The sequence below is a fragment of the Gopherus evgoodei genome, chromosome 1 (assembly GCF_007399415.2).
Source record: "Gopherus evgoodei ecotype Sinaloan lineage chromosome 1, rGopEvg1_v1.p, whole genome shotgun sequence".
NCBI lineage: Eukaryota > Metazoa > Chordata > Testudines > Testudinidae > Gopherus > Gopherus evgoodei.
Genome location: NC_044322.1, coordinates 489,252 through 633,430, shown reverse-complemented (window position 1 = coordinate 633,430; position 144,179 = coordinate 489,252). Strand labels below are relative to the sequence as shown.

The following is a 144,179-nucleotide window of genomic DNA, read 5'->3' as shown; positions in this document are numbered from 1 at the left end:
GAGCTGGAGTCCATCAGGCGGGATGAGCAGGGGTGCACAGAAAAGAGTGACTTTTTGGCCAGTGATTCTTTAGCAAATTCATTATTTATGGCAAGGGCCCTGGGATGTTCCATGGTTGTGCAGAGTGGAAAGGACACAGACTTACTCTCTATCCCACCACACCCACCTTGCAGAAGGATTGTCGATCGAGTGAGCTGCTCAGCAAGAAATGGGTACCTGTGAATTACGAGATGGAAGTGTCCTCCCTGGGAATCCCCCTCAGGTATTTGTGACCTTTACCTCTCTGAAGCCAGCATCTGCAGCAGCATCCGATGCCGAGAGCCGACACACCGTGTGCACAGTTTATAATATAGCTCTGTGTAATCCCAGGGGGTTTGATCAGACTCTAGAGGACAAGGGAGCATCTGAATGTAAACAGACTGTGGACAAGCATGTCTCCACTTTGGTGCTAATTATCCAGCTTTAGAAGTAAACAGTAATTAAGGAACCTTCCCAAAGGGAGAGGAGAACTCTTGGGCTCTGTGCTGAGTCAGAGAGGAATTGGCTGCTCTGTATGTTTGTGTGCCTATATATAAAAATTATAATTGATGAGTAAAAAAAACTAGGGATAATGCTCAACTCTCCAGAGGATCTGATGTCCTGTAAATTCTCACGATAGACGGGTAGATAGTAGACAGAGAGACCTGGAGAAAGTTGACTAAGAAGAGACACAAGCACTTACAGCAGCAAAGAATCCTGTGGCACCTTATAGACTAACAGACATTTTGGAGCTCATGTTCCAAAACGTCTATTAGTCTATGAGGTGCCACAGGACTCTTTGCTGCTTTTACAGATCCAGACTAACACGACTACCCCTCTGATACAAGCACTTACAGCAAACGCATGGGGCTGTCGCTAAGGGATCAGAGATCAGTACTTCTCATGAGTAACTATCATTATACTGTGCAGCACCTTTCATTGAGGAATCTTCAAAAACCTAGCAAAGGAAAGTCACTATGAACCATCCCCATTTCACTGATCAGTAAACTGAGGCACAGGGAGACACAACTTGTCCAAGGTCACACAGACACGGGCTAAGAGAATCCAAGTGTCTTGACTTCCCTTCCACAACCATGGTCTCTCTCTCAGTAAGTGACCATATGACAGCAGGGAAATGGTCTTAATAGTCTTGCAGGGCCTGTTCACTGGGACGGGTGAAAGGAATTCCATGGATTGCAACATGGAGCTCGGGACCGCCGAACCCTCTGGCAAACCAGTCTTGGCCCCTTCTCACACTGTCAAGTATCAGAGGAGTAGCTGTGCTAGTCTGGATCTGTAAAAGCAGCAAAGACTCCTGTGGCACCTTTTAGACCAGGGGTCGGCAGCCTTTCAGCAGTGGTGTGCCGAGCCTTCACATATACACTCTAATTTAAGGCTTCACGTGCCGGTAATACATTTTAATATTTTTTAGAAGGTCTCTCTATAAGTCTATACTATATAACCAAACTACTGCCAGTTGGGGTCTCAGCTCACTGCCAGCCTGGGGTTCCTTCCCCCAGGCCAGCAGCGGGTACTGAGTGAGGCTGTGGCAGGGGGGACCCTGGCTGGCAAGGGGCCAGCAGCAGGAACCCCAGAGCGGCGGCAGGCTGATCACCACCGATCTGGGGTTTCCACCACCAGCTCCTTGCCAGCTGGGGTCTCAGCCCGCTGCCAGCCTGGGGTTCCTTCCCCTAGGCCAGCAGCTGGCACTGAGTGGGACCGGCGGCAGGACCCCGGCTGGCAGGAGCTGGCGGTGGAAAACACAGAGCTCAGCCTGCCCCACGTGCCATGAAAAATGGGCTCGCACATCACCTTCGGCACGCGTATCGTAGGTTGCCGGCCCCTGTTATAGACTAACAGGCATATTGGAGCATGAGCTTTCATGAGTGAATGTACATGCATCCGACGAAGTGGGTATTCACCCACGAAAGCTCATGGTTCAAGACATCTATTAGTCTATAAGGTGCCACAGGACACTTTGCTGCTCTCACACTGTGAGGCTGTGACAAGCTGTAAACATCTGCAGGTCTTGCACTTACACAGCCACACGCAGACAAGGACACATCCAGCTGCAGTTACATGAAACTACAATAGAGAGGCTCCAACCAGTTCCCCAGACTAGGACCCAAGAGCTGTACCATCTTGCCCTGGCCAAAAGCCTGTCCAGTATAAGTTTATTACCCAGTCTGCCCCTCCCTCAATGTGGAGAGAACAATACATCAGCCTGAGCAGATTTCACTTTTACATTTCAAACAACATCCTGTATTAAGGAAAACAATATAAACCAGATTTATTAGTTAAAGAAAGATCAATAGTTTAAGTGATTGTAAGTAATAATGTAAAGAACAGAACAAAGTTGAAGTCTGGGAAATAAACAACATCACAAATTAAGTTCTATACACTAGACTGACTTTGAATCAGTGTGATGGTACAAACACTCCACCAATCTTCCACACACAGGCTAGAAATCCCTTCAGCCTGGGACCACATCCTCAGTTCTATCCCAGATTCTAATGTCTTTCATGTTGAGTTGTGGGGGGAGTGAGGCCAAGTGATAATGTCGCTTCCACATGTTATAGCTTCTGCCATGTAGAGGGAGCTTCATTATTCCAAGCAAAAGCCCCCAGCACAATTAAAGGAAAAGTTCAGGCACCAGATGGAGTCCAGAGTCACAGGAACTGGTCACATGCCCTTCCATGCTTTCAGAACATTAGGTACAAAATAATATATGCATACTAATAGGTTAATCATATTCATCAAATCATAATGTTCAATTGATATCTTACGTGACATATTTTATATACATTGTAAAAATCACATCATAATCATATCACCATGGTAAATATGGGGCTGCCAGGGTGTTGCTTTGGGGAACAGAGAATCACACCTCCCTCCTGAGTTCACTACAGGAGTGTTAGTCACTGACTGATGCAGAAGCAGTGTGCTCAAGGTTCCCTTTACCTTTTGATCATAAAACTCCTAAGTGTTGCAAACATTGTTATCCACAGGTGGTTTTGCAAACATCTGTGTACCTTTCAACACTTTATAGATCAGCCTAGTGATCTCAAAAGTCAGCTAGTGTGCTTTCTGTGCAGCTTTGTTAGCCATTATGCTTTTCCAACTAGTGGTAACTCAATACATGGATTCATCAATGCCATGAGGTGCTGTGCCTCAATTTCCCCCTCCAGACTGCAGACCAGGTTTATTATCATTTCCTTTCTGTGATAAACTTTGGGCCTTTGAACAGGTGTTAGCTGAGAAGCAATAGCCACCTACGACATGTTGTTGATTACTCCTAGTACACCTCTACCCCGATATAACACGACCTGATATAACATGAATTCAGATATAACATGGTAAAGCAGTGCTCTGGGGGAGTGGGGCTGCGCACTCCAGCAGATCAAAGCAAGTTCGATCTTACGGGGTTTCACCTATACTGTGGTAAATTTTTTTGGCTCCTGAGGACAGCGTTCTATCGGGGTAGAGGTGTATGTCTGAAGGGTTTTCCCCAAAATCATGCATGCTCATCTTTCCATAAGTTTACCATCAGTACCAATTTTTTATCCTAAGATTTACCATTAGCAACTAACTTTGCATTCTGAGATTTAACAATAAAAGCAAATCTTTTTTCAGAGGTAGCAATTTTCAACTATTTTTATTGTACCCAGCCTTGTGTTTGGACAGTTTGGTTGGTCAATACTCATTGTGTCTTTCAACTGCGTCCTAAACCTTTACACGTCTTTAACTACTGGGTTTCCTTTCCTTTCCCTCAGTGTGGCCTTCAATAGGGATCTCAGTCTCAGATCGTCTTTGGGGTCTTGGTATGCCAGGGTCCGGTGAGATAAAGATGTAAGAGGACTTCCTGTGTTGGCTCGCCTCGTGTGGTGCTCCCTCCCACCCCAGGGTATGGCCATGCAAAAAATCTACCCCTTCTTCACTTTGGTCACTGACTAATGTGGAGGCAGAGTACTGAAGACCATCTTTAGATTCTGAACATTTGAGTCCTGAGTGTTGCAAAATATTGTAGTGTTTCCTATAGGTGTTCTTGTAAAGTTTTGTGTACCTTTTAAGACTTTGTAGATCAGCCCTGTGATCAAAAGTCTGAAAATGTGTCTTCTCTGGGTCGCTAGAAAAACTTCTCTTTGTATCTTTGCACATTGTTAACCATTCTGCTTTTCCAAATGGGGATATGTCAATAGAGATATTCATCAAGTCATGAGACAATGTGCCTCAGTTTCCAATTGCATACAGCTCATAGATTCATAGACTCTAGGACTGAGAGGGACCTCGAGAGGTCATCGAGTCCAGTCCCCTGCCCTCATGGCAGGACCAAATACTGTCTAGACCATCCCTAATAGACATTTATCTAACCTACTCTTAAATATCTCCAGAGATGGAGATTCCACAATTTCCCTAGGCAATCTATTCCAGTGTTTAACTACCTGACAGTTAGAAACTTTTTCCTAATGTCCAACCTAAATCTCCCTTGCTGCAGTTTAAGCCCATTGCTTCTTGTTCTATCATTGGAGGCTAAGGTGAACAAGTTTTCTCTCTCCTCCTGATGACACCCTTTTAGATAGCTGAAAACTGCTATCATGTCCCCTCTCAGTCTTCTCTTTTCCAAACTAAACAAACCCAATTCCTTCAGCCTTCCTTCATAGGTCATGTTCTCGAGACCTTTAATCATTCTTGTTGTTCTTCTCTGGACCCTCTCCAATTTCTCTACATCTTTCTTGAAATGCGGTGCCCAGAACTGGACACAATACTCCAGTTGAGGCCTAACCAGCGCAGAGTAAAGTGGAAGAATGACTTCTTGTGTCTTGCTTACAACACACCTGTTAATGCATCTCAGAATCACTTTTGTTTTTTTGCAACAGTATCACACTGTTGACTCATATTAAGCTTGTGGTCTACTATGACCCCTAGATCTCTTTCTGCCATACTCCTTCCTAGACAGTCTCTTCCCATTCTGATGTGTGAAACTGATTGTTCCTTCCTAAGTGGAGCACTTTGCATTTATCTTTATTGAACTTCATTCTGTTTACCTCAGACCATTTCTCCAATTTGTCCAGATCATTTTGAATTTTGACCTTATCCTCCAAAGCAGTTGCAATCCCTCCCAGTTTGGTATCGTCCACAAACTTAATAAGCGTACTTTCTATGCCAACATCTAAATCGTTGATGAAGATATTGAACAGAGCCGGTCCCAAAACAGTCCCCTGTGGAACCCCACTTGTTATACTTTTCCAGCAGGATTGGGAGCCATTAATAACTACTCTCTGAGTACGGTTATCCAGCCAGTTATGCACCCACCTTATAGTAGCCCCATCTAAATTGTACTTTCCTAGTTTACCTATAAGAATATCATGCGAGACCGTATCAAATGCCTTACTAAAGTCTAGATATATCACATCCACCACTTCTCCCTTATCCACAAGGCTCGTTATCCTATCAAAGAATGCTATCAGATTAGTTTGACACGATCTGTTCTTTACAAATCCATGCTGGCTATTCCCTGTCACCTTACCACCTTCCAAGTGTTTGCAGATGATTTCTTTAATTACCTGCTCCATTATCTTCCCTGGCACAGAAGTTAAACTAACTGATCTGTAGTTTCCTGGGTTGTTTTTATTTCCCTTTTTATAGATGTGCACTATATTTGCCCCCTTCCAGTCTTCTGGAATCTCTCCCATCTCCCATGATTTCCCAAAGATAATAGCTAGAGGCTCAGATACCTCCTCTATTAACTCCTTGAGTATTCTAGGATGCATTTCATCAGGCCCTGGTGACTTGCAGGCATCTAACTTTTCTAAGTGATTTTTTACTTGCTCTTTTTTATTTTATCTTCTAAACCTACCCTCTTCCCGTAAGCATTCACTATACTAGACATTCCTTCAGACTTCTCAGTGAAGACCGAAACAAAGAAGTCATTAAGCATCTCTGCCATTTCCAAGTCTCCCATTACTGTTTCCCCCTCCTCACTGAGCAGTGGGCCTACCCTGTCCTTGGTCTTCCTCTTGCTTCTAATGTATTGATAAAAAGTCTTCTTGTTTCCCTTTATTCCCATAGCTAGCCTGAGCTCATTTTGTGCCTTTGCCTTTCTAATCTTGCCTCTGCATTCCTGTGTTATTTGCCTATATTTGTCCTTTGTGACCTGACCTAGTCTCCATTTTTTATATGACGCCTTTTTACTTTGTAGGTCACGCAAGATCTCATGGTTAAGCCAAGGTGGTCTTTTGCCACATTTTCTATCTTTCCTAACCATCGGAATAGCTTGCTTTTGGGCCCTTAATAGCGTCCCTTTGAAAAACTGCCAACTCTCCTCAGTTGTTTTTCCCCTCAGTCTTGATTCCCATGGGACCTTACCTATCAGCTCTCTGAGCTTATCAAAATCCACCTTCCTGAAATCCATTGTCTCTATTTTGCTGTACTCCCTTCTACCCTTCCTTAGAATTGCAAACTCTATGATTTCATGATCACTTTCACCCAAGCTTCCTTCTACTTTCAAATTCTCAACAAGTTCCTCCCTATTTGTTAAAATCAAGTCTAGAACAGCTTCCCCCCTAGTAGCTTTTTCAACTTTCTGAAATAAAAAGTTGTCTGCAATGCAGTCCAGGAACTTATTCGATAGTCTGTGCCTCGCGGTGTTATTTTCCCAACATATATCTGGATAGTTGAAGTCCCCCATCACCACCAAATCTTGGGCTTTGGATGATTTTGTTAGTTGTTTGAAAAAAGCCTCATCCACCTCTTCCATCTGATTAGGTGGCCTGTAGTAGACTCCCAGCACGACATCACCCATGTTTTTTACCCCTTTTATCCTAACCCAGAGACTCTCAACACTTCCATCTCCTATGTCCATCTCTACCTCAGTCCAAGTGTGTACATTTTTAATATATAAGGCAACACCTCCTCCCTTTTTCCCCTGTCTATCCTTCCTGAGCAAACTATACCCATCCACACCAACATTCCAGTTGTGTGTATTATCCCTCCAAGTTTCAGTAATGCCAATAATGTCATAGTTGTATTTATTTATTAGCATTTCCAGTTCTTCCTGCTTATTACCCATACTTCTTGCATTTGTATATAGGCATCTAAGATACTGGTTTGATCTTGCCTCCCAGCTTTGCCCTGACCCTCCTTTCTCTCTGCCATTATAGCCCATGCTCCCTCCTGTTTCCAACCCATCTCCCAGGTCTTGTTCTCCACTTACCTGTGGGGTTTGCTCACCTGTCCCCGTCGAACCTAGTTTAAAGCCCTCCTTACTAGGTTAGCCAGTCTGTGAGCAAATAAGGCCTTTCTCCTTCTCGAAAGGTGAACGCCATCTGTGCCCAGCAGTCCTTCCTCGAATAGCATCCCGTGGTCGAGGAAGCCAAAGCCCTCCTGGCGACACCATCTTCGCAGCCAGGCATTCACCTCCACGATGCATCTGTCTCTGCCCGGGCCCCTACCTTCGACAGGAAGAATCGAAGAGAATACCACCTGCACTCCAAACTCCTTAACCCGTACTCCCTGAGCCCTGTAGTCACTCTTGATCTGCTCAGTGTCACACCTCGCAGTATCATTTGTGCCCACATGGATGAGTAGCATGGGGTAGTAGTCAGAAGGCCGGATAATCCTCGACAATGCCTCTGTAACATCTTGGATACGGGCCCCTGGCAGGCAGCATACCTCCCGGGATGAATGGTCAGGGCGACAGATGGGTGTCTCTGTCCCCCTCAGCAGAGAGTCTCCAACCACCACTACCCTACGTTTCTTATTATCAGTGGTGGCAGCAGACCTCTCAGCCTTAGAGTTACGAGGCTTCCCCTCCTTAACTGTTGGGGGTGATTCCTTCTCTCCAGTATCAAGAAGAGCATAACGGTTATCTATTACCACAGCAGGAGGGTTCGCAGCAGGGGTGGAGCACTGCCTGCTGCCAGAAGTAACCAGCTGCCAGTGTCCACCCTGAGTCATCTCCTCCTCCACTGGTGTGTCAGTAGTCCTGTGAACTGGGACAGCTACGTCAGCTGTCTCCACATGGATACTGTCGAGGAATTGCTCATGGATACGGATGTTCCTCAGCCTAGCCACCTCCTCCTGTAGCTCTCCCACCTGCTGCCTGAGAGATTCCACCAGTAGGCACTTTTCACATTGGATTCCACCCCCAGCCTGGATATCAGTAAGTGGAAATTGCAAGTTACAGTCTTTGCAAGCCCACACCAGAATCTGGGTAAAAGCATCCATGCTTTGGTGCTCTGTCTGGCTACAGGCGCAGGTGGAGGAGACAGAAGCAGTGCTGCCACAGGTGTTGCGGGTCCTCCTCACCATCGTAAGCCTCCTTCTGTCAAACTCTCTCAAATTCCCGTCTGCAGCTCCCTGTCCCTGATCAGGTTTATCATAGTTTCCCTGCTGTGATAAGTTTTGAGCCTGTTTACAGGTATTAGCTGAGATGCAGTATCCCATAGGGCTTCTTGTTTACTACTCCTAGTGTTAGACTCACAATAGAGGTCTCCTTACGGGATGGGGAGCAGGGAGATTCCAGACACAGTCTTGGTGTATAATACTCTAAGTGCTCTTTATTGATTACAAAACAAACTTTACTCACTTTACATTCACACCCCAAACTATAAAGGTCAGAATGATCCTGATGGCCAGTCGAGATTCCTTTCAATCATAAGATAGTTAGATGCGGGGAGCTGGTGAAAACCACATCTATATCTAAATGGAGCTGTGGATCAATAAACGTCGCCGATTTGTGGAAATCATAAGCAACCATTTATAGTCCGTTCTGTCTTGTCATCAGTTCTTTGCTTTTGTTTCCTACGACTTCTAAACACATAATTGCAATGAGACAATCCAGGGCAGGCTGCCGTGAGCCAGGGTGTGCCATTTCCTCCAGTTCTTACATAATTTTATATCAGTTCAGCTGGTGTTGTTTTCTTTTCTATTGATTCTCCATATTTTTCTTGAAATGCACGTATTCATGTCAAGCACACATCAGTCAGACCAGGCCTCAATAAAATATAACATATTATATATATATACCAACACTAGTATGTCCAAAAGCCTTTCCCAAAAATCATGAATGGTACAAGTTTCCATAGGATTTACCATGAATACCAAATTATTTGTTATAAAGTTTACCCTTAGCAACAAACTTTGCATCATGATATTTACCAATAATATCAAATTTTTTATTACAGGAAGGCGTTTTCACATATATTTGTTACACCACACCTTCTGCTTGGACAGTTTGGTTATTGAAAATACATTTCGGCTTTCAACTACTTCTTGACCCTTAACATATGTTTAGCTACTGGTTTTCCTTTCCCCTCAGCGTCCCTTTCAGTGGGCATCTGAGTTCAGGGTCTTCACTGAGTACTTGGTACTCAAGGCTCCGATGAGGTAAGGATGTAAGAGCATTTTCCATGTTGGCTGGCGTTCACTGAAGCTGCTTCCCAACCCAGGGTTATGCCCATGGAAAAAGTTCACCCCGCACTTGGGCTTTCTTTGTGATCCCCGCTCAAAACACTTTTCCTAGATGGTTCTGATGGTGATCTGTGCTCTCTGAGCAAACTGTTGTGCCTTCTCCCAGCACCTCTTTCACTGCTACTTTCTGTGTCTTATCAGGATTCCGTCCTTCTCTCTGTAAGGTGGATCATTAGCATTTTCACAGACAACCATTTATTCAGTGGGCTGTACATCCTGTCTTAAAGCTGAGGGGAGAGGCAGATATGGAGGAGGGTAGGGGTAGGGTCCAGAGTGACCTAGACTAATTGGAAGATTGGGCCAAAAGAAATATGATGAGGTTCAACAAGGTAACAGAGTCCTGAAATTAGAATGGAAGACTCCCATGCACCGCTACAGGCTGGGGACAGGCTGGCTAAGCAGTATTTCTGCAGAAAAAGACCAGGGGACTACAGTGAATGAGAAGCTAGATATGAGTCAGCGCTGTGCCCTTGGTAGCAAGAAGGCAACTGCCATATTGGGCTTCATTATTAGAAGCATTGCTGGGTGATCGAGGGAAGTGATTATTCCCCTCTAATTGGCACTGGTGAGGCCACATCTGGAGCATTGCATCCAGTTTTCGGCCTCCCCTCTACAGAAAGGATATAAACAAATAGGAGAGAATCCAGCAGAGGGCAAAAAATGATTAGGGGGCTGGGGCACATGACTTATGAGGAGAGGCTGAGGGAACTGGGATTGTTTAGTCTGCAGAAGAGAAGACTGAGGGGAGATTTGATAACATTCTTCAATTACTTGGAGGAGGATTCCAAAGAGGATGGAGCTTGGCTGTTCTCAGTGGTGGCAGATGACAGAAAGAGAAGCAATGGTCTCAAGTTGCAGTGGGGGAGGGCTAGGGTGGATATTAGGAAACACTATTTCACTAGGAGGGTGGTGAAGCACTGGAATGGGTTACCTAGGGAGGTGGAAGAATTTTCATCCTTTGAGGTTTTTAAGGTAAGGCTTGACAAACTCCTGGCTGGGATGATTTAGTTGGTTTGGTCCTGCTTTGAGCAGGGGATTGGACTAGATGACCTCCTGAGATCACTTTGAATCCTAATTTTCTGTGATTCTATGCTTCTAAAGAGAGAGCTCATTTTCACAAGCACCCCATAGAGCTGGATTGAGTTACCATCTGTCACCCCTCTCTCTGTCCCCAAGGTCAGTTGTGTGACTGCGCCCCTCCAGGAGGCCAGTGACACATCCCCTCTCAAACTTGAGTCACAGGCTGAGTGCCTGGATGCACAGCTGCTGAATCAGCCATTCTGTCCTGGGCATCCTCTCCCAAGTGACCAGTGAGGAGACATTCCTGTACTCCCACTATTCCTTTCCCAGATTCCTCCGCTGCCCCCCACCCCCAAACACATACCCCTTGGCTTGAGGTGGATTCAGCTCCCGTCACCACCGCTCCCAGGGCCAGGGGTTGGGGCTGCTGCCTGGGGGGTGGGGGTGTGACGTTTTAAACCGTATAGAACATGGTTTGCAAACAAGGTCCTGTAGTGGCACCAAATCTTATGTAAAGGGGGTCATATAAGGTGTCTAAGACCAGGTTATGGGTTACTGGTTATGATTATGCTGTCTATGTCTGTATTGTTTTGTAGTTAAAGTTATAAATATTGACTGTATACTGTCTGTATTTCAAATTGATGGTGTAGTTCTGAGTAACACCCCAGACAAGTTGGTGTTAGCTCTGATTAGCCTGCTTGATGGACCATTAAGGACCATCAGCTATACAACTGACCCACTGAGAGGAGGCAGATACGCCTTGTAACTCAACAAAGTATGCAGGGACTTGCCCATGTGACTCCAGACTCCATTTTGCTGTAGCTTTCCACAGTAAGAACAAAGAAGTGTTCTTACACCTGGAAGAGCCTATATAAGGCTGATGCCTCATCTTCATCTTGTCTTCAATCCTGCTTCCTACCTCTGAAGGGACTTTGCTACAAACTGAAGCTCTACACAAGGGACTGATGACCCATCCCAGCGGGGGATGTTCTCCAGAGACTTGATTTGAACCTGCAGTTTATTCCATCACTGCTACAAGCCTGTACTAAGAACTTTGCCATTACTGTGTGGAATTGATTCCATTTAACCAATTCTAGCTCTCATCTCTACCTTTTTCCCTTTATGAATAAACCTTTAGATTTTAGATTCTAAAGGATTGGCAACAGCGTGATTTGTGGGAAAGATCTGATGTGCATATTGACCTGGGTCTGGGGCTTGGTCTGTTGGGATCAAAAGAGCTGTTTTCTTTTTTTGGGGCTTTGGTTTTCATAATCATTCATCCCCAGGACGAGTGGCACTGGTGGTGATACTGGGAGACTGGAGTGTCTAAGGAAATTGCTTGTGTGACTTGTGGTTGGCTACTGAGGTGAAACCGAAGTCCTTTTTGTCTGGCTGGTTTGGTTTGCTTTAGAGGTGCAAAATCCCCAGCCTTGGGCTGTAACTGCCTTGTTTAAGCGATTGGTCCTGAATAGGCACTCTCAGTTGGGTCCCGCCAGAACCGCATCGTCACAGGGCGGTGGCCATGGGAGAGTGGCAGGCACAAGCAAAGGACGAGTGGCCCATCCTCTGCAGCCAGGGAAGGGCCGCGCTACGGGCTCCTGTTGCTCTCCCTCGGTCAGCGGCCACCCCCCCCGAGGCGGGAGCAGGTAGAGCGGCCCTACTCCGGCTGCAGAGGACAGGCTGCTCCTTGCCTTGTTTTCGCCGCTCTCCTGTGGTCAGTGGCCACCCCCCCACCCCCGAGGCGGGAGCCAGTAGCGCTGCCCTGCTCCGGCTGTAGAGGACAGGCTGCTCCTTGGCTTGTTCGCACCGCTCTCCCGCGGTCAGTGGCCACCCCCCACCCCCCCGAGGTGGGAGCCGGTAGTGCGGCACTGCTCCGGCTGCAGAGGACAGGCTGCTACTTGGCGTGCAGCGGGGGGGGGACAAGCCGAGGAAGAGGGGCCCGTCCTCCGCAGCCAGAGCAGGACTGTGCTACCGGCTCCCGCCTGAGGGGTTGGGGGTGGCCACTGACTGCGGGAGAGCGGCAGGGACACACTCCCCAATTAGCTGGCTCCCTGCCCAGCCACACCCGGCGGCAGAAAAAAAGGCTGGATACTGCCCCCCAGGGTGGTCAGTATCCAGCCCAGGACGCTGCTTGAGGTATGAGCTGGGGCCCCAGCATTATCCCGTCCCGTATATTTTGCCGCCCTAGGAACCTGCTTGTTTAGCTGGTGCCTAAAGCCGCCCCTGGGGACAGTAGAATGTCAGATGGGATTTTGAAAAATAAACTTGCCAAGATCTGTCTGGAAACAAACTTAAAATGGCCAGATGCCCTTCTGTTAGCATTAATGATTATGAGGGCCACCCTCAACCTAAAGACTGGACTTAACCCTCATGAAATCCTGACAGGGAGGCTGATGCGACTTCCAGCAGCAACTCCTCTGACCCTTGCCCAAATGGACATTCATTTGATGGATGAGAGAATGCTTAACTGTCAGGCATTAATGAAATGTGTTTGGTCTCTTTATTCACAGGTGAAAGAGGAACTACCTAAGGATTCTGAGCAGCCCTGCCATTCATTGGAACCAGGGGGTCCATCAACGAAAGATCGCTCTAACCCCGCGCTGGAAAGGCCCTTTTCAAGTTTTGCTGACAACCAACACTGCTGTGAAGTGTCAAGGCCTGACTGCCTGGACCCACGCGTCTCATTCCAATAAGGACCCCCACCTCAAGACGATGCAGCTCCGACTACTGATCAACCTCTCTCTCTTTCTGATACCTCTTTCCCTCCTGGACAGTGGGAAACAAAGTCAAGGTGAAGTGCTAGTAACCTCTCCCTTGTCCACTAAAAAAACAACATATAGCCACCATCTGTTAAAGATACCAACCCACTATAGGGTGACATGCTAATAACCTCTCCCCTTCATGATCCTGCACTACAACTATACCTGGAAAGAAGAAGGAACATTCACTAAGCCAAAACTGCCAAGATCCAAGGATTTCTGACTACAAAAGACATTAAGAATTGGCCCTGGTGGAGGAGATGGAGTATTATAAATTGGCAGGGAGGAATTTGAAGGGACCGTGATTGGGAGTGTGGGGTTGAGTGGTGGGCTGGGCTAGGCTCTGCACTTATGGACAAGTACCATCAGGCTGCACTGCCCTGCCTAATTAGCTTCCAGATCATGAATACCAAAAGCGCCTTGTTGCCATGGACTCTGCCCCCACCAGCTCCTCCACAACCACTTCCACCCTTGTAACTTACCCAAATATCAGCAATCCCATATATTCAGATGGGATTCAATGGCCAAGGCCTTCTCACTTTAGTAATTTATTTAAATATTGTTTGGAAAAATTATTTTTTTAAGATTCAGAATATCTCATGCAAGCAAAAGATTGAGTGGAAAACAGATGGGTCAGTAGAGATAGAAGTGTATGAGATCACTACAAACAGCTTCAAGAATCCATCACTGAGATTAGTGGGTTTCATAACTGGGTTGCCATGATGGCCATTCCTAGAGCCTGCAATACATTGGAAGGAATGGGTCCTCATTGTTATTTGCTTACCCAAGTAGTAAATGATCAAACTCGCACTCAGAAAGTGTTTTCCACTGATGGCAATTTTACCTGCACTGAAGTAATCCCGATAACCAGTAAGCTAACCTGCACCATACTGCAGTATTCCCCTGCCGATGCCCTTAATGGTGAAGCTTCTAGAAGCTATATGAGAATTGTTAACCAAGAAAGGTGGTATGACACTGTACCAAAGAGAGATGTGCTAGGGTATCGATGGACACTAGTTAACGCCACACTAGGGATTGTAACATTCACACTGCCATTATCCAGTTTTCAGGTCACCTCTGTATACCCTAATTGCTCCAAGGGGGCTGCCATTTGGTTAGCAGAGCAAAGGGCATGGATCGTCTCAAGAAGGAAAAGAGATTTGAATGCCAATAGTGCAGCAGCAATTTGGACTCTTTACAAAGGCCAACAGCATGAGGAAAAACTAAGGCAACTGGAAAAAGCCACGGGAATTATTACTGGAGCACACATACAGGGTGGAATTGGCAAACTGCATGTTATCTCCACCCTCATCTCCATAACCCAGGATTTGCTAATAAGGATGGTACTTAACATCACTGAGGCAGAGAAGATATTGAAGTGGGATTTGGCCTGCTCAGAGATTCAGGATTTCCTGAATGACCAGCTGATGGCCATTCGGAGTGATCTTGAGCATCAGACTTGGACCACTGCCCTTACAAATGCCTCGGGGATGCCATCTGAATTGTGGCCTTGGAGACATACTTGGAGGGTTTCAGGGTAGAAATGCAGACACTCGCAGTGCTGCTTCAAAGCACACGGACTGGTTGGAGGGATGTGGGCTCCCACATACCAAATCCTGCTGGGTCCGTGGGGAGGATGCATGTGGGATTTGGCAATTCACCACAATGTTTGGGAAATTAAACACCCTGGCGAGCCTAGCTGATTTATACTCGGTGCTCCTGGAATAACACCAGATATTTGGATAGGGATAGGAAGCCAATGGACACTCTGACCACTAGAACCCCCACAGCTTTAGTGTGAACAAAAATTGAAAGAAGGAGAGGTTGTCATGGTTCATGACGTTTGTTGGGAAGATATGGGACTAGGAACTACCCCAGCAGGGCAGCCAATCTTTCAGGCTAATGATAGATAGAATTCTAATATATTAGTAAGACACAATTTCCATTTACAGAAACTATGTTGACTTTTGCCAAACAATTTATGTTCTTCTATGTGTCTCACAATGTTATTCTTTACATTACCTATCTTCTTGTCATTGGGTACAGAAGCTGATTTAAAGGATAGGTTACAAACCATAGTTGGTAGTTCCGCAAGTGGCCCCTCCCTGAATGTTTGTTTAAATCACTTAGTGGTGGCAGCAATACTGTCCAAGGTCAAGGAAAGGAATTTGCACTTTGGGGAAGTTTTTAACCTAATATGGTGGAATATAAGCTCAGGGGGTCTTTCATGTGGGTCCCAACATCTGTATCCCAGAGTTCAGAGTGGGGAGGGAACCCTGACAATACCCTACATCACAAAGGAAGGAGAGCACCTTGCAACATGGAGAACCACCCTAGAGCCTCTGGTGTTCAATGTTGAAAGATGGTTGGCTTCATTCTGAGGGCTGAGGCTGACTAACCTGAAAAGTTTGTTACAGAAGTTGCGGGCCCACCGGTAGACCAGGATGTCCAGCTCCCGGTTCCCCTCCACTCCTCCAAAACAGACCTTATGGCTGAGAAGAGGAGATAGAAGTCTCCCCAGTGCTGTAGAAGGAATTTCACCTTATTCGTGAAATCACAGCTGTGCACCAGAAACTGTCATGCTCATCCCACAGCACAGTGGGAGACAGTGTTATGGACTTCTGATGATTTTCTGGCTGGGTCCCTGTTATGACCCTGCAGCCCATGGAGATGGGCAAAGAGAGATTAGACCATCCGTTTGGCGACGATACCGGTGGTGCCGCAGAAAGGGAAAGGGAGCTGGAGGGAAGAGAGCAGCCCCTAAAGGGTCAGGGAGGGGACACAAAAAAAAGGGTCAGGGAGGTTCGTCCAAAGATAGGGAAAAAGGAATCAACCCCTGGACGGCAGCAGTATGGAAGATGGAGAAGACAAAAATGAGTAGCGCTTCTCTCCACATTCTCCCAACAGCTCCTGCCTCCACTCTGTGACTGTGTCTAGGGCTTGGGGCAGCCTGAACTGGGGGCTCTTCTGCTGCTGCAGCCAGGGCCCTTCCCTTCCCCCTGATGACTTCTACTATGGTTGGAGGCTTGAACTCCTGCTAGATGAAGCTGAGACAGTCTCTGCTCAGGGCTTCTGCCTGCTTCTGCCAAGCTGCTTCACATGAATCACAGGCTGATTCCTGTGTTCTGTTCATTTGCTCTGAAGCACTTGGCACTGGGCACTGTTAGGAAACAGGCTACTGGGCTACATGGATGATTGGTTTTACCCAGTATGGCAATTCTGATCTTCTTCTTTAGAGCTCAGATGTATCTGCCTCCTGTTGGAACCCACAATACCTCACCCTCCTCCCAGAGCTCAGATAGATCCCAGGAGTCTACCTCTGCATAGAGTTAGTAACAAAGTAATAATAAACATTGAAATGTTAAAACTAACCAGTCCCTCTTAAGTGACTTGCCACAAGATGTGAGAATATATTGGTTTTAGAGATGACTGGGTCGCAGCTGAGAAGGGGAGGGGAAGACAGGAGCAAGTGACAGGGATAGGACCTTGGGGAGAAGACACACAGCGGGGTCCAGGCTTGACAGAAGAGATGGGGCAAGACTGTAATTCCAGAGATCTATCTGCCAGCAATTAGAAAAGAGACAACTCAGTGTAGTGTGCATAGACTGATGCCCCAGTTCATCACATTGACATGGCACAGTAAGGACAGGACAGGGCTTAACGTCTCTCTGTCTGTCCAGGAAGTGTTTCAGGGAAAAAGACCCAGCATTATACACCAGCCAGCTCTACACGGAGCTCAATCTGAAAGCCAGAGCACAAGAAGGAAAAATATAGATCTCTTTATGAGAAAAGAGCTGGAGCACCCTGCCCCGGATATGCTTGGTCCTCACAACATAAATGATGGGATGTATAACGGGGGGCACCAGCTGGTAAACACTGGTAATAAGAATGAGGAAATGTAGTGGCACATTGTGACCAAACCGCTGAATAAGAGAAGAGAATAAATCTGGGATGTATAAAACTGAGATGGCACAAAGATGAGATATGCAGGTCCCAAAAGTTTTGAGCTGAGCATCCTTTGTGGGGAGGCAGAAGATGGCCCGGAGGATCTGAGTATAGGACAAAGTGATAAAAAACACATCCATTCCGATCACAGAGAGAAGATGAAACAGCCCATAGTAACTACTGATGCGGATGTCAGCGCAGACCAGCTTCACCACAGCTATATGCCCACAATAAAAGTGGGGGATTATGTTGGTTCTGCAATTTGGCCACCACCTGACCAATAAGGGATAGGGCAATGCGAGTATGCCACTACGCAGCACCACAGCCAGGACTATCTTGGCCACAACAGAGTTTGTCAGGATGGTGGAATGTCTCAGGGGATGGCAGATGGCCACGTAGCGATCAAAAGCCATGGCCACGAGGACTCCAGACTCCATCGATGAGAAGCAGTGAATGAAGTACATCTGAGTGAGGCAGGCACTGAAACTGATCTCCCTGGAATTGAACCAGAAAATGCTCAGCATTTTCGGTATGGTTCATCGTGAAGAAGGAGCCGAGCCTCCATGGGCCCATGTTCTATTTCCTCTCCATGCTGGCCATCACTGACCTGGTCATGTCCATCATTGTTCCTTAATGCAATGAAACCCAGGCTAGAGAGTCCATTCTACAGGGAGTTCCCCGTTCACTCGGTTGCTTACAATCTAACACTGGGGGGAGGGAAAAGGTTTGAGAAAACATGTACCAGAGGTAGAGACTCAGCGAAAGACCTGGAAGTAATTGTGGGCAACTTAACGGAAAGACCAGCTCATTCTCAGCAGTGACCAAAACAAAAACAATGTTCAGATGCCTCAGAATGGGATGGAGAATACCCTGGTATGGACATGCGCTCAGTTTTGGTCACTCAGTCTCTATAAAGGATATAGCCGATAGAAAGGGGATTTCAGCCACAAGCAAGGAGAATGGGGAAGGCGGCCATCTGCGGACTGGATATTTTTCTGCAAGATCTGCTTGAGGAATTGTCTACATTTAAAATGCTGCAGTGGTTCTACCTTAGCGCTCCGGTGTAGACACTGCTTACAGCAATGGCAGGAGTTCTTGTGTCAGTGTAGGTAATCCACCTCGGCAAGAGGTGGTAGCTAAGTGGATAGAAAACTTCATCCATTGATCCCCATGCCAGCTATATCGGGGTGAGGTTGATATAGCTAAATCTCTCAAGGGTATGGATTTTTTTGCAGTTTGTGTTGCAAAAAAAAAAGGAAATGTAATTTATGGAGGTAGAGGATGCAAGTCAAAACAGTACTGAGTCTAATTTTAGTTGCCAAAGTATAAGAAGGACATAGAGAATTGGAAAATGACCAGAGGTCATATGAGCGAATGCTGAAGGAACCGGATATGTTTAGCTTGGAAAAGAGGAGATTGAGGAGAATATGGCAGTGGTCTTTGGATACTTGAAAGGCTGCCATAAAAAAGATGGAGAACAGTTGGTCACTCTTGTCACATAGGGCAGGAGAAGAGGCCATGGGTTCAAACTACAGCAAAACAGATTTAGATAAAATCTCATGATAAACTTCTTGTTAGAACAGAAAGCAAATGCAACAGATGCCTTGGGAAATCATGTAGACTCCTTTACTGCAGGTTTTCTAAGGGAAGCTGGACAGTCATCTGTCCTGGATGGCTTAGACACAACAAATCCTGCATCTTGGTAGGGGGGTAGATTCGCTAACCCTTGTGGTTCCTTCTCCCCCTGTGGCTCTAGGATTCTACGATATAAAATACAAGTATATAATAATAGGAGATATACCAATCTTTGAGAACTGGAAGGGACCTTAAAAGTTTGTTGAGTTCAGCCCCCTGCCTTCACTAGCAGAACCAAGTACTAATTTTTGCCTCTGATCTCTAAGTGGCCCCCTCAAGGATTAAATTCACAACCCTGGGGTTAGCAGTCCAATGCTCAAACCACTGAGCTACCCCGCCCCCGGTAGCTTTAGTCAAACACAAGTTATTAGGCTCAACACAGGGGTAACTGGGTGAAATTTAATGCCCCTTGTTATACAGGAATTCAGACTGGATGATCTAACAGTCCCTTCTGGCCTTATATCCTACGAAACTATCGATAAAGAAAGTGGGTCAAGCATTTATATTTAGTCTGTCTTATAGCATGCGAGGAAGGGAACATTGAATTCCATTGAAAGTCTGAACAGATAACATTGAAAGTAAAAATTGTTTATATGATTGGCCTGTGGAACTTCTTACCACAGATGCTACTGGAACAAAGCATTTAGCTGAAGGAGATTCACAAATGTTTTGGCCATAGATGGTGTTGCTGGTGGCACCACCATTAATTAAGGCTGTCTGACCCCTTAACTTAGCAGACATCATTTTCAGCTGCTTATAAGTTTGCCAAACTTTAAGCATTTGGATTCAAATTTCACATGCTGGGTGTCTGCTTCCAGCTGAATTGGGTTTTTTGTGTGTGTTTCTGGCATAACATTTGAGCCGACTTCTCAAATGAAGCTAGGAGAAAAGATGTGTTGCCATTGTTGAAAAATTGTTACAATTATATTCTCATAGACTTTAAGGTCAGAAGGGACCATTATGATCATCTAGTCTGACCTCCTGCACAATGCAGGCCACACAATCTCACTCATCCACTCCTGTAGCAAACCATTAGCCTATGTCTGAGTTATTGAAGTCCTCGAATCATGGTTTGAAGACTTCATGATGCAGAGAATCCTCCAGCAAGTGACCCATGCCCCATGCTGCAGAGGAAGGCAAAAAACCTCCAGGGCCTCTGCCAATCTGCCCTGGAGGAAAATTCCTTCCTGACCCCAAATATGGCAATCAGCTAAACCCTGAGCATGTGGGCAAGACTCACCAACCAGCACCCAGGAAAGAATTCTCTGTAGTAACTCAGATCCCATCCCATCTAACATCCCATCACAGACCACTGGACATACTTACCTGCTGATAATCAAATATCAATTGCCAAATGAATTGCCAAAATTAGTATCAGAGGGGTAGCCGTGTTAGTCTGGATCTGTAAAAGCAGCAAAGAGTCCTGTGGCACCTTATAAGACTAACATGTTTTGGAGCATGAGCTTTTGTGGGTGAATACCCACTTCGTCAGATGCATGCCAAACCCCTGCTGTCGGTGTGAGTAGTGCCTTTCTAGCATTTTCAATGTGGACAGGCCCTCAAGCAGATCTTCCAGAAAAGCACCCAGTCTGGATCTGCAGGTATGGAGTGTTGGGAAATTCACCACTTCCCTTCACAGTGTGCTCCAAAGGTTATTCACTGACAGTATTAAACATTTGACCCTTATTTCTAGGTGGAATTTGTCTGGCTTCAGATTCCAACCACTGAGCCTTCCTCTGCCTTCCTCCACTAGATCACAGAGTACATTAGTTCCCAATGTTTTTCTCCCAGTGAAATTATCTCTTTGATGGTCTTTTTGATAACATAAATAGATGAAGATCTTTATGTCTCTCATTGTCCAACATTTTCTCCAGCCCCCAAACACTTCTCTGGCTCTTTTCTGCACTCTCTCCATTTTTTCAACATTCTTTTTGAAATGTGGACCCCAGGACTGGACACAGTCAGTTTCACCACTGCCATATGCAGAGGTAAAATCCTTCCCTTGCTCCAACTCACCACTCCCCTGTTTATGCAGCCGAGGATTGAATCAGCCCTTCTGGCCGCAGCATCACACTGGGAGCTCGTGATGAGTTGGTTGTCCACAGTGAGCCCTAAATCCTTTTCAGGGTCCCTGCCTTCATAATACAGTGCCTTAGTTTGTGGGACGGACCTGCTTTCCCTGTTCCGAGAGGATCACTTCGCATGTCACTGTATTAAAGCATGGTGTTTGCATAAGCCCAGCTCATAAAACACTCTAGATTAATCGGTGTGCCTGCCTTGACCTCCTCATTGTAACCACTCTGCCAACTTTTGAGTCATCCACAAATTTTATCTTCAGTGATTCTATATTTGCTTCCAGATCCTTGATGAAAATATTTAAAAGCATCGGACTGAGAACTGATCTATGCAGAACACCACTAGATGCATCTAGATTTGCTGACAATGGCCCGTTGACCAGTGCTTTCTGAGATCTGTCTGTTAGCCGCTTTTTAGTCAATTTTATATATGCTCTACTGATATTGGTTAGTGTTTTTAATCAGGATGTTTTCCTCTACTAACTCAAATACCTGAGAAATCAAAGTCTATTGCATATCATAGAATCAAAAAACTGGAAGGGACCTCGAGAGGTCATCAAGTCCAATCCCCTCCACTCATGGCAGGACCAACCACCATCTATAATATCCCTGACAGGTATTTGTCTCACCTGCTTGTTAAAATCTCCAATGATGGAAATTCCACCACCTCCCTAGGCAATTTATTCCCATGCCTAACCACCCTGACAGTTAGGAAGTTTTTCCTAATGTCCAACCTAAACCTCCCTTGCTGCAATTTAAGTCCATTGCTTATATATGGTTTCCTTGACCAACGAAATGTTTACTCTTATTAAAGGATGACATTGGATTTATTTGACAAGACTTTTTTTCTGCAAATCCTGACTGACTGACATTAATTATATTTCTAGAGGATTGTTTGAACTAATCCTATATCAGCTTTTCCATTGTTTCATAGCCTTTATTTTTTTTAATAATTTACCTTCAACACAGAACTGTCCTGTATTTGTGGTTTGTGGGGGGAGGGTTAGCTCTCCTGCTGCCTGTTTCTGTACTTCTGTTTCCAAGTGAGATCTGTGATTGATTGGCTAGCTTGTAGCTCTGGTCTTCATAACTCCGAGGTTTGACTGTAGACGTTGTTTAACACCCTCCTTGATTGTTCATGGACTGGAAGGTATTTCATCACCTCATGTGATATGAGTACTTCACACTGCTTCTTTGCAAACGCAGAACAAATCTGTCTCTTGAAGATATCTATCTTTTCTGCAACATTAACAAGTTTGCTTTCTTCCTTTATGAGTTGGCTTGCAATTTTTCTAGGATTTCTTTGGTTCTTAATAGACTCAATAACCTACTTTTTGGGATTCATAGTCCTTCCAAGCATGCATTTTTTCCTAACATCTTTAACACGATCACTTACCAGTTTTCATAACTTCCAGTTTGTATTTTTGGCTATTTTTCCTTTCCCTCATTTGTTCATTATTGGTTGATTTTCCTCCTGATAGCTGAATTCACTTTGTCACAATAACTTCCAATCTTTATTCTGAATATTCTAATTTTTTCCTTCCAATCACTTTTGCTGATAATTTGCCTCAGTTTTGAAGAATTAGCATTTTGACGCATTAAGTCTCGATAGTTATTACTGGTTAGGAACTGTTCTCTGTTTGTGCATTTGAATGGAATCAGTTCCATTCTCTAATTTGTTCTCCTCTTTCATACTTACCTTCTTTGTCTCTTCTCTGTACTCAACAGCCCCAGATTTTCAATCAGTACACGTATTGAAACCTCCCCTATTCTCATAGCCTATCCCAGAAACCCCTTTCTATCTGCTATATTCTTCATAGAGACTGGGTGATCAAAACAGAGCGCATGTCCAGAGCAAGTTATTCTCCAAAACATTCATTAGGCGTCCCGATATTGCCTTTGTTTTCGCCATGCAGCAGGTGTTTCCATAGTCCTGCTATCAGTGATTCGCAGCTCTTTTCCCTGAGGTGTATTCTAGTTGGGATGTTTTCTCTGGCACATGTCTTGGCAAAGCTTTGTAGCTGTTTTTCCCCACTCTCAGATTCTGAGCAGCCAGGTGAATGGGGAATGCCCTACAGCATGGACTCTCTAGCCTGGGTTTCAGTTCATTAAGGAATGAAGATGGATAACAAGTATCACACTCGTGTTTCCTACTGGTTCCTATGAAGGTCCCCACTCCCCACCCCGCGATATGTATAAATGATTGATGCAGGGAGCACCATAAAATGTGGAATTGGCATTAGTAGGGTCAGTTGTTAATAATACATTTATCTGAATAATGAAAATGTTTTTTTCAACATGTGAAGAGCAACTAATCTGTTTCAACCATAAGAACTGCCTTTCATAGTGCACATAGTGTCTCATGTTAACATTGTCTCTCCATCCAGGCATTCGTATTTCAACCATCATCCTAGACTCTGAGCATATATTGGACATCAGGGGTACGTACGGTATATGCAGGAGATACCATTCTTCCTCAGAGTTGGACACCTTCTCACTTACTCAGCGTCAGATTCCGACACATCTGACTTCATCAATCCCTCCACCTTCATCCTGCTGGGAATTCCTGGCCTAGAGAGAGCCCATGTCTGGATCTCCATCCCTTTCTGCACCATGTATGCCATAGCCATCTTGGGGAACTTGATCATCTGTTCATTGTGAAGATGGAACCAAACCTCCATGGGCCCATGTACTATTTCCTCTGTATGCTGGCCATCAGCGACCTGGTCCTGTCCACATCAATTCTACCCAAAATGCTGGCAATCTTTGGTTCAATTCCAGGGAGATCAATTTCAGTGCCTGCCTCACCCAGATGTACTTCATTCGCTGCTTCTTAGTGATGGAGTCTGGGATCCTCGTGGCCATGGCTTTTGATCGCTACGTAGCCATCTGTGATCCTCTGAGACATTCTACCACCATGACAAATCCCATGGTGGCCAAGATCGGTCTGGCCATGGTGCTGCGCGGTGGCACACTTATACTTCCTCATCCTTTCCCGGCGAGGTGTTGGCCATATTGCAGAACCAACATCATCCCCCCCTCGTACTGTGAGCACATGGCTGTTGTGAAACTAGCCTGTGCCGACATCCGTGTCAGTAGTTACTACAGCCTCTCTGTGGCATTCTTGGTGACTGGTCTGGATTTGTTTTTTATCACTAAAAGCAGCAAAGAATCCTGTGGCACCTTATAGACTAACAGACGTTTTGGAGCATGAGCTTTCGTGGGTGAATACCCACGTCCTCCAACCTGCCACATGGGGCCACAACAGTGGTACCCCTAATCCACCCAGCAATATCATCAATCTATCCAACTACACACTCAGCCCAGAAGAAAAGTCTGTCCTATCTCGGGGACTCTCTTTCTGCCCTGCCACCCCCACCAACATGATACAGTTCTGTGGCGATCTGGAAGCCTACTTTCGCCGTCTCCGACTCAAAGAATACTTCCAGGACAACACTGAACAGTGCACTGATACACGGGTGCCCTCCCACCAAAAGCACAAGAAAAAGAACTCCACATGGACTCCTCCTGAGGGTCGAAATGACAGCCTGGACCTATACATGGAATGCTTCCGCCGGCGTGCACAGGCAGAAATCGTGGAACAACAACATCGCTTGCCTCACAACCTAAGTCGTGCAGAACGCAATGCCATCCACAGCCTCAGAAACCACCCTGACATTATCATCAAAGAGGCTGATAAAGGAGGTGCCGTTGTCGTCATGAACAGGTCTGACTATCAAAAGGAGGCAGCCAGACAACACTCCAATACCAAATTCTACAGGCCACTTCCCTCAGATCCCACTGAGGAATACACTAAGAAACTACAGCATCTACTCAGGACACTCCCTACACTAACACCAGAAGAAATCAACATACCCCTAGAGCCCCGACCAGGGTTATTCTATCTACTACCCAAGATCCACAAACCCGGAAATCCTGGACGCCCCATCATCTCGGGCATTGGCACTCTCACTGAAGGACTGTCTGGATATATGGACTCTCTACTCAGACCCTATGCCACCAGCACTCCCAGCTATCTCCGCGACACCACTGATTTCCTGAGGAAACTACAATGCATTGGTGACCTCCCAGAAAACACCATCCTAGCCACCATGGATGTAGAGGCTCTCTACACAAACATCCCACACACAGATGGAATACAAGCTGTCAGGAACACTATCCCTGATGATGCCACAGCACAACTGGCTGCTGAGCTCTGTGCCTTTATACTTACACACAACTATTTCAAATTTGATGACAATATATATCTCCAGATCAGTGGCACTGCTATGGGCACCCGCATGGCCCCACAATATGCCAATATCTTTATGGCCGACCTGGAACAATGCTTCCTCAGCTCTCGTCCACTCACACTGCTTCTCTATCTACGCTACGCTGATGACATCTTCATCATCTGGACCCATGGGAAGGAGACTCTGGAAAAATTCCACCATGATTTCAACAGCTTCCACCCCACCACCAACCTCAGCCTGGACCAATCTACACGGGAGGTCCACTTTCTTGACACCACGGTGCAAATAAGTGATGGCCACATTAACACCACCCTATATCGAAAACCCACCGACCGCTATGCCTACCTTCATGCCTCCAGCTTCCATCCCGGGCACATCACACGATCCATTGTTTACAGCCAAGCACTGAGGTACAACCGCATCTGCTCTAACCCCTCAGACAGAGACCAACACCTACAAAATCTCCACCAAGCATTCTCAAAACTACAATACCCGCATGAGGAAATAAGGAAACAGATCAACAGAGCCAGACGTGTACCCAGAAGCCTCCTACTGCAAGACAAACCCAAGAGAGAAACCAACAGGACTCCACTGGCCATCACATACAGCCCCCAGCTAAAACCCCTCCAACGCATCATCAAGGATCTACAACCCATCCTGGACAATGATCCCACACTTTCACAGGCCTTGGGTGGCAGGCCAATCCTTTCCCACAGGCAACCTGCCAACCTGAAACATATTCTCACCAGTAACTGCACACCACACCATAATAACTCTAGCTCAGGAACCAATCCATGCAACAAACCTCGATGCCAACTCTGCCCACATATCTACACCAGCGACACCATCACAGGACCTAACCAGATCAGCCACACCATCACTGGTTCATTCACCTGCACATCCACCAATGTAATATACGCCATCATATGCCAGCAATGCCTCTCTGCTATGTACATCGGCCAAACTGGACAGTCTCTACGGAAAAGGATAAATGGACACAAATCAGACATTAGGAATGGCAATATACAAAAACCTGTAGGAGAGCACTTCAACCTCCCTGGCCACACTATAGCAGACCTTAAGGTGGCCATCCTGCAGCAAAAAAACTTCAGGACCAGACTTCAAAGAGAAACTGCTGAGCTTCAGTTCATCTGCAAATTTGACACCATCAGCTCAGGATTGAACAAAGACTGTGAATGGCTTGCCAATTACAGAACCAGTTTCTCCTCTCTTGGTTTTCACACCTCAACTGCTAGAACAGGGCCTCATCCTCCCTGATTGAACTGACCTCGTTATCTCTAGCTTGCTTGCTAGCACACATATATATACCTGCCCCTGGATATTTCCATTACATGCATCTGAGGAAGTGGGTATTCACCCACGAAAGCTCATGCTCCAAAATGTCTGTTAGTCTATAAGGTGCCGCAGGATTCTTTGCTGCTTTTACAGATCCAGACTAACACGGCTACCCTCTGATACTTTTTTATCACTGTGTCCTATACCCAGATCCTCAGGGCCATCTTCAGTCTCCCCACAAAGGATGCCCGAGTCAAGACTTTTGTGACCTGTGACTTTTGTGACCTGTGACATCTTTGTCATCTTAGCATCTTACATCCCAGCTTTCTTCTCCTTCCTCAGGCAACAGTTTGGCCACAACGTTGCCCTGCATTTCCACATTCTCATTGCCAACTTGTACCTTGTGGTGCCCCTCATGGTACACCCCATCACCTACAGGGTAAGGACCAAAGAAATCCAGGACAGGCTGCTCCAGCTATTGACTCACAAAGGGACCAAAACAATACAGAAGTGAGGATTTCACAACTACATCTGTACAGACATAAGGGTTCTCCAGCTGTGTCTACTGATAAGTGAGTTCTTACCAGACAGAAAACTACCAAACTAAATTTCTTTTTTACATCTTCTAGACTCTTCCCTTTTGCTGGAGGTGATAGATCAGAACACCTTCCTAACAGCCCCAGATAGTCTTATTTCAATGTGATTAGTTTGGAATGTGAGGATGTGACCGCACACTTCCCGACTTATGGCTGCCTCTTAAGCCAAAGGCATTGGCCTAAGAAGAGGGCCTCAGACTGTCACAGTGAGAGAAGGCCCTTACACAGATTCTTTCTTTTATTCACCCTAGATCATTTCCATAGGCAACCTACATTCTTAAAGTATAGGCCTTTACAGACAGGCTGGAATATCTATATCCTAACACATCGGCATGCAGTATTCAAGATGTGGGCATACAATGGATTTATATAGAGGCAATATGATATTTTCCCTCACATTATCTATCCCTTTACTAATGATTCCCAACATTCTGTTTGTCTGTTTACCATGGCTGGTGCACTGTCTCTTTCAACCCTAATCTTCTATGACTCTACAATTCAGTTAGTGGTTCTGCAATTTCACATCTGAATTCCTTCAGAACTCTTGGGTGAAACCATCTGGTCCTGGTGAATTTTAATAAATTAAACAGTAATAACATTCCTGACTAACCTAATTGCCTTCTATGAGGAAATAACTGGGTCTGTGGATGAGGGGAAAGCAGTGGATGTGTTATCCCTTGACTTTAGCAAAGCTTTTGATATGGTCTCCCACAGTATTCTTGCTGGCAAGTTGAAGAAGTATGGGCTGGATGAATGCACTATAAGGTGGATAGAAAGCTGGATAGATCAGCCGGTTTCAAACAGAGTGCCCCAGGGCTTGGTCTTGGGGCTGGTTTTGTTCAATATCTTCTTAAATGATCTGGAGGATGGCGTGGACTGCACCCTCAGCAAGTTTGCAGAGGACACTAAACCGGGAGGAGTGGTAGATATGCTGGAGGCTAGGGATAGGATACAGATGGACCTAGACAAATTAGAGGATTGGAACAAAAGAAACCTGATGAGGTTCAACAAGGACAAATGCAGAGTCCTGCACTTAGGATGGAAGAATCTCATTAACTGTTACAGACCAGGGACCGAATGGCTAGGCAGTAGTTCTGCAGAAAAGGACCTAGGGGTTACAGAGGACAAGAAACTGGATATGAGTCAGCAGTGTGCCCTTGCTGCCAAGAAGGCTAACGGCATTTTGGGCTGTATAAGTAGGGGCATTGCCAGCAGATGGAGGGACGTGATCATTCTATTTGACATTGGTGAGGCCTCATCTGGAGTACTATGTCCAGTTTTGGCCCCACACTACAAGAAGGATGTGGAGAAATTGGAAAGGGTCCAGTGGAGGGCAACAAAAATGATTAAGGGGCTGGAGCACATGACTCGGAGGAAACTGGGATTGTTTAGTCTGCAGAAGGGAAGAATGAGGGGGGATTTGATAGCTGCTTTCAACTACTTGAAAGGGAGTTCCAAAGAGGATGGATCTAGACTGTTATCAGTGGTGGCAGATGACAGAATAAGGAGTAATGGTCTCACGTTGCAGTGGGGGAGGTTTAGGTTGGATATTAAGAAAAAAATTTTCACTAGGAGGGTGGTGAAGCACTGGAATGGGTTCCCTAGAGAGGTGGTGGAACCTCCTTCCTTAGAGGTTTTTAAGGTCAGGCTTGACAAAGCCCTGGCTGGGATGATTTAGTTGAGTGCTCGCCCTGCTTTGAGCAGAGGGTTGGACTAGATGACCTCCTGAGGTCCCTTCCAACCCTGATATTCTATGATTCTATGAAAATTTCCCCTAAAGACATCTCAATCTGAGACAGTTCCTCAGATCTGTCACCTGAAAAGAATGGCGCACGTTTGTGAATCTCCCTCAAATCCTCAGTCATTAAGACTGATGCAAAAAATTCATTTAATTTCTCCTCAATGGCCATATTGTCCTTGAGTACTCCTTTAGCATCTAGTTTGTTCAGTGGCCCCACCGGTTGTTTAGCAGGCTTCCTGCTTCTGATATACTTAAACATTTATGCTTTTACTTTTTGAGTCTGTTTGAAGAAGAAGGAGCAGGTTGATCCACAAGCGGATTTGAGTACGGGCTTCATTATTGCTATACTTGTTCCACTCAATGCAATTGTCGAGTAAGCCCTGGATTACTTACAGCAAACTCTTTCTATCTAAGTTAGTAGGTAAACACTTACATCCATTACAACACCCCCAAAACCCTTATTAAGAAATAGAAGCACCCTTATCATTAGTATACCCACCCCATGTATTGTTCACAGCATTACCCATGTTATACAGCATTTTTACCTGGAAAATACATTTCTTTGCAATAATCTGTTGCTACTAATTTCACTAATCAGTGGTTCTCAGGCAAGAGAGGAAGGGGCCATGAGCCAGGGCTCTCTCGTGTAGCTTGTGTGGAAGCAGGGAAAGAAAGAGAGGGCTTAAGTACAGCCATTTAAGTGTCAGAGACAGAGCAACTGTTCTGTCAAGTCTTAACCTAATATCGCGAGATCTGAAGAAGCAGGGCTCACATCAGAAGCGAATGGAAAACAACAGAATAGTCAGTGTGACCCAGCCTTGGGATAACGATGTTTTGAGAAGAGAAAGTGAGAAAATACTGGAATAGATAGTAAATAGTCTATATAAAAAGCAGATGTTTTTAATTAATCCACGTCACAACGAGGTATAAAAGCTTGTGTAATTTAGCTTGTACTTTGGAGAAACTGAGGCAGAGATGCTGTCTGCCAGCAGTGTCCTTCCCTGTCAATTGCTTGAATAAAGCTGTCTCTGATTTTGTTGCTTCCAACCTGAGAGTGGAGTTTTGTTTCTTCCACAGTATTTGGTGCCGTGACTCAGATGAACATATTCTGTTATCTTCACATCATATTACTTTGGCTCATTGGCCCATTCTGAATCCTGCTTTGCTGTTACCAGGGCCCCTTAATGGAGACTGTCATGATTGTGTGTCTGTTACTTCTCTTCTTACCTGCCAAGGGAAAATCTTACTGATGTGCCTTTACAGAATCCTGTTCTTATTTATTTTGTAGATGGTTCTTGTTTGTGAAACTTGAAGGGAAAATTGGTTGCTGGTTATGCTGTCTGTTCTTTATATTCTGTTATTGAAAATGCTTTCCTTCCCTCTGTCTTTTCAGCTCAGCTTGCTGAGCTCATGGCTTTGACATGGGCATGTATTCAGGCACAGGATCAAACTGTTACTATTTACACTGATTCTCACTATGCTTAGAGGTTTCCTTATTTCCTCTGGTTCCCCCATTAAGAATAGTCAGTATGTATCTGCTCTTTTGGATGCTCTTTTGTTGCCAAAAGCTGTTGCTATTGTAAAATGCATGGCTCATCCAACCCCTCATGATGAAGTTACTCGTGGGAATGCTTTGTCTGATTCAGCAGCCAAGGATGCAGCCCTTTCTGGCCCTCAGGCTGCTTTTATTTTTGCCTTAGTTGAGCAGCCTCTGCTGGCTTCCGTCGATGACCTTGCTAAGATCCAGAAGATGGTGCCAGAGACTGAGAAACGTTCTTGGAGCGTTGCTGGGTGCACCTTGTACCCTGATCACCTTTGGAGCTTCTGGGACGGCTGCACGAATGCGCCGAGGGTGTTTCTGCCCTATCTTGCTCGTATGCACCACGGGGTGGTGCATGTGAGCAAAGTGGGGATGTTTGCTGCAGTTGGAGGCGATTGGTATGCCTCAGGTTTTCCTACTGTGGCCCAGAACTACTGCCAATAATGTTCAATCTGCCAGCAACACAATGTTAGTAAAGCTGTTAAAACCAGACAAGCAGCCCATCCCCCTCCGTGGGGACCATTTGTAAATATTCAGATTGATTTTATTCAAATGTCTAAATGTTGTAATTATGAATATGTATTAGTATTAGTTGATGTTTTTTTCAAGCTGGGTTGAGGCCTTCCCTTGCAGGAGGGCAGATGCCAAGTCGGTTGTGAAAATTTTGCTCAAAGACATCGTACCAAGATTTAGTATACCTGTGTGTATCGACAGTGACCGTGGCACTCATTTTACTGGACAGATTGTAAAAGAATTATGTGCAGCCTTGCAGATACAAGACAACCTCCACTGCCCTCACCATCCAAAATCTGCTGGGACAGTGGAACGTCACAATGGGATTCTGAAAAACAAACTGGCTAAAATTTGTGCAGAGACAAACCTCAAATGGCCAAATGCTTTGCCATTAGCATTGATAAGCATGAGGGTCACTCCCAACTGAAAGACTGGACTCAGCTCACATGAGATTTTGACAGGGCACCCGATGTGATTTCCAGTAGCACCCCCACTGGCCCTTGCTCAGATGGACATTCATTTGATGGAAGTTATGATGCATTACTCAAGGACCCTGAAAAGCTCTGCCACTCCTAGGACCCAGGAGATTGGGTCTACATAAAGATCCACCAGCCAAAGGCTGCTTTGGCTCCACACTGGAAAGACCCTTATTAAGTCCTGCTGACTCCCAACACTGCTGTGAAGTGCCAAGGACTGACTCTTGGACCCATGCTTCTCACTGCAAAAAGACACACAATGGTCTCTGACCTCAGGATTTTGCATCTGAGCTTTAGGTCCCACAAACTCTTGGATGCACAATCTCAGCTGACTGCATCACAGCCCTGTTCCCAACCCTCAGCTGATTTTATACAGTTTCCTGGCTTCCCTCCCGGCTCCAGACTGGCCTGCTAGCCTTAGTGCCATGTCCTCACTGAAGGTTCCTTGCCAGGCTGCAGCAGATCCCGTCCCAGCCCAGGAGCAGAGGGAGCCCAGGCTGGGAAGAAGGAAGGTGGAGATGAATTTGTAAGTGCATGGGGTTGGAGAGGAGGGGAGGGAGTAACAGGGGTGTAGCTTTGGGGGAAGAGGTTGAGAATGGAGCGGGGCCTTGGGGGAATAGGTGAGATGAGGGAAAGGGCCTTGTGGAAAGAGGTGGGTCAGGGGGCAGGGCCTTGGGGAATAGACAGCACAGGGCATGAGGCCTCAGATATCCAGTTAACAGCAGTTAGAAAGGTGTCATCCTATGGGAGAATGGTTGTACACAAAAAGATTCCTCAGTTTGTCACACAGACAGACCACAGCAAGGCCAGGAAAGGATTTAATGTCACTTTGACTGTCCAGTAAGTGATTGCGGGAAGGGGGCCCAGCACCATGTCACCAGCCAGCTCTGCACAGAGCCCAGTCTGAGAGCCAGAGTACCAGGAGAAAACTTTAGGCCGCTTTATGAGTAAAGAGCCGAAGTAGCCTGTCCTGGATCTGTTTGGTCCCCAGCCCGTAGATGATGGGTTTAGCATGGGGGACAGCAAGAGGTACACATTGACAATGAGAACATGGAAATGCAGGGGCACATTTTGGGCAAATCTGTTCATGAGGGAGATGATGAGACCTGGGATGTAAAAGGTTAAAATGACAAAGAGGTGGGAGCCGCAGGTTTCAAAATCTTGAGCCGGGCGTCACTTGTGGGGAGGCTGAAGATGGCCCTGAGGATCTGGGAATAGGACAGGGCAATAAAAATCCAATCCAGATCCATCACACACACTAGCACAAAGAGGCCGTAGTAACTACTAACACGGGTGTCGGCTCAGGCCAGGTTCACCACAGCTATGTGTGCACAGTATGGCCTCCAGCCATAGGAATGTCAATACCTAAGGGCAGATTTTGTGCAGCGTGTGGGAAAAAAGCTATGATCGGGACATGCTGCAGTACACAGCAAAGGTGAAGGAACTGAGGCACATTTACCAAAAGGCAAGGGAGGCAAACAGTATCTCCGATGCTGTGCCACAACCTGCCATTTTTATAAGAAGTTGGATGCTATCCTCACCAGTGACCCCATTTCAACTGCCAACAGCCCCGTGGGTACTTCGGTGGGGATTCTCCTGTCAGAGTATGTAATCTACCTCTCTGATAATCTCTAGGTCGATAAACAATTCTTCAGTAGACCTCATGCTGTATATACCAGTGTCAGGTTGATATAGCTATATCCCTCAGGGGTGTGATATTTTTTGCTAGTGCAAAAAAGACCAAATACAATTTTTCATTTGCGTTAGCAGAGGCAGAGCATGCCAGTCACGGGAGGGGATAGTAGCACTACTTGGCGCTGGTTAGACCTCAGCTGGAGTATTGTGTCCAGTTTGAGTCTCCAGTATATAGGAAGGATGTAAGGAAACTGGTAAGGATCGAGATGATCCAGTCTTTTATATCATCGAGTCAAAGAATGACAGAGTTGGAAGGGGGCTGCAAGGATCAACTATTCTAGCCCCCTGCCAAGATGCAGGATTTGTTGTGTCAAAACCACCCCAGATAGATGGCTGTCCAGCCTACTGATAAAAACCTCCAATGAATGACTTTCTACAACCTGCCTGGGCGTCTGTTCCATTGTTCTCCTTTTCTTACTACTACTATGCTGTACTTTGAACCAATTGCCTCTTGATCTATGTGGTAATGTTCCTCCATTTTTTAATGGCATAGTTAAGTCTGTCTGACATCTTCAATTACAAGATTTCATTTTCAGTTGTGTATAAGTTTGCCAAACATTAAACTGAAATTTCCCACATTGGGTGTCTACTTAACGGCTGAATTTAATTTTGAAACTTTCAGGCATAACAGTTCAGCCAACTTCTAGAATGAAGTTAGGGGAGAAGATGTCTCGCCCATATTGAAAAATTGTCATATTTATGCTAGTGAAGAGCCCTAGCACCTCCATGTTTTTCAGCATATAAAATTTGGTAACACCCACCTCCCACCCTGCCCATAACAGTCAAAGCCCTAAATTGCAAGAAGAGGATGTGGCGGTGTCTGTACATATTCCACATGACTTGTACCAGCACACCTCTTAGAATTTGTAAATTTCACGCTATATGTTTCAGGGGTAATCTGAAATTATTTCTAAATCATTTCTTGGAATTTAGAATAATCTAAAAGATTCACAATTGTCATTTAATTTAATATAGCCAGAGCTTTACCAGTTAAGTTTTCAACTAAAGTGGGCATCTTCTGGTTATCAGGAATCATATGAATCATATACAGCCTCTCAAAGATAGTGAAATATTCAGCAATGTCACCTGCCTCCTTGTATGCAGGACACAGCTATTCCTAATTGTGGACTTTTGGACAGGTTCCTGCATTTCTCCTTTATAACCTGTGACCACATCTCCAGGAAAAGTCTTTTTTTTTTTTCTAGCTATGTTTTAAAGTGTTGAGTTGTGGGGAGAGTGAGACCAAGTGGTGGTAACACTTTTCTCTTTTACAGCTTCTGCCATGTGGAGGGAACTTCATTGTCCCAAACAGAGATACCAGTATAGTTAGTGGGAAAGAAGAGGCATAAGATGGAGTCCAGTGTCACATGAGCTGATCACATATCCTTGCATACTTCAATGAGTTATAACAGGGGCCATTACCCATGTTTTGGATACAGAGAGGGACAAACTTCTACAATGGCCCATTATCTTAACTGATGAGCCATGAATTTTAATATCCATTCATAATGTGCTGGATGTTAACTACTTTGTGGGAGTCACCACAGGAGGGAATGCATCTGAAATACAGGTAGATAGTCAGTATTTGTTACTTCAGAGGCAAAAATGATACAGACACACAAACAGGATAATCACATTCAGCAAACCACAGCTTTTCCATAGATACCTCACAAGAAATAGTTTGTACAAGATTTGTTGTAACTATATAACAGTGAAAGTGGGGTGCCAGGATTTTCCTTTGGGGGTACAGAGTGTCAGAGCAATATAGCTCTAGAACTAGAGCTTTCTGAATCTAATTTTCTATTTTTATATAAGATTTACTTCCATGTCCTGAAAGAGACTGCAATCTACTCTGTACTGTAGGAGAAAAGCCTGCCAAGATACAGAGCAAAGGAAAATAGCTTCAGGGTCTTGGCGCTTAGTGTGCAGCTCCCCGCTCCCAGAGGGAGGCGCTAGAATGGAAGCTGTACCCCATGTGTGGGCCTAGAATCCCAGAGCTAGAGGCAGGGCCTGAACGCTGCGCTGACTCAAAAGCACTTGGGTCCAGTATGTGGGACCCAAACACACTCTTCTGGCGGGCATCGAGCCACAGGAGCTTGAGCGGGGCTGTGACAGCAAACCTGGAGCTGCTCCATGGACACTAGAGCACTGCGAGTGGAAAGGGAGTAGGGATGGGTGATCCCAAACCTTTCTGAAGTGATTCACAATTTGTTCTCCCTAAAGTGATTCAGCTCCCCCAGACACTCCAATTGGTTCAGCATACCCTTGCTAGAGCTCCCCCTTGAGTGCACTCTGCTTTCAGTTATTCTCCAGCAGGGCACAGGATTGTTAAAGCAAACAGACCCAGGCTTTGCAAACGGGGTTTCTAAAATCTTTCCTTTACTGTAGACAGCACAAGAGATACCGAATACACACAGTACAATATCTGCACTCCATTCCCTGCCTCAGTGGACATTAGATCATAAGAATGGTCATACTGGGCCACATCATAGATCCATCTAGCCCAGTATCCTGTCTTCCGACAGTGACCAATGGCAAGTACTCCAGAGAGAATCCATACCCTGTCGACCATTCCTAGCTTATGGCAAACAGAAGCCAGGGACAACATCCCTGCCCATCCTCGTTAAAAGCCACTGATGGGCCTATCCTATATGATTTTATCTTGTTCTCTTTTTCCCCCTCTTATAGTCGTGACCTTCCCAACATCCTCTGGCAAGTTCCACAAGTTGAGTGTGCATTGTGTAGAAATGCTCCCTTTTATTCGTTTTAAATCTACTGCCCATCCATTTCGTTTGGTGACCCCTAGTTCTTGTGTTATGGGAAGGCATAAATTTCACTTCTGTATAGACTTTCTTCACACCAGGCATGATTTTATGATATTTTCCAACTTATTATCTATCCCCTTCTTAATGATTCCCAACATTCTGTTCCCTTATTTGATTGTTGCTGCCAATTGTGTGGATGTTTTCAGAGAACTATCCACAATGACTCCAAGAACGTTTTCCTGAGTGGTAAAAATTCATTTAGACCCCATAATTTTCTATGCATGTCTGGAAAGATGTTTTCCAATGTGCATTACTTTGTCCACACCACCCTGGAGTGAACTCTGGGATTTGGTAAGAGGCCTCTGGGGTGTCCAGGGGTCACCTCCTGTAACTCATGGATTCTCCTCCAGCTGGAGTCTGTCTCGCTGCTGCAGCCACAGCCCTGCAACCAAAGAGTCCCTTATGCCTCCTGTGTGCCTCTCTCCCACCCCAGCTTCTTCTGGCTCATCCAGTCTCTGTGTTTTAAAAAGGGCTGGATCAACCTCTCCTCTCTCTGTTCCCTTTCCTGGGGAGGTTCCATTCCTTCCACGCCCGCCCCTCTGCAGAGAACCTGGAGAAAACTCTCTTTTATGTAGAATGCAGTCACTCCCTTGCTCAGTATCGGTGAGATCTGATTACGTGCTGAGAGTCATAAATGACCATCCTATTTATAGACAGATGCCTCGGTCCCAGCCTCCTGCCCCTGGGCACAAGGCACCTGAGTGGAGAGTACTGGAAAAGCCCAAAGACATAAGGATAACAATGGTTCAAAGCATCATACGAGACTTAATGGTGTTTCCACCCATCATGGGTTTACCTGGACAGTCTGGTGTTTGGCTGCTGTGTCGGGGTGCCCACGTAACCCAGACACAGGCACCCAGCATCCCAGGGCCCTTGCCACTGGTGATGAGTTTGCTTCATTATCATTGGCCAAACTCTCTCTCTTTTCTCTGAATCCCTGTTGACCTCTCACCCCAAGATGGCTGCATTTTAGAGGCACAGTGGATTTTTCAGGATGAAATTTGTTCGTAGATGAACAACACAAAGCCAAATTTGGAGGCCATGGCCCAAAGTTTTCACTGGACCCAGTAAGGCAAAACTCTCCTTGGAGTAAGAACTGAGTAAAGACCTCAGGAACCAACTGTGTGTGAATGAGCAGAGACGGTCAACTCCTCGTCTTGCATTTCAGGGATCTGGCTGATAATGCATGGACAATTACCTGATTTTTATCTGCTGGAAAGCATGGAGCTAGAAGGGCTCCTCACTAGAATAATTATAAGAATTTTTCAACATTGGCAAGACATCTTCTCTCCTAGCTTCATTTGAGAAGTCAGCTGAAATGTTATGCATGAAACATTCAAAAAGGGCATTAAGAACTCCTAAGGATGAAGATTCCACCACCTCCCTTGATAACCCAATCCAGTGCTTCACCACCCTCCTAGTGAAATAGTGTTTTCTAATATCCAGCCTAGACCTCTCCTACTGCAACTTAACACCATTGCTGAAAGCTAAGGAAATAAGCCACACAATGGTCTCTACCCTCAGGGCTTTGCAGCTGAGCTTTTGGGGCCCACAATCTGTGGGATGCACAATCTCAGCTGACTGCCTCGCATCTCTGCTCCCAACTCTCAGCTGATTTTACATGATTTAATGGATTCCCTCTCCGCTTCAGATTGGCCTGTCCGCCCCAAGCGCTGCGTCCTCACTGCACTCACTGCAGGTTGCTTGCCAGGCTGCACCAGATCCTGTCCCAAGCCCACAGCAGAGGGAGCCCAGTTTGGCGGTAGGTAGGGTTGGAAGGTGAAGATGATCCAGCAAGTGGGTGGGGTTGGGGAGAAGGGGAGTGAGCAACAGGGTGGGGTTTGGGGGAAAAGGTAGACCTGAGGCAGGGCATTGGAGGAAGAGGGGAAGAAGGGAGTGGGGTCTTGTGGGATACAGAACAGCGGAAGCAGCCTCATGGAAAAAGGTGTGGCAGGAGGCAGGACCTTGGCAAATCGACAGGGCAGGGCATGGGGCCTCAGAGGTCCAGTTAACAATTAGAAAGGTGGCCATCCTATGAATAGTACGCAGACCGATTCCTCAGTTTGTCACATTGACACAGCACAGTAAGGCCATGAAAGAACTTAATGTCACTTTGACTGTCCAGTCAGTAGTTCATGGAAGGGAGCCCAGCACCATGTCATCCGCCAGCTCTGCATGGAGCTCAATCTCAGAATCAGAGCACATGAAGAAAACGTTAGACCCTTTTATGAGTAAAGAGCTGGAGCAGCCAGCCCTGGATTTGTTTGGTCCTCACCCCATAGATGATAGAGTTTAGCATGGGGGGCATCAAGAGGTACACATTGGCAATGAGAATGTGGAAATGCAGGGGCACATTCTAGGCAAATCTGTACAGGAGGGAGATGAAAAGACTTGGGATGTAAAAGGCTTGGGATGTAAAAGGATAAAAAAGTGAGAGCCGCAGGTTTCAAAAATCTTGATCCGGGCATCCTTTGTGGGGAGGCTGAAGATGGCCCTGAGGATCTGGGTATAGGATACAGCAATAAAAATCCTATCCAGACCCATCACAAAGAATATCATGAAAAGGCCGTAGTAACTACTGACATGGGTGTCGGCAAAGGCAATCTTCACCATGGCTATGTGTGCACAGTATGGCTGGGGGTTGATGTTGGTTCTCCAATATGGCCACTGTCTTACCAAGAAAGGATAGGGCAGTACAACCATTCCACTGTGAAGCACCACAGCCAGTCCAATCTTGGCCACCGCAGGATTTGTCAGGATGGTGGAATGTCTCAGGGGAATCACAGATTGACACGTATTGATCCAAAGCCAAAGCCACAAAGATCCCAGACTCCATCACTGTGAAGCAGTGAATGAAGTACAACTGGATGAGGCAGGCACTGAAATTGATCTCCCTGGAATTGAACCAGAAGATGCTCAGCATTTTGGGCAGGGTGGACATACACAGGACCAGGTCACTGGTGGCCAGCATGCAGATGAAATAGTACATGGGGCCGTGGAGGCTCGGCTCTGTTATCACGATGAACAGGATGGTGAAGTTTCCCAAGATATCTAGGGTGTATGTGGTGCAGAAGGGGATGGAGATCCAAACGTGGGCTGCCTCCAGGCCAGGAATGCCCAGCAGGATGAAGTTGGAGGGGTTGGTGAAGTCGGTTGTGTTGGAATCTGACATGGAGTAGGGGAAAAGGTGTCTCCTGCTTGTACCATACTTTTTCCTCACCGCCTGTATATGCGCAGGCTGATGGTCGCAGTGCAATTACTTGGATGGAGAGACAGTGTTAATATGAGATGCTACATGCACTACTGGAGGCTGTTCTCATGGGTGATGCAGATTGGTCGCTCAAATGAGTTTACTAATCTCAATTCCATATTTTATGGTATTCCCTGTCTGAATAATTCCCACACATTGTGGTGTAGGAAACTTTAGAGGGCACCAGCAGCAACACAAGTGTGGACACTGATTATCCATCGTTATTCCTTAGGCCTTGTCTACACTGCCAAGTTTTTTCACCAAAAAAGCATCTTTTGACGAAGAAACAGTGGAGGTGTACACACACCAAAGCCACTTTCAATGAGGGAACTGCTCAGTTTCAGTGACGTCATAAAATCACCTTAACAAGAGATTTAAGGCCTTTTACGCAAAAGTTTGCTCATCAAAGTGCTACTGTAGACACTTGCACTTGTTTTTATCACTAAAATTGGCCTCCAGTAGGCGTCCCACATTGCCCATCCTGACTGCTCTGGTGAATAGTTTCAACTCCTCTCCCCTGCACCGAGGTGAACACCTTTTGACAGCCCCCCTTTAAAGGTCCAGGAAGTTAGAAATTCCCCTTCCTGTTTGCTTGGTGGGGAATGCTCTCATCACACCTTCCCAGGTGGCTGTGGTGGCTCAATGCTTGGGACACTACTGAGCTTCTGGATCCTGCTCAGTATTTGGGGAGGAGGCTGTGCAGTCTCAGCTGTGCTCCAGCTATAGGAATGTCAATACCTAAGGACAGATTTTGTGCAGCTTCTGGGAAAGTGCTACGATCAGGACACACTGCAGTACACAGCAAAAGTGGAGGAGCTGAGGCACATGTACCAGAAGGCCAGGGAGGAAAGAGTATCTCCGGTGCTTTGCCCCAGACCTGTCATTTTTATAAGGAGTTGGATGCTACCCTCAAGGGTTACCTGATTTCCTCCACTAACAGCCCCTTGGGTATTTTGGTAGGGGTACTCCTGTCAGCATAGTTAATCCACCTCTCCGCGAGGAGGTAGCTAGTTCGATAAACAATTCTTCTGTAGACCTCATGCTGTGTATACCAGGGTTAAGTTGATATAGTTACATCCCTCAGGGGCATGATTTCTTTTTGCTATTGCAAAAAAGAGCAAATACAATTTTCATTTGCATTAGCAGAGGCAGAGCATGCCAGTCACGGGAGGGGATAGTAGCACTACTTAGTGCTGGTTAGACCTTAGCTGGAGTATTGTGCCCAGTTTGGGTCTCCAATTATAGGAAGGATGTAGAGAAACTGGAATGGATCCAGATGCGAGTGACAAAGATGAGCCACAGGATGGAACACAAGCCATACGAGCAAAAGCTGAAGGAACTGCTTATGTTTAGTTTGCAAAAGGGAGGATTGAGGGGGGACATGACAAAAGTCTTGAGATACTTGAAAGGCTGCCATAAAAAAGGTGAAGGAAAGTTGTTCTTTCTTGCCACATAGGGCAGGAGAAGATGCAAGGGGTCAATTGACAGCACAGCAGTTTTAGATTTAATCTCAGACAAACTTCCCAACTGCAAGAACAGGAGAACAATGGAACAGACACCCAGGTAGGTTGTGGAAAGTCCTTCACTGGAGGTTTTCAACAGGAGGCTGGACAGTCATCTGTCTAGTGTGGTTAAGACACAACAAATCCTGCGTCTTGGCAAGGGGTTAGACTAGCTGATCCTTGCAGCACATTCTAACTCAGTCACTCTTTGATTCAATCATATAAAATCCTAGTGTAGACCAGGTCTTACTCAAACACAACTTATGGAGCTCAATACTGGGGTAACTGGGTGAAATTTAATGGAGCTACAGAGGTGGGGCCTTGGCGGAAATGGTGGGACCGGGGAGGAGCACTATGGAAAGAGGTGAGGTGGGGTCAGGGCCATGGGTGTATAAGCAGGGCAGGACATGGGGCCTCAGGGGTCCAGTTACCAGCAATTAGAAAGGTGGGAACCCTATGAATTAATAAGTTGTACACAGCCTGATTCCTCAGTTAGTCATGGTGACACAGCACAATAAGGCCAGGAAAGGATGAAATGTCACTTTGACTGTCCAGTCAGTGATTCAGGAAAGAGGATCCAGCACCATATAACCAGCCAGCTCTGCACATAGTTCAATCTCGGAGTCAGAGCCCGAGGAGAAACCATTAGGCCCCTGTATGAGTAAAGAGCTGGAGCAGCCTGCCCCAGATCTGTTTGGTCCTCACCCCGTAGATGATGGGGTTTAGCATGGGAGGCATCATGAGGTACATATTGGCAATGAGAACATGGAAATACAGGGGCACATTCTGGCCAAACCGGTTCATGAAGGAGATGAAGAGACCTGGGATATAACAGGTTAAGGTGGCAAACAGATGGGAGCTGCAGGTCCGAAAAGTCTTGATCCGGGCATTCTTTGTGGGGAGGCTGTAGATGGCCCTGAGGATCTGGGTATAGGACATGGCAATGAAATTCAAATCCAGACCTGTCACAGAAAATAACACAAAGATCTCATAGTAATTACTAATGCGGGTGTCGTCACAAGCCAGCTTCACCACAGCTATGTGCGCGCAGTACGGCTGGGGGATGATGTTGGTTCTGCAATATGGCAATTGCCTTGCCAGGAAAGGATAGGGAAGTGTAAGCATGCCACCACGTAGCACCATAGTCATGCCAATCTTGGCCACAACGGGGTTTGTCAGGATGGTGGAATATCTGAGGGGGTGGCAGATGGCCACATAGCGATCTAGAGCCATGGCCACCAAGATCCCAAACTCTATCACCGAGAAGCAGTGAATGAAGTACATCTGGGTGAGGCAGGCACTGAAACTGATCTCTTTGGAATTGAACCAGAAGATGCTCAGCATTTTGGGCAGCATGGATGTAGACAGGCCCAGATCGGTGATGGCCAGCATGCAGAGGAAATAGTACATGGGCCTATGGAGGCTTGTATCCCTCTTCACAACGAACAGGATGGTGAAGTTCCCCAAGATGGCTATGACATACATGGTGCAGAAGGGAATGGAGATCCAGACATAAGCAGCCTCCAGGCCAGGAATGCCCTGCAGGATGAATGTGGAGGGGTTGGTGAAGTCAGTTGTATTAGAATCTGACATGGAGTAGGGGAGAAGGTGTCCAACTCTGAGGTAGAACAGCATCTCCTGCATGTACCATACGTCCCCCGACCTCCTCTATTTTCCTATGCTCTAGGGTGATTGTCGCAGTACAAATGCCTGGATGGAGAGAAAATGTTAATGTGAGACACTACATGCACACACAACTGTAGGCTGTTCTTATGGGTGAAGCAGATTGGTCACTCTTCACACACTGAAAAATGACATTTTCATTATTCAGGGAAATGAATTATGAACACATTATCCTACTAGTGCCAATTCCATGTATTACAGTGCTCAATGTGTCAGTAACTCCTACCCATTGTTGTCTGGGAAACTTTAATAGGCACCAGCAGGAAACACAAGTGTGGATTCTGGTTATTCATTGTTCCTTAGGCCTTGTCTACAGTGCCAAGTTTTTCACCAAAAAAGAGCTTTTGGAGAAGAAATAGTGGTGGTGTACAGACTCCAAAGCCACTTTTGATGATGGAACTTCTCAGTTTCAGTGAAGTAATAACACCATCTTATCGAGAGTTGTAAGGCTTTTTAGACAAAAGTTTTGTTACTGAAGTGCCAGTGTAGACACTTGCGCTTGATTTTACCTCTGTAATTGGCCTCCTGCAGGAGTCTGACAATACCCATCCTGGCGACTCTGGTAAGCAGTTTCAACTCCTCTATCCTGCATCGAGATAAACACCTCCCACTCCTCCCCCTTTAAAGGCCCAGGTATTTAGAAATCCCCCTTCCCATTTCCAAGGCATGGAGAGCTCACATCACCTCTTCCTAGGTGGCTTGGCAGCTCCGCACAGCAGATGCTTTCCCGCTTGGGCCACTGCAGAGCTGTGGGATTTGCTCAGTATATGGGAAGAGGAGGCTGTACAGTCCCATCTGCTCTCCAGCTGTAGGAATTTCGATGCCTATATGCAGATTTCATGTAGTTTGTGGGAAAAGAGCTATGATCAAGACACACTGCATTTCAGAGGAAAGGTGAAGGAGCAGAGGGAAATGTACCAGAAGGCAAGGGAGACAAATGATCAATCCAGTGCTGTCCCCCAGACCTCCCATTTCTGACGGAGTTGGACGCCATTCTTGGGAGCAACGTCACCTCCACAGCCAAGAGCCCCATGGATATCGGCAGGGCTGAAGCCGATTCAAATTGGACTTAAACCAGAGGAGAAAGCCATCGATGAAGAACTGGAGGCAATAGAAGATGTGGAGCCCGTGCAGGGGTCGCTCAGTGCTGTGTCGAGTGCGGAGCTGTTCCCCACTCTGGAGGCATCCAGCCAGCCTTGGCAGTCACAATCCATTGAGCCAGAAGCAGGAGAGGAGACCCCTGGTAAGTGGTTTTGCTTTATGAAGTGTGGAGTTGGGTTGAAGGCAGAGAGATGTACAAGGCTGGCTGGGTTTCTGTGTGTTGAGCATTTCGCAATACAGCTAGGCAGCACAGTGGAACAGCGTGCTGATGCACACAGAGATTTCACAGGATTCCACAGTCCTCTGCCAGAGGGTCCTCGGCAGAGCTGCTTTGATCCTTCTCCCATTGAAGGACACTTTCCCACCCCATTCTGCAATTACTTGGACAAGGATCAACGCAGCACACAGACGAGGAGCATAGGGACTGGGGCAGAAGCCGCAAGCATGGAGTAGCTGCACCCTTGCTTCTTTGCTTACCCTCAGGAGAGAGATATCTGCCACAGTGACCCCTACATGTGGAAATGGGTGGGAAACTTTAGAATGTTGTCCCCTTAGAGGCAGCAAAGAGTCCTGTGGCACCTTATAGACTAACAGACTTTCGTGAATACCCACGAAATGATACATCCGAGGAAGTGGGTATTCACCCACGAAAGCTCATGCTCCAAAACGTCTGTTAGTCTATAAGGTGCCACAGGATTCTTTGCTGCTTTTACAGATCCAGACTAACACGGCTACCCCTCTGATACTTGTCCCTTTAGAAGTGTCCTGCAACCCCTTTCACATTGCTTTTCCACCACGCACAATGTCCTCCAGCCCTGGGAACACTCACCATCCTTGCAATATTATTGGCTTGTCAAGGGACAATCAGAAAGTGAGTGGTGCATTACCAGTGGTGCATTTTAATGTAGCGTTTCAATGCTTTACATGTACTTAAAAAGAATACTTCTATTTATTGTAACTTGTGCTTCACCAGATATGTTCTTGAAGGGAGGTGCTGCAGTTCTGTGATGCAGAGAAGACAAAACAGAGTTCTGTGGAGGGAAAACAACAAGCAGGAAAGAATGAGGCATACACTAAGGATGAAACACTGAGGCTGATAAAAGTTTTGGAGCAGAAAACCAACATGCTGCAGTCCCTCAAAAACTTCCAAACTGAGGAGATGTATGTCTCTTTTCCTCTTCAGAACATTCGGAGCTCTTTCTCATGCCCTCCCATGCCCCTAGACTTTACCCGCACATCCATGTCCGATTTCTGGGATTTCACACTTCCCCCTACGCTCCATCCCCGCAGACAGCTTTTACAACAACAGCTGGACTTACACTCAGCTCTAGAGGTCAGTCCTCCCCTGGTACATGTCCCCTCGCCCCCCTCCGCAGGAATGTATATGTGTCTCTCTGTGTGTGAATATACATTGAATCCTGGGCCAGAACAATCACAACTTCATCCTACCAACCCAAACTTCTTTATGCATTGCAATCCCAAGCATAGCAACAAACATTACTGCTTCTCATCTTCCAAATGCTGCCTCAAAGCCTCCCGAATTGCCCCCCAGCATTCCCTTCTAATAGCCTTGGTATCTGGCTGCTCAAAACCAGCAGCCAAGCATTCTGCCTCAATAGTCCACTCTACTTCACAAATATTATGGAATGTGCAACATGTGGCTATGACCATAGGAACATTATCCACATTGAGATCTAACCTGCCATAAAGGCATCACTAATGTGCTCTTAATCTGCCAAATACACATTCCATGGTCATTCTGTCCCTACTCAGACTATTGTTGAAATGATCCTTACTGCTGTCCAGGGTTCCCATGTATGGCTTCATGATCCATGACATTAACAGGTACCTCAGGCTCCTAGGATCACTATGGGTATTTTGACATACCCTACAGGGATCTTCTGATCTGGAAAGAAAGCGGCCACTTCCAACTTTCTAGAAATGCTGGAGTTCCTGAAGATTTGTGCATCATGCACTTTTCTGGACCACCCTGCATTGATATCACTGAAATGATTGTGGTGATCCATGAGCATCCACAACACCATGGAGAAGTACCCCTTCCAATTCATGTACTCCATTGAAAGGTGATGTGGTGCCAAAATTGGAATGTGCATGCCATCTTTCTCCCCTCTGCAGTTAGGGAAACCCAATTCTGCAAAGCCATCCACAATTTTCATGCATGTTATCAAAAGTCACAGGACTTCATAGTAGGATGTGATTAATGGCCATGCAAGCTTGCCTTAACAGCCCCAATGGTTGACTTCCTGACACCAAATTGATTTACGACTGAATTGTAGCAGCCTGGAGTTGCCAGGTTCCATACTGCAATCGTTACACACTTCTCCACCCAGAGATCAACTCTCATTTGGCTTTCCTTGCAACATAAGGCTGGATTCAGCTCAGTACACAGTTCCAGGAAGGTGGCTTTCTACATCCTAAAGTTCTGAAGCCACTGCTCATCATCCCAGACCTGCATAACAATGTGATCCCACCACTGAGTGCTAGTTTCCCCAGCCGAAAATCAACATTTCACCACATTCAGCTCTTCTGTGAATTCCAAAAACTATCTAACGCTGCTGCTATCCATGTCAGACAGCACATCAGGCAACTGTGACTCCTGTTGATTTCACTAACATTTGTGATGTGCTACAGACTGCTAGAAGAGCACCGGAGAGCAGAGCAGGATCCAGTCCTGCAGACAGAGATGGCGAGCTGAGCAAAAAACAAGAGACATTAAAAATGCAGCAAAATAGAGATGGAAAAACATGGAATGCTGGGACAGAAAGCAATGCATTGTGGGATATTAAGCCTGGAGCCATGATGCACTGCAATTTGCTCTGCCTTCCCACAACACCTATCAGTACAAGGTGGAGAACTGAACTGTGGGATAGCTATTGTGATGTTTTGACACAAACTGGGTCCGTATACATCATTGTTGCAACCAAGGTCCTGTAGTGGCACCACATGTTGTATAAAGGGGGTCAAATAAGGTTTCTAAGACAAGATTGTGATCTGCTGATTATGATAATGCTGTCTGTATGTGTGGATCATTTTTGCATTTAAAGTTATAAGTATTGGCTCTATACTATATTTCAAATTTGTGCTATTCTTCTGGGTGACAACACAGACAATTTGGCCTCAGACAGAACTCTAAGGTTTTTCTATGCTGTATTCTGGATAGTCTGTCTTTGGGACAAAAAAACCAGAGGCCACATGGCAAGAGACTATAAAAGGATGATAAATCTACTCCATCTGGTCTTCAATCCTGCTTCTTACCTCTGGAGGGACTTTACTACCTAGTGAAGCTCTGAACAAAGGACTGAATGACCGATCGCTGCTGTGGATGTACTCCAGAGACTGGATTTATACCTGCAGTTTATTCTATCACTGCTACAAGCTTGAAACAAAAACTTTGCCATTACTGTATGTAATTGATTCCATTTAACTAATTCTAGCTCTCATCTCTATCTTCTTCCTTTTATGAATAAACCTTTAAATTTTAGATTCTAAAGGATTGGCAACAGCATGATTTGTGAATAAGATCTTACTTGTATATTGATTTGGTTCTGGGGCTTGGTCCTTTGGGATTGGGGTAACCATTTTTTTCTTTTCATTGAGATTTTGATTTTCATAACCATTTGTCTCCGTAACAAATTGCACTGGTGGTGATACTGGGAAACTGGAGTGTCTAAGGCAATTACTTATGTGACTTGTGGTTAACCAGTGGGGTAAAACCGAAGTCTGCTCTGTCTGGCTGGTTTGGTTTGCCTTGATGTGCAAAGGAACCCCAGCCTTGGGCTGTAACTGCCCTGCTTTAAGCAATTTGTCCTAAATTGACACTCACAGAAGTTTCCCACCAAAGGCAGCATCGTTACAGCTACCCACAATGCATTGCTCTCACTGTCGCTGTGACCGCCCCACACGTGGACGTGCTGTGCCAAAGTTGAAAGACAGTGTGAACATGCAACAATGATTTTCTCAACAGGCTTTTGGTCACTGACCAAATTTTTGGTGAAAAAACTCTTCCAGTGTACACATATCCTAATGCAATGAAACCAGGCTAGAGAATTCATGCTGTAGGGAGTTCCTCATTCACTTGCTTGCTTAAAATCTGAGATTAGGAGGAAAACAAAGATTTCTCAAGATATGTGCCAGAAGAAAACAGCATCTAGAACATAACTTTGGGGAATGACCTGAGACTTATTGACAGCAGCTCCAAGGAAACACTTGCTTATTCACAGCAGCGGCCAAAACAAAGACAGTGTTTGGATGCCTTAGGAATGAGATGGAGAATACCCTGCTCTGGATATCTGCTCAGTTTTGGCCATCCACTCACTATAAAGGATACATCAGATAGAAAGGGGATTTCTGAGGCAGGCTATGAGAATGGTGGAGACTATCCTATCCTAGGGCGGAGAGACTGAAAAGTCTGCAGCTGTTTAGTTTAGAGAAGAGACAAAGGAGGCAGCATATGATAGAGGAGAACAAAATAAAAGAACAGAACTGATTACATTCAAATGGACAAACAGAGAACAGTTCTCAACCAGTAATAACTATAGATACTTAGGGCTTCAAAGTTTCTAATTCACCAAAGCTGAGGAAAATTTTTAGAAAATTTAATTGGGAGGAAAAAATTAGACAGAAGACTGAGAAGGAAAATGGAAAGTTCTTTAAGAAGAGTTTATTAGAGAGATAGCAAACCATGGTTCTTACACTCAAGGAAGTGGAGAATTTTGGCTAAAAACCCAGTCGAGTGGTAAAGTGAAGGCAGCAATTACGGTGGAGAGGAAGCAATATATAACAAATCGGAGAAAGAGAAAAGCAATACAAATGGGAAGTTATGAAAATTGCAAAGGGATATTAAAGACATCAGGGAAAAATCCATTCTGACAGGGCTAAGGATCACATAAAGGAGGTTGCTCAGTATATTAAGAAAAAAGAAATCCTAGAAAGGTACAGGCTAATTCATGAAACATTTTAATGTTCCAGAAAAGGTAAATGTATTCAAGAAATATTTTTGTTCTTCACTTGGTGACACAGGGTCCCTGGGTGATGCTCTGGAACTGCTCCCCACAAAGCCAGGCAGGACTTTGGGGAGCCTGCTCTCCCTTGGAACAGACTGTTTTCGGGACAAGAAGTTCCCATGTCTTTACCTCCTGGGTCTCTCCTTGGAGCATTCAGCATCCTCTGCCTGTCCGTGCGCTTCCCACAGCGAGCCCACCCAGGCAGGGTCCTGGGGTATCCACTGGGTCCTCCACCCCTGCTTTGCAGTCAGACGTGACTCTCAGCCAGCCAGTAAAATGGAGGTTTATTAGACGACTGGAACACGTTCTAACACAGAGCTTGTAGGTACAGAGAACCAGACCCCTTGGCCGGGTCCATTCTGGGGGGCAGTGAGCCAGACCCCCATGTCTGCCCTCACTCCTCATCCCCAGCCAGCTCCAGACTGAAAACCCTTCCAGCCGCTTCTCTCTCTTTTTTGTCTCTTTCCCGGGCCAGGAGGTGTGACGATGCGGTTCTGGAGGGACCTAACTGAGAGTGCCAATTCAGGATTAATTGCTCAAACAGGGCAGTCACAGCCCAAGGCTGAGGTTTTTACACCTCTAAGGCTAACCAAACCAGCCAGACAAAAATGACTTCGGTTTCACCCCACTGGCTAACCACAAGTCACACAAGCAATTTCCTTAGACAGTCCAGTCTCCCAGTATCACTACCAGTGCCACTCGTCCTGGGGATGAATTGTTATGGAAACCAACACCTCAGTAAAAGACAAAAGGGTCTCTCGATCCCAAAGGACCAAGCCCCAGACCCAGGTCAATATACACATCAGTTCTTACCCACAAATCATGTTGTTGCCATTCCTTTAGAATCTAAAATCTAAAGGTTTATTTATAAAGGGAAGAAGGTAGAGATGAGAGCTGGAATTGGTTAAATGGAATCAATTACATACAGTAATGGCAAAGTTCTTAGTTCAGGCTTGTAGCAGTGATGGAGTAAACTGCAGGTTCAAATCAAGTCTCTGGAGAACATCCCCTGCTGGGATGGGTCATCAGTCCCTTGTGTAGAGCTTCAGCTTGTAGCAAAGTCCCTCCAGAGGTAGGATGCAGGACTGAAGACAAGATGGAGATGAGGCATCAGCCTTATATAGGCACTTCCCGGTGTAAGAACACTTCTTTGTTCTTACTGTGGAAAATTACAGCAAAATGGAGTTTGGAGGCACATGGGCAAGTCCCTGCATACTTTGCTGAGTCACAAGGCGTATCTTCCTCCTCTCAATGAGTCTGTTGTGTAGCTGATGGTGCTTAATGGGCCATCAAGCAGGCTAAGCAGAGCTAACACCAACTTGTCTGGGGTATTTCCCAGAACTGCAGCACCAATTTGAAATGCAGATAGTATACAGCCAATACTTATTACTTCAACTACATAATGATACAGACACACAGACGGCATAATCATAACCAGCAACCCATAACCTGGTCTTAGACACCTTATATGACCCCCTTTACATAGGATCTGGTGCCACTACAGGACCTTGGTTGAAAACCATGTTCTATATGGTCCCAGTTTATATCAATAATGTCACAGGAGGTCACTTGACCTTTGTCTCCAACACCTTTAGCATCCCCTTCCAGGGGGGAAGGGCCTGGCCATTAGTTGCCAGGTGACAGAGGGTAGCCAGGAACTGAGGCCCCCCCACAGCATTCAGAGGGAACATTAAGAACAGCCTCACTTTGTCACACTTGGAAAGAATCATCCCAAGAGATGATGAAATACTTTCCAGTCCATTCACTGTCAAGCAGGATGTTAAACAGCATCTAAAGTAGAACCTTAGAGTTACAAATACCAGAGTTACCAATTGACCAATCAACCACACTCTGAAATCGGAACCAGAAGTACACAATCAGGCAGCAGAAAACCAAAGGAAAAAAAAATGAAAAGGGACAGTTCTTTGTTAAATATAAACTGTTTAAAAAAGGGAAAGTTCAAAAACAGATTTGATTAAGTTAGGAAACAATGTAAAACATAGTATGGGATTAGTTAGAAAAAATGCCAGGAATATAATTAATGCCAGCCAACAAAAGGGTGTGTGGAAAACAAGTCTTATCAAAGAAACTCAATTTCATCCGTTAATGAGAGTACATATTTGGTTGATCAAGGAAACCATGCAGATGCAATAGATTTCGATTTCTCTAAGGCATTTCCATCAGTTAAGGAAAAAATTCAGAGAAAAATATGAACACTCTACAATATCAGTAGAGCACATGTCAAATGCACAAAAATCTGGCTAACTGATAGAGCTAGAAAGCCATTGTCAATGAGTCACTGCCAGTGAATAGGACTGTTTCTAGTGGTGTTCTGCGGGGATCAGCTCTAGGTCTGATACTATTCAATATTTTCATGAAGGATCTGGAAGCAAATAGAAAATCACTGCACATAAAATTTGCTGACAACCCAAGATTGCCAGAGTGGTTACAATGAGGAGGCCAGCACAGGCACACCAATTGATCTGGAGTGTATGGTGAGCTAGGACCAGACAAACAAACAAAATGTTTAATACAGCTAAATTCAAAGTTATCCTCTTGGAACAGGTAAGACTGGCCCGACTCACAGACTAGGACACTGTATTATGGAATACAGAGACCCTGAAAAGTATTTAGGAGGTCATTGTGGACAAACAACTCATCATCGGGTCCCAGTGTGTGGCTGTGGCCAAAAGGACTGATGTGATCCTTGGATGCATAAACAGGGGAGTGGTGAGTTTGAGCAGTGGAAAGATTTTACCTCTGCACACAGCATTGGTGAAAACGACTACACCCAGTTCTGCTGTCCACATTACAAACTGTCAGCTAGGGAGAGAGACGTAAAGAGAGATCTACTTATCTTATGCAAAAATGATCAAGCAGAGACTTTCATGGGGAGAAAAACCAGGGTACTCATGGGCTCTGTAATCTACCAGAGAAAGGCAGAGCAAGGCCTAATGGCTGGAGGCTGAAACCAGACAAATTCCAGTGGAAACTAAGGGCCCAATGTTTAGCACTGAGGGTGATTAAAGATTGGAATGAACTGTGAAGGGACGTGGTGGATTCTCCAACTTTCCATGGCTGGAGATCCAGACTGGATGCTTTTCTGGAAGATCTGCTTGTGGACTTGTGTACACTAAAAACGCTACAGTGCTGCTACCATAGCACTTCAGTGTAGACACTACTTACCCTGACGGCAGCAGTTCCCCTGTCAGTGTAGGTAACCCACCTCCCTGAGAGGTGATAGCTAGGTTGATGAAGAATTCTTCGGTAGACCTCACGCTGTCAACACCATTGTTAGGTTGATATAGCTACATCTCTCAGGGGTGTCAATTTTTTTGCTATTGCAGAAAAAGCAAATGCAATTTTCCGTTGCATTATCAGACACATAACATGAAAATCGCCAGAGGTGATAGAACCACTCTACTCAGTACTAGTTAGGCCTCAGCAGGAGTATTGTGTCCCGTTTGGGTGGTCAATGTATAGGAAGGGTTTAGAGAAACTGGAAAGGATTCAGTGATGAGAGACAAGGATGATTCAAGGGATGGAATATGATCCATATGAGCAAAGTCTGAAGGAACTAGGTATGCTTAGTTTGGAAAAGAGGAGATTAAGGGGAGACAAGACAGTGGTCTTCAGATACTTGAAAGGCTGCCATAAAAAAGATGGACAAAAGTTGTTCTCTTTTGCCACTGAGGGCAGAAGAAGAGGCAATGGGTTCAAATTACAGCAGAGCAGATTTAGATGAAATCTCAGGAAAAACTTCCTAACTGTAAGAACAGGAGGACAATGGAACCGATGCCTCAGGATGTTGTGGAAACTCCTTCATTGGAGGTTTTCCAAAGGAAGCTGAACAGTCATCTGTCCTGGGTGACTTAGACACAACAAACCCTGCATCTTGGCAGCGAGTTAGAGTAAATGACCCTTGTGGTCCCTTCTCACCCTGTGGATCTACGATTCCATGATGTAAAATCCTAGTGTAGATCAGGCCTTAGTCAAACACAAGTTATTGAGCTCAATACAGGGGTAACTGGGTGAAATTTAATGGCCTGTGCTATACAGGAGTTCAGTCTGGATGATCAGATGGTCCCTTCTGACCTTAAACCTTATGAATCTCTAAATAAAGAAAGTAGATCAGGCATTTATATTTACTGGCTCTCACGACACAGAAAGTCTGAACATATAACACTGATGAAAGAAAATTATTTACATAACATACCTTTGGCCTGTGGAACGCCTTGCCACAGACACTGTTGGATCAAAGAGCTTATCTGAATGGAATGCAGAAATGGATTGACCTTTGTAGGTGACGCTGCTGGCACCACTGTTTGTTAAGACTATCTGACACTTCAAATTCAGAGACCACATTTTCATTTGCTTATAGATTTGCCAAACATTTACCATTTGGACTGCAATTTCTCACTCCGAGTGTCTCGTTCAACCAATTTCTCAAATGAAGCTAGGAGAAAATATGTCTTGCCCATGTTGAAAATTTTGTATAATCGTTCCAGTGAGGAGTTCTAGCACCTCCATGCTTTATAGCAGATAAACATGAGGCAAGAGCCTCTCTTCCCCCCCACCCAGGCCCCCGTTAACAGCCATTGCTGGAAGAGGAGGTGAGAGTGTCTGTGCATTAACGCACATCTGCCTCCTGAGGTTTTTACTCATTTCTCACTCCAAGGGGAGTTGTGTCCCATTAGAACCCGAGCAAACTACTTGCCACGCCCTCCAGATTTGGTCTTGAATTGGACATCTACTAACACAGCCACTTTGGGGCTAGAGGCCATCAGCCAGTGAGGGAGTCAGAACAAAGAGGGACATATTGCCCATGATCCTGGAGCAAACTCAACCCCTCTGGCAAGGGCCCTGGGATGTTTAGTGGCTGTGCAGAGCGGAAAAGATCACAGACCTATTCTGTATCCCATCACTCCCATGTCGTACCGGGTCTGTGGAATAGCAAGAGATGGGTCTCTATCCCATCACTCCCATGTCGTGCCGGGTCTGTGGAATAGCAAGAGATGGGTACCTGTGGATTCTGACACAGAAGTTTCTTCCCTTGGAATCCTTCTTATGTAGTTGTGGTCCCACTCCTTTCTCACACCAGCATCTGCGGCGACATCCCACACTGAGAACTGACAAGGATGTGCACTGTTTATAAGTTAGCTCTGTGCAATCCCAGGGGGGTTTGCTCACCCTCTAGAGGAGAAGCAGCATCTGGAAGCAAACAGGCTGGGGAACAGAGACACTCTAGCCAGTGTCTCTCTTTCCATGACTGCACTTCTCTGCTATTTATCCAGCTTTAGGAGTAAGCAGTAATTATGGGACTTTCCCAAAGGGAGATGAGAAATCTTAGCCTGTCCGCTGAGTCAAAGAGACATTAATTGCTCTGTGTATTTGTGTGTATTTGAAAATTATAGTTGATTAGTAAGATAACTAGGGATAAGGCTTAGATCTGCACAGGGTCTGATATCCTGTAAATTCCCAGGAGGGCAGGGCAGATAGACAAACAAATCTGGAGATGGATGACTGAGGGAAGGCACAAACACTTTCTACAGGCACACGGGGCTGTAAATAAGGGATCAGAGATCAGTAATTCTCATCAGTTACTATGATCGTACCGATTCACAGACTATTGCTCACTAGCTCCTAGCTTCCAGAAGGTATCCCCCTTTTACAGCTGGGAAAACTGAGGCAGCAGGAAAGGAAGTGTTTTGAGATGGGAACATAGCCCACGAGTCCCTAGCTGCCAATCCCTTGCTTAGTCTCGCTCAGGCCTGGCTCATATGGTCTCTGCAGCGGCACAGAGGCATGGAGCTCTCTCTCCATTGGTTTCTCTAGTGAGCTGATCTCCCTTGATCTCTGTGTGGCTGCTCCCACTTACAGCAGCTGAGGATTTGGCTCAAGACATTTAATTGGAGATAAAGTGTCAGCAGAGACTCGTGAGCTCAGAGTGAAGAATCCCAGATCTGCCACAGATTCATTGGGTGACCTTGGGCACAGCCTCTCAATGCATTAAATGGAGATAATTATTTATTATTCCTAGTTTGTTGCTATCGAAAGGTCCTAACTGGGGCCTTCGAATCATGCTGCACTGGTTTGGACCCTTGCAGCACATCACTGGTCTCAATGAACTGTTTAGCATTCCAGGCAGCGTGTGGCCCCTGATAAACAAGCAAGATGAGGCTGAAGACTGAGCTGTGTGGAAACCTGATTGTGTGGCTGTAGTTCTTAGCTGTTTCTTTAATAAATTCCTCCTGTTTAAGAAGGACTGCAACTCCGTGAATCACAACGAACAAATAGCATCACTGCATATAACACAATGCGGAGGAGCAATGGCCAGAGCAGTGGTGCTGGGAAAGGGGGAGTCAGGACTCCCGGTTCCTATTCTCAGCTCTGCCACTGTTTCATGGTGTGGCCTTGGGTAAATCAGTTTATCGAGATTATTATTTATTATTTATTATTCCTGGTTTGTTGCTATCGAAAGATCCTAATCAGGGACTACAAGTCACAAGCTGCACTGATTTGGTTCCTTGCAGCACATCGTTGATCTCAATGAACCATGTAGCATTCCAGGCAGCGTGTGGTCCCTGGTAAACAAGCAAGGCAAGGCTGAAAACTGAACTGTGCGGAAACTTGTTTTTGCGTCTGTAGTTTTTAGCTGTTTCTTTAATAAATTCCTCCTGTTTAAGGAGGAGGCAACTCCACTGATCACAACACACAAATAGCATCATTGCATCTAATACAGCCCAGTTCGTGGTCCCGTCTCATTATGTGGTCTTGGGTAAACCAGTTTATCGCTACGTGGCTCAACCCATCCATGACATGGGGAGAATGCTTCCTGGATAAAGAGCTTCTAGACGTAGTGATCAGAAGCTTCACGAAGAGAATATGTTAGACTGAGCTTCAGCCCCTGGGCAATGGGTGCCCTGGAGTTCCAGATAAGGTGGCGTGTGCATGTGTAAATAGCTGGCTCATGGTAGATGTGCTGTTTATCTCCCTCCCTGTGAGCTACCTAAGCCACCCCAGCCTCTGCCCAGCATCCCACCTTCCCAGCTAACACAGGGGCTGTTATCCTCCTAGCTTCAAAGCTGATCCCTTGCCCTGCCCCAGAGGCCTGGCTCAGGGCAAAGGGATCCCAGCACATCTCCACTGGCGGCCCCCAGGGATTAGGGACAACAGGGAGATGAAACTAAAGAAGTAAACCACACAAGGGTCTCAGCCCTCAGGACTCCATAGCTGAGCTTTAGGGCTCACAAGCTGTAGGATGCACAGTTTCACCCGCTGAAGGACGATGCTGCTCCCAACCTCAGCTGCTTTTACACAGCTTCCTGGTTTCCCTCTTCGCCTCCCATTGGCCTGTTGGCCCCAGCGCTGTGTCCTTGCTGCACTCACTGAAGGCTCCTTGTTGGGCAGAAACAATTTCTTTCCCAGCCCTGGAGAAGAGAGAGCCCAGTTGGAGTGGTGGGGATGGAGATGGAGTTGAACCAGGAGTGGATGGGGCTGGGGAGTGGAGGAGGGGAGAGAGCAACAGAGGTGGGGCCTTGGTGGAAGTGGTGAGATAGGGGAGAGGAGTTGTGGAAAGAGGTGGGGCAGGGGGCAGGGCTATGGGGGTATAGGCAGGGCAGGGCACAGGGCCTCAGGGGTCCAGTTACCAGCAATTAGAAAGGTGGGAACCCTATGAATTAATAAATTGTACACAGCCTGATTCCTCAGTTTGTCACAATGATACAACACAGTAAGGCCAAGAAAGGATGAAATGTCACTTTGACTTTCCAGTCAGTGATTCAGGGAAGAGGAACCAGCACCATATCACCAGCCAGTTGTGCATGTAGTTCAATCTCAGAGTCAGATCAGGAAGAGAAACTATTAGGTCCCTTCATGAGTAAAGAGCCGAAACAGCCTGTCCCGGATCTGTTTGGTCCTCACACCGTAGATGATGGGGTTGAGCACGAGGGGCATCAAGAGGTACACATTGGCAATGAGAACATGGAAATGTAGCGGCACATTCTGGCCAAACCGACCTGGGATGTAAAAGGCTAAAATGACAAAGAGGTGGGAGCCACAGGTCCGAAAAGTCTTGAGCCGGGCGTCCTTTGTGGGGAGGCTGAAGATGACCCTGAGGATCTGGATATAGGACACAATGATAAAAATCACATCCAGACCCATCACACAGAATAGCTCAAAGAGCCCATAGTAACTACTGATGCGGGTGTCGGCGCAGGCCAGATTCACCATAGCTATGTGTGCGCAGTACGGCTGGGGGATGATGTTGGTTTTGCAATATGGCCACTGCCTCGCCAGGATGGGATAGGGAAGTGCAAGCATACCACCGCACAGCACCACGGCCAAGCTGATATTGGCCACAGTAGGGTTTGTCAGAACGGTAGAATATCTCAGGGGATGGCAGATGGCCGCATAGCGATCCAGAGCCATGGCCATGAAGATCCCAGACTCCACTGCTGAGAATCAGTGAATGAAGTACATCTGGGTGAGGCAGGCACTGAAACTGATCTCCCTAGCACTGAACCAGAAGATGCTCAGCATTTTGGGCAGGGTGGATGTTAATAGGACCAGGTCAGTGACAGCCAGTAAGCAGAGGAAATAATACATGGGGCCATGGAGGCTCAGATCCATCTTCACAAGGAATAGGATGGTGAAGTTCCCCAAGATGGCTATGGCGTACATGGTGCAGAAGGGGATGGAGATCCAGATATGGGCCGCCTCCAGGCCAGGAATGCCCTGCAGGATGAAGGTGGAGGGGTTGGTGAAGTCAGTTGTGTTGAAATCTGTCATGGAGTAAGGGAGAAGGTGTCCAACTCTGAGGCACAATGGTGTCTCCTTCATCTACCATATGTCCTCCTGACTTCCTGTATGTGCCGAGGCTCTAGGGTGATGGTCTCAGTACAAATGCCTGGATCGAGAGACAAACTTAATATGAGACACTACATGCACAAGTAAATGTGTAGCAGATTGGTTGCCCTTCACACACTGGAAAATGAACATTTTAATTATTCAGAGAACTTAATTATGAACACGTGATGCTACTAATGCCAATTCCATGTTTTATGGTGCTCAGTGTTTCAGTAACTCCTACACATCATGATCTGGGAAAACTTAATAGGCACCAACAGCAAACACAAGTGTGGATACTGATTATTCATCATTGTTCCTTAGACCTTGTCTACACTGCTAAGTTTTTTCACCAAAAAACAGCTTTGGAGAAGAAACAGTGGCAGTGTACAGACTCCAAAGCCACTTTTGATGATGGAACGTCTCAGTTTTAGTAAGGTAATAAAACCACCTTGACGAGACTTGTAAGGCTTTTTATGCAAACGTTTTGTTGCTGAAGTGCCAGTGTAGACACTTGTATTTCATTTTATTGCTGTAATTGACCTCTAGAAGGCATCTCACAATGCCCATCCTGACCAGTCTGGTAAGCAGTTTCAACTTCTCTGTCCTGCATTGAGGTAAACACCTTCCACCCCTCCCCCTTTAAAGGCCTGGGAATTTTGAAATTCCCCTTCTTGTTTGATCGGCGTGGAGAGCTCACATCACGACATTCCACCATCCTGACAAATTCTGTTGTGGCCAAGATCGGCCTGGCCTTGGTTCTGCGCAGCAGCATACTTGCATTACCCTATCCCTTCCTAGTGAGGCGGTGGCCATATTGCAAAACCAACATCATCCCCCACTCTTACTGTGAGCACATAGCAGTGGTGAAGCTGGCCTGCGCTGACACCCGTCTCAGTAGTTACTACGGCCTCTTTATTCTATTCTCTGTGATCGGTCTGGATGTTTTTTTTATCACCTTTTCATATATTCAGATCCTCAAGGTAATCTTCAGCCTCCTCACAAAGGATGCCCAGCTAAAGACTTTTGGGACCTGCGGCTCCCATCTTTGCGCCATCTTGGTTTTTTACATCCCAGATTTCTTCTCTTCCATCACGCATCGGTTTGGACATAATGTGCCCCTGCATGTCCTCATTCTCATGGCTAATGTGTACCTTTTGGTGCCCCCCTTGTTACACCCCATCATCTATGGTGTGAGGACCAAACAGATCCGGGACAGGCTGCTCCAGCTCTTTTCTCATAAAGGAACCTAAAAGTTTCCCCAGGTGATATGGGTCTCAGGCCAAACTCTGTGTAGAGCTGCCTGGTGATATGGAGCTGGCCCTCATCCCTGAATCACTCACTGGGCAGTCAGGGAGACATTAAATCCTTTCCTGACCAAGCCACTGAATTGTACATAAACTGATTCCCCAGCTTATCATGCTGGACCCCTAGAACCATGACCCTTAGACTGACTCTTCTGCCAAGTCTCTGCACCAGCTGTATCTCTTCCCTGCAAACACTCCACCTTTGTCCCTTGCTCCTCTCTTCCCCTCCCCTTGTTAGTTGCTGGATCATTTTAATCTCCTTTCCATGAACACTCATGTTCTTTTTCTTTTTCTGCTGCCTAAAAACTGAATAGCTTGAATTTTGAAATTTTCTGTTTTCTCTCATCTTGTTGCTTTTCTGTCCCTACTTCCCTTTCTCAAATAAGGAAACATAAAAGGAAAAAAATGATGACCTATTTGATCTCCAGCCACCAAACTTAAAATCTCTGCATAAGTGTATGAAGTTCAAATTTCACTCAGAACAACAAGGTGTGCGTTTCACACTGCTTTTAATGCCACTGTGATGGACTTCGTGAGGATACAATCTGGAACTGGGGCACAGCTGATCCCTCTAGCATATCAGTCTGGACCCCTCCCCTCTCAGGCTATGAGAAGCTTCAGATGCCTACTATATTTTGGGAATTACCGCAGGAACAAACGCATTTGAAATGTAGGTACATGCATAAAAATATGGTGGTCATATTCAACAAACAGTAACTTTTCCATTGACACCTCATATGACATATTTTGTACAAGATTTGTTGCAATTACATAACAGTGGTTAATATGGGAATGCCAGTGTGTTGTTTTGGGGTACAGAGTGTCAAAGCAATATATCTATCAAATGATATCATCTTGTCCAACCAGTGCTCAAAGCAGGACCAACTCTACCTAAATCGTCCCAACCAGGGATTTGTCGAACCAGGACTTAAAAACCTTAAACAATGGAGATTCCACCATTTCCCTAGGTAACCCGTTCAAGTACTTGAACACCTTCCTAGTGAAATAGTTTTTCCTACCTAGACCTCTCCCATTGCAACTTGAGATGGATGCTTCTTGTTCTGTCATCTGTCATCATTGAGACCAGCCAAGCTCTAGCTTCTTTGGAAACCCCCTTCAGGTAATGAAGGCTGCTATGAAATCCTCCCTCACTCTTCTCTTCTATAGACTAAATAAGTTCTCTCAACCTTTCCTCGTAAGTCATGCGTGCGAGCCCCCTAATCATTGTATTGTCCTCCACTGGACTATCTCCAATTTGTCCATATCCTTCCTGTAGTGGGGGGGCCACCAAACTGGATACAATACTAGTTCTTTTTGGAACCTCATTATAGTCTTGTCCATCACAACATCCTGTGGCAAATGTGTTTAGTGCCTATCATCATTCAGAGGAACAACTTGTTTAAGTTGCATCCAAAATAACGCTCCACTCAAGAGAATGATTCATAGAGTCATAGAGTTCCAGGCAAGAATTAACTATTAGATCATGTAGCCCAGAGGGTCTCACACTGAGCGGTGTGTGTGTGGAATATATTCCAGGATGGGCGTCAGAAGTTTTAGGGAAAAAAACATCCTGTCCAGATTCTACCCATAGCAGGGAATAACTAGCTAAGCTGATTCCTCCATACAGATCTGGTCTTCATTCGGTGCTGTGTGTTTGTCTCCATGTGGCGCTGTGCGTTTTGTTGGATTTCTCCCACTCGCTTTTCTCCTTCAACGGTTACAATACTGTCGATCCAATGTCCTCTCTCATTGCTATTGCATAAACCAGGACGTTATGAAGATGGCTTGTTCGGATATCAGAGTAAACAGCATCTATGGCTTGTCTCTTTCACTTTTGACTGTGGGACTGGATTCACTGCTCATCTTCCTCTCTTATGTGATGATCCTCAAAACAGTGCTGAGCATCACATCCCACGCGATGTGCCTCAGGGCCCTGAATACCTGTGTGTCCCACCTCTGCGCCGTCCTGCTCTTCTGCACGCCAATGACCGGTCTGTCTGTGATACACAGATTGAGGGAGGACTCTTCTCCCTTGCTTAAGATTCTCCTGGGTTATATCTACATTCTCGTTCCGCCCCTGATCAACCCAATTGTGTACAGTGTGAAGAGCAAACACCTTCATGAAAGGATAATCAGGGCGTTCTGTGATGGGTTAGATCATAGAAACCCCCTTGGGGTTGCCAACTGATGTGCCAAGACTACTTCTGCCCATACCTTCCCTGCCAGTTTGGGACTGCAGCACCCTGTGTTGTTGAGCCAGATACACCCGTGTGTTCCCATACAGACTCAGGGTCTGAACCATGTGCCCCAAAGCTGCAGGCTTAACTTAAAGCTGCTTAAGAAGTATTCTTGTCTTTAACACTCAGATGCCCAACTCTCAATGGGGTCTAAACCCAAATAAATCTGTTTTACCCTGTATAACGCTTGTGTAGGGTAAACTCATAAATTGTTCGCCTTCTTTAACATTGATAGAGAGATATGCACAGCTGTTTGCTCCCTCGGGTATAAATACATACTCAGGGTTAATTCATAAGTAAAAAGTGATTTTATTAAACATAGAAAGTAGGACTTAAGTGGTTCCAAGTAGTGACGGAGAGAACAAAGTGAATTACCAAGTAAAATAAAATAAAACTTGTAAGTCTATGCCTAATACAGTAATAAAATGGAGTACAGATAAAATCTCACCCTCGGAGATGTTTCAATAAGTTTCTTTCACAGCCTGGATGCCTTCCTAGTCTGAGCACACAGTCTGAGGCTCCCCACAGCAGCCTGAGCTCCTGCTTACCATGGCCCGACAAGGAGGCAGAGGCTCAGCGGAAGTGGAGGAGCAGGGAGCAGGGTCTAATGGAAGAGATGGGACAGAGGGCGGGGCCCCTGGGGAAAGTGAGCAGGGGTTGTGGCAAGACTGCACCAATGCTCATCCCAAAAAGGAGTTTGGTGGATGGGTCCGTAAGGTAGGAGACCTTGTGTTTTAGAGAAGACTGAAATAATGTGAATCCTCAAAGGAGGCTCTTGTTTTAAGTACTCCAGGTGACAGTAAGTCATTGAAGTTCATTTGCAAGTTCAGTTTTTTACCGTTCATTTGCAAGAGTTATATATCCTCGCTGAATTCATACGAGCATTCAGAGTAGCAACTTGTTCAAGTTGCATCCAAGATGATTATCCATTAAAGACAATGACTCAGAGTCACAGAATTTAAGGCCAGGAGGAGCCATTAGAACGTGTAGTCCAGAGGTTCTCAAACTGAGGGGCCGGCCACCCTGGTAGTGCAGAATGTATTCGGGGGGGGGGGGGTGAGAGAGAGAGAGAAGCTTAAGAAAAAAAAGCCTTCAGTACAAATTTTACCTGCAGCAATGAATAACTAGCAAAGCTGATTCCCCCAGACAGATCAGGTTCTCAGGCAGCGCTGTTCATTTCACTCTAGGTAGCTCTGTGCATTTTGATGGATTTCTTTTAAGCTTGAATAGAATTACACAGTCATTGACATCTGCACAAGAATCCGTTTGCAAAGACATTTTATTGTAAGCAGGGACACAATTTTGTTTTTGTGCTTATTCCAATGGACCATTGGCTCATTCAGGCAACAACAACAAACATCAAGTGAAAAACAAAAAAGCCAAAGTGATGTTTTGAAGCCCTGCCCCACATACATCAGTATATGTATTTGTGTGGCGGGGCGTAAACTCTTCCTAACACAAGGAGGGGGTGGGGAGGCTGTGATCAAATATGTTTGAGATCCATTGATCTAGCTGGACCTCCTGTATCGCACAGGTGTTTACTTTCACCCAGTTACCCCTTATTGAGCCCAATGACTTGTGTTTGACTAACACATCACTTTTGTTCCTCTAGAGCGGACCTTCCAGGAAGGCAGCCAGTCTTCATGTGGAGGTATCAGGAGAATCCCACACCTCCCTTGGGAGTTTGTTCCATTGGTTAAGCACCCTCGCTATTAAAAATGTGTACCTCATTTCCAATTTTATTTTGTCTGGCTTCAGTTTCCTGTCATTCATTCAAGTTATACATTTACCTGTAAGATTAAAGAACCCGTTAGTAGCTGGTATTTTGCCTGTGTGAAAGTGATTGCACACTGTCATCAAATCAGCTCTCAGTCTGCCCTGCATCTATGCACTACACCCCTGTTTATACAGCCGAGGGTAAGTTGGAAATAATAGTGGAGGAGAAAGACCTGGACCTATTAGTTATGCCCAGGATAAACTTTGAGCCACCGATGTGATGCGGCTGTTAACAAGGCAAATGAGATCCTAGAATGTGTCTGGTGAGACTGAGAGGTATTAACATCCTTACACAAGGCACTGTTGAGACCGCCTATGACAATCTATGTAAAATTCTGGTAACTTGTATTCAAGAAAGATGAATTCAAACTGGAATAGTGTGGAGAAGGACTCCTAGGATGGTGAGGGAAATGGAGAGACTGTCTTATATGAAGACTGAAAAAGCTTAACTGGTTTCGTCTAACAAAATGCAGGCTGAGCAGGGATCAGATATAAAGACATTGTGGGGGCGGGGGTGGAAACACCAAGGAGGGAGAAGAAGTAAAGGACAGTGTTGGCACAAGAACAAACTGACCTGGAGCAAAATGAGGCTGGAAAGGAGAAGGAGGTTTCTGACCGTTAGAAGAGGGAGGTTCTGGAACAGCCTCCCAACAGCAGCAGTGTGGGGCAAACAACCCAGTTCATTTGAACCTGGAGGTGGAAAGATTTATGCAGTGGGTGATATGCTGGGGTCATTTTTGATAGCAGGGGCCTGGGCTCTGGAAACCAGGAGGTCCCTTCCAGATCTGTGGGCGGAAAGGGGGTTGTCTGGACAAATAGAGAGCTAGGAGGAGGCAATTGGAGCTGGGCTTTGGTCACACTCCTTTCTATTAAGAATGTGCATGGACTTACTTATCCAGCATGTGCATGTCTCATGTCTGAACGAGAGGAAGAGACCCTCTGAGCTGTGCTGCAGGAACCAGCGATTCTCCAAGACAGCCACTGCTATATCCAGCTGGTATAACCCCGTTTCTTACAACAGGAGGCTTTGTAGCCCACTGCAGACGAACACAGCATCTCTGCCACTGATGGACTGTGTGACCAGAAATATCAACTAACTAACCCTCAATACTTCTGTTTGTGGGTGTGCCACTTGAGAAACGGCCAGCAGTGACAGCTCCTGGGATTTCATTGGGAGTCTTGCACTGTTTCCTGTCTTTCTTAATGCCGCAAGTTCTGGAACCAAGACACTGCATGGAGAATCTCAGCTTTCAATTTTCTTTAAAAATGTTTCATTTTCAAAGTGAATTGCAGAAAAGCTAGAAAACTAGGGCTGTTGATTAATCACAGTCAAAACACACACAATTAACTCAAAAAATTAATTGGGTATAAAAATAATCACAATTAATCACAGTTTTAATTGTACTGTTAAACAATAGAATACCAAATGAAATTTAGTACATATTTTGAATGTTTTTCTACTTTTTAAATATACTGTACTCTGTGTTGTAATTGAAATCAAAGTGCATGTTATTTTTGATTGCCAACATTTGCACTGTAAAAATGATAAACCAAAAAACCTGTATATTTTAATTCACCTCATACAAGTGCAGTAATATGATCTCTTTGTTGTGAAAGTGCAACTTACAAATGTAGATTTTATTTGTTAAATAACTGCTTTCAAAACCAAAACAACATAAAACTTCAGAGCCTACAAGTTCACTCAGTCTCAGTTCTTGTTAAAGTTTCTTTACATTTACAGGCAATAATGCTGCCTGCTTCTCAATTACCATGTCTCCAGAAAGTGAGAAGAGGAATTTGCATGGCACGTTTGTAGCTTGCATTGCAAGGTACTTATATACCAGATGAGCTAAACATTTGTAAGCCCCTTGATGCTGCAGCCACCATTGTGGAGGACATGCTTCTATGCTGATGACGCTAGTGAAAAAAATAATTTGTTAACTAAATTTGTGACTGAACTCCCTGGGGGGAGAATTGTAAGTCCCCTGCTCTGTTTTACTCGCATTCTGCCATATATTTCATGTTATAGCAGTCTTGAATGATGACCCAGCACGTGTGGTTCATTTTAAGAACACTTTCACGGCCGATCTCAAAAAATGCAAAGAAGGCGCTAATATGAAATTTCTAAAGATAACTACAGCATGCAGCCCAAGGTTTAAGAATCTGAAGTTCCTTCCAAAATCTGAGAGGAAAGAGGTGAGGAGCATGCTTTCACAAGTCTTAAAAGAGCAACACTCCAATGTGAAACCTACAGAACCTGAACCACCAAAGGAGAAAATCAACCTTCTGCTGGTGGCATCTGACTCAGATAATGGAAATGAACATGCGTTCATCTGCAATGCTTTAGATTATTATTGAGCAGAACCCATCATCAGCATGGATGCATGTCCTCTGGAATGGTCATTGAAGGATGAAGGGATATAAGAATCTTTATCGCATCTGGCACGTAAATATATTGTGATGCCAGCTATAACAGTGGCATGTGAACACCTCTTCTCACTTGCAGGTGACATTGTAAACAAGCAGCGGGCAGCTTTATCCCCTGCAAATGTAAACAAACTTGTTTGTCTGAGCTATTGGCAGAACAAGTAGGATGGAGTAAACTTACAGGCTGTAAAATTTTACATTGCTCTATTTTTGAATGAAAGTTTTTACTTATAATTCTACATTTGTAAGTTCAGCTTTCATGATAAAGAGATTGCACTGCAGTACTGGTATTAGGTGAATTTAAAAATATTATTTCTTTTGTTCTTTTATGGTGCAGTAATTGTAATCAAAAATACATATAAAGTGACCACTGTACACTTTGTATTTTGTGTTGTAATTCAAATCAATGTATTTGAAAATGTAGAAAACATGCAAAATATTTAAATAAATGATTGTTTATTATTGTTTAACCGTGCAATTAACTGTGCGATTAATCACAATTATTTTTAATTGCATGATTAAATCACGATTTTTTTTTATCACTTGACATCCCTTTAAAAAATCTAAAGCAGCTGACTCCAAAGGTTTGTAAACCAAAGGCAAATAAAAATAAACCCCACATTAATGTATCTCATTACTTCTAAACCAATCTCATGGTTTTTGGGGGAGTGACTTATACTTGTTGAATGAGGCTTCGTGATACTGCGTAATGAGTTCAAATGATTTGAAAAGCAACTAGCAAATGAAACAAAAAATAGCAATTTGTTTTGGAAGTATGTGAGAAGCAGTAAGACTGTAAAACAATCATTGGGACCATTGGACTATGAGGTGATAAGGGAGCTGTCAAGGAAGATTAGGCTGTTACAGAGAGGTTAAATGAAGTCTTTGAACTGGTCTTCGCTGCAGAGGATGTGAGGAAGATTCCCAAAACTGAGCCATTCTTTTTAGTTGACATATATGAAGAACTGTTCCACATTCAGGTGTCAACAGAGGAAGTTATGATGCTGAATCCATATTCATCATAGTGGTATAATTATGACATAATTATGAAGCATCTGGTACAATGTATGGCTTGTGAGGTATCAAAAGTTATGATTTCCTGAATATCATTATCCTATGTGTGTGCATGTATCATTTTTGTACCTGACGTTATATATATATTAGGACCAGACCACATGACACTGAACTCCATTTTGGTACACATATTTTTCCACAGACTGGGCTGGGAACTTGGCTTGAAACAAAGGCTTTCTCTTATATGGAAAAACAATATAAGGCAGGGAGTGACGCCCTCTCTTGGCCTCACTCCCCACACAAGAGAACTCCTGGATACACCTGAGTAACAAAGATTAAACGGGGAGAAGTGTTGGACCCAGGCTAAAGGGATTTCTAGCCTGTGTATTAAAATTTTGTGGACTGCTTGTATCCTCAATCAAGGTGACAAACTGACAATTCATATCCTATCTATATAATTTATTAGGCTCAGTCCATGGCTCTGTTTATTTTTCAACACTCTGGGCTGGGAAATTGTCTCGAAACAAAAGGTCCTCTCCTTATGGAAATACTATATTAGGTTGGGAGTGACATCATTTCTTGGACTCACTCCCTACACAAGAGATCACCTCAAAACACCTGAGTAAGAAAGACTGGCCTCCTAGAAATGATGGTCCCAGGCTATCACTTATGCACCAAAACACTCTAATTTTTTGGGTGGTGGCAGCAGTACCAGGTCCAAGCTGGTAACTAAGCTTGGAGGTTTTCATGCTAACCCCCATATTTTGGACGCTAAGGTCCAAATCTGGGACTAAGTTATGACATGAGTGGCAGCGTAGTGGGAAAGATAGAATCCAGAAGCCAGTAGGAATATTATATTTTTCTTTTCTCTGCTAGGGGCTTTTTAGCAGAGAGGGTTTGGTTTTCAAAGGAACAAGAGAGAATTTTTTTTCTGCTCTCTCTGGCAGTTTTGGCTTGCATATTAAGCAAGGAACCATTAAGCTGTGACAAACAGGTCTTTTGTGACAATAGCACTCCCATTGAGAGTCATTACCAGCACTATACTCATGCAAATAAAGTGGTTTTTCTGGTTTACTCTACATTGAAAAAATTAGCTAGACAAAGAAAGGGAAAAAGGCACTGTTGCTAGGCAGACCCCAGCAGGCAACAGAGCCTGCAGTTCAGAAGATAAACACCAGAGGGCACCCCAACACAAGAAAACAAAGACGCCGAACACAGGCGAGAGATGGAAAAAAACAAACAGGAACTAGAAATAAAACAAAAAGAGATGGAGATGAAAGAAAGAGAAAAAACAGATCATACAGGCAGAAGACCCAGAACAAAAGACTCACACACAAAAAACCCTCCACCCAGAGTTGAAAAAATCCTGTTTCCTGATTGGTCCTCTGGTCAGGAGGTTCAGGTGAAAGAGACGTTAACCCTTAGCTATCTGTTTATGACAGGTTGGGAGTGACATCATTTCTTGGACTCACTCCCTACACAAGAGATCACCTCAAAACACCTGAGTAAGAAAGACTGGCCTCCTGGAAATGATGGTCCCAGGCTATCACTTATAAACACTTAAAATCCATGTTTATGTAGTTAATAAATTTGTTTTATGCTTTATCTTTACCAGCACCTCCCTGATAAATATCACAGCTCTGGGTACAAATGCTGTTGCGTATCTTTCCCACATCAGTGGGGAAAGTGACTTTAGTTAATGAGCTTACAAGATACAGAATCCTCTGCAGTGCAAAGTCGTATAATTTTGGGTTATACTCCAGCAAGGGTGCAAGGCAGGAGAGCTTGGAAATTGGCTGTTCTCTCCTGCCTGTCTTGGAGTGGCTTAGGTAAAGCACTCAGGCAGCTCAAATGGGTGTGTGGCATCACTTACTGTCATGCTGGGTGTAACAGAGATTGCACAGGCTGGCTGTGTTACCACAAAAGCAGTGTAAGATTGGCCTGTCCAGCTGGAGGGTTAAGGGGCACATCGGTTCCCGTGGCTCCCAGACTACACTCCTGGGATGACAATCTGTGACAGTGGTCTGTGTTATTAAGCTTCCTGAATTCATCAATAATCTACATGGACTCCAGGGAGTTCCTGATGAACCCAGGAAGATGAGTACCACATACTGCCTCCTCAGCCACACTGGAAAATGTATGGCACATAATAAGGAAAAACTTCCCCAGGCAAACCCCACAACTGGTGGCCGGTGACCACAGCTGTGCCAGGGGACACATAGCCTGCCCTTGCCAATTATATCTGCCACCCATGGTTCCAAACATTCGATTAGCTTTTTTATTGATTGCCGCTGCACTTTGTGTGGATGTTTCCAGAGAACTATTCACACTGACTCCAAGATCTCTTTCTTGAGTGGTGACAGCTAATCTGGAAACATCATCTCTCAGGTATAATTAGGATTATGTTTTCCAAAGTGCATTACTTTGCATTTATCTACACTGAATTTCATCTGCTATTTTCTTGCACTTGGTTGCCATCCCTTGCCACCTTAAAACAAATGGGCTGATGGAGAAGTTTAATTGAACTTTGGGGGCCATGATACATAAATTCATCAATGAGCACTCCAGTGATTGAGACCTAGTGTTGCAGCCGTTGTTCTTTGCCTACAGGGTTGTACCATGTCACAGTTTAGGGTTCTCACCATTTGAACTTGTGTATGGCCGCAAAGTTAAGGGGCCATTACAGCTGGTGAAGCAGCAAAGGGAGGGGTTTACGCCTTCACCAGGAACTAACATTCTAGACTTGGTAAGCAACCTACAAAACACCGTCCAAGACTTTTTAGCCCTAGATAGAGAAAACTTAAATGATGCTCAGGAAGAGCAAAAGTCCTGGTATGATAAACATGCTGTGACTCGCCCAGGCAGCTATCCACTACCACGCACAGAGGAGCCATTGGAGAAACTGGGACGTGCCCAATTCATCTCTACTTTAGACTTAACCAAGGGGTACTGGCAAGTGCCGCTAGGTGAATCTGCCAAGGAAAGGTCAGCCTTCATCACCCATGCTGTGAAATGCACCCACCATCTTCCAGAAACTTGTAGATAGTCTCCTAGCGGGAATGAGAGAATTTGCAGTCATCTATCTTGAGAATGTGGCCACATTTTCTGATTCGAGTGCATGAGGGAGGCAGGACTAACTGTTAAGGCCAAAAAGTGTCAAATAGGCCTAAACAGAGTGACTCATCATGGACACCAGTTGGGTCAAGGAACTATCAACCCCTTACAGGCCAAAGTGGAGATTATCCAAAAGTGGCCTGTCCCAAAGTCAAAGAAATAGGTTCAATCCTTCTTAAGCTTGGCCGGGTATTACAGGTGATTTGTACTAAGCTACAGCAAAATCTCCACCTAACTGACAGACCTGACCAGAAAGAAACAGCCAAATGCAGTTCAGTGGACTGAAGAGTGTTAAAAGGCCTTTAAGCAGCTTAAAGTGACATTCATGTCTGATCCTGTCCTAAGGGCCTCAGACTTTGACAAACCTTTCCTAGTAACCACAAATGCATCCGAGCATGGTGTGGGAGCAGTTTTAATGCAGGAAGGACTGGATCAAGAATTCCATCCTGTTGTATTTCTTAGCAAAACACTGTCTGAGAGGGAAAACCACTGGTCAATCAGCGAAAAGGAATGTTATGCCATTGTGGATGCTCTGTAAATGCTACGCCAATACATTTAGGGCTGACATTTCCATCTGCAAACCGACCGTGCTGCCCTGAAGTGGCTTCATACCATCAAGAAAAATAACAAAAAACTTCTTCAGTGGAGTTTAGCTCTCCAAGATTTTGATTTTGAAATAGAACACATTTCAGGAGCTTCTAACAAAGTGGCTGATGCACTCGCCCATGAAAGTTTCCCAGAATCAATAGATTAAAATTGTCCTTGAAATGTGGGAAATATTGTTAGTTTTTTATATAATCAGTAATATATCTAAAGGTGCATGTGTCTAATTAACTCTGTTTTCTCCCAGAGCTCCAGGAAGAAATCACAACCAATGTGGAACAGGCTGTCCAGCACTGTCTGTGATTTGTGATGTGTGTCTTAAATAGAAAGGGAAGAGTAACAACCTTTATGTATTCAGTAATATAAAATCCCTTCTGGCCAGAGGTACAGAATCACTTACCTATACGGAGTTAATCAGTTCAATTAACCTAGTTGGCACCTGACCAGAAGGACCAATGGGAAAAGAGGAAACTTTCAAATCTCGGGTGGGGAGGAGGTTTTGTTTGTGCTCTTTTGGCTTGTTCCCTCTCAGACAGAGAGAGACCAAGCAAGTAAAACATCTCTTGAAAAGATACCTTGAAATGATACATCTAAAATTAAAGAAATTGTAAGCAAAGGCAAGGAAATAGGTTAGGTTATCTTTTGTTTTAGCCTGTAAATTTTTCCTATTCTAAGATGGAGTTTTATTCCTGGTTTTTTGTGTAACTTTGAAGCTATACCTACAGGGTATTACTCTGTGTTTTAGATCTTTTTATTTACCCTGTAAAGTTATCTTCCACCCTGATTTTACAGAGTTGCTTCTTTTACTTTTTCTTTACACTAGAATTCTTCTTTTAAGAACCTGAATGATTTTAGTGTCCTTAAAATATAGGGTCTGGTATGTACATTTATTAAAGGCAATTGCTTGTTATATTATTCTCACGCCTCCCCAGGAAAGGGGGTGAAGGGCTTGGGGGGGGAGATTTTGGGGAAATAGGAACTCCAAGTGGTCCTTTTGTCTATATCACTTGGTGGTGGCAACAGTACCATCCAAGGACAAGGAAAGGATTTGTGCCTTGGGGACGTTTTTAACCTAAGCTGGTAGAATTAAGCTTAGGGGGTCTTTCGTGCAGATTCCCACGCCTGTACCCCAGAGTTCAGAGTGGGCCGGGACCACTGACAAGAGGTCCCTAGAGCAGTTGTGGAGGCACAGAGATTGTGGGGGGCCTAGATAGCAGTGGATCATTGAGATCTGTGCATAACTTTGGGATTCCCTGGATCCTGGGTCCCTTTTCATTCCTCAGGAAGGAGGGAAGGGACCTTTCCCTATTGGAATGATCTGAGGGATATTTCCACGTAGGGATCCTTGTGGAATCTCCCTTCCCTGGCCTGCACCATGTTTTGTAATGTGGGAAAGGGGGCTGCTAGGGACAAATCTGGTCCTATATTATTATTCTTATTATTTTATTATTTAATTATAATTTATTTTATCTCATTTCAGCAAGAGCACAGTTGTGATAGCATCATTTTTACCACTCAGCTACCCCCAAGGTATCTCTGTGACAAATCAGAACTATACAAACAGTGATGACAAGCCTGTATTCCAGAAATAGATTCTCTAGCAGGGCTGGCACTGCAGTCCCGGTGGGAAGCATCACCAGGCATCCCCTGTGATTTGGCCTCCTGCAGTTTGCCATTGACTGTGACGGGGGTTAGTGCTAATGCACAAGAAGCCAAGCAGCTGAGTTTCCCTGATGGCCAAGTGGCCCCCAAGGGAATGTGCAAACATGCTCCATAAATACGGCTGTCCACTTATCTGAACAGATACTGCCTGCTCCCAATGCAGCTTCCTCCATGACTCCTTGTCCTTTTGGGTGAAGACCTCTGATGTCAGTGACTCCCCTTTAAGCAGGAATTAGGTACATTGAAAGGTTTGATTATCTTTGAAATGTGCAGTGAAGGGGAAAGGCTGTGAGCTGTTTGTGGATATTCTGTGCAGTAGCAGAGGATTCAGCTGGGCTGTCAGAGTGTCTCAGTGACAGAGGCTGGAGGACAGGCAGCACTAGGTAGCTTGAGAACCCCTCCCCTACATCTACCCATTGTCCTCAGTGAGTTGCTCAAGCTACACAGAAATCTGAAATTCAAAATGAGCTCAGAGCGTTAAAACCCCAAAGCCCTGAGTCAGGATTTCTCAAGGGGTCTCAGTTCTAGAGGTGCCGTGTGCTCTATCCTGATCCTGCCAGGGGCTGAGCCAGAGGAAACTGCACAAAATATCGGTGACTTGTTCCCCAATACCCTCAGGTTTATTTGCTCCTCGATATTTAACCAGCAAATGCATTTTCAAAGGTTTTATTCTCCTTGTTAATTGTGAATGCAGGAATTCAGAGCTGATTTTCTCTGCAGTAAAAGATCTGAAGGGGCATATCTCTATTTCCTTTCTGGCTGAGGGCTCTAGAATCTCTGTCCTGTAGATGTCCCTTAGAGTTCCCGGGGCTTCCGGCATCTCTTCTCGCTCTCTGCTCTCCGAGTGCCACATGTCAGGCCTTGTACCCTTCCCTCTCATGGGATGACATCCCATGATGCTCCCACCCTCAGATAGGCCCCACAGCACACTGCAGCTTGACTGTGCTTACCCTTTAGGTCTGGGTGGGTTCGGCACCCGTGGTTCTTCCCTGTGGGAGGCTGTGAGCAGTGGTGAGATGAGTGACCAGCCAGCCTTCTGGAACCAAAGTGCTGTTTAATGTGAACTGTAGGAATAAAGCGTAACATGGGAGAATAAGAGGGTTTTCAAAAATCAGTCTGAACCCATCTGACTCCAAACTCTGCCACTCTAACGGGGACTCAGACAGACCAGGGGCCTTCAGACTTCCCCAGCGGTGTCTGTGCCTGTCAGTCTGAAGAATTTCTCAGTAACATCTGTCCCACCTCTGTACAGACTCCTAGAACTGGCAAAACAAACTGGATAATGTGGCTAGAGCATGGAAATAGGCTCTTCTCAGCTTGTAGCTCTGGTGTTGTCTCTCATCCTCCCTGAAGTGCTGGCTGAGAGATGGTTTTTCTTCAGCAGTTCCTTCCCAGCCTTCTTGTTTTCCAACAGCATGACATTAAATTCAGAAGAGCCATACTGGTTTCACCCAATAGAGCCATAAGACAAACATCCCAGTAGTTAACCCAATATAGCTATAAGCAAACATCCCAAGAACTTGATTTAACCTACACATACATTATGGCATCTCGGCTTCATATCTGTCCCAATACCACTTTAGGGTGCTACATATTTTAGGAACACAGGACAGAGATAGTCAGAGAATGAGAGTGAGAGAGAAATAGACGACTTTCCTGTGTGAAATAAAGTTACATTTCCATGAATACTCCATGCATTTGACCTCAAAATCCACTTCCTGCAAACCTCTTTGTGCCTGAATAACAGGTGTTGAGGGTACTACGTACCCCAGAGACTGACAGCTCAGGGAATGAAAATTTTCTATACTAATCCCAATGCCTGGTACCACTCTGCATACAGGCTGCAGACTGACAGAACAGAACCATGAGGAGAACCAGTCAGCTATTAACCCAGGGACAGAGGGGCTACTTTTGTTTGCTGACAAGCGACTGAATGAGGGCTGAGACATTCAATCTTCTCAGGTTCTGAAGAAATCCAGTTGACGGATGCTACATTTTAAGTCCCACTGTAACCTGAGAAATCATCTCTGAAAGCAGATCAGAGGGGAAAAAATGGTGGACATGTGTTTACTAAAATACAGATATGTAAATGTTATGACAAACTTTTAATTGTAATATTATTTCAAACCAAACTTTTGTGACATGCCTGTATATCAAAAGCCAGCAGAAGAGTAGCTGGAATATTTCTAGGAAGAAGCAGTGGTAACGTTACTCCTTAATTCCTTTTGCTTTAGAAAGTGTTTCAGAAGTGCCCCACATACTGTTTGCAATGACTTTGTGCTATTAACCCTTTGTTCAGCAAAGAGTTATATGATTCTGCCACCTCATAACTGACCAGTAGCTGTTTCTAACACCTACATTCAGGGTCATGAACACAATCCCTCTACAATAAATGTGCAAGACTTTCCAAAAAGACATGAGAGAACAGAACCACTGGTCTGTGTTTCAGGAGAGTAGAGCTGAGGTGCAGGAAAGGGGAGTGTAATAGTGGTTGTATATAATTTGAACCCACCAATGCTTACATGAGAATGGCTGAAGCAACTTGCACACTCAAGTTACTTCCTTACTTACAGGTAATAGTGCAAACCTACTGTTTTCACTATTTATCCATATGTGTCCTTATCCTCACATCCACACAACTGAAGTAACTGTGTCAGTTTCTCACTTGCCAAATATCTACAGACTATGGCATGGGGAGAGATCAGAGAGTGAGAAGACATGCCGGTAGCCCGGGAACTCAAAGGGATATCTACAGCAGAGAGATTCTACAGCCCTCAGCAAGGTCCTGTGAGGATGAAGAGGAGGCTGTAGGACAGGGTAGGCAGCCTATGGCACGTGTGCCGAAGGTGGCACTCAAGCTGATTTTCAGTGGCACTCACACTGCCCGGGTCCTGGCCACCTGTCTGGGGAGATCTGCATTTTAATTTAATTTTAAATGAACCTTCTTAAATATTTGAAAAACCTTATTTACTTTACATACAATAGTTTCGTTATATATTATAGACTTATAAAAAGAGGCCTTCTAAAAATTTTAAAATGCATCACTGGCACGTGAAACCTTAAATTACAGTGAATAAATGAAGACTCGGCACACCACTTCTGAAAGGTTGCCAACCCCTGCTGTAGGATGATTGAACTCTCTGGATTCAGTCAACATAGGCCAGGCAAATCACTTCAGTTCCTCTTGGAGGGATTTTTGAGGGTCAGAGTGTATCACCAGGAGCAGTTGATAAGGGAAAGTTAAAAGAGTCCTGTTCTGATTGAATTTATACATTTAAATTTGGGGTGATGCCATTCAAGGCAATGTTATTGAATTAAGAATTTGTGCAGAAGAATGTATCCCATGTACTGCAAATAGGCAGTGGCTTAATTTGGACTATAAGGAGTAGAGAAATTTAAAAATTATATACAATGAGACAATGGAACACGTTTATAAATAGCTTCAGTGCAGGACAGATAAATACAATCACAGTTTTTTGCATGCATTTGCCAGGTGTTTACACGCATCTCATAACACAATGGATCACATTAAGAGGTGGAGGGCCAGAAAGTGTCTGTGGGAAAGTCACAGCTGTAAAATCACACAGCGCTGAAATAGATTGTGGAACTCTCAGCCACAAGACATCAATGGGGCCAAGAGTTTAGTTCAACGAGGTACCGGACGTTTATACAGATAAGCTGAAAATACAATTAGAGTAGAGAGGATTGTTTCAAAAACTCTTCAATCAGATCTAAACTTTCCTGACTTGCACCACAACATTTGTGGGTGCAGATTATTTCAAAGCCTTCTACTGCAGGGTGTCTTCCACTTCCTCTGAAGGATCTAGAACTGGCCACCGGATACTAGGCTAAATGGAATATGGGCCTGATCCACTCTGGCAATGCCTATCTGCCATGTAAATCTAAGACTATGTTTTTGCTGATCTTTCTTGAGCTCCTTGGAGTCTCTCGACTGGCACTGAGAGCAGGCAGATGTCATCCAGTCTCCTGTTATTTTTCCCATTTCTCCCATTGCTGCTGCATAAACCAGGATGTCATGAAGATGGCTTGTTCAGATATCAGAATAAACAGCATCTATGGCTTGTCTATTGCTATCTTGACGGAGGGGTTGGATTCGCTGCTCATCTTCCTCTCTTATGTGATGATCCTCAAAACAGTGCTGAGCATCACGTCGCAGGCAAAGAGTCTTAGGGCCCTGAACACCTGCATGTCACACCTCTGCGCCATCCTTCTCTTCTACACACCAATGATTGGCTTGTCTCTGTTGCACAGATTCGGGGAGGGCTCTTCTCCCTTGCTTCAGATTCTCCTGGGCTATATTTCCCTGTTTGTCCCTCCTTTGATTAATCCCCTTGTGTACAGCGTGAAAAGCAAACACCTTCGTGGAAGGATACTCAGGGTGTTCGTCAAGTGAAGGTTCAGTTCATCATCCTGCTCCAGCACCGATGACATGCGAGACGAGAAATCCGGGCCACCTATTCCATCCTGGACCCTTAAATCCAACACAACATGCGCTACTTATCTCCACTATGTGGAGACAGTAGTTCAGATGGAGTCTAAGGCCTGGAGCAATTGTAGAGGGGCTGGTGAGGGAGGGCAGCGCACTGGGGAAGGAGACCAAGACAGGCAGCAACATTTCCAAAGTGACTTTGTTCGTTGAGAGCCAGGGGACTGGTTGGATGTTTGTTCATAAAGAACCATATCGGTGCCTGCTCAGACCTCAGAATTCCTCTCAATACAGTCAATAAAGAGAAGGGAGGTAGATGTTGTTTCCCATTGCCCTGGCTTGACACTGTCCTCTCTCTGGTTAAACATTCGCGGGCCATGAAAAAAACTGCAGAACTGTTCTGTTGTCACAGTCCTGGCCCTTCCTGAGCGCTCTGGTTGCTGTGTGATCCACAAGGGCTGCAGAAGCTATGGACAGGGGCTATTCAAGGTTCACGGACACCCACCCTTCCCCCACTCCCTCAGCCAGGTGCTTGCGACTGAGTCATGTTAGAGACAGGATTAATGCAGGAGCCTCAGGAGAAGCAGAGCAGAGCTGTGTGTGTGAGTGAGGATATGACACACATCAGTCCTGGCAAGTGATTCAGGCTCAGGTTCCCTCCTCATTCCCTTCATTTGTGCTGCTCCAGCAATGAAAAGGAGCGGAAATGGACCTCAGCTCCCCAACAGAGGCACAATCAGCTCCAATCGCAGAGCAGCCCATTCACTGCAGGGTGACCACCCTTTCAAAATCAAAAGAGCGATAGAGGCAGGAGCCCCGCCCCCTCTGTGACACTACTCCACCCCTCTTCTTCCCCTGTGAGGCCCCACTCTCTGCTCCTCTTCTTCCCCCAAGCCTCCACCCTGTCTCCAGGTCAGAGGCTATAGGTGGGCCATGGTGAAATGTGTCTGGGTACCTAGAGCCACTTTGAGGACCACCAGATCCTCCAGCTGCCTTGGACAGGAGGCTGCAGGGGCCAAGAGAAGCCTCCAACCTGTGTCCCTGCCCCCCAGGACACACCCCAGGGAAGGTGGAGAGTCTTGGGCTCCTCATGGCAGCCTGGGCTCCTGGGGTCGCTCTTTCCATGGCCCGGCTGGTGCCTAGAAAAGGGAGGAGTGGAGCATCAGGGGAAGTGGAAGTGTAGGGGGAAGGGCCTAATGGGAAGAGATGGGATGGAGGCGGGATCTCCATGGAAAAGCAGCAGGGGTTGCGGCAAGCCTGAACCAATGCTCACCCCCCAAAGTAGTTTGGTGAGGGGCTGAGTAGAGGAGGAGGATGCGGCTATGAGGTGGGAACCCTTGTGTTTTAGAGAAGACTGAATTAATGCAAACCCAGACAGGGGGCTCTTTTTCTAAGTACTCCAGGCAGAGAGTAAGTCATTGCAAGGACCTTGGAGGGAAGGGCAGGTTTCCTGCAGGGCTACCTCAGGCCACAAGGGGGCACTCTGGCATGGCCCCCATCCACAGGGACTTGGCCAGGGTGAGCTGTGCACTGGAAAGCTGTTATCACTGTGTGGAGTTTAGCTCAGCCCCCAGGCTGCTCTAAACTCCACAGGGGCAGGGGAAGAACAGGCCAGTGAATCAAACCCCTGTAACTGGCTCCTTGCCGTCCCTGCTCTCTGCAGCTAAGGTGGGAGCTCTGCTGGCACAGCAGAGAATCCAGCCGAACTTCTCACCACCCAGATGGCTGGGAGCCTGGCCCTGTTGTCTGGGCACTGCTCTGCGACTCAGGACAGCTGGGTGTGATTCCTTTGCCATGTGTGACCATGGGCAAGCCATGGGCTGTCTCTGAGCCTCTGCACAGGTGAATAATAGCCCTGCCCTGCCTCACAGTGGAGACCGAAGGATAAATACATACAAGGTGCTCAGATGCTCTAAGACTGTAAGATCAGGGCTATGTGAGGGGTTAAACACAGCAACACTTCTGACATTTGTTTATAAAAGGCGTCTTACCACAGCCTCCCGTGACAGCTGCTTTTGGGAAACCCCATGACTCCAGCGTGTTGGTGTCTGCGGCAGATGTGGGGGTGCTCGGGGGTGAGAGTGAAGGGTAAGAACTGGATTTCTGAGAGGAGTTTTAGACTGTTACGGGGAGACCAAGTGGCTCAGCACAGCCACTGGACCCGTGTTTGTGATCCATTGAGGCAGAATGGGTCTAACTGCCAAACAAAGGGAATAACAGACACAGGGCCCTTATCTTAGACATCTGCCTGGGCAACAGCAGTGTGGCAAAGGCCAGATTCACACCTTGGCCCTTCGACGTGGACACAGCAGAGCACTACGGTGACTGGGCCCAGGCTCACACAGGTTTCAGCAAAGTCTGATTCCAAAAGAAAATGACAAACAGATGGGAAGATGCTCTCAGAGACACAGGGAATCTAGGCTGGGTCCCAAGAGCTCCTTGGCTTCCCAAAAGAATGTAAGTTGGGCCAGTTTTGTTTGTCTATCTCGACAGTAAAGCCTGTCTAACTTAGCTTGCAGTGATACGTGAGATAGATGACTGTAGACGTGTGACAGCTGCCTGGTATTTTAAAAGAATTTTCCCCAATGCATTTTGCTGTTTGCCAATAAACCTACTAGTTTTAAGGAGGCTGGGGTGACTCTATAGCCCCAGTTACAAGCATCTGAAGGGAAGAGACTGAGGTGTCCAACTGGACCGTCTCAGTGATAAGCATTTAGAATAGATGGGGTGTTCTCAGGTCAAAGAATGGGACAATTGTGAGATTCCCCCCAAAGCAGGAAAGGACCTGGTTTAGAGGGTAAAGAGACCATATATCCAGTGTAACTGTGACAAACCTGATACTTTTTCACCAGCGGATATAATTGTTTAGTGCCTATCAGCATTCAGGGTAGTGATTTCTTCAAGTTGCACCCAAGATAATGATCTTCTCAAAATAATGATTCATAGAGTTATAGAATTTGAGGCCAGATGGAGCCATTAGATCATCTAGTGCAGCTGCCCCCCGCCGCCTCCCCAGGTCACTAGCCCCAGAGAGGAAGGATGAGTCAGGGTTGAAGTGCTGGCCTGGGACTCAGAAGAACTGGCTGCAGTTCCAGGCTCTTCCACAGACTTCTTCTGTGACCTTGGGCAACTCACTTAGTCTCTCCGTGCTTCAGCAACATGTGTTTTAATACGGCTGAATATAGAGGTTTACATCCAGCAGCAAGGGATGCAGACCATCCTTACCGGATGGGGGACTCAATCCTGGGAAGCAGTGACTCTGAATAAGACTTGGGGGTCAGAATTGGCTGAACATGAGTGTCCAGTGCGGTGCTACAGACGAGAAAGCTAGTGCAGTCTGGGATGTACAACCAGAGGAATCTCACGTAGGGGCAGAGAGGTCATTTTGCCTTTGTATTTATCACTGGTGTGACCACTGCTGGGATCCTCTGTCCAGTTGTCCAGTTCTGGTGTCTACAGTTCAAGAAGGATGTTGATAAATTGGAGAGGGGTTCAGAAAAGATCCCAGAGCATGATTAAATTATTATTGTTTTAAAAATAAGGGTAATTAACCATTGGAACAATTTACCAAGGGCCGTGGCAGATTCTCCATCACTGACAATTCCTAAATTAAGGCAGGAGGTTGTTCTAACTCTGCTCTAGGAGTTATTGTGGGGCAGGTGTTATGCAGGGGGTCAGACTATGAGATCACAGTGGTGCCTTCTGGTCTTGGGATCTGCCCAGTGGAGTTAGTAGCATGGCCCTGCCGCATGGGGCGTTGTACTGATCAATATGTTACTGACTGTGAGGCGCTTGGACACTACAATAATTGTGGCCAGAGCTCAGAGCTTTAGAGAGATTTCAGCTCTGTGTGCTTCATAAGGATGATTTGGGTCACTGGGTGGAGAACCTGAACTCTTCCCAACACCTCTTAGTGATAAGATCTGTCATTAGCACAATCCCCTTTGACGAGGGAGTTCTGGGCCTCTCCTGCAGCTCAGCAATAAGAGGGGGCATCAGGATGTTCTTTCAGTTTGCGTTCGCTGGATCTGGGTCTGGGTGGTTTTTTGGGGGTCCAGTAGGGAGTTAGCAGCAAGCACTTGGAGCTGGGCTTGGATCACTCCCCTTTCTATTAAGAGTGTGGATGGCTTTGATTACTGGGTGTGTGCATGTGTCATGCCTGAATAATGGGAGAGAACATATGAGCTGTGCCTCAGGATCCAGTGACTCTTCGACTTATGTCTGGCTGTCTGTGGAGTAACCTGATTCCTTACAGCATGGGACTCTGTAGCCCGGTACATCTCTGTCAGTGTGTGATGAGAAATATCCACTAACTAAACCTCAGTGCCGGTCTTCTGTGGGTGCTCTGCTTGTGATACAGCTATCAGTGCCAGCAACTGGGATTTTATTGGGATTCTCACACTATTTCCTGTCTTTCTTAGAGCCCCAACTTCTGGAATCTAAACACTGTGCAGGAATCTCAGCTTTCAGTTTTCCAAAGATTTTTTTTTAAATGAGTTGCTAGAAACCCTGAATCAATTGCACCCCAAAAGGCTGAGAAACCAAAGACATATGAAAACGAACCCCAAACAATCAATGGGGTCACTGGACAATGGAGGTGGTAAAGGAGCAGTCAAGGAAGATAAGGCTGTTGCCAAGAGGCTAAATGAATTCTTTACATTGCTCCTCACTTTAGAGAATGTGAGGGAGATTTCCAGACCTGAGAAATTCTTCTTAGGTGATACATCAGGGCCTCAGATATATGGAGAAGATGCACATATAAGGTGAGTTGGTGGCCTTGCGGGACATGTACGGTAAGTGGGAGGAGGATGTGGGGTGAAAAGAGGGGGTGAGGAGAATTTGGGATGTGCAGGGCTGTGGTGGCCAGAGAAAGAGGCGACATTCCCCAGCTCCAGAGCTGCAGCTGCCGGGGAGAGATGGCCTCCCTCCCAGCTTCAGTTCAGGGGCTGCTGCAGTGGAGGAGCGAGGGCACATCCACTGCATTAGAAAGGTAACACTACTGATATTAAAATATAAGTTGTGTGCTCTTATTTCCAGAACAATTTTTTTTTGTTACATAGAGTTTTTACCCAGTTTTTTCACCCAGAGGAAATGCAAAATCAGGCTAGCAAATTCAACACACACAGATCTCCCCTGATTTCTTCCTCCCACCAATTCCCTGGTGAGTACAGACTCAATTTCCCTGAAGTAAAGAAAAACTCCAACAGGTCTTAAAAGAAAGCTTTATATAAAAGAAAGAAAAATACATACAAATGGTCTCTCTGTATTAAGGTGACAAAATACAGGGTCGTTTGCTTAAAAGAATATTGAATAAACAGCCTTATTCAAAAAGAATACAAATCAAAGCACTCCAGCACTTATATTCATGCAAATACCAAAGAAAAGAAACCATATAACTTACTATCTGATCTCTTTGTCCTTACTTTAGAAACAGAAGACTAGAAAGTAGAAACTACTTCTCCAAAGCTCAGAGAAAGCAGGCAGACAGACAACAAAGACTCAGACACAAAATTCCCTCCACCCAAAGTTGAAAAAATCCGGTTTCCTGATTGGTCCTCTGGTCAGGTGCTTCAGGTGAAAGAGACATTAACCCTTAGCTATCTGTTTATGACAACTAGGATTAACTTTTTCACTAGGAGGGTGGTGAAGCACTGGAATGGGTTCCCTAGGGAGGTAGAGGAATCTCCTTCCTTAAAGGTCTTTAAGGTCAGACTTGACAAAGCCCTGGCTGGGGTGATTTAGTTGTGGATTAGCCCTGTTTTGAGCAGGGGTTGGATTAGATACCTCCTGAGGTCCTTTCCAACCCTCATGTTCTATGATTCTATGATTAGCTATTTGTGTCATCTGGTAGAGAGGCCCATTTAAATGACAGGTTTCATAACAATTTAGTAGTCCCGCAATTTGATATTTGAGTTCCTTCAGAACTCTTGAGTGAATATCATCTGGTTCTGGTGACTTTTACTGTTCAATTTATCAGTTTGGACTGAAACCTCTGTGGCCAATTATGACTGTGGTGCAGTCTGGGAGCCGGTTTAACTGATGAGCCCCCAACAATTCAGCTGGGAAGACCTCTCTCACACTGCTCTGGGGGTGACACAGCCAGGCTCTCCAGGCCCTGTTATCACCAAGCACGACAGAAGGTGGTGCCACCCACCCAACTGACCTATCTGAGTGTTTTACCTAAGCCACTCACACACAAATAGGAGACAACAGCCAATTTACCTGCTCCCCAGCCTTGCATCCTTGTTGCAGAATAATCCCAGAATTATACAGTCTTGCACTGCACAGGTATCTGTACAGCACAAACTCATTAATAGGGGTCACTGTCCCCTCAATGAATCATAGAATCATAGTAGATAAGAATTGGAGGAGACCTCAGGAGGTCATCTAGTCCAATCCTCTCCTCAAAGCAGGACAAACCCCAACTAAATCATCCCAGCCAGGGCTTTGTAAAGTTGGACCTTAAAAACCTCTAAGGATGAAGATTCCACCACCTCCCTAGGTAACACATTCCAGTGCTTCATCACCCTCTTAGTGAAATCGTGTTTCCTAATATCCAACCTTGACCTCCCCCACTGCAACTTGAGACCATTGCTCCTTGTCCTGTCATCTGCCACCACTGAGGACAGCTTAGTTCCATCCTCTTTAGACCCCTCGTTCAGATAGTTCAAAGCTGCTACCGAATCTCCTCTTCCCCACACTCTTCTCTTCTGCATAGTAAATAAGCCCAGTCCCCTTAGCCTCTCCTCATAAGTTATATGCAACAGACCCCTAATCATTTTCTTTGTCCTGTTCCAACTCTCTCCAATTTCTCCACATCCTTTCTCTCCTGGGGAGCCCAAAACTGAATGCAATAGTCCAGATGAGGCCTTACCAGTGATGAATAGAGGGATATAATCACTTTGATCTGCTGGCAATGATCCTGCTAATGAAGCCCAATATGCTATTAACCTTCTTGGCAACAAGGGCAGAGTGCTGACTCATATCCACCTTCTTGTCTATTCTAAGGCCCAGGTCCTTTTCTGCAGAACTGTCGCTTAGCTAGTGGGTCCTCAGACTGTAGCAGTTAATGGGATTCTTCTGTCCTAAGTGCGGGACTCTGCAACTGTCCCTGTTGAATCTCATCAGATTTCTTTTGACCCAATCCTCCAATTTCTCTAAGTCACTCTGGACCCTATCCCTACCCTTCAGTGTATCTACCTCTCCCCACAGTTTAGTATCATCCACAAGCTTGCTGAGGGTCCAGTCCATCCCAATGGGAGATAGACAGGCAAGAGCTTCAGCGCACCTTCACTGTATATGGAAAGGTAGAAACCTCCAAATCAGTCAATGGCTAAGGTATTGTGCACATCAGATTCTTTAACCAGCCTTCCCCACTCTGTACATCCCTGTCCACCTTGTAAAACATCCGTTCACCAGATCCTCCAGGCAGTGCCTGCTGCGACAGGCCCTGGTAGCACATTTCTGATGAAACTGTGCTAGCCGGGAGCTGGAGTTGTGGAAGGGCAGACATGGTGGGTGGGCCTAGCTTCCAGTGCATCACTGTGATCTGTGCATCACTTTGGGAATCCCTGGTTCCTGGTTCCCCCTTTTCATTCCTCAGGGAGAAGGGAAGGGACCTCCACTCCTGGAATGATCTAAGAGAAATTTTTTTGTATGAAGCCTTGTAGAATCTCCCTTCCCTGGCTGTTCCTTGTGTTTGTAAGGCAGAAAGGAGGCTGCTGAGAAAAATCTGCTCCTATATTATTATTATTCCTATTCCTATTGTTATTATTCTATTAGTCTATTTTATTTTATTTAAGGAAGATCAAACTGTGACATCGTGACCGTTAGTGCTCGGCCGCCCTAGAGATAGCCATGTGACTAATCAGAACCACAGGAACATTGATGAGAGGCCCAGATTCCAGGAATAGAACCTGCAGGAGGGCTTGGGGTTCAGCTCAGTTGAGTAGGATCACCAGGCATCACCTGTTAATTGACATTCTAAAATTTGCATTAGCAATGATGGGGTTAAAACTGGTGCACACTAAGCCAAGCAGCTGAGATTCCCTGATGGCCAAGTGGCCCCCAAGGGAATGTGCAGACATGCTTCATAAAGACAGCTTCCTCCGTGTCTGAACAGACACTGCCTGCTGCCTGTGCAACCTCACTGATGACTTCTTGTCCTTTTGGGTGAAAACCTCTGGTGTCAGCAGCTCCACATCTAGCAGGAATTGGGTACATTGGCAGGTTTCACTATCTTTAAAATGCGAAGAGAAGGGGAAAGCCGGAAAGTTGTTTCCATTTGCAAATGTTCTGTGCTGCAGCAGAGGACTCAGCTGGGCTGTCGGGGTGACACAGTAACAGGGACTGGGGGCAGGCAGTGGTAGGTAGCTTGGGAACCCCTCCACTACATCTGCCCAGGGTCCATGGTCGGTTATTCAAGCTACACAGAAATCTGAGATTCAAAGTGAGATTGAAGTGCAAAAACCCTGATGCCCCAAGACAGGATTTCTCAAGGGCTCCCATTTCTAGAAATACTATAAGTTCTGGACCCGATCCTGTCAGAGGCGGAGCGATAAGATACCCCATGGAATATCAGTGACTAATTTCCAAATCGCCTCAGGTTTATTTGCTTCTGGAAAATTAATCAGCAAATAATTTTCAAAAGTTTTATTCTCTGGCATGACTGTGAATGCAGGAATTCGAAGTTGAGTTGCTCTGTTTCTCAACTGTCTAAGGGCTCCAGAATTTCTTCCCTATAGAGACCCATCAGAGTTACAGGGCTACTGACATCTCTGCCTCCCTCTGGTCTCCGAGTTCCAGATGTCAGGTCTTGTACCTGCCCTCTCCTGGGGTGGAATCTCATGATCCTCTCACCCTCCGACCCTGGGCTACAGCACACTATGTGTCAACTGTTGGTAGAGCAGATCCAAGACGGTTTGGTGCCCATGGTCCATCTCTCTGGGAGTCTGTGAGCAGTGGTGAGCCGAGTGATCAGTCAGACTGCTGGAAACAAAATACTATTTATCTGAACAGCACAAAAAGAGACTAACATGGAAGAATAAGAGAGTTTTCAGTTAACAGTCTATACCATCTCTGACCATGAGGCCTCCAAATCTGACGGGGACCCAGGCAGGCCAAAGGCCATCAGACTTCCCCAGAGGTGTCTGTGTCTTTCAATCTGAAGAGCTTATCATCAATAGCTGCCCCATCTCTGAACAGCATCCCAGCCCTGGCAAAATAACTGGTGTAACGTGACTGTAGCTCAAAACAGGTTCTTCCCAGCCTGTATCTCTGGTATTCACTCTCGAAATCCCATGTACTGCAAAGAGGCAGTGGCATAATTTGAACTCTCAGGAGTGGAGAAAATAGATAGATAGATAGATAGATAGATAGATAGATAGATAGATAGATAGATATGAGGCACTGAAATCTGTTTATAAATAGCTTCAGTGCAGGACAGATAAATACAATGACAGCTTTTACCATTCTCTTGCCATATGTTTACACATGTCAAGATAAAATGGGCCACTCTCAGAAGTGGAGGGCCAGAAAGGTTGTCTGTGTGAAGGTCACAACTGTAAAATCACACAGCGCATGTAGGGGACCCCGGAAGACATTGTTACGGTTTAGCTAGGGCCTGCACTTTCTCAAGGAGAGGTTATTAGCGCACAGAAGTTGCTAGCAGCTGCTGCTTCTAACCGGTTAGAACTGCCCTGTGTGGGAAGCCCCGGTGTTTTGGGGAACTGCAGAAAGTCCCTGGCCCGAGGCCAGGGGAGGCGGCCATTGCTGTTGGAAAGTCCCCCATTGCATATGTAGAGGCTGCTTTGCATGCTATTAGCATGATGCTATAATTGCTGTGGGCTGGAGCTTGCGCGTTGGACTTCGCCCCTGACCGAGCTGTTCGGACGTTGGACTCCCCAAGCCAGTGGCAGCAACGCGTGGAGTCCCCATTGCGGGTGTGTCACTTAACCTTCATTAAAGCCAATTAATCCACCTGTGTGTGTGGGCCTTGTCCTAGCAGAGCATCCAGGCACGCAACAGTGCTCAAGTAGGCTGTGGAATTCAAAGCCACAAGATATCAATGAGGACAAGAATTTAGCAATATTCAGAAAGGGACTATAGGCATATATGGATTACCAGAATATTTAATTACAGTAGTGACGACTTTTTTAAAAAGTCTGTGAAGGGCTCAAAACCTTTCTGATTTACAGAACAAAATCTTGGGTCTCAGGGGGCAGGGAAATTTTCCCTGGTAGCAGGTTATCTCATAGATGCCTATTGAAAGGCTTCTTCTATGTTCACATGCAGCATCTGGTACTGGTCACTGGATACTTGGCTATATGGACTATAGGTCTGATCCAGCCTGGGATTGCCTATCCTCCTCTCAGTGTTGTAAATCCAAGACTATATTTTTGATGATCTGCCTTAAGCTCCTTGGTGTGTCTAGACTTGCACCGAGAGCAGAAAGGTGTCTTGTTAAATATCTAGTCTCTTGTCCTTTTTTCTTTTCAGGAAGGAATGTTAAAAATTTCTTGGACCTGTCCAGTACATTATGTCAGCTGTCAATGACACCACATTCAACTCTGCAGTGTTCCTGCTCACTGGGATACCTGGGCAGGAAGATGTCCATCTCTGGATCTCTGTCTCCTTCTGCTTAGTGTATGTTATTTCAATAGTAGGAAATTCAGTCATTCTGTTCATTATAAAAACAGATCCAAGCCTCCATGAGCCCATGTACATTTTCCTTTCTATGTTGGCCGTCACAGACCTTGGCATATTGATATCCACCATGCCAACGATACTGGGCATATATTTGTTTAACTCTCGGGAGATCAGCTTCGAAGCCTGTTTTGCTCAGCTGTTCTTCATCCACTCACTTCAGTTAAATGAATCCTCCATGCTCTTGTTGATGGCCTTTGATCGCTTCGTCGCAATCTGTAACCCACTGAGATATACTTCCATCTTAACCGTGCAGACAATAGACAATATGGGACTGATAAGTGTGCTAAGAAGTTTGACTGTAATATTCCCACTCCCGTTTCTACTGAAAAAGTTCCGATACTGTCAAGCCAATGTCCTCTCCCATTCTTACTGCCTGCACCAGGAGGTCATGAAGATGGCTTGTTCAGATATCTCAGTGAACAGCATCTACGGCTTGTTTATTACATTCTTAACGGTGGGATTGGATTCACTGCTCATCTTCCTCTCTTATGTGATGATCCTTAATACAGCACTGAACATCGCGTCCAATGCAGAGTGCCTCAGGGCCCTGAACACCTGCGTCTCCCACCTCTGCGCCGTCCTGCTCTTCTACACACCAATGATCGGCCTGTCTGTGATACACAGATTTGGAAAGGGATCATCTCCCTTGCTTCAAACTGTCCTGAGCTACATCTCCCTGCTGCTCCCACCCCTGATTAATCCAATCGTGTACAGCATGAAAAGCAGACACCTGCGTGCGGGGATAAGTAGGGCATTAGTCAAGTGCAGGGTCAGTTCATGAACCACCTGCAGTGCTGCTGTCAAGGGAGACGATAAACACGGATCACCTATTCCATCCTGGATCCTTACATCCAAGACAACAAGAGCTATTGATCTCCACTCTGTAGAGCGAGGTTTAGACAGGATCTAATGTCTGGAGCAATGGGACGGGTTGGAGAGGGAGGACAGGGCACTGTGGGAAGGAGACCAAGGCAGGCATCAGCCTTGACCGAGTGACTGTGTTCGTGGAGAATCAGAGGACCGGTGGAATGTTAGCCCAAAAATTGCCACATTGGTGACTGCTCCGAATTTTGAATTCCTGTGGATAGTCAATAAAGAGAAGGGATGTGGATGTTGTTTCTCATTACATCTGGCCTGTCACTGTCCTGCCTGTGGTTAAATAGCCACAAGTCATAAAAATGCTGACTGGCAGTCGTAGTCCTGGCCCTTCATGAGCCCTCTGGGCACTGTGTGATCCATGGGGGCTGCTCCAGCTGTGGTCAGGGACTTTTCATGGGGCACAGTCACGCACCCTTCCCCTAGGACCTCAGGAAAGTGCTTATGTCCGAGTCACGTCAGAGACATGATTAACACAGGAACCCCAGGAGCAGGGCCGGCTCCAGGCACCAGCGTAGCAAGAAGGTGCCTGAGGTGGCCAATGAAGAGGAGTGACATGCCTGGCTCTTCAGCAGTGATTCAGCAGTGGGTCCCTCATTCCATCTCAGAGCGAAGGACCTGCTGCCGAATTGCCGCCGATGCCGGCTTTTTTATTATTAATTAATTAATTTATTATTATTATTATTTTATTATTTGCTGCTTGGGGCGGCAAAAATGCTAGAGCCAGCCCTGCCCAGCAATGGGAACATCCACTGCACTAGAAAGGTAACAATACTGATATTAAAATATGAGTTGTGAGCTCTTATTAGCAGAAAAAAAAATCAATAATAATTTTTTTACATAGGGTTTTTATCCAAGTAACGGTCCCAAGTGGCAGTGGGAGAGGTCTAGGTTGAATATTAGGAAACACTGTTTTAATGGGAGGGTGATGAAGCACTGGAATGGGTTCCCTAGGGAGGTGGTGGAATCTCCTTCCTTAGAGGTTTTTAAGGTCAGGCTGGGATGATGTAAGGTTATGCTGGATGATTTAGTTGGCTTGAAATAGCCCTGGCTGAGATGATTTAGTTGGGGATGGGTCCCGCTTTTAGCAGGGGGTTGGACTAGATGACCTCCTCAGGTCCCTTCCAACCCCTATGTTCCAAGAGTCTATGATTAGCTAATTGTGTCATCTGATAAAGAGGCTCATTTAAATGATAGGTGTCACACCACATTCAGTAGTTCTGCAATTTGATATTTGAGTTCTTTCAGAACTCTTGAGTGAATATCATCTGGTCCTGGTGACTTTTACTGTTTAATTGATCAGTTTGGACTAAAACCTTTGTGGCCAGTTATGACCGAGAGTGCAGTCTGGGATCCAGTTTAACTGATGAGCCCCAAACAATTCAGGTGAGCAGGCTGCTGCTCTGCGGGTGACACAGCCAGGCTCTCCAGGCCCTGTTATCACCCAGCATGACAGAAGGTGGTGCCACCCACCCAGCTGACCTATCTGAGTGCTTTACCTAAGTCACCCACATACAAATAGGAGACAATATCCAATGTACCAGCTCTCCTGCCTTGCACCCTTGCTGCAGAATAATCCCAGAATTATACAGTCTTGTACTGCACAGGCATCTGTACAATGCAAACTCATTAATAGGGGTCACTGTCCCCTCAATGAATCATAGAATCATAGCAGATAAGAATTGGAGGAGACCTCAGGAGGTCATCTAGTCCTCTGCTGAAAGCAGGACCAACCCCAACTAAATCATCCCAGCCAGGGCTTTGTCAAGATGGGCCTTAAAAACCTCTAAGGATGGAGATTTCACCACCTCCCTAGGTAACCCATTCCAGTGCTTTACCACCCTCTTAGTGAAATCATGTTTCCTAATATCCAACCTAGACCTCCCCCACTGCAAATTGAGACCATTGCTCCTTGTCCTGTCATCCGCCACCACTGAGGACAGCTTAGTTCCATCCTCTTTAGACCCCTCCTTCAGATAGTTCACAGCTGCTATCAAATCCCCTCCCCCCAAACTCTTCTTTTCTGCAAACTAAATAAGCCCAGTCCCCTTAGCCTCTCCTCATAAGTTATGTGCCACAGACCTTTAATCATTTTCTTTGTCCTGTGCTAGACTCTCTCCAGCTTGTCCGCATCCTTTCTGTAGTGAGGGGCCCAAAACTGAATCCAGTAATCCAGATGAGGCCTTACCAGTGATGAATAGAGGGGTAGAATCACTTTGATCTGCTGGCAATGCTCCCGCTAATGAAGCCCAATATGCTGTTAACCTCCTTGGCAACAAGGGCACACTGCTGACTCATCCATTCTAAGGCCCAGGTCCTTTTCTGCAGAACTGTCGCTTAGCTAGTGGGTCCTCAAACTGTAGCAGGTAATGGGATTCTTCTGTCCTAAGTCCAGGACTCTGCAATTGTCCCTGTTGAATCTCATCAGATTTCTTTTGGCCCAATCTTCCAATTTCTCTAGGTCACCCTGGACCCTATCCCTACCCTTCAGTGCATCTACCTCTCCCCACAGCTTAGTATCATCCACAAGCTTGCTGAGGGTGCAGTACACCCCAATGTGGGATAGATAGGCAAGAGCTTTTGTTTACCCAGCTGACATTTTGGATCTCCATGAGAAATTGGTGGCTTTTCATATTCTTCTCTCTTACAACATAAACAAAGGTTGCACTGAGTGAGTGTATGGCTCCACTCTGTATATGGAAAGCAGAAACCTCCCTACCGTCTATGGCTAAGGTATTGTGCAAATCAGATCCTCTAATCAGTTTTCCCATTTTTGTTCGTTCCCATCCACCTTGTAAAACATCCCTTTACCAGATCCTCCAGACAGTAACTACTGTGACAGGCCCTGGTAGCACATTTCTGATGAACCTGTGCTAGCCGGGAGATGGAAAGTATCTTATAGCAGTGCTAGAGGCACAGACATTGTGAGTGAGTAGGTATAGCTACCAGTGGACCACTGAGATCTGTCCATAACTCCGGGGATCCTGGGTCCCCCTTTTCATTCCTCAGGGAGAAGGGAAGGGAACCCCCCTCCTGGAATGATCCAAGAAAAAAATCCTTATATGGAGCTTTGTGGAATCTCCATTCCCTGGCTGTTCCCTGGGCTTATAATGCAGAAAAAAGGCTGCTGAGAAAAATATGGTCCTATATTATTAATTATTATTATTATTTATTATATTATTTCAACAAGATTAAAGCTGTGACATCATGACTGTTAGCACTCAGCCACCCTCGAGATAGCCATGTGACTAATCAGAACCACAAGAACATTGATGACAGGCCCGGTTTCCAGGATTAGAACCTGCACCAGGGCTTGTGGTTCAGCTCAGTTGAGTAGAATCGCCAGGCATCCCCTGTTAATTGACATCCAAAAATTTGCATTGGCCATGATGGGGTTAAAGCTGGTGCACACTAAGCCAAGCAGCTGAGATTCCCTGATGGCCAAGTGGCCCCAAGGGAATGTGCAGACATGCTTCATAAAGATACCTGCCTCCGTGTCTGAAGAGATACTGTCTGCTGCCTGTGCAACATCACCAATGACTCCTTGTACTTTTGAGTGAAAACCTCTGGTATCAGCAGCTCCACATCTAGCAGGAATTAGGTAAGTTGGCAGGTTTCACTATCTTTAAAATGCGAAGAGAAGGGGAAAGCCGGAAAGTTGTTTCCATTTGCAAATGTTCTGTGCTGCAGCAGAGGACTCACTGGGCTATTGGGATGACTCAGTGACAGGGGCTGGGGGACAGGCAGCACTAGGTAGCTTGGGAACCCCTTCCCTGCATTTGTCCAGGGTCCATGGTCAGTTATTCAAGCTACGCAGAAATCTGAGATTCAAAGCGAGGTCGGAGTGTGAAAACCCTGATGCCCCAAGACAGGATGTCTCAAGGGCTCCCATTTCTAGAGATGCCGTATGCTCTGGGCTCGATCCTGCCAGAGGCTGAGTGATACAAGACCCCACGGAATATCAGTGACTAGTTCCCAAATTGCCTCAGGTTTGTTTGCTTCTGGAAATTTAATCAGCAAATACATTTTAAAAGGTTTTGTTCTCTGGCTTGATGGTGAAGGCAGGAATTCATAGCTGTGTTGCTCTGTGGTAACAGGTCTGGTATATTTCTGTTTCCTGACTGGCTAAGGGTTCCAGAATTTTATTCCCTGTAGAGACCCCTTAGAGTTACCGGCTACCGGCATCTCTGTCCCCTCTCTGGTCTCCGAGTTCCAGATGTCAGGTCTTGTACCCTGCCCTCTCCTGGGGTGGAATCTCATGATCCTCCCATCCCCCACCCTGGGCTACGGCACACTATGTGTCAACTGTTGGTAGAGCAGAACCAAGCGGGTTTGATGCCCTTGGTCCTTCTCTCTGGGAGTCTGTGAGCAGTGATGAGTCAAAGGATCAGTCAGACTGCTGGAAACAAAATACTATTTAATCTTAACAACACAGGAAAAAGAGACTAACATGGGAGAATAAGAGAGTTTTCAGTTAACAGTCTATGCACATCTCTGACCCCGAGGCCTCCAACTCTGACGAGGACCCAGGCAGGCCAAAGGCCATCACACTTCTCCAGAGGTGTCTGTGTCTGTCAGTCTGAAGAGCTTTTCAACAACAGTTGCCGCATTTCAGAACAGCATCCCAGCACTGGCAAAACAAGTTGCGTAACGTGGCTGTAGCCCAAAAAAGGTTCTTCCCAGCATGTATCTCTGGTATTCGCTCTCAAAATCCCATGCACTGCAAAGAGGCAGTGGCATAATTTGAACTCTCAGGAGTGGAGAAAATAGATAGATAGATAGATACTGAAATCTGTTTATAAATAGCTTCAGTGCAGGACAGATAAATGCAATGACAGCATTCACCATGCTCTCACCATGTGTTTACACACATGTCAAGATAAAATGGGCCACTCTCAGAAGTGGAGGGCCAGAAAGGTGGTCTGCGTGAATGTCACAATTGTAAAATCGCACAGCGCTCAAGCAGAGTGTGGGATTCAAAGCCACAAGACATCAATGGGGACCAGAGTTTAGCAGGATTCAAAAGGGGAGTGTAGGTGTATATGGGTTACCAGAATATTTAACTACAGTAGTGAAGATTTTTTTTAAAAAGTATTGGAAGGGCCCAAAACCTGCCTGATTTACAGCATAAGATATCTCTGACTATTCGGTCTCAGGGAAGAGGGGAATTTTCCCTGGGAGCAGGTTATCACATAGATGTCTATGCCTTCTTCTACCTTCCCCTGCAGCACCTGGTACTGGTCACTGCATAGTGGGCTAGATGGACTGCAGGTCTGATTCAGCCTGGGATTGCCGATCCTCCTCTCAGCGTTGTAAAGCGAAGACCCTATTCTTGCTGATCTGCCATGAGCTCCTGGGAGTCTCTAGACTTTCACTGAAAGCAGAAAGGGGTCTTGTTAAATATTATCTAGTCTCCTGTTCTTTTTTCTTTTCAGGAATGAAAGCTCAACATTTCTTGGACCTGCCCAGTTCATTATGTCAGCTGTCAATGACACCAAATTCAATTCTGCAGTGTTCCTTCTCACCGGGATATCTGGCCAGGAAGACATCCATCTCTGGATCGCTGTCCCCTTCTGCTTAATTTATGTTATTTCAATAGTAGGAAATTCAGGCATTCTGTTAATTATAAAAACAGATCCAAGCCTCCATGAGCCCATGTACATTTTCCTTTCCATGTTGGCCATCACAGACCTTGGCATATCGATATCCTCCATGCCGACGATACTGGGCATATACTTGTTTAACTCTCGGAAGATCAGCTTCAGTGCCTGTTTTGCCCAGATATTCTTCATCCACTCGCTTTCAAAAACTGAGTCCTCCGTCCTCTTGTTGATGGCCTTTGACCGCTTCATCGCAATCTGTAACCCGCTGAGATATTCTTCCATCTTAAGCCTGCCAAGAATAGGCAAAATGGGACTGGTATTTGCACTAAGCAATTTGGTTCTAGTATTCCCGCTCCCATTTCTACTGAAAAGGTTCCGATACTGTCGAGTCAATGTCCTCTCTCATTCCTTCTGCCTGCACCAGGAGGTCATGAAGTTGGCTTGTTCAGATATCACAGTGAATAGCATCTACGGCTTGTATATTACACTCTTAACAATGGGGTTGGACTCACTGCTCATCTTCCTCTCTTACATGATGATCCTCAAAACAGTGCTGAGCATCACATCCAAAGCAGGGCGCCTCAGGGCCCTGAACACCTGCGTCTCCCACCTCTGTGCCATCCTGCTGTTCTATTCAGCAGAGATCGGCCTTGCTCTGATACACAGATTTGGAAACGGCTCATCTCCCTTGCTTCAAACTGTCCTGGGCTACATCTCCCTGGTGCTCCCACCCCTGATTAATCCAATCATGTACAGTATGAAAAGCAGGCACCTGCGTGCAGGGATAATCAGGGCATTAGTCAAGTGCAGGATCAGTTCATGAACCACCTGCAGCGCTGCTGTCATGGGAGATGTCATAAACAGATAGCTAAGGGTTAACGTTCTTTTACCTGTAAAGGGGTAACAACAATAACCTGAAACACCTGACCAGAGGACCAATCAGGAAACAAGACTTTTTCAAATCTGGGTGGAGGGAAGTTTTGGGTGTGAGTGCTGTGTTCTTGGTCTGTTTTTTTTCTTGGCTCTGAGAGTGATCACAGGAATCTCCAGGCTTTCTAATCTTCTGTTTCCAAGTTGTAAGTACAAGGATAGTAAGACAATAGGTTTATATTGTCTTTTTCTATTTACATGTGTGTAGCTGCTGGAGTGTATTCTTTTTGGATAAGGTTGTTTATTCATTTTTTTTCTTTAAGCAATTGACCCTGTATATTGTCATCTGGATACAGAGACTATTTTTAATGTCTTTTTTCTTTCTTTTTTATATAAAGCTTTCTTTTTAAGACCTGTTGGAGTTTTTCTTTAGTGGGGACTCCAGGGAATTGAGTCTGCAGCTCACCAGGGAATTGGTGGGGGGAAGAAGTCAGGGGGGAAATCTCTTTGTGTTAGATTTACTAAGCCTGACTTTGCATACCCTCTAGGTGAGAGGGGGAGAGATTAGATCTCTCGGTACTTGTGTTTCCAGGACTGTAAACAGGGAATCTCATAGGGTCGTCCAGGGAAGGGAGCCTGGGAGGAAGTAACCAGGAAACAAGGGGAGGAGGTTATTTCCCTTTGTTGTAAGACTCAAGGCATCTGAGTCTGGGGTCCCCCAGGGAAGGTTTTGGGGAGACCACAGTGAGCTAGGCACTGTATAATTCCTAGCTGGTGGCAGCGATACCAGGTCTAAGCTGGTACCTAAGCTTGGAGGTTTTCATGCTAACACCCATATTTTGGAGGCTAAGGTCCAGATCTGGGAAGAAATGTTATGAAAGGAGACGAGAAACATGGATCACCTATTCCATCCTGGAGCCTCCCATCCAGCTCTGGGTGCTGTGTGATCCATGGGGACTGCTCCAGCTGTGGTCAGGGGCTATTCATGGGGCACAGTCACACATCCTTCCCCTGCGTCCTCAGGAAAGGGCTTGTGAGTGAGTCATGTCAGAGACATGATTAACACAGGAACCCCAGGAGAAGCCATTCAGGCAGCCCAACCACTCCACGCCCATTGATGGCTCTGCATTCAGCAAACCTACAGAGTGCCCCCCCATCTAGCCGTAATTCCCCAGATGTGGAGCACAGCTGTGTCTGTGAGTGAGGGTCGACTCTGGCCCATTTTCTGGCCATCATTCCACTCATCTGATGCTGCCCCAGCAATGCAAAGGGGTGGAAACAGGCCTCAGCTCCCTGACAGAGGCACTGCCAGCTCCTATCCCAGCCCAGCCCATTCAGTGCAGGATGGCTGCCCTTTCTAAAGGGAAAAGTGGGACACAGGCAGGAGCCCCATCCCCTCTGCGACCCCGCCCTTCCCCCTCATCTTCCCCCAAAACCCATCCACTAGAGAGGCCAGAAGCCAGAGCTAAGCCAAGGTAAGTGCTGCTCAGGGAGAAAGGGTCACTCTGGGGAACCTGGACCCTCCAGCTGCCCTGGGCGGGTTATGGGAACTTGAGGGAAAGAGGAGCAGGAGCAGGGCCTCGTAGTGAGGAGAGCTAGGACCTTCTCATCCCCTTCCCCACTGAGAAGAGACTCGCGCCACCCATAAGCTTCAGGTATTCACAGAATGGCACCGCAGGGAATTCAGACTTGGCCAGAGTAATCTGTGCTCCAGGAAGCCGTTACTAATGGGGAGAGGTCAGCCCAGCACCCAGGCTGCTCTAAACTCCACTGGGGAAGACAGAGAAAAGGCCAGAGAATCAAACCACTTTAACTGGACTTTGCCATCTCCACTCTCTGCATCGCACGGCGGAGCTCTGCTGGCACAGCACAGAATCCAGCCGGGCCTGTCAAAACTGAAAGGTGAGATTGCCGAGCAGTGTCTTGATTCCAGAAGTTGGGGCTTTAAGAAAGATGGGCAATAGTGCAAGTCTCCTGATGAAATCCAAGGAGCTGGCACTGCTGGCCGTATCTCAAGCGGAGCACCCACAAACGCAGGCACTGAGGGTTAGTTAGTGGCCACGCAGTCCATCAGTTGCAGAGACGCTGTTACCCTCTGCACTTGGCTGCAAAGACCCCTGTTGTAAGGAACACGGTTACTCCATAGACAGCCGGACATAACAGTGACGGGCTCGCAGAGCCGCTGGGTTCCTGGGCACAGTTCAGAGGGTCTCCTCCCCTAGTCAGGCATGAGACACACACACACTGCGTAAGCAAGGCCATGCACATTCTTAATAGACATGGGAATGACCCAAGCCAAACTCACATGCCTGCTGCTAGCTCTCTATTGAATCCACACAAATTCTTCCCCAATCTAAGTGCCCCCAAAGTTGGTGACGTTGGAAATTTGGATGCAGGGTTTGAGATCTATCTCCAGCTACAAAAGTTCTTAGTGCTCACAGAGCAGGTGAGGATCAGGATCAGACTGAGGGGCAGCCCATCTAGGCTCTGTTCTGCCAGGCAACTCTCTACAGATACTTCGCTGTGTGAAAGCACGTCCTGATTCCCCCTCTTACTGCCGAGCTGCAGGAGGGGCCCAGAACCCCTCATCAAAGGAGGTTGTGCTAATGACAGGCTGCATCACCAAGGGATGTTGGGAAGGGTTCAGTTTCTCCACCCAGAGCCCCAAATCGTCCTTATGAGGCACACAGAGCTGAAATCTCTCTAAAGCTCTTAGCTCTGGCTATAATTACTGTAGCATCTGAGCTCTTCACAATCACAGACATGTTTATCAGTACAACACCCAATGATGCTGTGCTTTTAACTCCACTGAGCAGATCCCAAGGCCAGAATGCACCACTGTGATCACCTAGTCTGACTCCCTGTATAGCGCAGACCAGAGACCTGCCCCACAATAACTCCTAGAACAGAGTTAGAACAACCTCCTGCCTTGATTTAACAGTTCTCAGTGATGGAGAATCTACCACGGCCCTTGGTAAATTGTTCCACTGGTTAATTACCCTCATTGTTAAAAAATTACACCTTATTTCCAGCCTGAATGTGTCTAGCTTTGGCTTCCAGTCTTTGGATCCTCTTGTAAGTTTCTCTGCTAGCTTGATTGTTAAACATTTGTTCCTCATGCTGGTATTTACAGACTGTGATCAAGTCACACCATAACCTTCTCTTTGTTATGCTAAATACATCGAGCTCCTTGAGTCCATCACTATAAGGCAAGTTTTCTAATCCTTTAATCATTCCCATAGCTATTCTCTGACCCCCCTCCAATTTAACAACTTCCTTCTTGAACAGTAGACACCAGAACTGGATCCCTGCAGTGGTCACACCAGGGCCAAACAGAGAGGTAAAATAACCTCTCTGCGCCTACTCGAGATTCCCCTGGTTGTACATTCCAGATTGCACTCACTTTTTGAGCCCTAGAACTGAACTGGGAGCTCACGTTCAACTATTATAACCCCCAAGTCGTTTTCAGAGTCACTGTTCCCCGGATTGGGTATCCCATCTGGTATAGATTGCCTGTGTTCCTTGTTTCTAGATTTATACCTGTATATTGAGCGGTATTAAAACACTTATTTTTGTGGCACAGAGGGACTAAGTGAGTTGCCTAAGGTCACAGGAGAAGTCTGTGGAAGAGCCTGGAATTAAGTCCGATCCTCTGTGTCCCAGGGTAGCACTTTAACCATTGAACCATCACTCCTCATGGGGGCTAGTGGCTGGAGAGGGGGCAGCTGGCAGCTCAGCAGGCTGAGATTAGCAAAAACGGAGGAAATTAAAGTCCTGTGACATCACAAAACAGGAATACAAGAAGAATTCCTTTGCCTGATAATAATGCAGAGTCATGCTTTCTCCTGAATCGAATTCTTTTTTGGACCCAGTTAACTTTTGGCCTTTACAACATCCCTTGGCAATGAGTTCTTCAGGCTGCATGCACGTTGTGTGAAGAAATACATCCTTATATTTGTTTTAAACCTGCTGCCTATTAATTTCATTTGATGACCCCACTTCTTATGTTATCATAGAATATCAGGGTTGGAAGGAACCTCAGGATGTATCTAGTCCCACCCCCTGCTCAAAGCTTATGAAGAGGAGTAAATAATACTTTATTTACTTTCTCCACATCAGTCATATCCCCACTAAGTTGTCTCTTTTCCAAGATGAAAAGTCCAAGTCTGATGAATCTGTTAATCTCTCCTTATATAGTAGTTGTTCCATACCTCTAATCATTTTTGTTGTCCTTCTCTGTAGTCTTACCGTTCAAATGTATCTTTTTTGAGATGGGGCAACAGGAAGTGCATGCGATATTCAAGATGGGGGCGTGCCATGGCTTTGTACTGAGGCAATTTGATATTTTCTGTTTATTATCTATCCCTTTCCAAATGGTACCTAACATTCTGTTCAGTCTTCTTTGTCTGCTGCTTCACCATGAATGGATGTTTTCAGAGTACTATCCCCAGTGACTCCAACATTTTTGAGTGGTACTCAACTTTTTTGAGTGGTAACAGCTAATTTTGACCCAATCATTTTGTATGTATCATTGGCATTATGTTTTCCATTGTGCATTATTTTGCATTTATCAACACTGAATTTCGTTTGCCCTTTTGTTGCCCAGTCCCCCAGTTTTGTGAGATCCCTTTGTAAATTTTTGTAATCTTCTTTGGACTCCAGTGTATTGAGTAAATTTGCTCATCTGCAAATTTTGCCTCCTTTTTTCACATAATTTATGAGTATGTTGACTACGACTGGTCCCTGCACAGATCTCTCTGGCACACCACTATTTGCAACTCTCCATTCCAAAAACTTATCACTCTTTCTTTCTTATCTTTTAACCAGTTACCAACCCATGAGACCACGTTCCCTCTTATCCCAGGACAGCTTTCTTTGCTTAATAGCTTTTAGTGAGGGGCCTTGTCAAAGGTTTTCTGAAATTCTAAATACAGTATGTCCGCCGGATCCCCCTTCTCCACTTCCTTGTTGATGCCTCAAAGAATTCTAGTAGATTGGTGAGGCAGGATTTCCCTTTACAAAAGGCATGTTGATTCTTCCCCAACAAATTGTATTAATGTGTGTGTGTGATAATTCTGTTCTGTACTATAGTTTCAACCAATTTGCCTGATACTTAAATCAGGCTTACTGGCCTGTAATTGCCAGGATCACCTCTGGAGCACTTTTTAAATATTGGCATCACAATAGCTATCCTGGAACATAAGCTGATTTAAATGATAGTTACAAACTAATTAGTAATTCTTCAATTTCACATTTGAGTTCCATCAGAACCCTTGGGTGAATCCCATCTGGTCCTGACGGCTTATTGTTTAGTTTATCAATTTGTTCCAATTTGCTCCTATGTGATCGGAATTTTATACAGTTTGCCAAAGGAGGTCTCACCAGTGCCTCGTATAAGTATATTAATATTTCCCTATCTTGCTCGACACATTCTAAGATCTCATTTGCTTTGTTCACAGATGCATCACATTATTGGCTCACAGTCATCCTGGGACTGACTAATACATCAAGCACTTTCTCCTCTGTCGTTTCCAAGTTTCCCTCGGCTATATAAACAGGGGTGCAGTGAGTAGAAGTAGGGAAGATAGAGAGCTGACTTGTTGACAGTGAACAAACACGTTCATAGGGACAAAATATAGCCAGGTATTTCTCTTCCTCTGTTGTTTCAAACTTACCCTTGGCTGTATAAACGGGGATATAATGAGCAGAAATAGGAAGACTGAGAGCTGATTTGATGACAATGGACAAGCACTTTCACAGAGATGAAATATTAGCTACTAATGGGCTCTTTAATCTAGCAGGGAAAGGTATTACACCAACCAATGTCTGGAAACTGAAGCCAGACAAATTATGTTTGGAAATGAGGCACACATTTTTATCCGCAAGGGTGCTTAAGCAATGGGACAAACTCCCAAGGGAGGTGGTGGATTCTCCTGATACCGCCAGACCAAGACAGGATGCCTTCCTGGAAGATGCGCTTTAGAAGAACACAAGTTATGCGTTAGTCAAGCAAAAGTCACTGGGATCAATACTGGAGGTAACTGGGTGAAGTTCTGGAGCCTGTGCTGGTCAGACTCGGTCTGTGGTTCTTTAAAATTTTTGATCACGCCCCCTGTTCTTTGTGTCTGTACGAGTTTATTCCCCCCTCCCCACCACACAAATACATATACTGATATATGGTGGAGCAAGGCTTCACTTGAAGCAGTTTCAGCTTCTTTGTTCTTCATTTGTGGTTTTTTTTTTTGGTTGCACAAATGAGTCAATGATCCATAGGAATAAGAGCAAAAAAGAAAACTGTGACTTACCTGTCTGAAGGAATCAGCTTTGCTAGTTATTCATTGCTCTGGGTATAATGTGCACTGGAATGTCTTTTCCCTAAAGCTTCTCATGCCTCCCCGGATACATTTTCCCACTCAGGGGCACTCGCCCCCTGTTTGTGAATCTCTGGACTAGATGATCTAATGGCTCCTTCTGGCCTTAAATTCTATGACTCTAAGAATCATGGTCATTAGTGGATTGTTATCTTGAACAAGTTGCTGCTCTGCATGCTGATAGGCACTCAACAAGAATATACGTGTTAGGCAAAAATATTCTCCACCCCAAGAATCAGACAAGCACAGACAATACTGAAGGAGGATTCATTCACGGCACCGGGAAAACTGGTAAACAGCTTAAAAAATATGGTGCCCCAGTGGCCAGTTATGTACATTTTCTTATCAATTCATTTGCATTTATTTGTACATACAGATACAGACATTAGTAGAAGTAGGGGGGAGGGATAGCTTGGTGGTTTGAGCACTGGTCTGCTAAACCCAGGGTTGTGAGTTCAATCCTTGAGAGGGCCCCTTAGGAATCTAGGGGAAAATCAGTATCTTCATCCTGCTCTTGAAGGCAGGGGGCTGGACTTGATGACCTTTCAAGGTCTTTCCTAGCTCTAGAAAATAGGATGTCTCCATTGTTTAAAGAGAGAACTCTTAACAAAGATCATAATAGGTACTTACAGAGGTCATCCTGATTACATCTCTGATGAAGGGATTAGCCATGAAATTGACTCTGCTGGGTCAAATTTGGGGTAGCGTGGTTGCAATTCAACTGTATTGGCCTCCAGGAGCTATCCCAGAGTGCTTCATTATGACTGCCCTGGACAGCACTCTCAACTCAGATGCACTAGGCAGGAAAAGGCTCTTGAACTTCTGAATCTCATTTCCTGTTTGGCCAGTGTGGCAATCTGCAGGTGAGTGCAGATCTCATCAGCAAAGATGAATATGATGGAGTCCTAGAATTGCAAAAGAGCCCCAGTATTGACTGAACGGGAGGTACAGGACCTGATCCCTGTATGGAGAGACAAATCCGTGCTATCGGAACTCCATTCCAAAAGATGAAATGCCCAAATATTTGAAAAAATATCCAAGTGCATGAAGGACAGAGGCTGTAACAGGGATCTGCATCAGTACCAGGTGAAACTTAAGTTGCTCAGGCAAGCTTACCAAAACACCAGAGAGGCATATGGTCTCTCTGAGTCAGAGCCCCAGACATGCTACTTCTATGAGGAGCTGCATGCCATTCTAGGAGGTGCCCCTACAAGTACTCCATCCCTGTGCTTTGACCCCTTCAATGGAGTAACACACAATAAGGATGTGGGTTTTGGGGACAAGGAAGATAGCTCACAGGAAGCAAGCAGAGAAACCATTTCCCTGAGAGTTGAGAACTGTTTCTCGCCCTAGACTTGGAATCAGTACCCTCAAACCTACCCAAGACTGCCTCCCAGACCAGCCAGGCAGAGAAGGAACCTCTTATGAGTGTACCTTTGTAAATATTGTACATGGTTTAAAAGCAAATGTATTTAATGATTAATTTGCCCTAGCATTAACGGCCAGTACAACTACTGGAAAAGTCTGTTAACGTGTTTGGGGATAGGCAGAAATCCTCCAGGGACATCTCCATAAACCTTTCCTGGATGTACTCCCAAAGCTTTTGCAAAAGGTTTCTGGGGAGGGCAGCCTTATTGCATCCTCCATGGTAGAACACTTTACTATGCCAGAACAGTAGCACATAGTCTGGAATCATTGTATAACACAGCGTACGGTCCCGGTGTTTGCTGACATTTAAACAACATCTGTTCTTTATCTCTCTGTTATCCTCAGGAGAGTGATACCATTCATGCTCACTTGGTTGAACTAGAGTGATTTTATTAAGTAGACATTCAGAGGTGCCCGTTCCCGCTGGGCTGTTTGCCTGTGGCTAAACAGAAATGTTGTCCGCTGTTAGCCACGCAGTGGAGGGAGGGGTGAAGTGATCATCCCAGAGAATTGAGTGTGTGGGGAGGAGGTTAGTTGGGTTTGTACTGCATGTTAACCCAAAAAACCACGGTCCCTCCTCCTTTTAAATTGCCAACCCATTTTAAAAAGTCTATTCATTGTTCTCTAAAATGTCGTTTTAACTAGCACTCTCACTTTTTTCCCTCCACCAGCTGCAAATGTTTCAACGCTAACACTATCTTCTCCTTCCCTGAGGCTACCAAAGATTAGAAGGCAAAAAAAATGCACTCACGATTAAATATTCTCTGAGCTCATGCAGTCCTTCCACACAGAAAGAGTTCAGAAGAATGTGTGAAAGCACAGTATGAACAGAAGGACAGGTGGTGGGCTGAAGATGATACGTGGCATCAGCTTGGTGACAGAAAGCAAGAGGCAATGCTGAGGCGACTGGAGGAACAAACTGATATGCTCCAGTGTATGGCTCAGGTTCAGGAAAGGCAGCATGAGCACAGACCAGCACTACAGCTCTGTGTAATCAATCGCCTTCCGCCCCAGGTTCCATTGCCTCCTCACCCAGCTGCCCTAGAATGTAGTGGGGGGGCCTCCACGCCGTAGGACTGCCCAAGCAACAGAAAGCTGGCATTCAATACTTTTTAAAGTGCAGTGTGACTTTGTCCTTCCCTCCTCCCCCACCCCACCTGGTACTTGCCTCCTCTCCCACCCCTCCTGGGCTACCTTGGCAGTTATTCCCCCTATTTGTGTGATGAATTAATGAAGAATGCATGAATGTGAGGCAACAATGACTTTACTGCCTGTGCAAGTGGTGATTGAAGAGAGGAGGGGAGGGTGGTTAGCTTACAGGGCAGTAGAGTGAACCAAGGCAGGGAGGGGGTTTCCTCAAGGAGAAACAAACAGAACGTTCACACCATAGCCTGGCCAGTCATGAAACTGGTTTTCAAAGCTTCTTCGATGCGCACCGTGCCCTCCTGTACTCTGCTAACCATGCTGGTCTCTGGCTGCGTGTAATCAGCAGCCAGGCGATTTGCCTCAACCTCCCACCCCACCATAAACATCTCCCCCTTACTCTCATAGATATTGTAGAATGCATAGCAAGCATTAATAATAATGGGAATATTGGTTTTGCTGAGGTCTAGCCGAGACAGTAAACTGCACCAGCAAGCTTTTAAACGTCCAAATGCACATTCTTCCACCCTCCTGCACTTGCTCAGCCTGTAGCTGAACAGCTCCTGACTCCTGTCCAGGTTGCCTGTGTACGGCTTAATGAACCATGACATTAAGGGGTAGGCTGGGTCCCCAAGGATAACTACAGGCATTTCAACATCCTCAACGGTTATTTTCTGGTCTGTGAAAAAAGCTGCAGCATTTGAAACAGACCAGAGTTCCTGAAGATGTGAGTATCATGTACCTTTCCCGGCCACCTCTCGCTGATGTTAGTGAAATGTCCCTTGTGATCCTCCAGTGCTTGCAGCACCATTGAAAAGTACCCCTTTCGGTTTATGTACTTGCTGGCTTGGTGCTCCGGTGCCAAGATAGGGATATGCGTTCCGTCTATTGCCCCACCACAGATAGGGAATCCCATTGCAGAAAAGCCGTCCACTATGACCTGCACATTTCCCAGAGTCACTCCCTTGATATCAGCAGCTTTTTGATTGCCTTGGCTACTTGGATCACAGCAGCCTCCACAGTAGATTTGCCCACTCCAAATTGATGCCCAACTCACTGGTATCTGTCTGATGTTGCAAGCTTCCACAGGGCTTTCACCACTCGCTTTTGAATGGTGAGGGCTGCTTTCATCTTGGTGTTCTTGGACTTCAGAGCAGGGGAAAGCAAGTCACAAAGGTCGATGAAAGTGCCCTTACGCATGAAAAAGTTTTGCAGCCACTGGGACTTGTACCAGACATGCAACATCATGTGGTCTCACCATTCTGTGCTTGTTTCCAGAGCCCAGAATCGGAGTTCTACAGCATAAACTTGTCCCATTAACACCATGATGTCCACACTGGCGGAGCCTGCACTTTGAGAGAAGACTGTGTCCATGTCCTCATCACTCTTCATCACACTGCCATTGCCTCCTCACCTGGTTTTGCTTTTGCAGGTTCTGGTTCTGCATATACTGCAGGATAATCAGCGTGGTGTTTACAGTGATCATAATTGCACAGTGACCTGAGCGGGCTCTGTGCTTGCCATGCTATGGCATTTGCAATAAAGAAAGGTGCAAAATGATTGTCTGCCATTGCTGTGAGGGAGGGAGAGGTGACTTGGCTTACAGTGAATTAAAATCAGAAAAAGAGGTGGATTTGTATTAAGGAAAAACATGCATAATGGCCCCCTCAAGGATTGAACTCAAAACCCTGTGTTTAGCAACCCAGTGCTCAAACCACTTTTCATAAACTGATAGCTAAGGGTTAATGTTCTTTTACCTGTAAAGGGTTAACCGGAGGACCAATCAGGAAACAAAACTTTTTCAAATCTGGGTGGAGGGAAGTTTTGGGTGTGTGTCCTTTGTTCTTGGTCTGTTACCTCTCTCAGCTCTGAGAGTGATTTTTCTATCTCCAGGCTTTCTAATCTTCTGTTTCCAAGTTGTAAGTACAAGGATAGTAAGACAATAGGTTTATATTGTTTTTTTGTATTTACATGTGTGTAGTTGCTGGAATGTGTTAAATTGTATTCTTTTTGGATAAGGCTGTTTATTCACTTTTTTTCTTAAGCAATTGACCCTGTATATTGTCACCGTTATACAGAGACTATATTTTATGTCCTTTTTCATTCTTTTTATACAAAGCTTTCTTTTTAAGACCTGTTGGAGTTTCTCTTTAGTGGGGACTCCAGGGAATTGAGTCTGCAGCTCACCAGGGAATTGGTGGGAGGAAGAAGTCAGGGGGAAAATCTCTTTGTGTTAGATTTACTAAGCCTGACTTTGCATACCCTCTGGGTGAGGGGGAGAGAGATTAGCTCTCTCGGTACTTGTGTTTCCAGGACTGGAAACAGGGAGGATAGAATCCCTTTGTTTAGATTCATGGAGCTTGCTTCTGTATATCTCTCCAGGAATCCAGGGAGGGAACACCTGGAGGGGAGGAGGGGGAAGGGAAATAGTTTATTCCCCTTTGTTGTGAGTCTCAAGGAATCTGAGTCTTGGGGTCCCCCAGGGAAGGTTTTGGGGACACCACAGTGAGCTAGGCACTGTATAATTCCTATCTGGTGGCAACAATTACCAGGTCCAAGCTGGTAACTAAGCTTGGAGGTTTTCATGCTAAAACCCATATTCTGGACGCTAAGGTCCAGATCTGGGTAAAATGTTATGACACCACTGAACCATCCCTCCCACCAGTATTCAGAGTGGGAGGGAGGGGGAGCAAATGAATACAAAAGAAAAATCTGGTCTTTTGTTTTGATCCATTCTATCTCTCTTATACATCTTAACTTGGCAGCAGACAGCGCAGTATAACTGCTAGCCATCATTGTCTCCTGGGTGCTCTCCAGAAGACGGTGCAGTACCACTGCTAGCCATCCTCTCCTGGCTCCTCACTAGAAGACAGTGCAGTATGACTGCAGGCAGGACTAAATCTCCAGGAGATGAAACTTGAAAAGAGAATGACCTAGAGTCACTGTCATTTATGTCACCAAGGTCTGCCAGGAGCACCCATGTCTGCCCAGACGCCCCTGACCGACCTTACAGAGGTCAGCTCTCGTACTCCTCAGACCTCTGGCAGTTTGTCTTCCCACTCTCAGCTCCTAGTGCTTCTGGATCCCAGATCCTTGCACACACCTCTCTGGCTGAGGTTAGGTCCTTTTTAAACACAGCTGCCCTGATTAGCCAGACTGTCCTAATTGATTCTAGGTGCTTCTTCATTCTTCATTGGCTCCGGATGTCATAATTAGTCTGCCTGCCTTAATTAGTTCCAGCAAGTTCCTGCTTATTCTGGAACTGCCCCTGTTACCTTACCCAGGGTAAAGGGACCAACTTAATTTGGGATTAATATAGTTGCCTTCTATCACTCTTCTGTAACCATCTGGTCTGACCCTGTCACAGGTGTCACTCCAGGTTTACATGTGTAAATTTGATCAGAACCTGGCTCTGTTAATTTACCCTTATCAAATGCTCCTGGTGTTACACTCTTACCCCCAAGAATCCCTCCAAGAGAAGTGACGTTGTTTATCTGCCCAGTATTGGCTGAATCCAGAGAGTTTGATCATCCTATAGGCGTCTCTTCATCCTCACAGGACCTGCATCCTATCCCCATGCAAGGGTCTGTAGGTATCTGGTAAGATACGAGTTCACACAGACAATTACTTCAGATGGGTAAGGGAAGGGTTGAAGTCACAAAAGGGTGAATAGTGCAAACACTAATTTTGCACTTGTATACAGTTGAGTGTTATCATAAACAGACAGTTAAGGGTTAATTCCTCTTTTACCTGTAAAGGATTAAGTTCACAATACCTAGCTGACATCAGACCAGAAGGACCAATAAGAGAACGAGATACTTTTAAAGTTGGGACAGGGGAAAACAGTCCTTTGGCTGTTCTGTCTGCGCTTTTGCCAGCATCAAAGACCCCCAAAACAACCATCTAACCCTTATTTAAATTTTGAGTATTTAGACAAGAATGTGGAAAATTTCTTTATTTTTCTCTTTGTCTTTTCATTTGCAAACATAGAGGGAGAATCAAATTGGGTTTTTGTGTAACATTAAGGTTTTTCCCAGAGGGACATACTCTGTGTTTTGAATCTGTTGTCTGTGAGATCATCTTGCTTTCTAATCTCACAGAGGTATTCCTTTCACCCTTTCTCTTTAATTTAAAGTCTTCTTTTAAGAACCTGATTGATTTTTCCCTGTTTTAAGATCCAAGGACTTTGTATCTGGGCTCACTAGGAATTGGCCTTGCTTCCCTGTGTGTGCATTCATATATAAAAGTATGACTGGTTCCGAAAAAGAATTAGATACGTTGATGGAGGATAGGTCCATCAATAGCTATTTGCCAAGATGCTCAGGGGACACAACCCCATGCTCTGGATATCTCTAAACCTCTGACTGCGAGAAACTGGGAGCAGATGACAGGGGATGGATCAGTAGATAATTGTTCTTTCCCCTTGAAGAGTCTGCACCGTTCACTGTCAGAGGACAGGACACAGGGGTAGATGGACCATTGGTCTGACCCAATATGGCCATAAAGTGTTACACTGATGGAGGGGCTGCTGCAGAAAAGCCTTTTCCAGGGATCCCTTTATAGAGCTGGTGTAGCCACCCTAGCAGATATCCAGGGGTTGCTGAGTGTGGGAGGCAGAGAGGTCATTACTGCGGCCACCTAGGGGTGTGATTCCGTAGCACAGGTGATAGAGGCTCATGGTTTGCACTAAATCTGGGCTGGAAAAGAGAGTCTCCCTCCCCACCCACACAAAATGTCTTAACCCAAGCTGAAATGTTTCCTTTTCACCCATTTTTTTGGGGTAAGATTTCGAAGAACCCTGGTCATTTTTCTGTGATTGCTCAGTTACAAGGATGCTTCCTAGTTGCAGCTGCCTGGATACCCAAGAGAAATTAGAGGCTTTTCATCTGGCTGCACTCTGCGTATGGAAAGGTCAAAACCTCCTGCCCAGTCTATGGCTGGGATATTGTGCCCATCAGCTGCTTTAACCAGCCTTCCCATCTCTGGGCAGCCTCCTCCACCCAGTACATCTCCCCCTTCAGAACATGACAAGAAATCTGTTTGGAATTTCCGGTATCCTTCCAAAATCAAATACCCACTCTACCAGCATCTAGACAATCTGTCACGACGGTCTGAGTTACAGTATCACCAAGCCTCATAGACTCATAGACTCTAGGACTGGAAGGGACCTCGAGAGGTCATCGAGTCCAGTCCCCTGCCCTCATGGCAGGACCAAATATTGTCTAGACCATCCCTGATAGACATTTATCTAACCTACTCTTAAATATCTCCAGCGATGGAGATTCCACAACTTCCCTAGGCAATCTATTCCAGTGTTTAACTACCCTGACAGTTAGGAACTTTTTCCTAATGTCCAACCTAAATCTCCCTTGCTGCAGTTTAAGCCCATTGCTTCTTGTTCTATCATTGGAGGCTAAGGTGAACAAGTTTTCTCCCTCCTCCTGATGACACCCTTTTAGATACCTGAAAACTGCTATCATGTCCCCTCTCAGTCTTCTCTTTTCCAAACTAAACAAACCCAATTCCTTCAGCCTTCCTTCATAGGTCATGTTCTCAAGACCTTTAATCATTCTTGTTGCTCTTCTCTGGACCCTCTCCAATTTCTCCACATCTTTCTTGAAATGCGGTGCCCAGAACTGGACACAATACTCCAGTTGAGGCCTAACCAGCGCAGAGTAAAGCGGAAGAATGACTTCTCGTGTCTTGTTTACAACACACCTGTTAATGCATCCCAGAATCATGTTTGCTTTTTTTGCAACAGTATCACACTGTTGACTCATATTAAGCTTGTGGTCCACTATGACCCCTAGATCTCTTTCTGCCATACTCCTTCCTAGACGGTCTCTTCCCATTCTGTATGTGTGAAACTGATTGTTCCTTCCTAAGTGGAGCACTTTGCATTTATCTTTATTGAACTTCATCCTGTTTACCTCAGACCATTTCTCCAACTTGTCCAGATCATTTTGAATTTTGACCCTGTCCTCCAAAGCAGTTGCAATCCCTCCCAGTTTGGTATCGTCCGCAAACTTAATAAGCGTACTTTCTATGCCAACATCTAAATCGTTGATGAAGATATTGAACAGAACCGGTCCCAAAACAGACCCCTGCGGAACCCCGCTTGTTATACCTTTCCAGCAGGATTGGGAGCCATTAACAACTACTCTCTGAGTACGGTTATCCAGCCAGTTATGCACCCACCTTATAGTAGCCCCATCTAAATTGTACTTTCCTAGCTTATCTATAAGAATATCATGCGAGACCGTATCAAATGCCTTACTAAAGTCTAGGTATATCACATCCACCGCTTCTCCCTTATCCACAAGGCTCGTTATCCTATCAAAGAACGCTATCAGATTAGTTTGACACGATTTGTTCTTTACAAATCCATGCTGGCTATTCCCTATCACCTTACCCCCTTCCAAGTGTTTGCAGATGATTTCTTTGATTACCTGCTCCATTATCTTCCCTGGCACAGAAGTTAAACTAACTGGTCTGTAGTTTCCTGGGTTGTTTTTATTTCCCTTTTTATAGATGGGCACTATATTTGCCCCCTTCCAGTCTTCTGGAATCTCCCCCGTCTCCCATGATTTCCCAAAGATAATAGCTAGAGGCTCAGATACCTCTTCCATTAACTCCTTGAGTATTCTAGGATGCATTTCATCAGGCCCTGGTGACTTGCAGGCATCTAACTTTTCTAAGTGATTTTTTACTTGCTCTTTCCTTATTTTCTCTTCTAAACCTACCCTCTTCCCGTAAGCATTCACTATACTAGACATTCCTTCAGACTTCTCAGTGAAGACCGAAACAAAGAAGTCATTAAGCATCTCTGCCATTTCCAAGTCTCCCATTACTGTTACCCCCTCCTCATTGAGCAGTGGGCCTACCCTGTCCTTAGTCTTCCTCTTGCTTCTAATGTATTGATAAAAAGTCTTCTTGTTTCCCTTTATTCCCATAGCTAGTTTGAGTTCATTTTGTGCCTTTGCTTTTCTAATCTTGCCTCTGCATTCCTGTGTTATTTGCCTATATTCATCCTTCGTGATCTGACCTAGTTTCCATTTTTTATATGACGCCTTTTTATTTTGTAGGTCACGCAAGATCTCAAGGGTAAGCCAAGGTGGTCTTTTGCCACATTTTCTATCTTTCCTAACCATCGGAATAACTTGCTTTTGGGCCCTTAATAGTGTCCCTTTGAAAAACTGCCAACTTTCCTCAGTTGTTTTTCCCCTCAGTCTTAATTCCCATGGGACCTTGCCTATCAGCTCTCTGAGCTTACCAAAATCCGCCTTCCTGAAATCCATTGTCTCTATTCTGCTGTACTCCCTTCTACCTTTCCTTAGAATTGCAAATTCTATGATTTCATGATCACTTTCACCCAAGCTTCCTTCTACTTTTAAATTCTCAACAAGTTCCTCCCTATTGGTTAAAATCAAGTCTAGAACAGCTTCCCCCCTAGTAGCTTTTTCAACTTTCTGAAATAAAAAGTTGTCTGCAATGCAGTCCAGGAACTTATTGGATAGTCTGTGCCCCGCGGTGTTATTTTCCCAACATATATCTGGATAGTTGAAGTCCCCCATCACCACCAAATCTTGGGCTTTGGATGATTTTGTTAGTTGTTTGAAAAAAGCCTCATCCACCTCTTCCGCCTGATTAGGTGGCCTGTAGTAGACTCCCAGCACGACATCACCTGTGTTTTTTACCCCTTTTTTGCCCATAACCACGTACTCCCAATAAAAAAGTATGACCCAAACTAAAATGTTTTCTTTTTATCCATTCTCTGGGGTGTGTTTTCATAGAAAATGGATCATTTTTCTGAAAAATTTCAATTTCCACGATACTGCCCAGCTGCAGCTGCCTGGATCCCTAAGAGAAATTGGGATTTTTCATCTGTTTCTCCCTCATAACATAAATGAAAGCTGCAGTGGTGGAGTCTCTGGCTGCACTCTGGATATAGAAAGCTCAAACCTCCCAATCAGTCTATAGCTGAGGATTTGTGCCCTTCGGCTACACCAACCAATCTGCCAATCTCTGTGGGCTATTGTGACAGGCCCTGGTAGCACATCTCTAATGAGCTTCCAGGGAGCTGGTGAGGGTCCTGGAGTAGTTGGGGAGGCCCAGAGATTGTGCATGGGTGGGCCTAGCTCCCAATGGATCACTGAGATTAGGGCATAACTTTGGCCATTCCTGGGTCCCCCCTTTTCATTCTTCAGGGAAAGGGAAGGGAGCTCCCCTCCTGGAACGATCTGAGGGAAATTTCCATGTACAGAGACTTGTGGATTCTCTGTACTCTGGTCAGCACCCTGAGTGTGTAATGCAGGAAAGGGGGCTGCTGCAGAGAAATCTGCTCCTATATTAATATTATTATTATTATTTTAGTTTAGTTTATTTCAGCAAGATCACAGCTATTATGGCATCATCATTACCAGTCAGCCACCCTCGAGGTAGCCATGTGAATAACAGTGAGGATAAACCCCAATTCCAGCAAGACAGCCTGCAGCAAGGCTGGTTCTGCAGTCTCACTGGGTAGCATTAGCTCGCATTCCCTATCATTTCACCTCTTGCACTTTGCCTTTCGTTCTCAGGGGGTTTATAACTGCTGCACACGAAGCCAAGCAGCTAAGTGTCCCTGATGGTCAAGTGACCCCTAAGGGATATTGTGAACATGCTCCATAAAGACAGGTGCCTCTCTGTCTGAACAGATGCTGCCTGCTGCCCTGCAACCTCTCCAATGACTCCTTGTCCTTTAGGGTGAAGACCTCTGGTGTCAGCGGCTCCCCTTCTAGCAGGAATTGGGTAGGTTGGCAGGTTTCACTGTCTTTAAAATGCAAAGTGATGTGTAAAGGCTGCAAGCTGTTTCCATTTGCAGATGTTCTGTGCAGGGACAGAGAACTCAGCTGGGCTGTTGGGGTGACTTAGTGGTGGAGATGGAGGGCAGGTAGCAGTAGGTCGCTTGGGAACCCCTCCCCTACATCTGCCCATGCTCCACGGGGAGTAATTCAATCTACACAGAAATCTGACATTCAAAGCGAGCTTGCAGTGCTAAAACCCTGATGCCCTGAGCAATGATGTTTCAGGGAGTCCCATTTTTAGAGGGGCTGTGTGCTCTGGGCCCAATCCTGCCAGGGGCTGAGGAAGAAGAGATCCCACGGAATATCAGTGACTACTTCCCAAATTGCATCAGGTCTATTTGCTGCTGGAAATTCAATCAGCAAATGCATTTTCAACAATTTTACTCTTTGGCTTGATTGTAGATGCAGGAATTCAGAGCTGAGTTGCTCTGAGGGCACACAAGCAAGTCTCATTTTATGCGAGGGTTCCGTTCCACGGTTAGCGCTGTGATGGGGCAAGGCCAGATGGCTACAGTAAAGTACTGAGAAACAGGTATGTAAGCCCCAGGCTAAACAAATCCTTAGGACCATGGTAACCAAATGGCAGTTGCTCCAGGTTAATCAAGGCACTTGGGGCCAATTAAGATCTTTCAAGAAGGCAGTGGAGAGAACTACATTGATTAGAACACCTGCAGCCAATCAAGGCAGGCTAATCAGGGCACCAGGGTTTAAAAAGGAGCTCACTCCAGTCAGGCAGGGAGGAGCCAGAGGAGAGGAAGTGCGTGTGAGGAGCTGGGAGCAAGAGGCACAAGGAGCTGAGAGTGAGAAGTTGTGCTGCTGGAGGACTAAGGAGTACAAGCGTTATCAGACATCAGGAGGAAGATCCTGTGGTGAGGATTGTGGAAGTACAGAAAGAACTGACATGGATTTGTAGGGGACCTTAGTGCCTGACAGTCTCTGTTAGCCAGAGTTAGGCTAGCTGTAACCCTAGTAATGGGAGATTTGTAAAAGCAAGGATTGTGTGAGGCGAGTGGAAAAGAACTGTGTGAGAAGTTGTTTTTTGACCTTGTCTAGATAATACATTATGTAGACTGGCATCTCTTAAGTGAGGAAAACAAGATATCAGGATGACCCATGTCTAAACAAAATGCAGCTGTTGCTTATTATTGTATATAACAAAAGTATAAATGCTTGTTGTAATTGTTTACCTGTTGAGAGACCTGTCTAGGAAGGAGAGACCCTATGTCCTAGTGCACTCTCTCCCTGTTGTAGCTGCTAAACAGAATAAAGTATCTGACTCTGCTGCACCCAAACAAAAAGTGAGAACTGAGTTTTTCTCCGACAGGATAAAGAAGGTGTTTGGAGGAGGCCATGAGGAAGTAGCCCAGGGAGTTGTAGCTGTCACACAGCTGTTACAGGAGGCACTATAGAGACATGCAATCCACAGGGCACTGGGCTGGAACCCAGAGTAGAGGGCGTGCCCGGGTTCCCCCCAAACCTCCCAACTCCTGATCAGACACAGGAGGAGTTGATCCAGACTGTGGAAAAGATCACTGAGGTGAGCAAATCTGCCAATAGGCGCAGGACCCACCAAGGTAGAGGAGGAACTTTGTCGCAATACATAGCAAAAACCACATATGGTGAAACACTCATTGAGTTGAATGGCGGGCGCAATCGCCTGCACTACAGATGCAGTTTTTATATTGTAATTTTTCTTTTTTTCCCCTTTTTACTGACTGCACAAAAATGAATTTGCGCATGTTAAATGCGCCTAACATGCGACTTGCCTGTATTTCTGTTTCCTGACTAGCTGAAGGTTCCAGCACGTCTGCCCTGAAGATACCCCTCAGAGTTACAGGGCTATGTTCATCTCTTTCCCTTCTCTGGTTTCTGAGGGCCAAATGTCAGGACTCGTAGCCTCTTTTCCCATGGGGTGAAATCTCACCATTCTCCCTCCCTCAGACTGGGCCCTGGGCTACCACACAATGTGGCTGTAGCACTGAGCACTGTGCCTGCTCAATAGGTCCGGCTGGGTATGTTCCTGTGGTTGACATGTGTGTGCTAAACTACAGCTGTGTAAATGTTATGCCAAAACTTTTCATTGTAATACAAATATTACAAACACAAATTAAGGACACTGATGAATAGCCAGTATCCACACTCATGTTTCCCACCGGTGCCTCTTAAGGTTTCCCATGCCAAGTTATGTAGGAATTCCTGATGCACAGAACACCATAAAATATGGAATTGGCATTAGTATGGTCAGTTGTTCATGATTTATTTCTCTGAATAGTGAAAATGTCATTTTTTAATTTGTGGAGAGTGAAAAATCTGCCTCAGCCTTGAGAACAGCTTCCAGGAGTCCATGCAGTGTCTAATATTAACCTTGTCTCTCTATCTAGGCATTTGTACTATGACTATCACCCTAGAACCTTGGCACATACAGGAAGTCAGGGGAAAGTACGGTACATGCAAGAGACACCATTCTGCCTCAGAGTTGGACACGTTCTCCCCTACTCCATGTCAGATTCCAACACAACTGACTTCACCAACTCCTCTAATTTCATCCTGCTGGGCATTCCTGGCCTGGAGACAGCCCATATCTGGATCTCCATCCCCTTCTGCACCATGTACGCCATAGCCATCTTGGGGAACTTCACCATCCTGTTCGTCGTGAAAATGAAGCAGAGTCTCCATGCCCCCATGTACTATTTCCTCTGCATGCTGGCCATCACCGACTTGGTCCTATCCACGTCCATCCTGCCCAAAATGCTGAGCATCTTCTGGTTCAATTCCAGGGAGATCGAGATCAGTGCCTGCCTCGCCCAGATGTACTTCATTCACTGCTTCTCGGTAATAGAGTCTGGGATCCTCATGGCTATGGCTTTTGATCGCTATGTGGCCATCTGTGATCCCCTCAGACATTCCACCACCCTGGCAAACCCCATGGTGGTGAAGATTGGACTGGCCGTGGCACTGCGTGGCAGCATGCTTATACTACCCTATCCCCTCCTGGCAAAGCAATGGCCATATTGCAAAACCAACATCATCCCCGACACACACTGCATGCACATAGCCGTGGTGAAGCTGGCTTGCGCCGATACCCACATCAGTAGTTACTATGGCCTCTTTGTGCTATTCTGCGTAAAGTGTCTGGATATGATTTGCATTGCCGTGTCCTATACCCAGATCCTCAGGGCCATCTTCAGCCTCCCCACACAGGACGCCCGGCTCAAGGCTTTTGGGACCTGCAGCTCCCACCTCTGTTCCATCTTAGCCTTTTTCATCCCAGCTCACTTCTCCTCCCTTACGTACCGGTTTGGCAAGAAAGTGGCCCTGCATTTCCGTGTTCTCATTGGCAATGTGAACCTCCTGGTGCCCCCCACACTAAACCCCATCATCTACGGTGTGAGGACCAAACAGATCCGGGACAGTCTGCTCCAGCTCTTTACTCATAAAAGGACCTAAAGTTTTCTCCTGGTGCTCTGGCTCTCAGATTGAGATCTAAGAAGAGCTGGCTGGAGACATGCTGTCATAAACAGATAAGAAAAGTTAATAGCACAGAAGTACTTTATAACTCTTTGACTATAAAGGGTTAACAAGTCCAGTGAGCCTGGCTGTCACCTGACCAGAGGACCATTCAGGAGACAGGATACTTTCAAATCTTGAGAGAGGGAAGTTTCTGTGTGTGCTGTTAGAATTTGGGGGTTGTTCACTCTGGGGCCTCAGAGTGACCAGACATGCAACCAGGTTTCTCTCCAATCTCTCCAATACAGGCTCTTATAAGTTCAGAATAGTGAGTACTAGGTAGATAAGGCGAGTTAGGCTTATGGTTGTTTTCTTTATTTGCAAATGTGTGTTTGGTTGGAAGGAGATCAAATTGGTATTTTGCTGAAAAGATTTTAATTTGTACTTGTATACTTAGGCTGGGAGGTTATTCCCAGTGTCTATAGCTGAAAGACCCTGTACCTATTCCACCTTAAATTTACAAGATCATTTTTACTATTTTTCTCTCTTTAATTAAAAGTTTCTTGTTTAAGAACTTAATTGTTTTTTTTTATTCTGGTGAGACCCCAGGGGACTGGGTCTGGATTCACCAGGGAATTGGTGGGGAGAAAGGAGGGAAGGGAGAGAGAGGATTACTTTTTGTCTCAGGAAGAGTCTGGGAGGGGGAAAGAGAAGGAGGGGAGAAGGTGAATTTTCCTCTCTGTTTCAAGATTCAAGGAGTTTGAATCACAGTGATTTTCCAGGGTAACCCAGGGAGGGGAAGCCTGGGAGAGGCAATGGTGAGGGAAAGGGTTTACTTTCCTTGTGTTAAGATCCAGAGGGTCTGGGTCTTGGGGGTCTCCGGGCCAGGTTTTGGGGGGACCAGAGTGTACCAGGCACTGGAATTCCTGGTTGGTGGCAGCACTACGGGATCTAAGCTGGTGATTAAGCTTAGAGGAATTCATGCTGGTACCCCATCTTTTGGACGCTAAGGTTCAGAGTGGGGAATTGTACCATGACACGTGCTGTTGGGCCCTCTTCCCTGAATCACTTGCTGGCCAGTCAAAGAGACATTAAAGACTTCCTTGACCTTAATGTGCTATGTCAACGTGACAGACTGGGGAATCGTTCTGTGTATAACACTTAACATAGGGTTCCCATCTTTCTAATTGCTTTTTACTGGACCCCTGAGGGCCCGTGCCCTGCCCTGCCTATTCCCCCAAGGCCCTGCCTCCTTTTCCTTCTTCCAATAAGGCCCTGCCTCTGTTCTACCTTTCCTCCAAAGCCCACCCTTGTTGCTCACTGCTCTTCTCCCCATCTCCAGCCACTCACTGGATCATCTCCACCTCCCTGCCTCCAGCCCCCAGTTGGTCTCCCTTTGCAGCCTGACAAGTAGCCTGCCGTGGATGCAGCTCTGGGGCCTTCAGGGCAATCAAAAGTGGAGAGGGAAGCCGGGAAGCTGAGAGTTGAGAGCAGGGTTGCTACAGGCAGGCGAGATTGCACATCAAACAGCTCGTGGGCCCTAAAGTTCAGCTACAGATTCCTGAGTGAAGAGACCATTGTGAGGCTTATTTCTTTAGCTTTCCGCTCCTTTTTTTCCCTCTTGGCTAGGGGCCTGTAGCAGGCAGGGTCCCTGCATTGAGTATGGGCTGGGAGCCCCTTGTCCTGAGCCAAGCCTGGGGGGAAGGACAAGGGATCAGCTTTGAAGCTAGGGGAATAACAGCTGAGAGAGGCTGAAGAATAAGCCCCCATGTTAGCTGAGAAAGCTGGACGCTGGGCAGAGGCCAGGGTGGCTTTTGTAGCTAATAGGGAGGGAGATCAATGGCACCGTATGAGCCAGGTCTCAGAGAGAAAAAGCAATATATAGGCAGCTAGGGATGCATGAGATATGGTCCCAGCGCAAGACACATCCATTCCTGCTGCTTCAGTTTTCCCAGGTGTAAAAGGGGGATACCTCATAAGAACATAAAAATGTCTGGGGTCCTAGGTTGGAGAGCTGGGGGCAACTGGCTGGAGCCTCCTTATTGCTGGTTCATGGGTGGCTAGTGAAAACATTCATGTAACCACAACTGGATGTGTTCCTGTCTGTGTATGGCTGTATAAGTGCAAGACCTGGAGAAGATAGCGGCTTCCCATAGCCTCATAGAGTGAAAGGGAGCCCTGATAGGTATATCAGACGGCTCACTGGTATCCCAGTTCCAGGTTACACCCGGGGAAGTTCGTCACACCCACCCAGCGAACGGACCCTCCTAGACCATGCGTCCATTCCCCACTTGTCATGAACTCAGTTACTGAAGGGGAGATGGTGGTTACAGTAGGTAAATCAGGACTCCTGCGTTCTGTCTGTCATTCTCTGTGGGACCTCCGCCAAGTCACGTCTCCTTTTGCCTGAGTTTACCTATCTGTATAATGGTGATCTGTTCATAGGGACTTTACCTAGTTGGAAGTTCTCAGGATCCATCAATGAAAGGTGCGGCACAGTATGATGATAGTTCTTGATGAGAATTACTGATCTTTGATCCCTTAGTGACAACCCTGTGTGCCTGTAGAAAGTGCTCATGTCTCTCCTCAGTCATCTGTCTCCAGATCTGTCTGTCTGCTATCTACCCAGCCATCCTGGGCATTTACAGTGTATCAGACTCCATGGAGGCCTAGGCACTATCCCTGTAGTAAGTGAAGGCCCTGAGAAAGGCCCAGTATGAGGCCTGAGGCCTGAACTAAAGTAATGGTCAAGACTTTGCTAACATAAAGCAAAGTGAAGCTGTGAGCCAGAGGCAGGCCCTGCTCACAGAAGCTGGCAAGGAAAGGGCTGATGCTGCAAGAAGATACGTACCTAAAAGGTCCTGAACACTAGAGATCAGAACATTCACATACTGGCACATTCCACACAGATAACAAGGAACAGACTGACCCATCCCAATGACAGGGGCAAAAGGGTAATATGATGGATAGAGTTGTTTTGATCGAGCCAACATGTACAAGGTGAGAGGCGGCACTTTACTGCATAGAGGGGTTGTACCTTGCTACGTAGAGGGGCTGCCTCTCACCTGTATTCTTGCTGTACTACGGTATTATCATTGTACTGCTGTATTATTGCTGTATTGTATTATTGCTGTACAATATGTACAATGTGTATAACCTTGCTAAACTGTTTAACCAACCCACAGGTAAAAATCAACAAACGAATGGCAGCAAACACCATGAAGGCAAGGAAAAAACAAATTGGTAAAGAAATTAAGCTACATGGTAACTACAAATTGGGTAAACAAATTGCCTGTTAGTACCAGTCATAATTTGGGTCAGTGACACTGCATCCTAACTGAGGCACATGTTAGTCAAAACAATCTTGTTCAGTATCTGGGTACCAATATTAAATCCTAACACAGCAATATTTGATAAATTGGTTACTGTCCATTCAATAGGTTATCTGGAAGACTGCATCCATAAGAAACAACTGGATCTACATCAACTACTGGTGTATCACAGAGCAGTTCAACCAATGGAACAGAGAAGCTACCCACTTCTGTTTCCTGCCCAGTAAAGCTGACCAGATGCTAACAACCAGCCTTAAGGATAACCTATAATATGAAGGGACAGTACTGTGTAGTAACTAATTACAATATATTTACATATAAAGGCCTCAGTGGTAGTGTCACTACTCCAAATTTCTGTTTTACTTCTCATATACATAGCACCGTGGGACACACTATCACAACCCCTGTCTCAGTATTTCAAAATACTCAGCCTACTACTAATAATGAGAGAGGTGGTCACTGGAATTGCCCTAATGGAAGCGTGTTTCTATCTGTGTCACCAAAGTAAAAGGGCCAGAGTACACCAGCAGCCTGGAAAAACATGCTTACACTTGGATATAAGTTGGTGCCATATGTACACATACATACTATACATATAGGCCCATACACACTACAAATATATGCCATATCCATATAATTCATATATATTAATTATTCGGAAGTGCCTCTAAGGATCAATCATAATATTACATTCCTCAGTCATGGTCCTGGGCCTCACATTCCCAGGCCCACCATAAGGGACTCAAAATAATTGGATAATAAAATCTGTCTCTCAGTCATACGAGGGAATGTGCAGACTAAACAGACAGATGGGGCTGAGTGTATGGATGGTAAAATAAGGTAACCACATAACAGTGTTTAGCCCACTGGGTTATCTTTAATCCATGCATTATGCTTTTCCGGGACGATGGGTAAACATCCTCCCCATAAAAAGACAAAAAGTGGGGGAATGTAGTAAGTGAAGGCCCTGATAAAGGCCCAGTATGAGGCCTGATGCCTGAACTAAAGTAATGGTCAAGACTTTGCTAACATAAAGCAAAGTGAAGCTGTGAGCCAGAGGCAGGTCCTGCTCACAGAAGCTGGCAAGGAAAGGGCTGAAGCTGCAAGAAGATACGTACCTAAAAGGTCCTGAACACTAGAGATCAGAACATTCACATACTTGCATATTCCACACAGATAACAAGGAACAGACTGACCCATCCCAATGACAGGGGCAAAAGGGTAATATGATGGATAGAGTTGTTTTGATCGAACCAACATGTACAAGGTGAGAGGCGGCACCTTATTACCTAGAGGGGTTGTACCTTGCTGCGTAGAGGGGCTGCACCGCAATACGTCAGGAGTGATGTGTAACTTGTTTGTACCTGTGTATAAAAATGTATCCCTGGGGCGATGTCTTTGTCCGGCCTAGGGGGCAGTGGAAAGTCCCTTCACTAACCGATCCGAGTCCATTGCCAAGAGGCACTCTCTCGTAGGATGCCCTGTAGAGTAACAATCCCAGAGGAACTGCAATTGTGTCTGAGCGCAATAAACCTGGCCGACGTGCCTTCGTGCCTTACTAGACTCTGTGGTCATTTGGGGGTTCTCTTCGGGTCTGCTGTGTCAGCTATCTGCAGAGCTGGGGCAGCACACAGAGGGAACACACGCACGCAGCCGAGTGATACCAACAGAGAGAGAGCAGAGCACCACACCGGTAGCATCTGACAACACACCTCTGACAACAATCCCTAGTTTTCTTCCTAATCAACTATAATTTTTAAATATACACAAATACACAGAGCAGTCAATTCCTCTCTGACTCAGCACAGAGCCCCAGAGTTCTCATCTCCCTTTGGGAAGGTCCCTTAATTACTGTTTACTCCTAAAGCTGGACAAAAAACACAGAAGCGCAGACATGGAAAGAAAGACATTGGCTAGAGTGTCTCTGGTATCTGGCCTGTTTGCATCCAGATGCCACTTCTCCTCTAGAGGCTGAGCGAACCCCACTGGGATTGCACACAGCTATATAATAAACGGTGCACACCCCTGTTTTTATTTTTGTTGACGCAGCTGCTGGGGTGAGAGAGGTGTGGGACATGACTACCAGACTGGGATTCCCAGGGAAGACACTTCCACTTCAAAATTCACAGGTACCCTTCTCTAGCTGAGGAGCTCACCTGCTGGACAAACCAAGAGCACCATGGGTATGATGGGATAGAGAATAGGTCTATTGTCTTTTATGCTCTGCACAGCCGCTAAACATCTGCTCGCCACAGTGGTGAGTTTGCTCCAGTATCACTGTCCAAATGACATTCCTTTCTGTGGATAGTTTATCTGACAAGACATGTTTTCCATACATCATGTTGTTGACTGGCATTAATTACATTCCTACGTTTTTTTAACTAATCCCAGCCCAGCTTTTCCATTCTTGCTTAATTTTTTAAAATCTTTTTTTTAAACTTTCCCTTTTTTAACTGAATATTTTACATTTAACCCAGATCTGTCCTGTTCTCCCCCCCACTTTTCTTTTCCTTTTGTCTCTCTGGCTGCCTCACCGTGTACCTCTGGTTCCCAGTGAGATGTGCTCTTGACCAGCCAGTCGTAACTCGGGTGTTTGGAACTCTACGATTCAGTTGTAGATGCTGTTTGTCACCATCCTTGTCTTCTAATGGACTGGAAACTATTTTATCACCTTAGGTGATGTATGTTTCTCATTCTGCTTCTTTCCAAATGCAGAACACAATTATATATTGAAGGTATCTACCTTTCCTGCAACATTAATAAACTTTGTTTCTCCCTCAAAGAATTGAGCTAAACCTTTTCTAGGATTTCTTTTGTTCTCAATATACTTTAATAACCTTTTTTTTGTGATCCTTAGAACTGGGAATCATGGATTTTTCTATGATGTTTTTAGCATCCCTTATGATTTTCATAAATTCCAATTTGTATTATTTGCTTTCTCTATTTTCCTTTTTCCCTATTTGTTAAATATTCCTTCCCATCCCATCCCCCAAGTTGCTGCCTTCACTTTGTCAGTAAACTGGATTTTTGTCCAAAGTTCTCTACTTTCTGGACTAGTGGCTTTTTGCCAATCTAATTAACTGTTCTACAAGAAATCACACTTTTCCTTCTCCTTTTTTCTCTTCAAATGTTTCCTCCCCATCAGTTTTATTGACCTTTTACCTTTGCTTTGGGAAATTAGCCTGTAGCAGGGTGGTCACCCTGCTCCATCCCTGAAGGAGGTAAAACAGCCCTGGGAGAGGGCTGCCCTGGGTAGCCAAAAGTAAAAGCAGCCCTGGAGAGGGCTGTGGCTGGGAAAAGGAGTGAAAGTGCCAGTGTAGCTGACCACAGGTGAGGCAGCTCAATTAGGGCTCAGCTGGCTCTGATAAGAGGGCTGGGGACCAGGAGCTGGAAGAGTCTCACTCTAGCCCTGGCATGGGAAGGGATAGCTGCCTGGGATCGAGGAACCTGAATCGGAGCAGTACAGGGGAAATGGGCAAAAAGAGCTGGGGAGCTCCAGCCTGGTAAACCTCCAGGCTGCACGCTTTGGTGAACACCTACAAAGGTACTGGGGCTACAGAGATTCAGCTTGGGACTAGGCAGAGGCATCTGGTCCAGCCCTCTTGCCAATGATGAGTGGCCATGACAGACTTCACTCTGCCCCAGTGAGCGCGGGCTAGATGATGAGTGGCAGTAGCCACTGAGGCAAGTGGGCATAGAGGGTTGGGAGTTCCCTTGGGAGGGGAGACCCAGAATGTGGGGGCATTGCCAGGGGGCAGGACTCCAAGGTAAAGAGGCAGTTGGGTCCGGAAGGGACACGGGGGCCAGATTCCAGGAGGAGGTGCTCCCTATGCTGGAGAGCTAATTCCCAAGATGATGAGCAGGAGGTGCCACGCTGGTGAGTCATCCTCTCGCTGCATAACCCTTTTGAAACACTAAGCATCTATAGATATTACTGGTTGGGAACGGATCTGTGTTTGTCCATTGGAATGTCATCAGTTCCATTTTTTATTTTCCTCTCCTCTATCATATACCCTCTTACTGGTCTCTTCACTAAACTAAACAGGCCCAGACTTCACAGTTTGTTGGCAGCCTCCCCCATTCTCAGAGCCTGTCTCAGAAATCCCCTTTCTATTGGCTATATCCTTTATAGAGACTGAATGTCCGCAACTGAGTGTGTGTCCAGAGCAGATTATTCTCCATCCCATTCCTTAGGCATCTGAACATTGTCTTTGTTTTGACCACTGCTAAGAATGAGCCAAGCTGCCATCAGTGGCAACCAGGTCTTTCCCATAATGTGAGTTCTAGTGGAGATATTTCCCTCCGGTACATGTTTTATCAAAGCTTTGTTTCTTTTTCACTCCTCATAACAACCCCCCCCCCATAGTGCGTGTAGTGTCTCATATTAACATTGTCTCTCCATCCAGGCATTCGTACTGCGACCATCACCCTAGAGCCTGAGAACATTAAGGAAATCAGAGGAACGTATAGTACGTGCAGGAGACTCCATTCTCCCTCAGTGTTGGACACCTTCTCTCCTACTCCATGTCAGATTCCAACACAACTGACTTCACCAACCCCTCCACCTTCATCCTGCTGGGCATTCCTGGCCTGGAGGCAGCCCATGTGTGGATCTCCATCCCCTTCTGCACCATGTACGCCATAGCCATGTTAGGAAACTTCACCATCCTGTTCATCGTGAAGAGGGAGCCGAGCCTTCATGTGCCTATGTACTATTTCCTCTGCATGCTGGTCATCACCGACCTGGTCCTGTCCACATCCATCTTGCCAAAAACACTGAGCATCTTCTGGTTCAATTCCAGGGAGATCGATTTCAGTGCCTGCCTCATCCAGATGTTCTTCATTCACTGCTTCTTAGTGATGGAGTCTGGGATCCTCGTGACCATGGCTCTGGATCGCTATGTGGCCATCTGCCACCCCCTGAGACATTCCACCACTCTGGCAAACCCAGTGGTGGCTAAGATTGGCCTGGCCATGGTGCTGCGTGGCATCATGCTCATACTGCCCTATCCCTTACTGGCGAGGCAGTGGCCATATTGCAAAAGCAACATCATCCCCGACATACACTGCACGCACATAGCAGTGGTGAAGCTGGCTTGCGCCGACACCCACATCATTAATTATTACAGCCTCTTTGTGCTATTCTGCGTCAGGGGTCTGGATATGTTTTTTATTGCTGTGTCCTATACCCAGATCCTCAGGGCCGTCTTCAGCCTCCCCACACAGGACGCCCGGCTCAAGACTTTTGGGACCTGCAGCTCCCACCTCTGTTCCATCTTAGCCTTTTACATCCCAGGTCTCTTCTCCTTCCTCACATACCGATTTGGCTACAATGTGGCCCTGCATTTCCATGTTCTCATTGGCAACGTGAGCCTCCTAGTGCCACCCATGCTAAACCCCATCATCTATGGTGTGATGACCAAACAGATCCAGGACAGGCTGCTCTGGCTCTTTTCTCATAAAGACATCTGAATTGTAATCCTGGTGCTCTAACTGTCAGACCAAACTGCGTTCAGAGCTGGCTGGTGAGATAGGCCTGGGCCCACTTCCCTGAATCACTTACTAGACTGTCAAAGTGACATTGAATCCTTTCCTGGCCTTACTGTGCTGTGTCAACGTGACAGACTGGGGAATCGGTCTGTATACAACTAACATAGGGTTCCCATCGTTCCAACTGCATTTAACTGGACCACTGAGGGCCCATGCCCTGCCCTGCCTATTCCCCCAAGGCCCTGCCCCCTTTTCATTCTACCAGCAAGGCCCTGCCTCTGTTCTGCCTTTTCCTCCAAAGCCCACCCTTGTCGCTCACTGCTCTTCTCCCCATCCCCAACCTCTCACTGGATCATCTCCACCTCTCTGCCCCCAGCCCCCAGCTGGTCTCTCTCTGCCCGAGTCTGAAGCAGGAGCTGCTGCAGTCTGACAAGCAGCCTGCAGTGGATGCAGCGCTGGGGCCAACAGGACAATCAGGAGCAGAGCTGGAGTCCAGGAAGCTGTATAAAAGCAACTGAGGGTTGAGTGCAGGGTTGTGTGGCAGGTGTGCAAGGCTGTGCATCATACAGCTTGTGACCCCTAAGTCTCAGCAGAGTCCCGAGGGCAGAGACTATTGTGTGACTTATTGTTTTAGCTTTCAGCTTCCTCTCTTTCCTCCTGACTGAGGGTCTCTAGCAGGCAGGGTCCCTGCAATGGGGATGGGCTGGGAGTCAGGCTCTCCAATAATGCTTTATAGAAATATGCTTAGGAGTATAAATATGACATATCTGGAATATGTTTTATACTACATGTGTCCCATAGACCGCTTCTGCCAGCATAATTAACCAAGTGCCTCCCGCTGATGCAACATTTATCGGTCAGGGGTGTGTTTTTTCACACCCATGACACCCAAAGGTTTTACCCACAAAATTGTTAGTGTAGACAAAGCCTGAGTTGCATGCTGATAAAGACGTCCACTGCCTCAATTCCTGCACTTTTTAAGAAGATTGCAATTTTCTGCTGGTCTTCTCTGTCAGCAAACCCAGCTGCTTGCATAGATGTATCTCAAAACACTGCCTGAGTCTCTTCCCAGACTCTGCACCATTACCAGAGAGTTTCAACTGCTTGGGGGCCTTCAATTGCTCCATCTCCAGGATGGCTCCTTTGTTCCTTCACAATAGCCCTGTTATCTCTTCCCTCTCCTCTGGTCTCCCCTCTGGTACAAGGGTTTGTCTTGGGAAAGCACGAGGAGGCAATACCACCTTTCGAAGGAAGGAGGCGTAAAGCCTGCCAGTGACAAAATTGTCCATACTGCCAGGTGTGATCCCTGCATGGCTAAGCAGGGGATAGATTCTACCTTAGAGAGTATAGAGTTATGTATCCTAGGAGAGGGGCCCAGATAAGGAAATTGGGGAAGGAATAGTGGGAGTACAGGAATGTCTCCTCACTGATCACATGGGAAAGGATGCCCAGGAGAGAATGGCTGGTTCAGCATCTCTGTACCCAGGCACTCAGCCTGTGGTTCAGGCTTTGAGAGGGAACCGTGTAACTGACCTCTCCCTCTCTCGGGGGCAGAGAGAGGGGTAATGAAGGGTACCTCAATCCAGGTCCTAATTTTTCAGGAGTTTGTTCCTGACATGCTTGTGAAAACTAACCCTGTCTCTTTAGGACAGGAGGTCGATCCTGCTGAAAATGATTATTTATGAAAATGCTAATGACCCATTAGACAGAGGGGAAGAATAATTCCGTGGATTGGTAAGACATGGAAGGCAGCTGTGAAAGAGCTGCTGAGATGTCATAAACAGATAGCTAAGGGTTAATGTTCTTTTACCTGTAAAGGGTTAACACAGGGAACCAAACACCTGACCAGAGGACCAATCAGGAAACAAGACTTTTTCAAATCTGGGTGGAGGGAAGTTTTGGGTGTGAGTTCTTTGTTCTTTGTCTTGTGTCTGTGCCCTCTCGGCTCTAAGAGTGATTTTTCTATCTCCTGGCTTTCTAATCTTCTGTTTCCAAGTTGTAAGTACAAGGATAATAAGACAATAGGTTTATATTGTTTTCTTTTGTATTTACATGTGTGTAGTTGCTGGAATGTTTTAAATTGTATTCTTTTAGAATAAGGCTGTTTATTCATTTTTCTTTTAAGCAATTGATCCTGTATATTGTCTACTTGAAACAGAGCCTATTTTTAATGTCCTTTTTTCTTTCTTTTTATATAAAGCTTTCTTTTTAAGACCTGTTGGGGTTTTTCTTTAGTGGGGACTCCAGGGAATTGAGTCTGCAGCTCACCAGGGAATTGGTCTGTCTGCTATCTAAGAAGCCATCCTAGGCATTTACAGAGCATCTGACCCTAGGGAGGCCTAGGCCCTATCCCAAGTTTTCTTCGTAATCAACTATAATTTTTAAATATACACAAATGCACAGAGCAGCCAGTTCCTCTCTGACTCAGCTCAAAGCCCAAGAGTTCTCATCTCCCTTTGGAAAGGCCCTTTAATTACTGTTTACTCTTAAAGCTGGACAACAAACACAGCAGTGCAGACATGGAAAGAAAGACATTGGCTAGAGTGTCTCTGGTCTCCGGCCTCTTTGCATCCAGATGACACTTCTCCCCTAGAGGCTGAGCGAACCCCACTGGGATTGCACAGAGCCCTGCATCAGCTCTCGGCGTGGGATGTTGTTGCAGACGCTGGGGTGAGAGAAGTGTGGGATATGGCTACCTGACGGGGATTCCCAAGAAAGACACTTCCACTTCGCAATTCACAGATTCCCATCTCTAGCTGGTGAGTTCACCTGCTGGACAAACCAAGAGCAACATGGGCCTGATGGGATAGAGAATAAGTCTATTGTCATTAATGATCTGCACAGCCATTAAAATTCCCAGGCCCTTGCCACAGGGGTGAGTTTGACCCGTATCACTGTCCAAAATGTCATTCCTTTCTGTGGACACCCAGCTGCCCCTGCCAATGGCCTCACGGCCCGAGACAGATGTATTTTAGTGGATCCTTCATGATGAAAGATGTTAGTAGATGGACAGTACAAGGCCAAATTTGGAGGCCATGCCCTGTATTTTGCTCAGGACCCACTAAGGCAAAATTTCCCTTGGAGTAAGAACTGAATAAAGAACTCAGGAGCCAGCTGTGTGTTAATGCACAGACACTGCTCACTCCCTCCTCTAGCAATTTTAGGTTTTGTCTGTTAAAAGTGTGTGTGTGCGGGGGGAGGGGGGGTCATTACCTGACTTTTATCTGCTGCAAAGAACTGAGGAATAATTATAAGGATTTTTGAACATGGGCAGCACTCTCCTAGCTTCATTTGAGACTTTGGCTGAACTGTTATGCCTGAAACATTGAAAACACAATTCAGCCAGGAGGAGACACCCAGCATTGCAAATGTAAGTCCTAATCGTTACAGTCTGGCAAACTTAAAAAAAAATAAAATGAGATCTCCTAATTGAAGCTCTCAGAGAGCCTTAACTAAGGGGGCCCCCCAGAACCACCTACAATGGCTAAGCTGTTTACTTCAATAATGTCAGTGCTAATGAGTTCCACAGGTCAAACAGGTATTGGGTGTTAGACGTTCAGATTTTCTATGTAACTGAATGTTCCCTTGTTTGTGTGTTGTGAAACAGAGTAAATACAAACGCCTGATTTACTTTCTTTCCTGAAAGAGTCATATGATTCAAGGTCAGAAGGGGTGATTTGATCATCCAGCCTGATGTCCTGTATAACAAAGGCCATTAAATTTTACCCAGTTACCCTTGAGTCGAGCCTTATAACATCTGTGCGACTAAGCCCTGCTCCAATCTAGGATTTTACTTTACAAAATCATAGAGCCATGGAGTTAACGGGCTACCAATATGTAGGATGTGTTGTGTCTAAACCATCCTAGAGAGACTGGCGTCCCACCACCTTAGGGATACCTCCAGGGGAGGAGCTTCCACAACCTCACAAAGTGTCTGTTCCACTGTCCTCCTGTTCTTAAAGTTAGGAAGTTTTTCCTCAGATATAATTCCTCCATCTTTCTTATCGCAGCCTTTCAAGTATCCAAAGACTGCTCCCATCTCTCCCTCAATCTCCTCTTTTCCAAACCAAACACAAATGGTTGCTTCAGCCCTTGCTCGTATGCCTTGTCCTCTATCCCTTTGATCATCATTGTCGCTTGCCTCTGGATCCTTTCCAATTTCTCTACATCCTTCCTATACATCGGTGACCCAAACTAGACACAATGCTCCAGCTGAGGCCTAACCAGTGCCTGGTAGTTGAGTACTATCACCTCCCATGATTTCCATTTCCCTTTTCTGAAAAAATCAACACCCCTGAAAAATGTAGCTATATCAACCTAACCCTGGTGTAGAAGGCATTAGGTCAACAGAAGAATTCTTCAATGGACTTAGCTTCCCGTCTTGGGGAGATGGATTAACAACTTTGAAAGGAGAACCCCTGCTGTCTGTATAAGTAGTGTCAACATTGAAGCACTCGAGCAGGACCATTGTAGCTTTTTAAGTGCAGAAGAGTCCTTAATCAGATCTTCCAGAAAAGCATCCAGTCTGGATCTGCTGGCATGGAGAGTTGGAGAACCCACCACTTCTCTTCGCAGTGTGTTGCAAATGTTAATCGTCCAGAGTGGTAATCATTTAGCCCTTATTTCCAACTATAATATTTTTGGCTTCAGATTCCAGTGATTGGGTCCTGCTTTTCCTTTCTTCAGTAGATTAAAGAGTATGTTATTGATATTTAAGATGAATAAATGAAGCTCCTTAAGTCACTCTCTCTGCAGATAAAATTTACAGATGACCCAAAGATTGGCAGATTGGTTACAAAAAGGAGGCTGGGGCAAGCACATTGATTGACCTGGAACATATGGTGAGCTGGGGCCATGGAAACAAAATATTTTAATACAGACAAATGCAAAGGGATCCTCTTGGAAGAGGGAATGCAGTCTTGATCCACAGACCACGGCACTGCATTATGGGACACAGGGACCGTGGAAAGGATTTAGGGGTCATTGTAGACACCCAACTCATTGTGAGCTCTCAGCTTGATGCTGTTGCCAAAAGCACTGATGAGATCCTTGGATACATAAACAGGGGAGTGGTGAGTTGGAGCAAGAGAATGATTTTACCTCCGCACTGACTGTTTCCACTCCCAGGTTCCACATTTCAAGAAATGATGTTGAAAAATTGGAGAGGGTGCGTGTTTTTATGAGGTTCTGCAGGGATCCGTTTTTGGCCCAACACTATTCAATATTTTCATCAATGATCTGGAATCAAAGAGAAAAATTAACAATGGCCCATTGACAACTGTTTTCTAAGATCTTTCAGTTAGCCAGTTTTTGGTCCACTTTACATGTGCTCTACTGATATTGTATAGTGTGCATTTTTTTATCTGAATTTTTCCACCTACTGAAATAAACGCCTCAGAGAAATCAAAGTGTATTGCATCTGCTTGGTTCCCTTGGTTGATCAAAAGTGTGTTCTCATTTCAGGATAAAATCGGGTTTATCTGACAAGACATGTTTTCCATACACCATGTTGTTGACTGCATTAATTATATTCCTATGTTTTTTTTAACTAATCCCAGCCCAGCTTTTCCATTCTTTATTAATTTTGTAAAATCTTTTTTTTAAACTTTCCCTTTTTTAATTGAATATTTTACATTTAACCCAGATCTGTCCTGTTCTCCCTCGTAACTCGGGTGTTTGGAACTCTACGATTCAGTTGTAGATGCTGTTTGTCACCCTCCTTGTCTTCTAATGGACTGGGAAGTATTTTATCATCTTAGGTGATATATGTTTCTCATTCTGCTTCTTTCCGAATGCAGAACACAAGTATATATTGAAGGTATCTACCTTTCCTGCAACATTAACAAACTTTGTTTCTCCCTCAAAGAATTGAGCTAAAGCTTTTCTAGGATTTCTTTTGTTCTCAAAATACTTTAATAAGTTCCTTTTTGTGATTCTTGAACCTGCAAAACCTGGATTTTTCTATGATGTTTTTAGCATCTCTTATGAATTTTCATAAATTCCAATTTGTATTATTTGCTCTCTATTTTCCCTTTTCCCCATATGTTATATATTTCTAACCATTCTGTTCCCTCTCCCCCACAACGCCCCGCCCCAATTGCTGCCTTCACTTTGTCAGTAAACCAAGTTTTTTGTCCAAAATTCTCTACTTTCTTGATAGTGGAATAGTGAATTTTTGCCAATCTCATAAACTCTTCTTCAAGAACTCCCAATTTTCATTCCCATTTTTAATCTTGAAATTGTTCCTCTCAGTCACTTTTATTGATCTTTTGCCTCTCCTTTGGGGAATTAGCCCTTTTGAAACACTAAGTGAATTGCCTCATTAGACTGACTTCACACTCTGTAAGACAATTCACATCCTTTCATGTATTTATACGTGCTCCTGTATTTTCCACTCCATGCATTTGATGAAGTAGGTTCTAGCCCAGGATAGCTTATTCCAAAATGAATTTGTAAGTCTCTGAGGTGCCACAAGGACTCTTTGTTGTTTTTGCAGATATCATCTAACACAGCTAACGCTCTGAAACTAAGTGTCTATAGATATTACTGGTCGGGAACTGTTCTGTATTTGTCCATTTGAATGTAATAAGTTCCATTTTTTATTTATCTCTCATCTATCATAAGCCCCCTTCTTTGTCTCTTCTCTATGCTCAACACTCTGTCGGCATATGGTGGCCTCTCCCATTCTCTTAACCTGTCTCAGAAATCCCCTGTCTATTGGCTATACACTATATAGAGAACGAGTGTCCACAACTGAGCGCATGTCCAGAGCAGGGTATTCTCCATTCCCCTCCTTGGGCATCTGAACATTGTCTTTGTTTTGGCCACAGCTGCAAATAAGCCACTGTTTCCATGGAGCTGCTATCAATGATGCTCAGGTGTTTTCCATGAGGTGAGTTCTAATTGGGATGTTTCCCTCTGGTAATGTTTTGTCAAAGCTTTGTTTCTTTTTAACTCTTAGATTTTGAGCGCCATAAAATGTGGACTTGGCATTAGTAGAGTCAGTTGTTAATAATTCATTTATCTGAATAGTGAAAATGTCATTTTTTCAGTGTGTGAAGAGTGACCAATTTCATTCACCCCTGAGAACAGTCCCCAGTTGTGCATGTAGTGTCTCATATTAACATTTCCTCTCCATTCAGGCATTGGTACTGTGACCATCACTCTAGAGCCTGGGCACATATACAAATTCAGAGGAACATACAGTAAATGCAAGAGACACCGTTCTGCCTCAGAGATGGACACCTTCTCCTTTACTCCATGTCAGATTCTAACACAACCAACTTCACCAACCCCTCCACCTTCATCCTGCTGGGCATTCCTGGCCTGGCTTCTGTGCTATGTACATCATAGCTGTCTCGAGGATCCTCACCATCCTGTTCATCATAAAGAGGGAGAGGAGCTTCCATGCCCCCATGTACTATTTCCTTTGCATGCTGGCCATCACCAACCTGGTGTTGTCTACATCCATGCTGCCCAAAATGCTGAGCACCTTCTGGTTCAATTCGAGGGAGATCGATTTCAGTGCCAGCCTCACCGAGATGTACTTCATTCACTTGTTCTCGGTGATGGAGTCTGGGATCCTCATGGCCATGGGTTTTGATCGCTATGTGGCCATCTGTGATCCCCTCAGACATTGCACTGTCCTGGCATACCACATGGTGGCCAAGATTGACTTGGCTGTGGTGCTGCTTGGTGGCATGATCATACTGCCTTATCTCATCCTGACAAGGCAGTGGCCATATTCTGAAACCAACATCATACCCGATACATACTGTGCACATACAGCTGTGGTGAAGCTGGCATGCGCTGATACCTGCATCAGTAGTTATTATGGCCTCTTTGTGCTATTCTTTGTAAAGGGTCTGAATATGTTTTTTGTTGCCTTGTCCTATACCCAGATCCTCAGGGCCATCTTCAGCTTCCTGACAAAGGATGCCTGGCTCAAGACCTTTGGGACCTGCAGCTCCCACCTCTGTTCCATCTTAGCCTTTTTCATTTCAGCTCTCTTCTCCTCCCTCACATACTGATTTGGCCAGAATGTGGCCCTGCATTTCTGAGTTCTCACTGGCAATGTGAACCTTCTGGTGTCCCCCATGCTAAACCCCGTCATCTACAAGGTGAGGACCAAACAGATCCAGGACAGGCTGCTCCGGCTCTTTATTCATAAAGAGATCTAATGTTTCTCCTTGTGCTCTGGCTCTGATCTCCATGCAGAGCTGTCTGGTAAAATGGTGCTGGGCCCTCTTCCCTAAGTTAATTACAGGACAGACAAAGTGACATTGAATCCTTTTCTGGCCTTACTGTGCTGTGTTAGCATGACAGACTGGGGAATAGGTCTGTGTACAGCTCATTAGCTTTCTACCTTTCTTATTGCTTTTAAGCAGAACTCAGAGGCCCTGCCCCCTTTCCAGTGGGACATAGATGATGAGGTGAAACTCAGGACAAATGGCTGCTTAAAGCAGGACCAACCCCCAAATTGCCCCACCAAGAATTGAACTCATAACACTGGGTTTAGCAGGCCAATGCTCACACCACGGAGCTATCCCTCCCCCTGCTTAGCATTATCTTCCTCAAAGCCCTGGCTTATCTGCTACCTTACCCTGTAGGAGCCTATGTTCTGGCAGTAGCCTGCACAAAGTAACCTGAGTGCTGACACAGCTCCACAGCTAACGAGCTGCTCAGAGTCTTCACTAAGACCTCAATTCTGGTGGGATTCTCCAGTGAGGTGTTCCCTCCCATTTCCCCAGCAGGTCCCATCTATTAGGTATTCTCAGAGCATGCCTCTCTGATGGGGCCCTGTGGGTTGGGAATGTGTGTGTTTGCATGTGCGTCCATGTGTGTATGTGACTCCATGTGTGCATGTGTGTTTGTGTGTGCATGTGGGTCCAAGTGTGTGTGCGCATCCGTGGGTCTTTGTATGTACGTGTGTCTGTTTGTGTGTCTGTTTGCATGTGTGTGCAGGTGTGTGTGCACATGTGAGACTGTGTGTGTGCTTGCATGTGGGTCAGTGTGTGTGCATCCAAGTGTATGCTTGTGTACGTGTGTGTGTGTCTGTTTGCATGTGTGTCCATGTGTCTGCACCCCCAGAATACCTCAATAGCCCAGTGGCTTAGCACCCTGATCTATAATGTGGGAGACCCAGATTCAAGTCCCTGCTCTGCTGAATGTTTGTTTGTATAAAGTGAAACAGCACAAGCTGGAGAGACTGAGCATCCCAGTCAGAATAGCCATTTGTGGGGTGCTCAGGGCACTCATGTGGGAGATATGTGTTATGTCTCTGCTCCAAAGCAGGTAGAACATAGATTTTGGATCTGAGTCTCCCACATCTCTCTTGCATCTGTCACTAGAAAATGCTGACCTTTCCTAGGCACCTTTCTCCAGCAGAGGGCTCATAGCTGACAATCCCACATGGAAATAGATGCCTCTCTCCAGCCAATCTGCTGAGCTCCTGAACACCCAAATCAATGGGAGTTACGTGCTTAAGGACCGTGCAATGGATATTGAGTGCTTGTGGAGCCAACATCTAGGGCAAGCCTACCTTATGGGCTCCAGCAAGCCAACATACTGAATAATGCAATCAAAGGAAAAGTACTGGTGAGTCTTCTAAACTCAGGGCCAAAGGGTGTGGGGTGCACAGGTGGCTGACTTTAGGGTGCTGCCAGAGAAGCATCAAGAAATCTCTTCTAAGAGTGAGGTGACCATTTTTGATGACTGGTGTGACGTTGCACCCCATAAGGCTTTATGGAAGTATGCTTATGAAGGTCAATATGGCATAACTGCTGTATGTTTTATTCTACATATGCCATGTAACATATCTCTGTAAAGGTTACGATCTACTAAATCTATTCATCCTATTTATATGTATATATCATTTTTGTACTTGAATTATGAATATTGGCTGTATATTGGTTTAATTTTAAATAGCCTTAGTAAGGCATTTGGTCAGTTCAAGGTAGCATGTGAACCATGGCTGCTATCTGTAAGTTCTGAGTCATGCATAGACATGTGACTTGCCCATGTGACTCCAAAACTCCATCTTGTAGCTGGGATTCTACACAGGGGGAGGGAGGAGTGTGCACCCACAAGAGAAAGTATGTTTAAACCCCTCGGAGACTCCTCCATTTTGTCTTCAGTTAGCTCCAGAAATAGCCTCTCCACCCCTAGAGAATACCTGAAAGAAATTAGAAAAAAAGACAGTAACCATGGGGGTGTGAGTGACTGCTGGACCCAGACTAGAAGGAGGCTAGTCTGTAAAAGAAACTTACTGGAACATCTCTGAGGAGGATGTTTTATCTGTATTCAGTTATCTTACTGTATTAGGGATAGACTTGCATGTTTTATTTTAGTTTGCTTGGTAATTCACTTTGTTCTGTCTTTTACTACTTGGAATCACTTAAATCCTACTTTCTATATTTATTAAAATCACTTTTTACCTATTAATAAACTCAGAGTATGTATGGGGAGGAGGGGTGCATATCCCTCTATCAGTGTTATAGAGGATGAACAGTTTTTGAGTTTACCCTGTGTAAGCTTTATACAGGGTAAAACAGATTTATTTGGGGTTTGGACTCCACTGGGAATTGGGCATCTGCGTGTCAGAGACAGGAACACTTCGTAAGCTGTTTTCAGTTAAGTCTGCAGTTTGTGGGACATGGTTCAGACCTAGGTCTGTGTTTGTAGCCGGCAAGCATGTCTGGCACAACCAGGCAGGGTTCTGGAGCAGTAGCATAGCTAGTGGGGTGCAGCACATTTTCCCAAAAGCGACGCCTTAGTTAGGGGTTACCACGGTGCCAGTGGTCGAGGCCCACACTCTGCTCTGAAGCTTGGCGTGCAGGGTCGGCAGAGAGAGGGCAGTGGCAACAGCAAAGGTTACTGGGCATGCTCAGTTCGGGTGAGCTTGCTCAGAACCCCCAAAGTAGGGAATTGGGATCAGGAACTGTTTGTGTCGTTACACCGGCACTGGGTTCCTGCAGGCAAAGGGGAGGGCGGCGTGGCCAGAGGAGCCATGGGGGACTGGCTTGGCGTGGCCAGAGAAGCGAGGGGGGACGCAGCATGGCGACCTGCAGCACGGCCAGAGGAGCCATGGGGGGGGCGGCATGGTCAGAGGAACCATGGGGGACCAGCTCGGCGTGGCCGGAGGAGTCAGGGGGGGTACAGCATGGCAGCCCACAGTGTGGCGGGAGGAGCCATGGGGGGGCAGCATGGTCAGAGGAGTCATGGGGGGACAGCGCAGCCGGAGGAGTGAGTGGGGGTACAGCATGGCAGCCCATAGCATGGCCGTAGGAGCCATGGGGGGGCGGCATGATCAGAGGAGCCATGGAGGGACAGTGCAGCTGGAGGAGTGAGGGGGGTACAGCATGGCAGCCCACAGCGTGGCCGGAGGAGTCATGGTGGGGTGGCAAGGCTAGAGGAGCCATGGGGGGATGGCATGGTCGGAGGACTCATGGGGGGACGGCGCAGCTGGAGGAGTGAGAGGGGGCACAGCATGGCAGCCCGCAGCACGGCCAGAGGAGCCATGGGGGGGTGGCATGGTCGGAGGCTCATGGGGGGACGGCGCTGCCGCAGGAGTGAGGGAGGCACTGCATGGCAGCGCACAGTGCAGCTGGAGGAGCCATGGGGGGTGGCAAGGCTGGAGAAGCCATGGGAAGGCGGCACAGCCGGAGAAGCCAGCCAAGCAGGGGGCGCGGAGCAGCGGAGGAAGAGCCAAGGTGGGGCGCCTTTTTGATGTTTGCTCCCCCTGCTCTTAGAACCTGGCTACGCCACTATTCTGGAGTCCCGAGCTGGCAGGGAAGGCAGGGGCAGAATTAGTCTTGGCAAATCAGTTGGCAGGTCCCAAGGGGGTTTCTGTGATCCAATCCGTCACACCTTCCAACCCTAATATTCTATGATTCTATGATTCTGTATGAGTCAGCGATGTGCCCTTGTTGCCAAGAAGGCTAACGACACATTGGGCTGCGCTAGTAAGAGCACTGCCAGAAGATCAAGGGAAGCCTTTATTCTATAATGAGATAACAGGCTCTGTGGATATGGGGAAATCGATGGATGTGATTTATCTTGACTTTGGTAATTAATCCAACCCACACACTGAAGAAGGTAATTGTGGATCTTACTTTTTCAAATATTTCAGTAATGGAATCCCACTGTGGAAAGGTTATTCAATCATAGTATAGGGCTTGAGGAATTGGATAAATGTTCATGATATTCCCAGACCCCATATGGATCGAAAGGAAAGGGATATTTTAGGAACAGATGGTTTTGGGGTAGGAGTTCTTTATATATAAATAAGGAAGTGGCTGAAAATAAAATGAAAGCTATGGGTCAACACCTAAAGGATTTAGCAGTGCTCCTGAAGGTATCCTTAGATCAGCTAATTTCCATACAGAATGGGGTGGCACAGGTTCTAGGGGAATGGGAACAACCCTAAGAGAAGGATCACCTCCACCTCTTGCAGGCTGTTGGTGTCCTACAGAGCAATGTTCTCTTGTCCCTGGCTTGCATGCAAATGCAGATGTGGATTATTGATATGATTCTGGATGGCATGAGACTGCCAGTTCCAGTTCAAACAGTGCTCCAAGGGATGGCTCTTGTTCAAATGGCTAACTTAAGAGTGCTGCCAGAGAAGCAACAAGAAGTCTTTTTTTTCTAAAGATGAGGGGACCAATTTCAATGAATGGCTCTAAGGTGTCCATGACAGGCCAAAACAGCCGGCAAAGTTGCTCTCACTAGAACTAAAGTTGCAGCCCAAAGTGGGAAAACGAAAAGTCCAGTGGTGCTCTCATCAAACCTGGTAACCATGTACCTATTTCACAACCATAGATGCCAGAGACATAATAAAAAAAACAGGACAAGTGTGAGTCAAATCCTCGCACTGTGGTCACCCAAAACAATCCTAAACTGCTGGTTTACACTATCCCTACTGGACCTGGGAGAGTTGTACATAGGGACCAGTTAAATATTGGACTATTAGTCTGATCAGGGCTAATAGAAGGGATAGAGCAGCGTGTCCCAAGGAAACAAACCAATGGGGCTAACCCAAACCCTGTTGAAAATTGGGCAAGAAACCATCAGTTTTAAGAAGGTCCCAGAGAACTACCAGGGGTATACTGCCTGGTAAACTTAGAGATGATTATGTTATTTGTTCTAAGTGGTGTTGTAATGAATACTGTGATATATAGTAGAAAGAAGTGGACATGGGTTGTTAAATGTTCAATTATTGATTGTTAATGGCTTTTTTATATAACGTGATGCCGGTTAATCTTGTTAACATGGGACCTAGATGTGCTGGTTGTAATATAATGGCTGTGGCAGAATATTAGCAAGGGAGAATGTCAGGGGACTGTTGGCCCTTCACTAAAACTTCTTGAGGATTTTTGATTGGCCCTTTCTCAGTACCTAAATGAATGGTCGATGGGAAACCAGGTCCCTGAGAGTGACAGGCCCCAGGGGCAATGGGGAGAGGCCAGCGCTCCCAGTCAGCCTGACTGACAGCACAGGAAGGCCAAGGGGGAGATCAGGATGGTCCCATCCTCCGTGTGAGCTGGGGATGCCAGGGCCAGAGCGGGGCCATGCTAAGGAGAGCTGGGGAACCGCCATGCCAGGCAGAGCTGGCACGGTCACAGAAGCATCCCAGGAGCAGGCCCATGCTGGGAGCAGCCACAGCAGCCAGAGAAACAGTCGAGAGATCCAGGAGCGGTGCTAGGGTTTTTGGCACCCTAGGCGGGGGTCCTTCCGCGGCTCCCGGTCTTAGGGGCACTTTGGCAGCGGATCCCAGAGTGAAGAACCCACCGCAGAATTACCGCCGAAGCCCCGGAGCATGGAAGGACCCCCTGCCGCCGAATTGCCGTCGAGGGTGGCAAAATGCCCCCCCAAAATCCTAGCGCCCTAGGCGACCACCTAAGATGTCTAAATGGAAGCACCAACCCTGCAGAGATCTGAGTTGGAAGCAGAGGTGTGGGCGCCCTAACCAGAGGGGCCAGAGAAGCACCCCAGGGAGCTGGAGGTAGAGTATCAGCACTGCTGGGGCTGGAGCATTGTGGAGTCAGGTGTGGAGAGCAGCTGGGGAGGATGAAGGGGGACCCTGGGCAGAGGGTCAAATGTAGGGAGGCCAGACTTGGAGGGGGAATCATTAACCCACCAGGGGTGGGAGGGAGATGATGCTGGGAAGAAGGGTCCTTGCACGCAGAGCCTGAGGGCATGTGGCCACCACCAGAACAAATGTCCAACTTGCGGTATCCCTGCAGCACAGCCAGGGACTGGGCAGAAGGCCGCAGAGGTGTGAGGGACAGACTGTGCATTGCCCTGACATTCCAGAGACAGCTGTCTGTGGTGTCACTGTGCCCACAGAGCGGGGGTGACGTGTTTTCCTCTAACCTTTCCCATTTTTTTCTTATTTTTTAAATTGGTTGCTGTTTAATAACTTGTATTTGCTTGAACTATATGCTGTGATGGAAGAGAGCACCCTGAACTGGGGACACCCTAGCCCCTGTCCTAAGTGACTATAACAAGATTGTAGGTCAAGCCCTCTGCCTCCCAGGAGAGTGGACAGGGAGCCCTCGAGGTCAGGCAGGAGTGAGATAAAGGGTAAGCAAGAAGGATCGAGTCCTCATATGCTTTCATTAGTGAATTCTGCCAGGTTTGTGAATAAGCCTGGAAGGGTCCCGACAAGAGCGGGACTGTTCCCCCACTCACATCTTCAGGAATTCTTGAAAGGACTCTCCTTACTTTTCTCTTCTAAAGTGAATCTTTTCCCCTTGGAATGTTTTGCTCTGCTGCGCTACACAAGGCCCTTCACCTTTCTGCAAAAGGGTAATAACCGGCTCTGTCTGCCTGCCTGAGGCTCTGTCTACACTACACACCTTACAGTGGGAGAGCTGTACTGTTTCACGTGCGCTGCTCTCACGTGTAGCCACTCTATGCCCATGGGACCGAGCTCTCCTGCCAGCAGAATTAAACTACTCCCAGCTTGTGGCTCCTGCTGACATAGCGCTCTCCAGACCAGCCCTTTTCTTGGGCAGGGGGTGTTTTTTCATACCCCGACAGACAAAAGTTTTACCAAGAAAAGTGCTAGTGTAGACAAAGCCTGAGTTGCATGATAGTAAGATGTCCACAAGCCCTGCAATGTTTAAGAAGAATGAAAATTTCTGCTGGTCTCCTTTCTCACCAAACCCAGCTGCTTGCATAGATTTATCTCAAAACTGCCTGAATGTCTTCCCGGAGTCTGCTGCATTACCCGAGAATTTCAACGGCTTTTGGGCTTTCAGTTGTTCCATATGCAGGATAGCTCCTTCCTTCCTTCACCAAAGCCCTGTTATCTCTGGCCTCTAGTAACCCCTGGTACTAGAGGGAGATCTTGGGAATTCATAAGAAGGAAAAACAGTCTAGTCTCTAACTAGGGAGGCTTGATTAGAAGTAAATCAGAGTTACAAAAGCTAATGGAGAGCCCTGCGCTCCCAGCTGTGTGTTCAGTGGCAGCCGCCATTCAATGGCCCATTCTTGCTAGCCCCAATCTAGTTGCCCCAAACAGGTGCTCTGCTCTTGAAGGCCCAGGACATTCTCCTGAGTTTGCCAAGGACCCAGCAACAGGCGCACTGAACTATATAGGGGCCTCAGGAGGCTTCCCCAGTACAAGCAATAAACATAAATAATAAACACAATAATCCAGCCAAATCAAGGCCTGCCCCCATCCCTTTGCCTTGAGCTACAGACAAATGTCATACTGTCTGGGAAAGTCTGATTCAGCCTGAAACATTAGATTTCAATTCCACCTTGGAGACACTGGGAGGAAACAAACAGAGATGAAGAGAAGAAATCCAATGCAAACACAAATCCGGTCTCCATCCTGCCTACAGGGCTCCCCTTATTCCACAGCATCTTTAGGGTAAGGGAGACAGGCACCTGGCTGCCCTCTATCCCTCAGTCTACACAGAAAAGGTCAGCTCCCAGACTGCTGGACTGGCAGCATAGTATGGGGAGGAGGTGAGCAGCCCTCAGTGGTGAAAGAAAAGGTGAAGGGCTGTTTAGAAAAGCTGGACATGCACAGGTCCATGGGGCCGGATACAGTGCATCTGAGGGTACTGAGGGAGTTGGCTGATGTCACTGCAGAGCCATTGGCTATTATTGTTCAAAACTTGTGGTGATTGGGGGAGGTCTTGGACAACTGGAAAAAGGCAAATATAGTGCCCATCTTTAAAAAAGAAAAGAAGGAGAATCCAGGGAACTACAGACTAGTCAGTCTCACCTCTGTCCCCAGAAAAAATCATGTCTGACCAACCCGATTGCCTTCTATGTCTAGTTGGCAGCCACCATTCAGCACTGGTGAGGCCACATCTGGGATATTGCGTCTAGTTTTGGTCCCCCCACTACAGAAGGGAGATGCACAAATTGGAGAGAGTCCAGCAGAGGGCAACATACATGATTAGGGGGCTGGGGCATATGACTTATGAGACGAGGCTGAGGGAGTTGGGCTTATTTAGTCTGCAAAAGAGAAGAGTGAGAGGGGCAGGGGGATTTGATAGCAGCCTTCAACTACCTGAAGGGGGGATCCGTGGTAGCAGATGACAGAACAAGGAGCGATGGTCTCAAGTTGCAGTGGGGGAGGTCTAGACTGGATATTAGGAAACACTATTTCACTAGGAGGGTGGTGAAGCACTGGAATGGGTTACCTAGGAAGGTGGTGGAATCTCCATCCTTAGAAGTTTTTAAGGCTCAGCTTGACAAAGCCCTGGCTGGGATGATTTAGTTGTGCTTGGTCCTGCTTTGAGCAGGAAATTGGTCTAGATACCTCTTGAGTTCTCTTCCAGCCCTAATCTTCCATGATTTTATCCACAGGAACATTCTGCTGGTGTTACTTTTAATAAGTCTGTTCCCCCAAAGTGACCCCAGTGACTGTGATGTGATGCCAGGTTTCTGAGTGGGAGTGAAAGTGAAGTCCTGGAGTTCACACTTCCCAGGAGTGGGGAGCTGACAAACTCTGGCTATTCCTGCAAAGCTCAGATTCCCCTTGAGAGGATGGTGAAGGCTCAGGCTCCCTCTGCAAGTCTGCTACAGTGTGAGTCCATTTCGCTCTTGGTGTGACAGAGAGGCCATGGTTGTGGCAGGGAAGTCAGGTCTCCTGGGTTCTGTCTGTCATCTTGCCAGTCATTCTCTCTGTGACCTTCACCAAGTTACATCTCCCTGTGCCTCAGATTCATTACCTGTAGAATGGGGATATGTTGGTAGTGACTTTCCTTTGCTAGTTGTTTTCAGGATCCTTCAATGAAAGATGCTGCACAGTATGATGATAGTTACTGATGAGAATTACTGATCTGTGATCCCTTAGCAACAGCCCCATTGGTTTGCAGAAAGTGTTCCTGTCTCCCTTCAGACATCTGTCTCCAGAGCTGTCTATCTATTATCTACTCAGCCATTCTGGACATATACAGTGTATCTAACCTATGGAGACATAGGCATTATCCTTCGTTTTCTTAGTAATCAACCATGATTTTAAATATACACAAATACACAGAGCAGCCAATTCCTCTCTGACTCAGCACAGAGCCCATGAGTTCTCATCTCCCTTTGGGAAGGTTCCTTAATTACTGTTTATTCCTAAAGCTGGACAAAAAACACAGAAGCACAGGCAAGCTTGTATTCAGCCTGTTTACATTCAGATGCCACATCTCTGCTAGAGGCTGAGCTAACCCCTCTGGGATTGCACAGAGCTGTATTATAAACGATGCACACACCTGTGTTGCTCTCGGCCTCAGATATTGATGCAGATGCTGTGGTGAGAGGCGTGGGACACGGCTACCTGAAGGGGGTTCCCAGGGAAGACACTTCCATCTCACAATTCACAGATACCCATCTCCTGCTGAGGAGCTCACCTGGTCAACAAACCCAGTGCAACGTGGGACTGATTTGATAGAGAGTAAGTCTGCAGAACTTTCCACTCTCCGCAGCTTTAAATATCCCAGGGCTCTTGCCACAGGTGACAAGTTGGCTCCAGAATCATTGGTCAAAATGTCTCTCTTGTCTGGGTCCCCGTGGCTGATGGCCTCCAGCCCCAATGTGCTGCATTTCAGTGACACAGGGGATCCTTCATGATGAAAGATGTCAATAGATACACAATACAAAATCAAATTCTGAGGTCCTGGCTCGTACGTTACTCAGGCCCCATTAGGCAAAATTCCCCTTGGAGCCAGCTGTGAGTTAATGCACAGACTCTCACCTCCTCCTCTTCCATCATAGGGCTCTTACTGTTATTGGGGGGGGCTGTTCCCTGAATTGTATCTGCTGTAAGGCATGTAGGTACTATTCCTCACTGCCAAGACCTCTTCTTCCCTAGCTTCATTAGAGAAATTTCAGTCCAAATGGTTAAAGTTTGGCACACTGAAAATGAGGTCTTATAATTGAAGGTGTCAGACGACCTTAATTAAGATGGATGCCACCAGCACAACTTACAATGGCCAATCCATTTGTAAATCCCATTCAGCTAAGCTCGTTGCTCCAATAATGCCTGTGGCAAGGAGTTCCACAGGCCAAATATATATTATGGAAAAAAATATTTTGTCAATATTATATGTGCAGACTTTCAATGTAACTGAACGTTCCCTTGCTCATGTGTTATGAGACAGAGTAAATATAAATGTTTGATCTACTTTTTTATTGATAGAGTCATAGAGTTTAAGGCCAGAAGGGACATTTAGATCATCCAGTCTGACCTCTTGTATAACACAGACCATTAAATTTCACCGTTACCCCTGTATAAGCCCAGATTTATGTTTGACTAAGAACTGGTCTACATGAGGATGTTAAATCACAGAACCATAAAAGCACAGCGTAATCTAACCTAGTCCCCTGCTGAGATGCAGGATTTGTCGTTTGTAAGCCATCCAACACAGCTGGTTATCCAGCCTCCTTTGGACACCTTGCAGTGAAGGTGCTTCCACAACCTCCCTAGTTATGTGTTCCATATTCCTCCTGTTCTTACAGTGAGGAAGTTTTTCCTGAGATTTTTTCTAAATCTGCTCTGCTGTAGTTTCAAGCTATTGCCTGTTGTCCTGCCCTCTGTGACCAAAGAGAGCATTTTTTCTTCATCTTTTTTACGGCAGCCTCTCAAGTATCTGAAGACCACTGTCATGTCCCCATAAGACTCCTCTTTTCCATGCTAAGCATACCCAGTTCCTTCAGTGTTTGCCCTTATGGCTGGCATTCCATCCCCTTGATCAACCTTGTCACTCACCTCTGGATCCTTTCCAGTTTCTCTACAAGCTTCCTATATGGCGTGAATAGAACTGAACATCGTACTGCAGCTCAGGCCTAACCAACACCGAGTAGAGCAGTACTATCACCTCCTGTGACTTGCAAGCTCTGCCTCTGCTAGTGCAAAAGAAAATTGCATTACCTTTTTGTGCAACAGAAAAAAATCCGTCAGAGATGTATCTGTATCAACCTAACCCTGCGTTAGCATGAGGTCAACGGAGGAATACTTCCATCGACCTAGCTACCACCCCTCAAGAGCTGGATGAACTAGGCTGATGGGAAATCCCTGGCCGTCACTACGAGTACTTTTTTCAGAGTAGCAGCCATGTTAGTCTGTATCCGCAGGAAGAACAGGAGTACTTGTGGCACCTTAGAGACGAACACATTTATTTGAGCATAAGGTTTCGTGAGCTAAAACCAATTTCATCGGATGCATGTAGTGGAAAATACAGAAGGATGATATATATATATATACACAGGGAACATGAACCAATGGGTGTTACCATACACACTATAAGGAAAGTGATCAGTTAAGGTGAGCTATTATCAGCAGGAGAGAAAAAGAACTGTTTGTAGTGGTAATGAAAATGGCCCATTTCCAGCAATTGACAAGGAGATGTGAGGAACCGTAGGGGGTTCTGTTTACACAGAAGTGCTATGGCAGCGTATCATAAACCTAGTCCCAGATTTGGACCTTAGCATCCAAAATATGGGGGTTAGCATGAAAACCTCCAAGCTTAGTTACCAGCTTGGACCTGGTAAAGCTGCCACCACCCAAAAAATTAGAGTGTTTTGGGGCACTCTGGTCCCCCCAAAAATCTTCCCTGGGGACCCCAAGACCCAAATCCCTTGAGTCTCACAACAAAGAGAAATAAACCTTTTCCCTTCCCCCCTCCAGGTGTTCCTGGAGAGACACACAGAAGCAAGCTCCGTGAATCTAAACAGAGGGATTCCACCCTCCCCGTTCCCAGC

At 45.8% G+C, this 144,179-nt stretch overlaps 6 protein-coding genes and 2 pseudogenes across 6 annotated transcripts; 6 read left to right on the top strand and 2 right to left on the bottom strand.

Moving 5' to 3' along the window:
• The first annotated feature begins 23,377 nt into the window (after positions 1 to 23,377).
• Positions 23,378 to 65,095, top strand: LOC115647985 (annotated as a pseudogene).
• On the bottom strand, positions 40,966 to 42,203 carry LOC115645495 (olfactory receptor 52R1-like). The gene has a single exon (XM_030550207.1). It carries the CDS (start codon positions 42,201 to 42,203, stop codon positions 41,256 to 41,258), a length of 948 nt encoding a protein of 315 aa, XP_030406067.1. The 3' UTR covers positions 40,966 to 41,255.
• On the bottom strand, positions 56,282 to 57,247 carry LOC115645500 (annotated as a pseudogene).
• A 21,294-nt stretch (positions 65,096 to 86,389) lies between the features above and the next one.
• On the top strand, positions 86,390 to 87,340 carry LOC115647980 (olfactory receptor 51G2-like). Its single transcript, XM_030554980.1, has one exon. The coding sequence runs from the start codon at positions 86,390 to 86,392 to the stop codon at positions 87,338 to 87,340; it is 951 nt and encodes a 316-aa protein (XP_030410840.1).
• A 5,570-nt stretch (positions 87,341 to 92,910) lies between these two features.
• LOC115647975 (olfactory receptor 51G2-like) lies at positions 92,911 to 93,861 on the top strand. The gene has a single exon (XM_030554966.1). It carries the CDS (start codon positions 92,911 to 92,913, stop codon positions 93,859 to 93,861), a length of 951 nt encoding a protein of 316 aa, XP_030410826.1.
• A 20,334-nt stretch (positions 93,862 to 114,195) lies between these two features.
• Positions 114,196 to 115,143, top strand: LOC115645488 (olfactory receptor 52R1-like). The gene has a single exon (XM_030550196.1). It carries the CDS (start codon positions 114,196 to 114,198, stop codon positions 115,141 to 115,143), a length of 948 nt encoding a protein of 315 aa, XP_030406056.1.
• A 7,826-nt stretch (positions 115,144 to 122,969) lies between these two features.
• On the top strand, positions 122,970 to 124,105 carry LOC115645482 (olfactory receptor 52R1-like). The gene has a single exon (XM_030550187.1). The coding sequence runs from the start codon at positions 123,000 to 123,002 to the stop codon at positions 123,945 to 123,947; it is 948 nt and encodes a 315-aa protein (XP_030406047.1). The 5' UTR covers positions 122,970 to 122,999; the 3' UTR covers positions 123,948 to 124,105.
• Positions 124,106 to 131,305: 7,200 nt separating this feature from the next.
• LOC115647970 (olfactory receptor 52R1-like) lies at positions 131,306 to 131,995 on the top strand. Its single transcript, XM_030554952.1, has one exon. The coding sequence runs from the start codon at positions 131,306 to 131,308 to the stop codon at positions 131,993 to 131,995; it is 690 nt and encodes a 229-aa protein (XP_030410812.1).
• Positions 131,996 to 144,179: the final 12,184 nt, after the last annotated feature.

Bases quoted from the DNA above. Each gene is read 5' to 3' on its own strand.
- LOC115645482 (XM_030550187.1), top strand. From the start codon at position 123,000: ATGTCAGATTCCAACACAACTGACTTCACCAACCCCTCCACCTTCATC.
- LOC115645495 (XM_030550207.1), bottom strand. From the start codon at position 42,203: ATGTCAGATTCTAATACAACTGACTTCACCAACCCCTCCACATTCATC.
- LOC115647975 (XM_030554966.1), top strand. From the start codon at position 92,911: ATGTCAGCTGTCAATGACACCAAATTCAATTCTGCAGTGTTCCTTCTC.
- LOC115647970 (XM_030554952.1), top strand. From the start codon at position 131,306: ATGTACATCATAGCTGTCTCGAGGATCCTCACCATCCTGTTCATCATA.
- LOC115645488 (XM_030550196.1), top strand. From the start codon at position 114,196: ATGTCAGATTCCAACACAACTGACTTCACCAACTCCTCTAATTTCATC.
- LOC115647980 (XM_030554980.1), top strand. From the start codon at position 86,390: ATGTCAGCTGTCAATGACACCACATTCAACTCTGCAGTGTTCCTGCTC.